Source organism: Coregonus clupeaformis, unplaced genomic scaffold (assembly GCF_020615455.1).
Source record: "Coregonus clupeaformis isolate EN_2021a unplaced genomic scaffold, ASM2061545v1 scaf1745, whole genome shotgun sequence".
Lineage (NCBI taxonomy): Eukaryota > Metazoa > Chordata > Actinopteri > Salmoniformes > Salmonidae > Coregonus > Coregonus clupeaformis.
In genome coordinates this window covers 1-113,370 of record NW_025535199.1, presented here as the reverse complement: position 1 = coordinate 113,370, position 113,370 = coordinate 1, and the positions used below count along the sequence as shown (strand labels likewise).

The 113,370-nt window shown below is 43.7% G+C and overlaps 1 protein-coding gene and 2 pseudogenes across 1 annotated transcript; 1 reads left to right on the top strand and 2 right to left on the bottom strand.

The window, feature by feature from the left end:
• Positions 1-45,804: 45,804 nt before the first annotated feature.
• Positions 45,805-71,847, bottom strand: LOC123487503 (annotated as a pseudogene).
• Positions 71,848-75,232: 3,385 nt separating this feature from the next.
• LOC123487502 lies at positions 75,233-79,224 on the top strand (annotated as a pseudogene).
• A 3,337-nt stretch (positions 79,225-82,561) lies between these two features.
• Positions 82,562-112,038, bottom strand: LOC121547198 (sodium/hydrogen exchanger 9B2). The gene is given in 15 exon segments (XM_041858342.2): positions 82,562-83,959; positions 84,674-84,857; positions 85,316-85,452; positions 85,619-85,727; positions 87,807-87,956; positions 88,180-88,286; positions 88,829-89,004; positions 97,493-97,620; positions 97,984-98,126; positions 100,181-100,351; positions 101,080-101,159; positions 101,161-101,276; positions 102,569-102,843; positions 111,666-111,715; positions 111,959-112,038. Coding segments are annotated over 13 exon segments (1,668 nt in total). The 5' UTR covers positions 102,677-102,843; positions 111,666-111,715; positions 111,959-112,038; the 3' UTR covers positions 82,562-83,900.
• Positions 112,039-113,370: the final 1,332 nt, after the last annotated feature.

Here is a 113,370-nt window from a genome sequence, read left to right as displayed (position 1 = left end):
AAGCTCAATCAACTCATTACCATGTATAAAAGACACCTGGGGAGTCAGAATCTTTCTGATTGAGAGGGGTCAAATACTTATTTCCTCATTAAAATGCAAATCAATTTACAACATTTTTGACAATGCGTTTTTCTGGATTTTTTTGTTGTTATTTTGTCTTTTCACTGTTCAAATAAACCTACCATTAAAATTATAGACTGATAATATATTTCAGGGGGCAACATAAAAATCAGCAGGGATCAAACATCTTTTCCTCACTGTAGTTGCTCTGGAAAGAGCCAAGAACTTGAGAGGAACGATATCTTCCTCAACGACTATCCTGAAGCTGGTGCGCTCAGAAGAGGAAAAAGAACTTATCCCAGCCATGAAAAGCTGCCAGAGCGCATGGGACATTGCTTGCATTCATGAGACAGGCTCATTGTCCACCCTGCCTCCCAGAAGCCTGAAGGGATGAGAGAGTCCAAGCCTATGGGTTCGTAGCTTCAACCCCCAGCACACTCACAAACAATACTAATTGATTAATGGACTGCTGAATGTATATTTTTTCTATTGCTTTGTTTGCTCTTTTTCCATATTATGTCTGTCTCTGATGTTACCCAGGAAAGGGGCTGGAAAATAGCCCATATTAATATATGTAAGCCTTAGAAATAAGGTTAATGAAATCAATAACTTGCTAACATCAGATAAAATATCTAAGGTTGTATTAGCCATTTCGAGAATCACTTAGATAATTCATTTGATGATACAGCAGTAATAATACAAGGATATGTTATCATATCAACTAATTGACTGAAGTAGGTTCAGTCATTTGAATTCCATTTTGTTTGCTTTTTTCTGTGAGGTCGGGCGCAGTTTCTCTAGAGATAAATCAGAAGAAGCCTGAACTGTGTGACGATTTAGGAGTTGTAGTTTCCAACAGGACAATATTCTACATATTTAGCGCAGAACAGTGGTAAAAGCCAAGGACATTTACTCCTGATAAACACCTGTTGCAACTTCCTTCAACCACTGTGATTATTATTTGACCCTGCTGGTCATCTATGAACGCTTGAACATCTTGGAGAAAAATCTGTCATTAATGGCCATTTACTGTTATAATCTCCACCCGGCACAGCCAGGAAGGGGACTGGCCACCTTCAGAGCCTGGTTCCTCTCAGGGTTTTTTTCCTAGGTTTCTGCCTTTCTAGGGAGTTTTTCCTAGCCACCGTGCTTCTACATCTGCATTGCTTAAGGTTTGGGGTTTTAGGTTATTTCTGTATACTTTGTGACATCTGCTGATGTGCAGAAAGGGCTATATGAATACATTTGATTGATTGATTGATTGATTGATTGATGAATTAACTACAATGACCCTAATCCATTGTAAGGTCCGCTTTAAACTTGTCCAGCTCCAGCGGAGCAGACACAGAGACTGAGAGAAGAGAGAGGCATGATCAAGAGGGATAGAAAGCTGTCAGCCCTGCATTGTAAGACCAAAGTTGATTAAATAAAAAAAGTATACCAGTTTCCTCCATTTCTTGGACCAAAACATTGACAGCTGTACACATAGATTGCAAAATAGTTGAAGGAGATTTGCGACGCATCGACTCCATGGCACATGGTTTATGAACTGATACACAAAACGACCCTGGATTCAAAACGAAAGAGTTTTTCACCTTAAATTATTATATACATTTTATCTGCAACCAATACAATGTTATAAATTGTTTAAATTGTTCAATCCTAATAAAACGTTTGCGGTAGCTTCCACAAGCTTCCCCACAAGGTTGGGTGAATTTTGGCCCATTCCTCCTGACAGAGCTGGTAAACTGAGTCAGGTTTGTAGGCCTCTTGCTTCGCACACGCTTCAGTTCTGCCCACAAATTCTATAGGATTGAGGTCAGGGGGCTTGTGATGGCCACTCCAATACCTTGACTTTGTTGTCCTTAATAATTTTACCACAACTTTGAAGTATTCTTGGGGTTTCTTCTCCTTTGGAAGACCCATTTGTGACCGCTTTAACTTCCCTGACTGATATAATTTTAATATTCCTTCTCATGATGCCATCTATTTAGTGAAGTGCAAAAATTGGGTCCCACCTGCAGCAAAGCACCCCAACAGCATGATGCTGCCAAATTTCCGTGCTTCACGGTTGGGATGGTGTTCTTCGGCTTGTCAAGCATCCCCTTCCCCTCCAAACATAACGATGGTCATTATGGCCAAACAGTTCTATTTTTGATTCATCAGGACCAGAGGACATTTCTCCAAAAGGAAGATTTTTGTCCCCATGTGCAGTTGCAAACCATAGTCTGGCTTTTTTATGGCGGTTTTGGAGCAGTGGTTTTTTCCTTGCTGGAGCGCTTTCAGGTTATGTCGATATAGGACCTGCTTTTACCGTGGATATAGATACTTTTCACTGTTTCCTCCAGCATCTTCACAAGGTCCTTTTGCTGTTGTTCTGGGATTGATTTTCACTTTTCTCACCAAAGACGCTCATCTCTAGGAGACAGAACGCGGTCCTCCTTCCTGAGCGTATGACGGCTGCGTGTTCCCATGGTGTTTATACTTGCGTACTATTGTTTGTACAGATGAACGCAGTAACTTCAGGCGTTTGGAAATTGCTCCTATGGATGAACCAGACTTGTGAGGTCTACATTTTCCTTCTGAGGTCTTGGCTGATTTCTTTGATTTTCCCATGATGTCATGCAAAGAGGCACTGAGTTTGGAAGGTAGGCCTTGAAATACATCCACAGGTACACCTCCAATTGACTCAAATGATGTCAATTAAGTAATCAGAAGCTTCTAAAGCCATGACTTCATTTTCTGGATTTTTTTGTTGTTATTCTGCCTCTCACTGTTCAAATAAACCTACCATAAAAATTATAGACTGGATCAAGTGTCTTTGTCAGGTGGGCAAATGTACAAAATCAGTAGGGTATCAAATACTTTTTTCCCTCACTGTAAAAGTATGCCTTATTTACTTTGAAGAACTACAATAGTGATTTTGACAGACAGCATAGGTGGCAGCTCTAAAGAGATGAGATGATGTTTTGGAATTAAATAATACTTCTGTCATCAAACAAAACAAATGTTTTATTGCAAGTAAAAGTAATGTGAATGAATTATGGTTAATAAGGAGGAAAGGGGAAAAGGCAGCTACTACCATCATGGGACTTTTTATTAAGCATTTTATTCAGTGTTGCAGCATTCAGCCCACATAATGCATAGTGCATTTAATGTCCTAATGGACCAGGATGCCGAAGGACCTACTTTCCGGCAGCCCTGTGGTTCCACGCCAGCTGAGAGTCCTGTAAGGGCCCTCCAGCCCAACAATCGGTCCTCCCGTATTGTTGGCCCCATGTTTGGGACGCAGATGGGACATCCGCAGTGGCTCTTGAGAGGGAACCCACTCTAACTGCCCTCCAGAACGTGATTCCACGCTCATCGGCCGGTGATATCGGTTGACCCGGGCATACACGCCACTGACACCCAGGTATCACCCGCGACAATCCAACTCCTTCCGAGAAGTACTGGTGGCCCACCATGGCGAGGAACGTCGCCTACCATGTCAACTCATGCTCCATATGTACCAATCCAGAATCTCCTGCACGCCTCCAGGGAAACTACTTCCTTCCCGTGGCTCTTGGGTCCCGGTGGCGGAGACCCTGGACTCCCAACATCATCCATCATTTCCATCTCCGCCGTCCGGACAGGCCCAAGCCCGCCTCAGGGCTGTCCTCCTGGCCGGCGCGTCCTGCGGCGAGCCGCGCATCGGGGGTGTGGGCTGCCGCCATAACTGCTGCTCTCGGCGCCGGCTCGCCACTCAGCCTGCAACTAAATTACGCACACCTTGTTTCCCCATCATTACGCACACCTGGTCATAATTTTCCCTTGATTACTCCCCCTTTATTTAGCCCTCAGTTGTCATTCGGTAGTATTGTTTTCTGTCACGTTCAGTACGCTTCTCATGTTTGTTTATTTGTGTGATTTTCATTATTAAACTCACCTTCTGCACCACTGCTTCCTGACTCCCGGTGTATACGCGTTACAACAAACACATTTTTTACACCTGCTCTTTTCATGACTTAGACTGACCTGGTGAATCCAGATGAAAGCTATGATCCCTTATTGATGTCACCTGTTAAATCCACTTCAAATCAGTGTAGATGAAGGGGAGGAGACAGGTTAAAGGAGGATATTTAAGCCTTGAGACATGGATTGCGTATGTGTGCCAGTCAGAGGGTGAATGGGCAAGACAAAAGATGTAAATGCCTTTGCATGGGGCATGTTAGTAGGCAATGTTCCCTCTGCTGCGTCGAGTAGCAGTAGCCCGGGACTGCTGTGCAGAAATATCAGCCAACAGAGAGAAGCACAGATTGAACTTCACTCAACTTTCTAGAGCAGTGGTCATGACTGGTCGATCTCCAAGGCATTCGTAGTCGATTGCCAAACATTTCTGTAAAAACCAAACGATAAAGCCTTGTGTTCCTTTTTAATTTTTTTCGCTTGGGCTGTTGGCGGTTGGTGCACACGATTCAGCTGCCATGCGCGCGCTGGATAGGCGAACTGTTGCCATTTTGAACCATTGCATGTGTCTGAATGGCCCAAACAACAATCGATTGGCAGGGCAATTCAAGCAAAGCCAATATGCGGTGATAATGTATTGGGCCTATAGCTTACTGCACAAACCTCATTGCTACAGTTGCTTATGGTTACGTTTTTTAAGTCATGTTAAAATCTGAGCGGTAGATCTCGGCTTGCATTTTCACTCAAAGAGATCTTGACTCAAAGGTTGGTGACCACTGTTGTAGAGTTTTCCCTGTTAACACTAACGTTTCTCTTTATTGTGGCAATTGTGATCCAATCAACGCAATATTAGCCACTTTCAATGCAACATACCAAAACAAAACAAACTATGCAAGAGATTTGAGTGGGCAGAATTCACATTGGAGTAGAATTCTATTACATTAACACGCACTACTCAGCCCGTACTCTACACAGACCCATGAGGCATAAACAATCAGAGCTGCAGTAGGCCTATATGCAAATAGACCATTGCCATATATGGATCTGTGCCTTATACTTTGAACTGACAGCATGAGTGGTCGTGAGTAGATGCGCTTGTTTTGTTCATATCCTTTGCTAGTTAGGGAGTTATTAGCCCAGTTATAGATAATTTGTAGTCAGTAATTGGGGAGTGATTGCTTCCTACAAGAGCCCAAAACGTATACATTTCTAGACATCTTTGAAAAGCAAGTCAGGTACAATTGCTTTTTTTGTCTTAAATGGGCAGTGTTGTATTTTGAGACAGGCTTGAATAAGTTATGCAGCCAATAGGCAGAGGGTAGCATAATTTGTCTGCTTCTCTTTAATAATGGTTTAGGGAATAATAATGCATTTTATTTTTGTAAACAATATTTTCAGTAACCACCTTGTCTGAAGGACAAGTGGATAAACAGGTTAATGTCAAGCCCTGCATGTTTTTTTCAAAAGTCTCTTGGAATGTAGGCCTACATTGTACACCACACATTGGCTGCTACTGTAGGCTGAATGATAGGACAGCCATTACATGTTAAAATGTTATGAGACGCAATTTCTCCATTGTTTTTATGGTGGCCACTCTGGTAGGCCTACATTATGATCAAACAGCCAAGTAGCCTACGTGGTCACTGTTAAAACTGTAACTTAAAGCGGGGTACAGCCTCAGTGTTCACAAGCAAACGCTGGAAGTTGCACAGAATTTTCACAAAGTTCAAGTTTGACCTGAAATTTGCTCAGTGCCAAATTTGTTTTGAGGAACATTGGTAGTAGGTGCCAGGCACACTGGTTTGTGTCAAGAACTGCGAATGCTGCTGGGTTTTTCACACTCAACTGTTTCCTGTGTGTTTCAAAAATGGTCCATCACCCAAAGGACATCCAGCCAACTTGTGGGAAGAATTGGAGTCAACATCGGCCAGCATCCCTGTGGAACGCTTTCGACACTGTATAGAGTCCATGCCTCGATGAATTGGAGGCTGTTCTCAGGGCAAAAGGGGGGTTCTTAATGTTTTGTTTACTCTGCATATGCTAGCCAGTTGCTAACCTGTCCATGTCATGCATAGTTAGTCATTCCTTAAACCATGTGTGCCTTGTTTGGGTAAATAGCTTTCCTTTGTCAATACTAATCTGTATTAGTCACTCTGATATCTGCATTCCATTGACACAGTATTGTCTGTGTGTGTCTGTGTGTGTGTGTGTGTGTGTGTGTTTGTGTGGTGCGCCTTTGCATTTGTGTATCTAAACAAATGATTTATGAGGTGTTTTCCAATAACTTGTAAAAGTGTGGAATATGTGCCAAGAAAGTAGCGTGCTTCTTCCCTAAGTGTTTGGATGTACTTTTTGAGGCTTGCAGCACCACCTGAAGATAGACCCAAAGTGATGTTATGGTAGGAAATGGTTTCAACAAAACAGATCTTATTAGCACTTGTTCTCTCTGTCAGTGAAAATTCTTAGTGTGCCTGCTGTTCACAGAATATATGTCTTCAGGTTTCATAAATGTATCCTTTGTTTTAGTACTATATTGGCCATACAAATCCCCAATAAATAAATATAAAATGTATTTCACCTTTATATAACCAGGTAAGCCAGTTGAGAACAAGTTCTCATTTACAACTGTGACCTGGTCAAGATAAAGCAAAGCAGTACGATAAAAACAACAACACAGAATTACATATAGAATAAACAAAACTTACAGTATATGGGGCTTTGGGTGACAAAACGGATGGCACTGTGATAGACTACATCCAATTTGCTGAGTAGAGTGTTGGAAGCTATTTTGTAAATAACATCGCCCGGAGTCAAGGATCGGTAGGATAGTCAGTTTTACGAGGGCATGTTTAGAAGCAGCATGAGTGAAGGAGGCTTTGTTGCGAACTAGGAAGCTGATTCTAGATTTAACTTTGGATTGGAGATGTTTAATGTGAGTCTGGAAGGAGAGTTTACGGTCTAACCAGACACCTAGGTATTTGTAGTTGTCCACATATTCTAAGTCAGACCCGCCGAGAGTAGTGATTCTAGTCGGGCGTGGCGGGCTGCAAGCAGCGTTCGATTGAAGAGCATGCATTTAGTTTTACTAGCGTTTAAGAGCAGTTGGAGGCCACGGAAGGAGTGTTGTATGGCATTGAAGCTCGTTTGGAGGTTTGTTAGCACAGTGTCCAATGAAGGGCCAGATGTATACAAAATGGTGTCATCTGCGTAGAGGTGGATCTGAGAGTCACCAGCAGCAAGAGCGACATCATTGATATACACAGAGAATAGAGTCAGCCCGAGAATTGAACCCCATGGCACCCCATAGAGACTGCCAGAGGTACAGACAACAGGCCCTCCGATTTGACACATTGAACTCTATCTGAGAAGTAGTTGGTGAACCAGGCAAGGCAGTCATTTGAGAAAACAAGGCTATTTAGTCTGCCAATAAGAATGCGGTGATTGACAGAGTCAAAAGCCTTGGCCAGGTCGATGAAGACTGCTGCACAGTACTGTCTTTTATCGATCGCGGTTATTATATAATTTAGGACCTTGAGCGTGGCTGAGGTGCACCCATGTCCAGCTCGGAAACCAGATTGCATAGCGGAGAAGGTACAGTGGGATTCGAAATGGTCGGGTGATCTGTTTGTTAACTTGGCTTTCAAATACTTTCGAAAGGCAGGGCAGGATGGATATAGGTCTGTAACAGTTTGGATCTAGAGTGTCACCCCTTTGAAGAGGGGGATGACCGCGGCAGCTTTTCAATCTCTGGGGATCTCAGACGATACGAAAGAGAGGTTGAACAGGCTAGTAATAGGGGTTGCGACAATTTCTGCGGCTAATTTTAGAAAGAAAGGGTCCAGATTGTCTAGCCCAGTTGATTTGTAGGTGTCCAGATTTAGCAGCTCTTTCAGGACATCAGCTATCTGAATTTGGGTGAAGGAGAAGCGGGGGGGGCATAGGCAAGTTGCAGCGGAGGGTGCAGAGCTGGTGGTCGGGGTAGGGGTAGCCAGGTGGAGAGCATGGCCAACCGTAGCAAAATGCTTCTTGAAATTCTCGATTATTGTAGATTTATCGGTGGTGACAGTGTTTCTAGCCTCAGTGCAGTGGGTAGCTGGGAGGAGGTGCTCTTACTCTCTATGGACTTTACAGTGTCCCAAAACTTTTTGGAGTTAGTGCTACATGATGCAAATTTCTGTTTGAAAAAGCTAGCCTTTGCTTTCCTAACTGATTGTGTATATTGGTTCCTGACTTCCCTGAAAAGTTGCATATCGCGGGGCTGTTTGATGCTAATCAGTACGCCTACAGGATGTTTTTTGTGCTGGTCAAGGGCAGTCAAGTCAGGGTGAACCAGCTATATCTGTTCTTAGTTCTGCATTTTTGGAATGGGGCATGCTTATTTAAGATGGAGAGGAAAGCACTTTTGAAGAACATCCAGGCATCCTCTACTAACGGAATGAAGTCAATATCCATCCAGGATACCCGGGCCAGGTCAATTAGAAAGGCCTGCTCGCTGAAGTGTTTTAGGGAGCGTTTGACAGTGATGAGGGTGGTCGTTTGACCCGCGGTCCCATTACGGACACAGGCAATGAGGCAGTGATCGCTGAGATCCTGGTTGAAGACAGCGGAGGTGTATTTAGAGTGATAAATTAGTCAGGATGATATCTATGAGGGTGCCCATGTTTACGGATTTAGGGTTGTACCTGGTAGGTTCCTTGATAATTTGTGTGAGATTGAGGGCATCTAGTTTAGATTGTAGGACGGCTGGGGTGTTAAGCATATCCCAGTTTAGGTCACCAAGCAGTACGAACTCTGAGGATAGATGGGGGCAAGCAATTCACATATGGTGTCCAGGGCACAATGACACGTACACGCACACACAAATCCCTCACATGCATGCGCACACTCTCTCTAAAGACACTTTTTACACATTGCATAACTTGTACTCACTGTATCGAGTTTCTAACACCACACTCACCCAAATCGAATGCTCTAATACACCACACACACACACACACACACACACACAGAAAACTGGAGTAAATAACTTTTCTCTGCAAGTGTGCCCAGTGTTTTGAAATGTTAATAAATGGGAAAGTCTCTCTCAACGACGGCGCTGAACCACTTGGCTAACGGAGCTAAATCTTTGTCAAGCATGAAAGAACTAAAATAAATTGCTGGAGTGGGAGAGAAATAACATTTTATCCCGTTGGGAGACAATGCCACCAGTGCATCCACCCATGCACCAAAAACAGAATGGGATACAGGTAAAGTAAGCATTCCTTTAGTACACTTGAATGCATTTCTGCCCCGAAAAAAGGAACAGCATATAAAAAAATTACGTAACACCAACAGTGGGCATGAAAAACTTAAAATGAATGTGTTCGAGCAAATTATTACTGATTGCACGGGCCAAATGTTTATAGTTGCATAGGCACAACATTACATATACACTCTAGCACACACTCTCTATCCCTCTTGCACTCACTCACGCACACACACCGCAGCCTTGGAAGACGCTCGAGGTGGTGTGAGACTAATTGGCGAGGTGTCGGTGGGTGGGTGTTGAGTGCACTTGGGGAAATAAACATCCAGAGATTTACAGAGATCAGACCCAGAGGTGGAGGGATGAGGTACTAAAATGAAACACACAGGTGGTGGTGGGAAAGAGAGGAGGGCAGGGGTGACGAAGCTACACACAATCCCTGGAACTCTGGGTCGCCTATGGGGCCAGGGATGACACAGGGGAACTCAGAACTGAGTGGAGAAAAGCAGTGTTCAAATAGTATTTGGTTTTCGAGGGCACAGAGAGGGTGAGAGCCAAGAGAAGAATCACCTCAGACAGCCCTGTCATCTGTAGAGGCGGCGCACTGCTGCTGGGCTATAGATTTCAGATGGGGCCCTGAGAGAGAGGAAGCGAGAAGAGAGGGAGGAACATTACTGTCAGGCTAAAGTTCAAGCTGATCAATCTAGCAACTAAATAAAACTAATCTTCGGGCGGGGCACTTCCTAGGAGCTCGCCATCGTCGCACCGGCAAGGGTGCCTCAAGGTTGCCTTGAGAGGCTTATACAGTAAGTCTTACAGAAAGAACTGAAAACTGTCCTCGATTATGCTGTGATATTATAAATGTGCTTCTCATTGTACCAAAGGTTCTGCTGTAAAATGGGGTGGCCGGGGAGTCTGGGGTTTTGCAAATAAAGTCCTTGAGGATGTTGTGAGCTTATCCCCATATGCACCAACCTGTGAGGCTGTAGGAGCCATGTGGAGAGCTATGGACTGTGTCCCAAACGGCACCCTATTCGCTATACAGTGCACTACTTTGACCAGGGCCCACTACTTTGACCACTCCACAAATATCTTGATAACAACTATAGTTTTGGCAAGTCGGTTAGGACATCTACTTTGTGCATGACACAAGTAATTTTTCCAACAATTGTTTATAGACAGATTATTTCACTTATAATTCAATGTATCACAATTACAGTGGATCAGAAGTTTACATACACTAAGTTGACTGTGCCTTTAAACAGCTTGGAAAATTCCAGAAAAGGATGTCATGGCTTTAGAAGCCTCTGATAGGCTAATTGACATCATTTGAGTCAATTGGAGGTGTACCTGTGGATGTATTTCAAGGCCTACCTTCAAACTCAGTGCCTCTTTGCTTGACATCATGGGAAAATCAAAAGAAATCAGCCAAGACCTCACACGTCTGGTTCATCCTTGGAAGCAATTTCCAAATGCCTGAAAGTACCACGTTCATCTGTACAAACAATAGCATGCAAGTATAAACACCATGGGACATGCAGCTGTCATAACGCTCAGGAAGGAGACACATTCTGTCTCCTAGAGATAACCGTACTTTGGTGTGAAAAGTGCAAATCAATCCCAGAACAACAGCAAAAGACCTTGTGAAGATGCTGGAGGAAACAGGTACAAAAGTATCTATATCCACAGTAAAACAAATCCTATATCGACATAACCTGAAAGGCCGTCAGCAAGGAAGAAGCCACTGCTCCAAAACCGCCATAAAAAAGCCAGACTACGGTTTGCAACTGCACATGGGGACAAATATCGTAGAATTTTTTTGAAATGTCCTCTGGTCTGATGAAACAAAAAAATAGAACTGTTTGGCCATAATGACCATCGTTATGTTTGGAGGAAAAAGGGGGTTGCTTGCAATCCGAAGAACACCATCCCAACCGTGAAGCACGGGGTGGCAGCATCATGCTGTGGGGGTGCTTTGCTGCAGGAGGGACTGGTGCACTTCACAAAATAGATGGCATCATGAGGAAGGAAAATTATGTGGATATATTGAAGCAACATCTCAAGACATCAGTCAGGAAGTTAAAGCTTGGTCGAAATGGGTCTTCCAAATGGACAATGTCCCCAAGAATACTTCAAAAGTTGTGGCAAAATGGCTTAAGAACAACAAAGTCAAGTTATTGGAGTGGCCATCACAAAGCCCTGACCTCAATCCTATAGAAAATGTGTGGGCATAACTGAAAAATCGTGGTGCGAGCAAGGAGGCCTACAAACCTGACTCACTTACACCAGCTCTGTCAGGAGGAATGGGCCCAAAATTCACCCAACTTATTGTGGGAAGCTTGTGGAAGGCTACCTGACACGTTTGACCCAAGTTAAACAATTTAAAGGCAACGCTACCAAATACTAATTGAGTGTATGTAAACTTCTGACCAACTGGGAATGTGATGAAAGAAATAAAAGCTGAAAGAAATAATTCTCTCTACTGTTATTCTGACATTTCACATTCTTAAAATAAAGTGGTGATCCTAACTGACCTAAGCCAGTGTCACGATCGTTGACTGATGAAGAGACGGACTAAGGCGCAGCGTGATATGCGTACATTCTTTATTTAGCACACCTACGAACCAAAACAACAAACGAAACGATACGTGAAGTCCTAGGTTATACACAAAACCTTAGGGAACAAGATCCCACAACCTAACATGGCAAAAGGCTGCCTAAGTATGGTCCCCAATCAGAGACAACGAGCTACAGCCGTCTCTGATTGGGAACCACCCTGGCCAAACATAGATATGAACGATCTAGAACAAAACCAATGAAAACTAAACATAGAAAATCCACACCCTGGCTCAACAATTAAGAGTCCCCAGAGCCAGGGCGTGAACAGTACCACCCCAAAGGCGCGGATCACGACCGCGCCCAACCAAACACAACAGGGTAGGGGCCGGGTGGGCATTCCGCCTCTGAGGCGGATCCGGCCCGGGCGTGACCACCACTCTCTCTCTACCCCCGTTGCACCCCTGGTCTGGTCTGCCCCGCTGGCCGAGATGGACTGGACACCTGTGGAGCGGATTGCTCTGGCTCCCGAGTGAGCAGCTGACCGGTGCCGGACCAGGCACCGGTGGAACAGGCACGGGCCGTGCCGGACTGGACACCGGTGGAGCGGATTGCTCTGGCTCGGAGTGGAGCAGCTGACCGGTGCCGGACCAGGCACCGGTGGAACAGGCACGGACCGCGTCGGACTGATGACGCGCACCACTGGCTTGCGCGGGGAGCAGGAACGGGCGGACGGGCTGACGACAGCGCACCACTGGCTTGGTGCGGGGAGCAGGAACGGGCCGGACCGGGCTGACGACGCCGCACCACTGGCGAGTGCGGGAGCAGGAACGGGCCGGACCGGGCTGACGAGCCGCACCACTGGCTTGGTGCGGGGAGCAGGAACGGGCCGGACCGGGCTGACGACGCGCACCACTGGCTTGGTGCGGGGAGCAGGAACGGGCCGACCGGGCTGGTGGACGCGCACCACTGGCTTGGTGCGGGGAGCAGGAACGGGCCGGACCGGTTGGCGACGCGCACCACAGGCTTGGTGCGAGGGACAGGAACGGGCCGGACCGGGCTGGCGACGCGCACCACAGGCTTGGTGCGAGGGACAGGAACAGGCCGGACCGGGCTGGCACGCGCACCACAGGCTTGGTGCGAGGGACAGGAACAGGCCGGACCGGGCTGGCGACGCGCACCACAGGCTTGGTGCGAGGGACAGGAACAGGCCAGACCGGGCTGGCGACGCGCACCACTGGCTTGGTGCGGGAGCAGGAACGGGCCGACCGGTTGAGCACGCGCACCACTGGCTTGGTGCGGGGAGCAGGAACGGGCCGGACCGGGCTGGCGACGCGCACCACAGGCTTGGTGCGAGGGACAGGAACAGGCCGGACCGGGCTGGCGACGCGCACCACTGGCTTGGTGCGGGGAGCAGGGACAGGCCGGACCGGGCTGGCGACGCGCACCACTGGCTTGGTGCGGGGAGCAGGAACAGGCCGGACCGGGCTGGCGACGCGCACCACTGGCTTGGTGCGGGAGCAGGAACAGGTCGGGCCGGACTGGGAACACACACCACTGGCCTTGTGCAGGAATCAGGAACGGGCCGGACCGGACTGGTGACACACACCACTTGCTTGGTGCGAGGAGCGGGACTGGGTTTCCTCACAAACCTCCGCTCCCTCTGCTGCCTAACCAGTTCCTCTCGCCGTGCCTCTACACTCTCCTTCTCCCTTGTGACCAAAGCCCCGTAACCTGGTGGCCTCCTCTCCTAGTCCGCCGATTCGGCCCTGTAGCTGCCTCCAGCAGCCCCGTCGTCCACACCGTGTGCCCCCAAAAAATGTATTTGGGTTGCCTCTCGCGTGTCCGTCGTCGGCACGGTTGGCGCCACGTTTACTCCTCTCCTGCCTGGGCATTTACTTTTGCCCATGGCCCTCTGCCCGCGAATATGTCCTCCCATGACCACCATTCGCCCACCTGAGCCATCGCCCTCTTCTCCTCCTGGGCACGCTGCTTGGTCCTCTGATGGTGGGATCTTCTGTCACGATCGTTGACTGATGAAGAGACGGACCAAGGCGCAGCGTGATAAGCGTACATTCTTTATTTAGTACACACACGAACCAAAACAACAAACGAAACGATACGTGAAGTCCTAGGTTATACACAAAACCTTACGGAACAAGTTCCCACAACCTAACATGCCAAAAGGCTGCCTAAGTATTGTCCCCAATCAGAGACAACGAGCTACAGCCGTCTCTGATTGGGAACCACCCTGGCCAAACATAGATATAAACGATCTAGAACAAAAACCAATGAAAACTAAACATAGAAAATCCACACCCTGGCTCAACAATTAAGAGTCCCCAGAGCCAGGGCGTGACAGACAGGGAATTTTTACTAGGACTAAATGTCAGGAATTGTGAAAAACTGAGTTTAAATGTATTTGGCTTAGGTGTATCTAAACTTACGACTTCAACTGTATATATATTTGGGACACACACTAGCTCAGGCCTGAAGGTGCAGTATACTCCTGTTATATCGCACATTACACCACCTGGCCTACAATGGCCAATCGGGCTAATTGTGCCCTGGTCAAAAGTAGTGCATTATATAGGGACTAGGATGCCATTTGGGGACGTATCCTAGGTCTGGAAGGGAGCCTCTGAGATACATTCATTATGAACGCCTTAATCTACCAGTACTTAGAGAGTAGCAGCATGGCGTGCCATGCCAGAGTGCCTTCGAGCACCAGAGTTTAATACACAAACATCTGCTCCAGTCATAACTCAAATGAGTCCAGGGCCTGCTTAATCAATGCATGCAGCTAACCACACACAGACACCCCAAAACACACTCAATGCTCTCAACAACAAACACAAGCATGATCGCACACACAGCTGCTAAAGAGCCCAAAGAGCAGCTATAGAAGAACTGCCAATCACCTCACAACAAATGAGCAGAAGCCTGAGTGGAGGAGTAGGTGGTGGTTGGTCTTTAAAGACACTCTGAATAGGCAGGACCACACGCAAAACTAATATACATGACTGTCAAGCTCAAGGACACTGTCATTCACTGGCGTTGTCACAGTATAATTCAATGTCAAAGAGGGTCCGCTTTTACCAGAGAAATATGACTGGAATATGACTGTGTTATTATGGCTTTGAATGGAGTGTGATTGAGGGAGAGATGAGAAACACATTATTTGGAGTACATGTAAAGCCACTTCTTTTTAGACTGATGTTTTGAATTATATGATGGCAAAGAAATGCAACGTTTTTTTCTTTGTGGTGTTTAATGGCGATGTAGAGAGGTGGCGTTGCGGCGTGGATGACCCGATAATGACACAGTTTAGGGGGGCTGCAATGATGGAGGTACACGTTTAGAGGGGTGTGTGTGGGGGGATGACCCTCGATTAATTACGTGGAAGGAGGGGGCGGATGATTCATGACTCATCACGAGAATGCGCAATCACCGTCCCCATTGCCATCCTTTCCCCATCACAGCCATTGATTAAAACACGTTTTTTAATATTCTCCTTTTTAAAGCGCTGCCAATGTCGTTTCAGGCAAATGACAGTGTAACTTCTATTTTTGGCAAGATTGAGGGCGGACGAGCCCGGAGCCAGCGAGTGCGGTCATAAAACAAGCTGAGGATATGAATGTGTTATTACTCATTTGACAGCAGTCTGTTTATATTTTGATAGAAATCCATTGATTAGTTGTCTGCCCGGGTGACAACAGAGTAGGGGACTATCTGCAGGGATATAAGCTTAACTAGCCAATAGAGGCCCTGGGGTACAGGTCTCTAAATGATAGGGATCAGGGTTTAAGGATTAAGAGTTAGGGCTAATATAATCTAATTGGGACAAAGCTATTAGGAGGCTACATACACATGGAAATTACATGTTCTGCATCCGATAGTCCTAATCAGAGTCGTGTGTACAGTAGGTCAATATAAAGACTCCGGTCTCAACATCCACACATATCAATAAAATGCCAGGCCTACATCATGATAATGCATCCAGTCGACAACGCAGACAATATTGTGCGAACAACCCTACAATATTGTGTGAACAACCCTACTACCCCTAAAGTGGGACTCTTGAGTGTTAAGGACCACTAAAATGCATGTGTTTACAGGGTAGTTACATCAAGTCAGGTATGAATATTTTGTGCTACTTTATATGTACAAATTATTACACATGCATAGAGCTGTGCTACCTACAGGCGGCTTGTACAATTTCAAAGATTTACTAAAAAACTCTACTGTGAAACGCAAAGCAATCATTCTAGAGTGGAGGGGAGTTTTAAAATGTCATACAATTAATTATTTGTTTGCAACTTCTGGGGCGGCGTAATTACTCTTAATGAGGTCGATGGGGACAAAAAAAAAGCACTCTTTAAACATTATCCTTATTTTAACATGAAACGTCTATACACCAATAGACCAACACCCCTTGCCAATTTGTGATAAGCGATGAAGGCTCTGGAGCAGTCAGTAAGACTCTCCCTTTGCAGGATATGCCAATAACTCCCCGTGGGTGTTCCAAGTCAGGATATATTGTAATGCTGGAGCCAAAGCTCTGTGATTGAACAGAGAGCTGCATGAATGCAGATGTATTTACTGAGAGGGTTCGCCTGCCCTGGGAAGAAGCATCAATCCAATAGGCACCGAGCTCCATCCCTCCAAAGTTGGGAGTTATTGATCCGAAAAAACGCAGTAAAATGATTTAAGATCCAGGCAGTTCTCCAACAGCACTTAGCAACTGTGGGGAGGAGAAGTAGTCCTCGTAGATATACAGTACAGTGAGGCCCCGTTTTGAACTGTTTGCTTTTTGATTGCTCGGGAGCAGTAATTAACTGATATAAATTCAGCATTCTTCAGACTAATAGCTCCCAAAAATGTTGCCAGAGTTGTTTAACCCACCATATTTATGTACCCGCCAGTCTTCGGCTCTGGAACAGACCAGAGATTTAATATAGTTCTTATTTTCAGTTCCGAATCCAACTGTATGTGTGATCTGCATATAAGAAGTAAGGCTCAATGCAGTCAAATACATTGCACAATAAAATGTAACAAGGCGCTCACGTCGACGTGTTTGAAAGCAATAACACTCTAAACAACTACAGTACTGTAATGTATATGCAAAACTGCAAGCTACAAAGCTAATATGATGAGAGACTACTGGGCAGCATAAGATTTACTGTATGTTTGAAATTCAATTCACTACCTTCTCACTATCCCTCTCACTGTCCAATGTAATGTAATGGTTTATTTGACAGGCACAATGATCAGCATTTCAGCATAAAATGTTCCAGATGCCTGAATTTCATGTGCAATCCCAGTCACAGCACTATTCAACAAGTTATACTATGTTGGTATAGCCTACATTTCAGAATAATTCCACTGAGGAACAGTCAGCCTTACAGTACATGAAAGTTTAGTTTTTTCTTTACTTGAAAAAGAAGTCTGACAAGTTGTCTTCAAAACATCCCTAGCTGCGTCCTCCCCAATCTGACTATGGAGGAATATCGCTGTCCAAAAAAGTTGCTATGCAAGACTTTTCTTCTCATCTGCCAAATCTCGCATTCACAATTCATGTCCTTGCCCCCCTTCCCACCCTTTTCTTTCCTTTAGGTTACAAGCCGATGCCTCGCAGAGAGTCCAAAAAAAAAACACACAAAAACACACTTGTCTTCATCACTCCAATTCGCACTGCTTTGCCCCAGCGCTAAGGGTTATGCCTCCTGGCAAGTTTTGAAGCTTCGCAGCAGCAGCCACTTCCAGGATAGGCCTGTTCTTTATTCATCTGAGAAAAGGCTGTACTGCCACTGTCTTAGCCTCATCTCCATACTGTGTGTAATGTAGCCAACTCTAGTCTTCTATCGTTGCCATGTCATACATGGATAGAAGACTAGAATTCTCTGCAGCATATACAGTATTTGCAACAATGTCAATGAGCGTCATAACCATCTTTCCTTTACAGTACCTCAAACTGTTATGATTACCAGTTGAGATTGTAGAAGTTGATTTTACTCCTGGCTCAGTTTGTCTGGGCAGTGTTTAATATCTTCCAAAACCTACTCTGAGCTGGGAGTTCTTTTAGTCTTAAAACAGGTTTTAACAGGTTTCCTATGACCTTTTCTGAGATGCTTCTGGGATACGGGCCCAGGTGTTTTTTCTTCATGCTCATATTAAATGACAGCCGTTCCTAGTAGTAAACACTCCCTCTGGCAGACCAATGGCGAAGGTGCATAAAGATGTTGGATTTCAGATATGAGGTCATTGTTTTACCACTAACCACTGGGTTTTTAAACTAAGGTGCGCAACATATTGGTTCACCATGCCAATAAAACAGCACAATCTACATTTTAGTTTTTTCAAATAGCTGGAGCTAGAATTGGGATCATGTATGCTGTGCTAAAGACGAAACGAAAAAATTGTAAAGGAGAGCAATGTACAATACAGTGAAATTAGCAAACGAGGCATTGCGTGGTAAGTACATGGGGGCCGCCATCTTTATGCAACTCCGCTATTGATAGTCTTGTCTTCCATTCTACACTGACACCACGTCAGTCAATGAGTGGGCTGAAGGCAGTTAATTAGCTGACAACATCATGAAATGCTTGGCTGGCATACTAATCAATTTATAGCAGATATATATATATATATATACATTCACACACACACAGATTAAGTCGGAAGTTTACATACACCTTAGCCAAATACATTTAAACTCAGTTTTTCACAATTCTTGACATTTAATCCTAGTAACACATTCCCTGTCTTAGGTCAGTTAGGATCACCACTTTATTTTAAGAATGTGAAATGTCAGAATAATAGTAGAGAGAATTATTTATTTAAGCTTTTATTTATTTCATCACATTCCCAGTGGGTCAGAAGTGTACATACACTCAATTAGTATTTGGTAGCATTGCCTTTAAATTGTTTAACTTGGGTCAAACGTGTCGGGTAGCCTTCTACAAGCTTCCCACAATAAGTTGGGTGAATTTTGGCCCATTCCTCCTGACAGAGCTGGTGTAACTGAGTCAGGTTTGTAGGCCTCCTTGCTCACACACGCTTTTTCAGTACTGCCCACAAATTTTCTTTAGGATTGAGGTCAGGGCTTTGTGATGGCCACTCCAATACCTTGACTTTGTTGTCCTTAAGCCATTTTGCCACAACTTTGGAAGTATGCTTGGGGTCATTGTCCATTTGGAAGACCCATTTGCGACCAAGCTTTAACTTCCTGACTGATGTCTTGAGATGTTGCTTCAATATATCCACATAATTTTCCTTCCTCATGATGCTATCTATTTTGTGAAATGCACCAGTCCCTCCTGCAGCAAAGCACCCCCACAGCATGATGCTTCCACCCCTGTGCTTCACGGTTGGGATGGTGTTCTTCGGCTTGCAAGATACCCCCTTTTTCCTCCAAACATAACGATGGTCATTATGGCCAAACAGTTCTATTTTTGTTTAATCAGACCAGAGGACATTTGTCCAAAAAGTACAATCTTTGTCCCCATGTGCAGTTGCAAACCATATTCTGGCTTTTTTAATGGCGGTTTTGGAGCAGTGGCTTCTTCCCTTGTTGAGCGGCCTTTCAGGTTATGTCGATATAGGACTTGTTTTACTGTGGATATAGATACAGTGGGGAAAAAAGTATTTAGTCAGCCACCAATTGTGCAAGTTCTCCCACTTAAAAGATGAGAGGCCTGTAATTTTCATCATAGGTACACGTCAACTATGACAGACAGAATGAGAAAATGTTTTCCAGAAAATCACATTGTAGGATTTTTAATTAATTAATTTGCAAATTATGGTGTAAAATAAGTATTTGGTCAATAACAAAAGTTTCTCAATACTTTGTTATATACCCTTTGTTGGCAATGACACAGGTCAAACGTTTTCTGTAAGTCTTCACAAGGTTTTCCACACTGTTGCTGGTATTTTGGCCCATTCCTCCATGCAGATCTCCTCTAGAGCAGTGATGTTTTGGGGCTGTCGCTGGGCAACACGGACTTCTCAACTCCCTCCAAAGATTTTCTATGGGGTTGAGATCTGGAGACTGGCTAGGCCACTCCAGGACCTTGAAATGCTTCTTACGAAGCCACTCCTTCGTTGCCGGGCGGTGTGTTTGGGATCATTGTCATGCTGAAAGACCCAGCCACATTTCATCTTCAATGCCCTTGCTGATGGAAGGAGGTTTTCACTCAAAATCTCACGATACATGGCCCCATTCATTCTTTCCTTTACGGATCAGTCGTCCTGGTCCCTTTGCAGAAAAACAGCCCCAAAGCATGATGTTTCCACCCCCATGCTTCACAGTAGGTATGGTGTTCTTTGGATGCAACTCAGCATTCTTTGTCCTCCAAACACGACGAGTTGAGTTTTACCAAAAAGTTATATTTTGGTTTCATCTGACCATATGACATTCTCCCAATCCTCTTCTGGATCATCCAAATGCACTATAGCAAACTTCAGACGGGCCTTGACATGTACTGGCTTAAGTAGGGGGACACGTCTGGCACTACAGGATTTGAGTCCCTGGCGGCGTAGTGTGTTACTGATGGTAGGTTTTGTTACTTTGGTCCCAGCTCTCTGCAGGTCATTCACTAGGTCCCCTCGTGTGGTTCTGGGATTTTTGCTCACCGTTCTTGTGATCATTTTGACCCCACGGGGTGAAATCTTGCGTGGAGCCCCAGATCAAGGGAGATTATCAGTGGTCTTGTATGTCTTCCATTTCCTAATAATTGCTCCCACAGTTGATTTCTTCAAACCAAGCTGCTTACCTATTGCAGATTCAGTCTTCCCAGCCTGGTGCAGGTCTACAATTTTGTTTCTGGTGTCCGTTGACAGCTCTTTCGTCTTGGCCATAGTGGAGTTTGGAGTGTGACTGTTTGAGGTTGTGGACAGGTGTCTTTTATACTGATAACAAGTTCAAACAGGTGCCATTAATACAGGTAACGAGTGGAGGACAGAGGAGCCTCTTAAAGAAGAAGTTACAGGTCTGTGAGAGCCAGAAATCTTGCTTGTTTGTAGGTGACCAAATACTTATTTTCCACCATAATTTGCAAATAAATTCATAAAAAATCCTACAATGTGATTTTCTGGATTTTCTTTTCTCAATTTCTCTGTCATAGTTGACGTTTACCTATGATGAAAATTACAGGCCTCTCTCATCTTTTTAAGTGGGAGAACTTGCACAATTGGTGGCTGACTAAATACTTTTTTTCCCCACTGTACTTTTGTACCTGTTTCCTCAAGCATCTTCACAAGGTCCTTTGCTGTTGTTCTAGGATTGATTTGCACTTTTCGCACCAAAGTACGTTCATCTCTAGGAGACAGAACGCGTCTCCTTCCTGAGCGGTATGACAGCTGCGTGGTCCCATGGTGTTTATACTTGCATACTATTGTTTGTACAGATGAACGTGGTAACTTCAGGCGTTTGGAAATTGCTCCCAAGGATGAACCAGACTTGTGGAGGTCTCCAAATTTTTTTCTGAGGTCTTGGCTGATTTATTTTGATTTTCCCATCATGTCAAGCAAAGAGGCACTGAGTTTGATGGTAGGCCTTGTAATACATCCACAGGTACACCTCCAATTGACTCAAATTAATTCAATTAGCCTATCAGAAGCCATGACATAATTTTCTGGAATTTTCCAAGCTGATTAAAGGCACAGTCAACATAGTGTATGTAAACTTCTGACCCACTGGAATTGTGATACAGTGAATTATAAGTGAAATAATCTGCCTGTAAACAATTGTTGAAAAAATTACTTGTCATGCACAAAGTAGTTGTCCTAACTGACTTGCCAAAACTATAGTTTGTTAACAAGAAACTTGTGGAGTGGTAGAAAAACGAGTTTTAATGACTCCAACCTAAGTGTATGTAAACTTCCGACTTCAACTCACATATACATATATATATATATACACACACACACCCAGCAAGATTATTATTACAAGTTTGTCAGCAGTTTGGCTGCATAGCTTACAAGCACCTCAACACATAGGTTGTCTTTACACAGGCAGCCCAATTCTGATCTTTTTTTCCACTAAAGTCCAATTAGTGAGAAAAAAGTCAGAATTGGGCTGCTTGTGTAAACGCCGCCATAGAGACTCAAACAGCAAACACTCAAGAGTCTGCAATGAAGACAAGACTCAAAACAGCATGACGTCTAGCGAACAGCAATCAAAGGCACAAAGATGTCGGGCTTTCAGAATAATTATTTATTTACATAAACGAGTCCTTCTGTAACCTTGCCTCGAAATGATATCCATCTCTTTTGTTTTTAATCTCAGAGGAGACGCTAAAAACAAACAGGTAAATGTAGGTAAAGACACCATCCATAACAGAAATGCAACGGGGAATCCAAGTTGGTCTTTTGAAGTCAATGTTCAGAAGTAAAGAAAACTAAATCATCCATCGTGGGAGTCTAGAGAGCCCATTGTTAAACGGTTCTTAAAACGTTGAAATTATCTGAGGACTAAAGTACAAACTACACTGAACAAAAATATAAAACGCAAAGTGTTGGTCCAATGTTTCATGAGCTGAAATAAAAGATCCCAGAAATTTTTCACATACACAAAAACCTTACTTCTCTCAAATGTTGTGCATAAATTAGTTTACATCCCTGTTAGTGAGCATTTCTCCTTTGCCAATAAAATTCATCCACCTGAAAGGTGTGGCATATCAGGAAGCTGATTAAATGGCATGATCATTACACAGGTGCACCTTGTGCTGGGGACAATAAAAGGCCACTCTAAAATGTGCCGGTTCGTCACACAACACAATGCCACAGATGTCTCAAGTTTTGAGGGAGCGTGCAATTGGCATGCTGACTGCAGGAATGTCCACCAGAGCTGTTGCCAGAGAATTTAATGTTCATTTCTCTACCATAAGCCGCCTCCAATGTCATTTTAGAGAATTTCGCAGTACGTCCAGCCGGCCTCACAACCGCAGACCACGTGTAACTACACCAGCCCAGGACCTCCACATCCGGCTTCTTCACCTACGGGATCGTCTGAGACCAGCCACCCGGACAGCTGATGAAACTGTGAGTTTGCACAATTGCACAAATTTTGGCACAAACGTCTCAGGGAAGCTCATCTGCGTGCTCGTCATCCTCACCCGGGGTCTTGACCTGACTGCAGTTCGGCGTCGTAACCAACTTTAGTGGGCAAATGCTCACATTCGATGGCCACTGGCACGCAGGAGAAGTCCGGTCCTCAGAGCGAATCCCAGTTTCAACTGTACCGGGCAGATGGCAGACCACGTGTATGGCGTCGTGTGAGGCGGCGGTTTGCTGATATCAACATTGTGAACAGAGTGCCCCATGGTGGCAGTGGGGTTTTGGTATAGGCAGGCATAACAAACAGAATTGCATTTTATCGATGGCAATTTGAATACACAGAGATACCGTGACGAGATCCTGAGGCCCATTGTCGTGCATTCATCCACTGCCATCACTTCATGTTTAGCATGATAATGCATGGCCCCATGTCATAAGGATCTGTACACAATTCCTGGAAGCTGAAAATGTCCCAGTTCTTCCATGTCCTGCATACTCACTAGACATGTCACCACCCATTGAGCATGTTTTGGATGATCTGGATCGACGTGTATGACAGCGTGTTCCAGTTCCCGCCAATATCCAGCAACTTCAGCATAGCCATTGAAGAGGAGTGGGACAACCCTACCCCTACTTTTTTAAGGTATCTGTGACCAACAGATGCAGATCTGTATTCCCAGTCATGTGTAATCCATAGATTAGGGCCTACTGAATTTATTTCAATTGACTGATTTCCTTATATGAACTGTTACTCAGTAAAATCTTTGAAATTGTTGCATGTTGCGTTTATATTTTTGTTCATGGGATCCACAGAGTATAAGTAATAAAAACTTTGTACCTGATTTATTTTTGGGTACAAAATGTTTCACAGTTCAAAGCAATTTAAAAGTACAAAGAACCCCAGAGGATGACACATGAAAATGATAAAAACACTTATTTCAAATATGGTCCTCGGTATTAGCAAACAATTTGATATTCTTAAGACTGGGATGCATGCTAGCCTTCTTCCTTACCAACTCATCAACTAGTAAAGGACATAATGGCATATCAATATGGACCTTATTTTGAAGTGAACTTTGTAATATTTGTAAACTCACCATGGCATGGCATTTGAAATTTAAAAAATGTCATAGTAGAGGTCATGCTCACCTGACGCTCTCAGTCTTCTCTACCCTTTTACTCTTGTCAATTTGAAAGCGTTGAAAATTCACTGTGGCAGCTTTCATATTTCGATTAATTCCAAATAACCCATCAGGGACAGACTCAAATAAAGTTTCAATTTCGCAGAGAATTGTGGGCAGAGTTGTCATGCTCCCGTGGCGAAGGAATTCCATGCATCAAGGTGGGCACTGGGCCCACACTGCAGAATGACTGTGATTAGAGTAGAGGGAGAGTTAGTAGAGAGAGTGCAGGTATAGACAAAAGAGAAAGCCAAGTCTGACGAGAAAGTTGGATCGGACGATCCAATCGATGATTCTGATGAGAATCTAAAGAACAACAATGCCAAAGTTGTTCGGTCATTTTCCATTTCTGCACAAGGGACAACCAATAATTTTATTGGGCCTTTTTTAAGATGGTTTATTTGGGTAACTGGCTATTAAACCGAACTGCACTAAAAGTTTCTTAAACTGCCACACCTAAAGAGTATATTAAATGAATCCTACAAGGACAATTTAGATGCCAAACCAACAAGCATCACAACTCTGCGTACTGTCTAAACAGACACTGGAAGCAAACCAGAATGGCTTTCATATGTGAGCGGTGCCAATACATTCTGAGAAGCAACATAAAAACAAAGTTGAAGGATGTAAAAAGAAAAGGTTTAGTGGGATTTGTGTCCCACACCTCAATGAGCACCACTGGTGTATAAATATGGCTTTTCAGCTGAGAGGATCAAATACATTGAATGGATGCTTGGGTTATTCAAAGAAGATCTGTGACTATACACCAATACGACTACAGTGTACCAATGATCACTGCACAACTATAAAGCCAATATGACTATAGTGTAACAACTATCACTACAAAACCATAAAGTTGTGACTCAATCACTACAGTGGGGAAAAAAAGTATTTAGTCAGCCACCAATTGTGCAAGTTCTCCCACTTAAAAAGATGAGAGAAGCCTGTAATTTTCATCATAGGTACACGTCAACTACGACAGACAAATTGAGAAAAAAAAATCCAGAAAATCACTTGTAGGATTTTAATGAATTTATTTGCAAATTATGGTGGAAAATAAGTATTTGGTCACCTACAAACAAGCAAGATTTCTGGCTCTCACAGACCTGTAACTTCTTCCTTAAGAGGCTCCTCTGTCCTCCACTTGTTACCTGTATTAATGGCACCTGTTTGAACTTGTTATCAGTATAAAAGACACCGGTCCACAACCTCAAACAGTCACACTCCAAACTCCACTATGGCCAAGACCAAAGAGCTGTCAAAGGACACCAGAAACAAAATTGTAGACCTGCACCAGGCTGGGAAGACTGAATCTGCAATAGGTAAGCAGCTTGGTTTGAAGAAATCAACTGTGGGAGCAATTATTAGGAAATGGAAGACATACAAGACCACTGATAATCTCCCTCAATCTGGGGCTCCACGCAAGATCTCACCCCCGTGGGGTCAAAATGATCACAAGAACGGTGAGCAAAAATCCCCAGAACCACACGGGGGACCTAGTGAATGACCTGCAGAGAGCTGGGACCAAAGTAACAAAGCCTACCATCAGTAACACACTACGCCGGCAGGGACTCAAATCCTGCAGTGCAGACGTGTCCCCCTGCTTAAGCCAGTACATGTCCAGGCCCGTCTGAAGTTTGCTAGAGTGCATTTGGATGATCCAGAAGAGGATTGGGAGAATGTCAGATGAAACCAAAATATAACTTTTTGGTAAAAACTCAACTCGTCGTGTTTGGAGGACAAAAATGCTGAGTTGCATCCAAAGAACACCATACCTACTCTGAAGCATGGGGGTGGAAACATCATGCTTTGGGGCTGTTTTTCTGCAAAGGGACCAGGACGACTGATCCATGTAAAGGAAAGAATGAATGGGGCCATGTATCGTGAGATTTTGAGTGAAAACCTCCTTCCATCAGCAAGGGCATTGAAGATGAAACGTGGCTGGGTCTTTCAGCATGACAATGATCCCAAACACTCCACCCGGGCAGCGAAGGAGTGGCTTCGTAGAAGCATTTCAAGGTCTTGGGTGGCCTAGCCAGTCTCCAGATCTCAACCCCATAGAAAATCTTTGGAGGGGAGTTGAAAGTCTGTGTTGCTAGCGACAGCCCCAAAACATCACTGCTCTAGAGAGATCTGCATGGAGGAATGGGCCAAAATACCAGCAACAGTGTGTGAAAACCTTGTGAAGACTCACAGAAAACGTTTGACCTGTGTCATTGCCAACAAAGGGTATACAACAAAGTATTGAGAAACTTTTGTTATTGACCAAATACTTATTTTCCACCATAATTTGCATAAAAATTCATAAAAAATCCTACAATGTGATTTTCTGGATTTTTTTTTCTCATTTTGTCTGTCATAGTTGACGTGTACCTATGATGAAAATTACAGGCCTCTCTCATCTTTTTAAGTGGGAGAACTTGCACAATTGGTGGCTGACTAAATACTTTTTTTCCCCACTTTATATAGCAATGCGACTACAGTGTACCAGCTACCCTTACACAACCATACAATTATGACTCCTTCCTTCACTATATAAACCAATACAACTACAGTGTAACAACTACAGCCATAAAGATGAATACAGCGGTTATTATTTCTCCAGGGACAACAATCATTATACTGGTGAGAACAAAACCGAAACGCGTCAAAACATCCTTGCAAAACAAGTGTGATTCAATTCAATTGAAATATGTGTTTCTCCCTTTCTCCACACCAAAGAGGGACATAGTGTTGGAATAAATTAATTTGACAGTGGGTATTTGATTATTATGTATTTTTGAGCGGGATGAGCAGAAAAACAAGTGTTCATCCCTATTTCATTTCTGATGCGATAAGGATGAATGACAGAGAGAGTAAACTGTTTATAATGAAAAGGCTCAAAGACTCTCTCTATCCCCCTCTTTTTCCCTCCCTCCCTCCCTCCGTGCTCTCTCCTCTCTCCTCTCTCCTCTCTCCCCCTTTCCATTTCTCCCTTCCTCTCCCCTCCTGCTCTCAAAGCTCTCGTGAGTTGCCACGGCAATGATAAATGAAGTTGCTTTAATCAACAACTGTGCTGGCTCAAAACTCTGGGATGATATTAAAGCCGCCAGACAAGGGGAGGAGGAGAGGAGAGAGAGGTGGAGGAATAAAGATGGACGCTCTCCTTGAGGGGAGTTGAGGGTTGCTCTTGCTGGCTTGTCTCATGGTGTTTATGGTGTTGCTGATCAGACATCGACGTAATTCCACCTTGCAACACGTTTAACCGTGCCTGAGCCACTTACTTTCTCTAATAGGAAAGTCAGATGTTCTTACGAGGGGAGACGGGAAATGTAATTTGCATGCAATTGCATCAGACAGAGATTTGCCAGTGCCTAATTTCATCTGCTCCTTCACTCTGCTGACGGTGAAGAAAGTCAAGATCTTAAGCTGTTTTCACAAGGCCTTGTACCATGAAAAAAAATAGTTGATCTCTGTGTATCCATGATCATTGCAAAACCATCACAAAAGTCCAGTTCACAAATGTTCTCAACCATCACAAACTACAGTGAAAACTAACAAGTGGTGAAGTGGTCCTTCCAGGCCTGTGAAAGCTGCTCATTAGACTAAATGCACTGGAAGGTGAATCCATGTTTAGATGGGATCCAACAGCTGAGATAATTTGTCTTTTGATGAGATATACCAGACTGCAGGGGAGCCAGGAAGGGCCTACGAGGGGAATCGCAGATGTTCCTCCCTCCTTCTCCACCATCAAAGAACAGGTGAATCACATGGGTGCATCCCCAAATGGCATCCTATTCCCTATATAGTGCACTACTTTTGACCAGAGCCCTGATCATGATTAAACGTCCTCATATGGGAATAGGGTGTCATTTGGGACAGAGCCGATGTGATTGGGCAGATCAGGCATCTTCTCAGATGATGATCCTCCATGAACACTCAAAGGATCATTATCCTTCTCTGGTCACTTTTGAGTAGAGTAGCAGACCCACTGAGTTCGAGTGGTGGGAACAAAGTGAGACCTAGGCACCTGCTGCGAAGAGGAGCTTTATGGCTATTCTCAAGTCTTTGACAGCACTAGGCCTTGGTGAACAAAATATGGTTTATGTCGCTTCCTGTATGAGCCTCAACTTTGCCAAAAGACTATCCACTAGAGCAATGAGGACCTATAGGTCAACAAACTGTAGGTTAAAGGCCAACTACTGAATTTGAAAAACGACAGACAGGCCCACCACTTGGTTTGATATTAAGATGGAACTGCTCTTTTTGGGAGAGGGGCTTAGTTCAGCCATGTAGTGAGACAGTACCACTTTGCTGAGGTGAAAAATTATGTTTTTATCTAACCTTAGGCAAATCCCTAGGCCATCATGGAATATATACATGTAAAAATATATTCAACCTTGAGCTGAATAAATATTTACAAAAGATTGCATTAAATTGTACCCTTAGTTGCATCCTAATACCTCTTTGTGCAGTGAAATGAGTCTCCTGAGTGGCGCAGTGGTCTAAGGCACTGCATCGCAGTGCTAACTGTGTCACTAGAGATCCTGGTTCGAATCCAGGCTCTGTCGCAGCCGGCCGCGACCGGAGACTCATGGGCGGCGCACAATTGGCCCAGCGTCGTCCAGGGTAGGGGAGGAATGGCCGGCAGGGGATGTAGCTCAGTTGATAGAGCATGGCGTTTGCAACGCCAGGGTTGTGGGTTCAATTCCCACAGGGGGCCAGTATAAAAAAAAATATGTAAGTCGCTCTGGATAAGAGCGTCTGCTAAATGACTAAAATGTAAAAATGTAAATGTAAAATGAATTTCTGTGGCAACTCATTCCTCTGTGTCAGAATCGCCACTAGTATATACACACACAACAGAAAGATGCACACGCATATTCACACACTGGGAGAGGTTCCAAGGAGTGCACTCATCACCAGGTGGTTGGGACATCATTGCACAGCGGGAGAGCCATTCCCCAGCCATCATTAAACATTCTACTATGGAGATGTGTTGGAAAACAACTCCCCAGGTCCCCATACACCGTTTAGAAAGAAGGGTCTAATGATTAGACGATAACGAGACATGGCACATATGTAACTTTCCTATCCTTTTTGTAATGGCATGGGAATAGTGTCTTGTGTACTTTTACATCAAGCTGCCTCATGCTACCGAAACAACAGATAGGCTCCTGCCCTATGGGCTGTTCTGGCTCGGACGAGGCTACTTACTACCATGTCATGGGAATAAGTGGTAATGTTTTTGGCTGCGCTTGCTGTTGGCGGGTGGGCATTTAAATGTTACATATTGTCAATATATAATTGCCACAAAAAAATACAAAAAGTAGAATGTGGGGGAACTATGCACATCTATCATCTGATTCTGTGAAATCCAAACGGTGAAACGCAAAACAAAAAGTGACTACACTTACGGTTGTCAGTGTCCAAATACACTGCACAAAAAAATTAAGGGAACACTAAAATAACACATCCTAGATCTGAATGAATGAAATAATCTTATTAAATACTTTTTTCTTTACATAGTTGAATGTGCTGACAACAAAATCACACAAAAATTATCAATGGAAATCAAATTGATCAACCCATGGAGGTCTGGATTTGGAGTCACCCTCAAAATTAAAGTGGAAAACCACACTACAGGCTGATCCAACTTTGATGTAATGTCCTTAAAACAAGTCAAAATGAGGCTCAGTAGTGTGTGTGGCCTCCACGTGCCTGTATGACCTCCCTACAACACCTGGGCATGCTCCTGATGAGGTGGCGGCGGATGGTCTCCTGAGGGATCTCCTCCCAGACCTGGACTAAAGCATCCGCCAACTCCTGGACAGTCTGTGGTGCAACGTGGCGTTGGTGGATGGAGCGAGACATCATGTCCCAGATGTGCTCAATTGGATTCAGGTCTGGGGAACGGGCGGGTCAGTCCATAGCATCAATGCCTTCCTCTTGCAGGAACTGCTGACACACTCCAGCCACATGAGGTCTAGCATTGTCTTGCATTAGGAGGAACCCAGGGCCAACCGCACCAGCATATGGTCTCACAAGGGGTCTGAGGATCTCATCTCGGTACCTAATGGCAGTCAGGCTACCTCTGGCGAGCACATGGAGGGCTGTGCGGCCCCCCAAAAGAAATGCCACCCCACACCATGACTGACCCACCGCCAAACCGGTCATGCTGGAGGATGTTGCAGGCAGCAGAACGTTCTCACGGCGTCTCCAAACTCTGTCACGTCTGTCATGTGCTCAGTGTGAACCTGCTTTCATCTGTGAAGAGCACAGGGCGCCAGTGGCGAATTTGCCAATCTTGGTGTTCTCTGGCAAATGCCAAACGTCCTGCACGGTGTTGGGCTGTAAGCACAACCCCCACCTGTGGACGTCGGGCCCTCATACCACCCTCATGGAGTCTGTTTCCTGACCGTTTGAGCAGACACATGCACATTTGTGGCCTGCTGGAGGTTATTTTGCAGGGCTCTGGCAGTGCTCCTCCTGCTCCTCCTTGCACAAAGGCGGAGGTAGCAGTCCTGCTGCTGGGTTGTTGCCCTCCTACGGCCTCCTCCACGTCTCCTGATGTACTGGCCTGTCTCCTGGTAGCGCCTCCATGCTCTGGACACTACGCTGACAGACACAGCAAACCTTCTTGCCACAGCTCGCATTGATGTGCCATCCCTGGATGAGCTGCACTACCTGAGCCACTTGTGTGGGTTGTAGACTCCGTCTCATGCTACCACTAGAGTGAAAGCACCGCCAGCATTCAAAAGTGACCAAAACATCAGCCAGGAAGCATAGGAACTGAGAAGTGGTCTGTGGTCACCACCTGCAAAACCAGTCCTTTATTGGGGGTGTCTTGCTAATTGCCTATAATTTCCACCTGTTGTCTATTCCATTTGCACAACAGCATGTGAAATGTATTGTCAATCAGTGTTGCTTCCTAAGTGGACAGTTTGATTTCACAGAAGTGTGATTGACTTGGAGTTACATTGTGTTGTTTAAGTGTTCCCTTTATTTTTTTGAGCAGTGTACATCATAGGCCTATAAGCTTTTACTAGTGTAGGAAAAGGAAACAAATGCATTTCAAACCACCCATTATAGGTGCATAAGTGCTAGATTCTTCTCTTTTAAATGGTGCTGAACATTTGTTCTAGCAAGGTGTCAGACAAGAAAAACAATAGCTTGTTCTCTGAGAAAGTCTTGCTCTGTAGTCATCACCAGCATCCGAGCAAGGGTAAAAAATTAAACCTTTTCCCCATCGCAACAATAAATCATCTTAAACTGTCTTGAAAAAGGAGAGCGGAGCTCCCCTAGTATTTTCCATACCTCACTATTTTTCCCATTCCCAGAGCAATTCTCAGAGCCAGTGGTTCCATTAAAGCAATACTACCTCATGCAAATTGCATATTGTCAAGGCCTCTGTTTTTATCTCGCATTCTCTCACTCTCTCTCATACCTCTCTCTCCATACACCTCCCTTGCATTACCCCTCGCTTCCTCTCAACACCTCTCAGCCTTGCTCTCTCTACCTCTCTCTCATATGTATTCATTCATGGAGCATGTGACAATCATCCCTTTTTTCACTGTCAGGTAGAGTCAAGATTGTCAACAAAGCCATTCAGAGTTATCTTTGCCACCTTGGGTCATACATACGAGCCATACATACAGAAGGAACATAGAGCAATCAGAAAAACGTATAGTCTGGTAATTGCATGGTTTCTTTTACAACCAGCTAATTACCATTTGGGGGTCAGGGAAGATGCTTAACTAAAACACCACCTGTATGTGTCCAGGAAAGGTATTACCAGGAAGACCCAAATGAAGGTCTTGTATCACTGATTGGCATGGCACCTCTGCGCTATTGTTAATGTTATGTTTGAGTGGCAAACCGTCAGAGTTAACCACCCACCTTGTATCCTGTCAACATTTTCCTCATTTTACAAGATGCTCTGGTATACACTCTGGGCATTTAGCTAAATACCGCCAGGCTGCGGCTCTCGGAACAGTAAGAGAGAGAATCAGACCGGTTTCAATAGCTGAGGCATTTAATGAACGAGCTGGGACCTCATTTGCATGCAAGGCACTTCCTGGCACATTCCAACTGCTTATTCTTTGCATACATTACTCATTAGATGTAGTATTGTGTGCAGAGAACACTTGCGAGGGCAATCCACCGAGTTCATTAGTTCATCTGCTTGAAGGAATGTGGGGGGAGGGGGGTTATATATATTTTTATTCTAAATACTGCCGCTCAGTGTGTGTCTCTCCAATGGAGTCAAAGAGCGTACACTCGACAGGTAATGAGGTTCTTGCCTCAGGGTCGGTCCGTGGGTGGGTCTTAATCACGATACACACTCATGACTGTATTCATAAAGACGGACAGACCCCCGTGGCCTAAAGAGGGGCCTCGGTAACTCGCCTGGCGAGTATTCTGCTGCCACTGTTGCCATGGAAATGGCACTACTTGCAGGAATTCACCTGGATGTATTAAATGGAACACATTCTGCTGCTCTGACTGGCTGCATAACCTTTCAAGCAGCAGAACTTCTGAAAAGTCCCTTACAGAACTTTACAACAGTAGTACCTAGGTAGTGATCCCTAGGTAGTGATCCCAACTCAGTGATCCCAACTCACTCTGAACTTAGCAAAAAGCTGTTATCAGGTTTGTTTGAAATGATAACTTCAGACAGTAATTAATCACTAAAAATGTTCAAATTACAATCGATGACTCCTTTTTGAAAATGCAGCCATTTGAATAAAATAAATTCCAGGCTGCACTTAATTCAGCTGCACTTAACTCAACAACCCAAATGTCATTTAATTCATTCATGGTTCAAACGTCACCTTGGAAATAATCTCTCGCCAGACTCAAAACGCTCTGCACGCAGACAGCGGCTGTGAGTAGACTGAAGAGACAACCTTCGAATTATTGAGCACATTGAGATACCAACTGACAAAGTGGTCGCCTGAGTGCAATCCATGTCAAATTGGAACAAAAGAGAAACATGTAATGGAAGAAAACCCCAGGTGTGAAACCTAGGCCACCTACCCGTTGGGAACTGTATCTTGCAGCCTTCTTGCATCACAATATACAGTACATAAGTCTTTTGTTCATCTCAGACCACATCATGTTTAATAAAAACATGGCCATGAAACACCAAACACATACTTTGCCTAGCCTACAAATGACTGTTCTCCATATTCCTTCATCTTATCCATAACATCAGTAAGACATTAGCACTGATTAGTTTAAGTAATAAAAACAGCAATTGCCATAGATAAATGGCTGAATTAACTTAGGGTTACTCTTTAGACATAACTGCAATTTACATTGTAAATGTTCTTATTTGCCTAGGTTAGAACTAAATGAAAAGAATGAGAAGTTGTTTAGCTCTCCAGTTGCATGCATATGACAGATCACGGTGGAGGCAATGCTAATTAGAAGATTTTCAATATTTTCACATCAGTTGCAAGATACCCCCAAATAATATACTTTTGCGATAAACTATGCTTATGTTATCCAAGAAAAGTAAAGTCTACATAGTTTTGTTTACTTTCCAATTGGTTTTCAAAATTCTAAGAATTTGTTAGCAGTTCAACAGGTCCATCCAGGTCCTTTCAAACAAACAGGTGTGTGCAATTAGCTTGAGTGCTGGATCCAGTAATGGCTGGTGCAGGGTGAAATCAGGGAGGACAGGCTCATAATGGCTGGAATTAAATAATCGAATTTAGATGTGTGCAGGGCCGGAGCCAGAACGAATCAGTTGGATGGGCATTTGATTTGGCATGGTTTTTTTTTTATATTTGCATTTGAATAATAACGTTTTCGTTTCTCAAAATCATTGTCACATGGTTAGTCATAATTTACATTTAAATGATCAAAATCTAAAAGTAAAAATTAAACTAATGTGTGAGAACCTGTCTCTGCCATATGGACACATTGATACACTGTGAACCATTGGCAGCTAAAGAAATGAGCGCCTATAGGTCAATGCAGCAGTAGGCCTATAACTTCCATCCTCAACGAAGTAAAATAGATAAGCCTAAAGCCAACAAATAAAAACAGTAGAAAATATCCTGATGAAAATTCAAGTTATTTCAATCGCATTCATCTCTCTACCACTAGTGAGGTGCAACATTGTATCAAATCAGTCAACTGGGTCAGGCCTGAAGCTGTTGCTAGCGAACTTGCAACATTGTATCAACTAGAAATGTCCTCTGGTCTGATGAAACAAAAATAGAACTGTTTGGCCATAATGACCATCGTTATGTTTGGAGGAAAAAGGGGGTTGCTTGCAAGCCGAAGAACACCATCCCAACCGTGAAGCACGGTGGTGGCAGCATCATGCTGTGGGGGTGCTTTGCTGCAGGAGGGACTGGTGCACTTCACAAAATAGATGGCATCATGAGGAAGGAAAATAATGTGGATATATTGAAGCAACATCTCAAGACAGTCAGGAAGTTAAAGCTTGGTCGCAAATGGGTCGTCCAAATGGACAATGACCCCAAGCATACTTCCAAAGTTGTGGCAAAATGGCTTAAGCACAACAAAGTCAAGGTATTTGAGTGGCCATCACAAAGCCCTGACCTCAATCCTATAGAAAATGTGTGGGTAGAACTGAAAAAGCGTGTGCGAGCAAGGAGTATGAAAATGTATGCGCTCACTAACTGTAAGTCAAATCAAATCAAATCTTATTGGTCACATGCGCCGAATACAACAGGTGCAGACATTACAGTGAAATGCTTACTTACAGCCCTTAACCAACAGTGCATTTATTTTTAAACAAAAAAAGTAAGGATAAAACAACAACAAAAAAGTGTTGAGAAAAAAAGAGCAGAAGTAAAATAAAGTGACAGTAGGGAGGCTATATATACAGGGGGTACCGTTGCAGAGTCAATGTGCGGGGGCACCGAGCTAGTTGAGGTAGTTGAGGTAATATGTACATGTGGGTAGAGTTAAAGTGACTATGCATAAATACTTAACAGAGTAGCAGCAGCGTAAAAGGATGGGGTGGGGGGCAGTGCAAATAGTCCGGGTAGCCATGATTAGCTGTTCAGCAGTCTTATGGCTTGGGGGTAGAAGCTGTTGAGAAGTCTTTTGGACCTAGACTTGGCACTCGGTACCGCTTGCCGTGCGGTAGCAGAGAGAACAGTCTATGACTAGGGTGGCTGGAGTCTTTGACAATTTTGAGGGCCTTCCTCTGACACCGCCTGGTATAGAGGTCCTGGATGGCAGGAAGCTTTGCCCCAGTGATGTACTGGGCCGTACGCACTACCCTCTGTAGTGCCTTGCGGTCAGAGGCCAAGCAGTTGCCATACCAGGCGGTGATAAGAGCGTCTGCTAAAATGACGTAAAAAAAAAAGGAGGCCTACAAATCTGACTCAGTTACACCAGCTCTGTCAGGAGGAATGGGCCAAAATTCACCCAACTTATTGTGGGAAGCTTGTGGAAGGCTACCCAAAACATTTGACCCAAGTTACACAATTTAAAGGCAATGCTACCAAATACTAATTGAGTGTATGTAAACTTCTGACCCAGTGGGAATGTGATGTAAGAAATAAAAGCTGAAATAAATCATTCTCTCTACTATTATTCTGACATTTCACATTCTTAAAATAAAGTGGTGATCCTAACTGACCTAAGACAGGGAATTTTTACTAGGATTAAATGTCAGGAATTGTGAAAAACTGAGTTTAAATGTATTTGGCTAAGGTGTATGTAAACTTCCGCCTTCAACTGTAAATCATGCTCTCTTTAGACAGGAGTAATGATATCATTTTGGCAAAACATCAAATTTACTTTAGCGGAAGCCAGCATCCGAACAGTGCACTGTGCACTCAACATCTTTCCTTTCCAAAGTGGCTGAAACCAATGACCACCTCCCCCCAAATGTTTTATTTTTAAAAGTCACTTCTCTTTTCCCACTAGCACTGACTTTGATGATACATACATTGCTGACGGAAAATATACTTGATACAATTGTAATGTGTTGTTGTCTCACCTAGCTATCTTAAGATGAACGCACTAATTGTAAGTCTCTATGGATAAGAACATCTGCTAAATGACTTACATGTAAATGTAATTACGAGATGCTCATTTCTCCGCCCTAACAATGGGAGTTGTTGTCCTAAAGGCGGGAAGGCAGGCGACATGCTTTGGTCTGCATATTCAGCCCATAGAAACCTATTGGGTTTATTCTGGACAGTTTTTGGCGAATGAGCACTCTCGCTTCGCCTCTTCCTCTCTGCTGAAAATATCTCACCGGAGAAAGCATCCGAGCGAGCAAAACAGCGCCCCTCTGTGTTCCTATATGTAGGCCATGTATCCGATGCTGTCTGGACAGAAATAGTATGACATGCAATACTCTTTATCCAGACAGCATAATAATATAATAATAATAATATGCCATTTAGCAGACGCTTTTATCCAAAGCGACTTACAGTCATGCGTGCATACATTTTTGTGTATGCATCATATCCATGGTCTACACATACTGAGACAGAGGGGCGCTGTTTCGCTCGCTCGGATGCTTTATCTGAGATTGATGCGTCTTTCTGTCGGCACGCGTCTCAGTCAAATAAATGATCAATATTTCAATATTTTATTTGGACGGGCAAGGAGGTACGACAGGGCGGGCCAGGACCCCTATAATGCCGGCCCTGGGTGTGCATGCGTGCAGAGAATGTAAGATGTATTTATTTAAAGTTGGCAATTTCAAAAGAGAAGAGAGAATGCTTCAACAAAATGGGGAAGAGTCAGCGAGGAAGACACCTGGGGCTATTTTTGCCTCATCGCCTGTCGCTCCGGCACAGTGCGATACATTTACACCTTCTGACCTCCGCAATCGAAGCTGTCGCTCGGAGGACTGCGGCTAGGGCTCATGCAGCCCGTTCCTCCCACCCGTCACATTAGATATGTGCAGCGAGATAAAAAGCTTGGCTGCGGCTGTGTGCTCACTTGGCAATAGTTAGTTAAAGGAAACACCTGAGCCCCAACACAAATAAGATTCAAATTCCACTGGCAATCTGTATTATGGTAATTTCTCTAACGCAGATTAGAAAATAATTGCTAACAATGTGTACACATAATAATAAGTCTTGGCCACCTACACGTTGAAGACATAAAGACTACAGAGATGTCTGGTATAGGAGGGCATTTTAAAGCTTCATTACCGACTCCAATCCCCGCACATTTAGAGAATATATTCCAGAGGAGTTGTCCATCTGTAATGTTGTTCTTCAATTTCCAACGGCATAGACTTACATTTTCTATATATGTAGGCCTTGGCTTAAGTGGCCTAATCTTCAAGTCTTTCTATACTGTATGCCGTCTGTTATCTATTGTTATCTATTGCTTCTTTCCAAGGTTAATACGCAAACATGCGAGAGGAATGAATCTAGGCCTGAAAGCATCAACCAGTGATCACACTATCTTCACTAAAAGACTTGATTTATTCCACATTTTGTTGTGTTACAGTCTGAATTCAAAATGGATTCAACTGATTTTCCCCTCAGCCATCTACACACAATACCCCATAATGACAGTGAAAACATGTTTTTTTTTTTTTGAAGTTTTAGCAAATCTATTGAAAATTAAATCCAGAAATATCTCATTTACATAAGTATTAAGACACTTTACTCAGTACACTGTTGAGGCGCCTTTGGCAGCGATTACAGCCTCGTCTTCTTGGGTATGGCACTACAAGCATGGCACACCTGTATTTGGGGAGTTTATCCCATTCTTCTCTGACCAAGGCCCTTTTCCCCCGATTGCTCAGTTTGGCCGGGCGGCCAGCTCTAGGAGGAGTCTTGGTGGTTCCAAACTTCTTCCATTTAAGAATGATGGAGGCCATTGTGTTCTTGGGGACCTTCAATGCTGCAGACATTTTTTGGTACCCTTCCCCAGATCTGTGCCTTGACACAATCCTGTCTCGGCGCTCTACAGACAATTCCTTCGACCTAATGGCTTGGTCTTTGCTCTGACATGCACTGTCAACTGTGGGACCTTATATAGACAGATTTGTGCCTTTCCAAATAATGTTCAATCAATTGAATTTACCACAGGTGGACTCCAATCAAGTTGTAGAAACGTCTCAAGGATGATCAGTGGAAACAGGATGCACCTGAGCTCAATTTCGAGTCTCATAGCAAAGGGTTAGAATACTTATGTAAATAATGTATTGCTGTTTCAAAATGTTTAAACAAAAAATTGTAAAAAACAGTTTTCGCTTTGTCATTATGGGGTATTGTGTGTAGATTGATGAGGAAAACATTTAATCCATTTTAGAATAAGGCTGTAATGTAACAAAATGTGGAAAAGTGATACTTTCTGAATACACTGTACTCTCATAATAATAATAAAAACTGTACTGGTTACCTTCAGATGAGTCCTGTGACATTTTCACAGTGGGGTGGCATTAGTTTGTAGCCTAAACGGTTCGGACGCTACAATCAGTTGGCACATAGACGGCACCGACTTCAGAAGAGTCCCCTAACACTTGTGGGGGTCATAGAGCAAAACGGAGAACACCATCGTGTTTGTAGGTCAATAGTTTGTAGGTCAAACCGTTCTGACGCTACAGACCATTTCTTGAGAAGACTGATTTTCGGTATGTCTCATGGTCTGACAAACACCGCTCTAGCTCTGCCACCTTTCACCGCAGATGCGGAAACGCGACATCATCGGATGCGGTGGATTAAGATGCATCCAATGCAAAAATATCTCTAGTTTAAACTGATGGATTTTTTTATTATGTTACTTAGATTGACAACTCTGGGGGTTTTTAAATACTATTATTGCACAGTGAATCCATTAAACGTATTATGTGACTTGTTAAGCACATCTTTACTCCTGGCTTGCCACAACAAAGGGGTTGAATACTTATTGACTCAAGACATTTCAGCTTTTCATTTTTAATTAATTTGTAAAAATGTGGACATTATGTGGTATTGTGTGTAGGCCAGTGACAAAGAAAATCTAAACGTAATCCATTTTATATTCAGGCTGTTACAACAAAATGTGGAATATATCAAGGGGTGTTAATACGTTCTGAAGGCCTCATCACAATTCTCTCTCGGAGTTCTACGGACATTTCCTTGGACTTCATGGAATAGTTTCTGCTCTGACATGCACTTCTTCTTCGGTGAGGTTTAATGGCGATTGGCATCCAATATGTTGCATTACCCGCCCCCAACTAAACTATAGATCCATTACACTTTATGATACAAAATGGGAAAGAACCAGGAAGAAATATGTATACTGTGTGTGTGTATGTATATATATATATATATATATATATATATATATATATATATATATATATATAAAATAAAAGTATACGTCTATGTTTAATTACCCTACCAACTAACCCTATACTCATTAAAACCTATCACTGTAATTCCACTACTTTAACCCTATCTGTTCCTACCCCAGGCCAACGGCCTGATAGGACGGGAAACTACCACTCAACACACGCTGTAGCTCTTCAAGTAAAATCTCGTACCCCAAGTACTTCTCTGCAGCTGCCACCACAACATCTATTTTCTGTGACTTACGTTTCATCTCTGCGGTACAGTTGATAACCATTGCTGTGAACGCTAAGAAGCCAACCTTACTGAAACATATCACTCATTGACCTATCCCTCTGCTCTGGCACAGATCTACTATTCACAGGGATCCTCTCAGAATCCTTCACCCTTGATCCACCCTCTACTTTCTTCACTGCATCAGCAAACAACACCTTCTGCACTACTCTGACCCTGGCCACCTCAACATGCCTTTCTCGCACCGGACACCTCCGATCCATAGCAACATGAGCACCCCTACAGTTGACACACACAACTTTTTCCACTGAAACTACACATTCCTCTGTCTCATGTCCTCCTGCACATTTCCCACAATGGAATCTCCCTCTTACACTGCTGTTACATGCCCATAAACGTGACACCTATAACACCGCAGTTGATTCGGCACAAAAGCTCTAACAGCATAACTCATATATCCTAACATTACTTTGTCAGGTAAAGACTAAATCAAAGCTCAAAAGAACAGACTGTGTCACCTCTGTTTCACCATGCTCTTCACCGGGTCGGAGTCGCACCAAACGGCGGGTGTCACAAACACCAGGACTCTTCAACTTCAATTGCTCCACCAACACACTTCGCATACCCCAGAAATCACTCCTTTCAATGGTGCCCTGTACCTAAGCGCAAAGCAAGATACAGGTCTTTCCCCAAGTTGCGTCGCACGGAGCGCTTGCACGCTCTGATCTGAAGAAACACAAACAAACATCACAAGTCCACTTCGGGTTACCTTCACCGACTCAACAGCACCCACCATCTTTTCCACCCAACCTGAAACCACCCATGGATCAGCCAAAAGGCCTGGTTCCACTTCTTTAAAAATCTTACTCTCACTTGACCAAATGAATCATCTTTATCATAGCCATGTCCATCAATGCAAGGCTCGGCGCTCTGAGCTCGGGCTCCTCACAACACCTTCTACCCCTTCCATTTCACCTACAGAACTCGAACTGGTGTCCGGCTCACTCTGTTTCAACTTGATGTTAATCGTAATCTCCTTGCGTTGAGTTTGGTTCAAAGAAATGACCCCAGCCAGTGGTCCAAGTTGATCGTTATTTATTATCCCTTGCATCACATTTTCATACTGGGGCATAAACAAAATACAAAAATACAATACAAAATGTGTAAATACCTGTGATTAAATAGGAAACAGCACGTTAGTTGTGCAGGGTTTAATGAGGTTGATGGCTGTCGAAGCTAAAATCTGTATCATGAAAACAACTGTTAGCAGTGAGCTTATGTGACCATTACGTCGGTGCATGCTTAGCTAACACACTTCTTCTATACAGCAATCATATACCAAAGCACATCCCAGAAAGCCCCTCAATCTCTAACAGGTACCATATACCCACTCATATATACATCAGGAATGTACAGCAAACCTGTACACATTGTAAAATATAAAAATAGAATACAGTATTCAGAACGTGATCTACCCCTTGCATCAGCATTTTCATACTGGGGAGACCTGACGTCCGCGATCTCCCCCTATCTGCAAGTGGGGCCAATAGCAACACACCTTATTGTCATCGGAATTGAACCAACCAAGAGTGCTTGAACATTAAATACACATTTCTTTAGATGAAAGTGGAAACATAACCAACCCTGTTACATTGACACCAATCTTCTTCAACATACCCTCTCCCTTGTTATTGCTAGCTTAAACAGATTCAAACCCATCCTCTGCCTCCCTCAGTCTTTCCAACTTCCTTTTTCTTTCCCTCAAATCCTCCTCCCTTGACCAATTATCTGACTGCTTCTGAAAATATTCAACTTTTCCAAGCCAAAATCTACTTTTAGCCTCAGAGAAAGACATGCTAAGCCCTGCACTACCTCCACTTCAAACTCGGTCAGCCAATCTACCTCGGTGCCTGGTCGAGACCAGTCTGACATGCACTTCTTATACGGTGGAGCTTAATGGCGGTTGGCATCCAATATGTTACATTACCACCCCCAACTAAACTATAGTATAAATCCGTTACACTTATACAAAATGGGAAAAATAAACAAACCCTACACTCATTAAAAACATAATACCCCATTCCACTACTTTGACCCTATCTGTTCCTGCACCATGCCATCGGCCTGGGAGAACGGGACACTACCACTCAACACACCCTGTAACTATTCTGAAGTCAAATCTTATATAGCCAAATACTTCTCTACAGCTGCCACCACAACATCTATTTTCTGTGATTTACATTCCATTTCTGCAGTTCAGTTGATAACCATTGCTAAGAAGCCAACCTTACTGAAGCATATATCATTCATTGGCCTATCCTTCTATGCTGGCAGAGATCTACTACTCACAGGATCCCTCACCCTTGACCCATCCTCCTCTACTTTCTTCACTGCCTCAGCATATGACACCTGCACTACTCTGACCACTTCAACCTGCCTCTCTCACACCGGACACTTCCGATCCCCAGCAACATGTGCACCCCTACAGTTGACACAACTTTAGCCACAGAAACTACACAATCCTCTATCCCATGCCCTCCTGCACACTTCCCACATCTTGGAATCTCCTTCCTACACACTGCTGCGACATGACCATAAACGTTGCACCTGAAACAGCGCAGCGGATTCGACACAAAATCTCTAACAGGATAACTGATAAATCCTAACATGACCTTGTCAGGTAAAGACTGACTCAAATCTCAAAAGGACTGACAGTGACTGTTTCACCACGCTCACCACCGGATCTCGTCACACCAAACTGCAGGCATCGCAAACACCAGGAATCTTCAACTTCAATTGCTCCAGCTCCACACTTAACGCTACCCCAGAAATCACTCCTTTCAATGGTGCCTGCTTCCTAAGAGCAAAGCAAGAAACAGATATTGACCCAAGTTGTGTGACACGCTCCCTCTGGTCAGAAGAAACACAAACAAATATCACAAGTCCACTACAGATTACCTTCACTGATTCAACTGCACCCAACTCCTTTCTTGCCCACCGAGACCATAAATGGATACACTTTCTCCAAAAATGTCACTCCTACTGGACCAGATTGTTATTTATCATGTCCATTGATGCCAGGCTCCAGTTCCGAGCTCTTCACCACACCTTCCTCCTCACTTAATACACTTAATCGCCATCTTTCTCAAATTCAAATCCAACCTCCTCTTTTACCCCCTCCATTCCTCCTCAGAAATCCACCTTTGTGTCCCTGACCCAATATTCCTCTCCTCCGGACTTTGATGTAACTCCATCTCATAATCATCCTGCCCACCTCTTCTCGGGCGCCGACATTTTGAGAGCATCTTCCCAATATGGCTACAGTCCTCTCCATTCGCTTTCCTTCTCATGTGACTGCAACACATGCACTGGGTTTCGGGCTGAATTGGCCACAGGTGGACGCCAATCAAGTTGTAGTGACATCTTAAGGATTATCAAAATAAATTGGTTGCACCTGTGCTCAATTTGAAGTGTCATAGCAAAGGGGTGTGAATACTTTTGTAAATGACTAAAATGTAAATGACATATTTCTGTATTTAATTTTCAATACATTTGCAAAAGTTTCTAAAAACATGTTTTCACTTTGTCATCATGGGATATTGTATGTAGATGGGTGATTTAAAAAAATATATTTAATCCATTTTGAATTCAGGCCGTAACACAAAATGTGGAATAAGTCAAGAGTTTTCTCTACAAAACTCTTGAGCGTGCCGTCTCTAGCCAACTCTCTTGCTATCTCTCTCAGAATGACCTTCTTGATCCAAACCAGTCAGGTTTCAAGACTGGTCATTCAACTGAGACTGCTCTTCTCGGTGTCATGGAGGCTCTCCGTACTGCTAAATCTAACTCTCTCTCCTCTGCTCTTATCCTTCTAGACCTATCCGCTGCCTTTGATACTGTGAACCATCAGAGCCTCCTCTCCACCCTCTCCGAGTTGGGCATCTCCGGCGCTGCTCACTCTTGGATTGCGTCCTACCTGACAGGTCGCTCCTACCAGGTGGCATGGCGAGAATCTGTCTCCGCACCACGTTCTCACCACTGGTGTCCCCCAGGGCTCAGTTCTAGGCCCTCTCCTATTATCTCTATACACCAAGTCACTTGGCTCTGTCATATCCTCACATGGTCTCTCCTATCATTGCTACGCAGACGACACACAATTAATTTTCTCCTTTCCCCCTTCTTGATAACCAGGTGGCGAATCGCATCTCTGGCAGACATATCAGTGTGGATGTCGGATCACCACCTCAAGCTGAACCTTGTGTTGACAACTCCCTTGTGTCCTCCTCCCAGAGTGCAAAGAACCTTGGCGTGACCCTGGACAATACCCTGTCGTTCTCCGCTAACATCAAAGCGGTGACCCGATCCTGCAGGTTCATGCTCTACAACATTCGCAGAGTACGACCCTACCTTACACAGAAAGCGGCACAGGTCCTAATCCAGGCACTTGTCATCTCCCGTCTGGATTACTGCAACTCGCTGTTGGCTGGGCTCCCTGCCTGTGCCATTAAACCCCTTCAACTTATCCAGAACGCTGCAGCCCGTCTGGTGTTCAACCTTCCCAAGTTCTCTCATGTCATCCCGCTCCTCCGCACACTCCACTGGCTTCCAGTTGAGGCTCGCATCTACTACAATACCATGGTGCTTGCCTACGGAGCTGTGAGGGGAAAGGCACCTACTTACCTTCAGGCTCTGATCAGACCCTACCCCCAAACGAGGGCACGTAGTTCATCCACCTCTGGCCTGCTAGCTCCCCTACCTCTACGGAAGCACAGTTCCCGCTCAGCCCAGTCAAAGCTATTCGCTGCTCTGGCACCCCAATGGTTGAACAAGCTCCCCCACGACGCCAGGACAGCGGAGTCACTTACCACCTTCTGGAGACACTTGAAACCCTACCTCTTTAAGGAATACCTGGAAAAGTATAAAGTAATCCTTCTTCCCCCACCCCCCATTATTTTCTTTTAAAGGTGGTTGTCCCACTGGCTATCATAAGTTGAATGCACCAATTTGTAAGTTGCTCTAGATAAGAGCGTATGCTAAATGATGTAAATGTAAAATGTAAATGTATGAATACTTTCTGAAGGCACTGTATGCTCTCTACTAGCCTGGACAAGGTACACAATTATTTAATTAAATGTAGCCTACAAATTGGGCCAATTGACTGAGGCTGTGATGATCAAAATGTAAAGCCTGATTCACAATATGCTACTATGGCAAATGCTTAACCAGGCCAGATCAGTACCCTACAGCTCAGTTTGGGCCTATATTGTGAGTAAATGGTGACCGACTGTCTGATCTACAAATAATAATTAGTAGCTATGATGCAAGGGGATTTGTAGTTGGCAGTCACCTGCACTGTCAGCTGCAGTGTCGAACAAGCCCATAAACCCCTCCACTGATTGGTCGTTTGACCAATCACATCACATCTTTTTCAGAGCTGATCTGATTAGTCAAAAGACCAATTAGTGGGGGTGGAAAAAGATCAGAATTGTGCTGCTTCTGTAAACGCAGCATTAGTATTCATCCCTTAAACCACAGCTTCAAGAGCAGTTATGAAAAGAGTAGTGTGAATTGAGAAGGAATTAGCATTTTCATCTGGTATAGTTTCAACATGTGTCATTATGTAATGAAGCAATGCAATTATACTGTAGGACTAAGAAAAGCCCTCCTACACAGCTTCCCTTTCCAATGAGGTGAAGAGAGAATGAGTGTGTGCGTGCAAATGCAAATCCCATAATGGGTGACATATGTTAGCTCTACTATAGCACCTGAAATCCCTGGATTGTATATACGCTGCCTCCTAATTGGCCTCACCAGGGAGTGACACTGCATGATGGGGGATTGTGATTGGATGAATTCAGTTCAGAGACCTTTTCAAATTGGAACAAAAGAACATATCTTCCAAATAAAGTTTAGTATTACATACCATTTCCAAACATACATTGTTTTTAATGCTACTACACTGTAAAGCTTAGCAGAACCATACATTTACATTTTAGTCATTTAGCAGACGCTCTTATCCAGAGCGACTTACAGTTAGTGAGTGCATACATTTTTATTTTTTATACTGGAATCGAACCCACAACCCTGGCGTTGCAAATGCCATGCTCTACCAACTGAGCTACATCCCTACCTCATATGCACCCAATAATACCACTGTGTGATAACACTTTCACACTGTCATGCCAACCTGTGTGTGCGCGCAAAAGAGAGAGCGAGAAACATAAAAATGAGCCTACAACCCAAAAAGTGTTTGAGAAATATTTTCTTATTCAGGTGTATAGCCAGTGAGAACAGACAGTTTGATGGAATACTTGGTTACAGTAGGAGAGTGAAGTAGTAGGAAGACAACACAGACACCAGATCACCTCGGTAACCATGGCATCCCTCTGTAGTCGAACTAAGCTAGACACATCAGAAGCTACCATAACAGATGGCAATAACTGTCCTCTAAAATACACTTTTACTTAAGTCTATAACAAGCATGTTAACACTTATTTAAAAGAAACCATCAAGACATACTGATATAATTACTCTCTTGTGTAAAGGTATGAATTCATAGCTGAAATCAAAAACATCTTAAAAACACTGCGTAGTGGGGGGGGGTTGTTGTTGAGGGGTGTTTCCTTTCCCCATTTACAACATCTTCCTCTTCTCAAACTCCTGCGGAGAGATGGACAGAACAAACAGAGGAGGGTGAAAAGGGGGGAAGGAGAGGAGAGGGTGATTTATTCATGTGGATTCACACAGTTTGTTTACTGCTACAGGGGGTGGGGGATGGAAGGGTGTTAGTAGACCCTGACAAGGCACTTTCCTTTCTTCCTGGGGGGGTGTGGCACCCCCATTCCCTACATAGTGCACTACTTTTGACCAGAGCCCTATGGCTGCCATTTGGGGTGTAGACAATATATTTCTCTCAGAGATTATTGAAGAGTTTATAAAAGACAAATAACATTCAAAATCGTTATTTCGGATGCAAAGATAAATACCTTACAAACCGAATAAGGCTATGGAAGGCTCATATACAGTGTGGAATAGTCCAAACACAGAAAACATGTATATTCACACCAACGCATAAAGATCCATAGTCATATTATACGACAGTGAAAAATAAGAAGCACATAACCAAAAGGATGACGGAGAACATTAAGCATCGGATGTCGCCATTTACATAGACCATTTACTAAATATCAGCAGAGGAAGGATGACAGAACAAATACTCTCCTTCCCTTCGTCCTAGAATTTCCCATTTCAGAGGAAAAAGCTTCCTTTATGCAAATGTCATTTATCAGGTCTGCAGCAACACACATGCATGGTGTTGCCCATTGGAAAATGCCTTACTTCCAAAATGCCTGGAAGTCTACTGCCTCCAAGTGGTTGAAAACAGCTACTTCGGCTCAAAGCCACAACTTTGACAGTGCTAGAGCAACTCGGCGGGGTGTGTGTTATCTGTAATGTAATACTCAGGAGTGTTAAGGGAAGACGCCCTTCAGTCTCACACGGGGCAGATTAAGTGTATCTGTACGCGCCAATCAAGGTCGGGCCCTTGACTTTCTGAGAAAGGGACAGATAGAAAGAGAGAGAGAAGAGGGGGGGAGGAGAAAGAGACTGGGGGATGAGCGGGGCTGTGTTAGGGCTGACATGGTGGCCCCGAGGCTTCAGGCACTCTCTGATGGATGAAAGGAGGGATAAGGGTGGAAGGTGGCACAAGGTCCACTCAGAGTCCAAAGGGAGAATGATAGAAACTGTTCTCTCTGCTACCGCACGGCAAGCAGTACCGATGCACCAAGTCTGGAACCAACAGGACCCTGATCAGCTTCTACCCCCAAGTAATAAGACTGCTAAATAGTTAGTTAAATAGTTTACCAATAGCTACCCGGACTATCTGTATTAACCTTTTTTGCACTAATGCTTTTGACTCATCACATACGCTGCTATTGTTTATTACCTATACTGTTGCCTAGTGACTTTATCCCTACCTATATGTACATATCTACCTCAATTACCTCGTACCCCTTCACATCGACTTGGTACAGTACCTTGTGTATACAGCAAAGTTATCGTTACTCATTGTGTATTTATTCCTCGTGTTATAATTTTTATATTATTCTATCTATTTGAATGCATTGTTGGGAGGGGCCCGTAAGTAAGCATGTGACATAAAATGTGATTTGAAGAAGGAAAGACAGGAGAGAGGGGGAGAAATAGTGCTTGCTTGAGATATGTATTTAGGCAAAGGGGAAACTGTAAACGAAAGGTGTTGCAGAGTAAGAGGAACAGGAGAGAGAGAGAGAGAGAGAGAGAAAGAGAAGCGAGAGGGATCGTCCTTGTGTGTGACAAACAGTCAGGAGGGAGAGTGTCAAAGGTGCTCAAGACAGAAAGAAGGGGAGAGGCGGAGCAAGATGAAGGAGAGGAGAGAGGGAGGGATGAAGAGTGCTGTGTGTGACATTTTGTGAAGGGAGGCCATGAGAAAGAGTGAGAAATGGAGAGCGCAGCACACATGAATGGAGGTTTATGTGGGCCTGACAGTCTGCCTGGAATGCTAGGTGGGTGGAGTTTGCACCTTTGGGACTATTCTATCAGTGACAGGAAAGCTTAAATCTAGCGCAGTTACAATATTTGAAAGAAAACAAATACTTGAATCTAGGTGTGGACAGAAGGGGAGCTTCACTGACCAAGCAAAAACAAACACTAGAGGGTTAGGCATTGTACTGTACTGAGAGCAGAGCATGTTATACCAAACCAAACTACCCCCAGCAGGCACTACTTTGTTTGTTTGCTCTGGTGTGTATTATTACGCCAATTACAGCAGCCGCCAATGAGATTAACAGAGACGTATGAACACAATGGGCTGGGAAATTAACACGCCGGGAAAGAGTTTTTCATCATTACGCGCAATGATTATGAATTAAACCAAAACAGTGCCACCACCGCACAAATCCATATCTGTGTGTTCGGGTTTGCCACCCTGCGCTCCCTCGTAATGAAAGAATAAGATGATGAATGGGTGTAATACACGCTGTAACTTTTTATACGTCTTGTTAAAACAGGCTTCCTCCGGTGATTTAAAAAAAATAAAAAAAATAAATTGAAATAAAGAGGCAGCAGCAGCGTAGCTAAGTTACCCGCCCTGGCATCAACAGCCATGCTTATTAATTTCCCCCCTTCACCTTGCTGTTGCCTTTTGTTTATTGCATATTAAAAAGTTCAATCCCAAGTCCCACAACCTTGCTTGTTAACGAACCCAAACACTGAAAACAACAACATACAATCAAGTAGAAAAAACTAAAAATTTACTCAACATACAGTCAACTTGATTTAGTTCATGGTTTTATTTCTACTTTTGTATGTAGAGATTGTTTTTAGTATATCTGAGGGAAGAGGCAAGGTTGGGATGTGGGACTAAAGCGACTAAAGTAACCCTTTTGCCGTCCTCCCCCAGCTGCTTTGGGAGAATGGTACGGTCTGTCGCGCCACTGGTCTCACCCATAGAGTTGGCTAGAGGGCTCGAGCCATGGCAAAGATAGATGAGCTCTTTAATACATCTCTATAGTCTCACCTTGAACATGGTGCTGCCCAGTTGGGCGGGGGACATGCTGACCACAACGCCCGCCTGCTGTAGGGCGGCAATCTTCTCTTTGGCACCGCCCCTTGCCCCCTGCGATGATGGCACCTGCGTGGCCCATCCTACGGCCCGGCGGGGCAGTGAGCCCGGCGATGAAGGACACCACGGGCTTGGCATTCGCTCCCCTGGGGGGATTGAAGGAAAGGGATTGAGGGGGGAAAGAGAGCCTCAGTCACACCTGTATTCTCAAACAAATGACAGACTAGACATTCCAAAACAAAGACAACACGTTTTCCTATTAACAGCCCCTCTTAAATAGGTCATCCTTAGACCCCTCTTATTCTATTATTAAAACAAAGATGGTAGCGTAGAGCAAATCTTGAGTATAGTAATTATATTCACATTCATGCCAATATTATATTACATGCTCTGTCCAGATGTGTGTGAAAGAGTCAATGAGACCATTTAATTGCATGGGTATGAGCGTGGATGGGCAGATACACTCCCTCCTCACACACACAGCCCCCTCCCCGCCATTTCATATGATCTCATTCTCGCAGAAGAAGGTAATTAGTCACACGGACACTGATTAGCTCTGGCGCTGTCCGCTCAGCTCGTCCTGATGGATGGCTAAATTCAACAGCAGAAATAATCTTCCAGCGCTGGCGGGAGGGGAGAGAGAGCTAATATTTCACACTCAGGAATAACATTGTATTGGGGATGAAAGACGTAAGGGTGGGGCTTGTTCATTAGGGCACGCAAAGGAAAACATTTTGAAATAGATAGTGAAAATGAGTGTTTAATATTAGACTAGGTACTGTAGTATCTACCCACTTCTGTCCATTTGGTGCTAAATGAACACAACCCAGGCCTCTCTTCAGACGCTCCTTCTAGGGGACATGCCTTGTGATAAGGATCTCCCTCCCTCTCTCTCCATCTTTCTCTTGCTCTCTCTTTCTTTCCCTCTCTCCGATAACACACGTCTGAGGGAGAGGGTAACACAGTGTGTCGAACAAACTGTCCGACAAGCAATCAATCAATCAATTTTATTTTATATAGCCCTTCATACATCAGCTGATATCTCGAAGTGCTGTACAGAAACCCAGCCTAAAACCCCAAACAGCTAGTAATGCAGGTGTAGAAGCACGGTGGCTAGGAAAAACTCCCTAGAAAGGCCAAAACCTAGGAAGAAACCTAGAGAGGAACCAGGCTATGAGGGGTGGCCAGTCCTCTTCTGGCTGTGCCGGGTGGAGATTATAACAGAACCATGCCAAGATGTTCAAAAATGTTCATAAGTGACAAGCATGGTCAAATAATAATCAGGAATAAATCTCAGTTGGCTTTTCATAGCCGATCATTAAGAGTTTAAAAACAGCAGGTCTGGGACAGGTAGGGTTCCATAACCGCAGGCAGAACAGTTGAAACTGGAATAGCAGCAAGGCCAGGCGGACTGGGGACAGCAAGGAGTCACCACGGCCGGCAGTCCCGGCGTATGGTCCTAGGGCTCAGGTCTCTCAGTTGGCAATTCATATCCGATCATTAAGAGTCGAAAACAGCAGGTCTGGGACAGGTAGGGGTTTCGTAACCGCAGGCAGAACAGTTGAAACTGGAACAGCAGCAAAGCCAGGCGGACTGGGGACAGCAAGGTGTCAGCATGCCCGATAGTCCCGACGTATGGTCCCAGGGCTCAGGTTCTCAGAGAGAAAGAGAGAGCGAGAGAATTAGAGAGAGCATACTTAAATTCACACAGGACACTGGATAAGACAGGAGAAGTACTCTCAGGTATAACCAACTGACCCCAACCCCCGACACATAAACTACTGCAGCATAAATACTGGAGGCTGAGACAGGAGCGGTCCGGAGACACTGTGGCCCCATCCGAAGAAACCCCGGACAGGGCCAAACAGGAAGGATATAACCCCACCCACTCTGCCAAAGCACAGCCCCCGCACCACTAGAGGGATATCCTCAACCACCAACTTACAATCCTGAGACAAGGCCGAGTATAGCCCACAAAGGTCTCCACCACAGCACAAACCAAGGGACGCCAACAGACAGGAAGATCACGTCAGTAACTCAACCCACTCAAGTGACGCATTCCCCCCAGGGACGGCATGAAAGAGCACCAGCAAGCCAGTGACTCAGCCCCTGTAACAGGGTTAGAGGCAGAGAATCCCAGTGGAGAGAGGGGAACCGGCCTGGCAGAGACAGCAAGGGCGGTTCGTTGCTCCAGAGCCTTTCCGTTCACCTTCACCTCCTGGGCCAGACTACACTCAATCATATGACCTACTGAAGAGATAAGTCTTCAGTAAAGACTTAAAGGTTGAGACCGAGTCTGCGTCTCTCACATGGGTAGGCAGACTGTTCCATAAAAATGGAGATCTATAGGAGAAAGCCCTGCCTCCCGCTGTTTGCTTAGAAATTCTAGGGACAATTAGGAGGCCTGCGTCTTGTGACCGTAGCGTACGTATTGGTATGTACGGCAGGACCAACTCGGAAAGATAGGTAGGAGCAAGCCCATGTAACGCTTTATAGGTTAACAGTAAAACCTTGAAATCAGCCCTTGCCTTAACAGGAAGCCAGTGTAGGGAAGCTAGCACTGGAGTAATATGATCAAATTTCTTGGTTCTAGTCAGGATTCTAGCAGCCGTATTTAGCACTAACTGAAGTTTATTTAGTGCTTTATCCGGTAGCCGGAAAATAGAGCATTGCAGTAGTCTAACCTAGAAGTAACAAATGCATGGATTAATTTTTTCTGCATCATTTTTGGACTGAAAATTTCTGATTTTTGCAATGTTACGTAGATGGAAAAAAGCTGTCCTTGAAACAGACTTGATATGTTCGTCAAAAGAGAGATCAGGGTCAAGAGTAACGCCGAGGTCCTTCACAGTTTTATTTGAGACGACTTTACAACCATCAAGATGAATTGTCAGATTTAACAGAAGATCTCTTTGTTTCTTGGGACCTAGAACAAGCATCTCTGTTTTGTCCGAGTTTAAGAGTAGAAAGTTTTTAGCCATCCACTTCCTTATGTCTGAAACACAGGCTTCTAGCGAGGGCAATTTTGGGGCTTCACCATGTTTCATTGAAATGTACAGCTGTGTGTCATCCGCATAGCAGTGAAAGTTAACATTATGTTTTGAATAACATCCCCAAGAGGTAAAATATATAGTGAAAACAATAGTGGTCCTAAACGGAACCTTGAGGAACACCCCAGAAATGTACAGTTGATTTGTCAGAGGACAGACCATTCACAGAGACAAACTGATATCTTTCCGACAGGTAAGATCTAAAACCCAGGCCAGAACTTGTCCGTGTAGACCAATTTGGGTTTCCAGTCTCTCCAAAAGAATGTGGTGATCGATGGTGTCAAAGGCAGCACTAAGGTCTAGTAGCACGAGGACAGATGCAGAGCCTCGGTCTGACGCCATTAAAAGGTCATTTACCACCTTCACAAGTGCAGTCTCAGTGCTATGATGGGGTCTAAAAAACCAGACTGAAGCATTTCGTATACATTGTTTGTCTTCAGAAAGGCAGTGAGTTGCTGCGCAACAGCTTTTCTAAAATTTTTGAGAGGAATGGAAGATTCGATATAGGCCGATAGTTTTTATATTTTCCGGGTCAAGGTTAGGCTTTTTCAAGAGAGGCTTTATCACTGCCACTTTTAGTGAGTTTGGTACACATCCGGTGGATAGAGAGCTGTTTATTATGTTCAACATAGGAGGCCAAGCACAGGAAGCAGCTCCTTCAGCAGTTTAGTAGGAATGGGATCCAGTATGCAGCTTGAAGGTTTTGAGGCCATGATTATTTTCATCATTGTGTCAAGAGATATAGTACTAAAACACTTAAGTGTCTCTCCCGATCCCAGGCCCTCGCAGAGTCTGTGCAGATCCAGGACAGCTAAGCCCTGGAGGAATACGCAGATTCAAAGAGGAGTCCGTAATTTGCTTTCTAATGGTCATGATCTTTTCCTCAAAGAAGTTCATGAATTTATTACTGCTGAAGTGAAAGCCATCCTCTCTTGGGGAATGCTGCTTTTTAGTTAGCTTTGCAACAGTATCAAAAGAAATTTTGGATTGTTCTTATTTTCCTCGATTAAGTTGGAAAAAGTAGGATGATCGAGCAGCAGTGAGGGCTCTTCGGTACTGCACGGTACTGTCTTTCCAAGCTAGTCGGAAGACTTCCAGTTTGGTGTGGCGCCATTTCCGTTCCAATTTCCTGGTAGCTTGCTTCAAAGCTCGGGTATTTTCTGTATACCAGGGAGCTAGTTTCTTATGACAAATGTTTTTCGTTTTTAAGGGTGCAACTGCATCTAGGTATTGCGCAAGGTTAAATTGAGTTCCTCAGTTAAGTGGTTAACTGATTTTTGTCCTCTGACGTCCTTGGGTAGGCAGAAGGAGTCTGGAAGGGCATCAAGGAATTTTTGTGTTGTCTGAGAATTTATAGCACGACTTTTGATGCTCCTTGGTTGGGGTCTGAGCAGATTATTTGTTGCGATTGCAAAACGTAATAAAATGGTGGTCCGATAGTCCAGGATTATGTGGAAAAACATTAAGATCTACAACATTTATTCCATGGGACAAAACTAGGTCCAGAGTATGACTGTGGCAATGAGTAGGTCCAGAGACATGTTGGACAAAACCCACTGAGTCGATGATGGCTCCGAAAGACTTTTTGGAGTGGGTCTGTGGACTTCTCCATGTGAATATTAAAATCACCAAAAATTAGAATATGATCTGCTATAACTACAAGGTCTGATAGGAATTCAGGAAACTCAGAGAGGAACGCTGTATATGGCCCAGGAGGCCTGTAAACAGTAGCTATAAAAAGTGATTGAGTAGGCTGCATAGATTTCATGACTAGAAGCTCAAAAGACGAAAACGCCATTTTTTTTTTGTAAATTGAAATTTGCTATCGTAAATATTAGCAACACCTCCGCCTTTGCGGGATGCACGGGGATATGGTCACTAGTGTAACCAGGAGGTGAGGCCTCATTTAACACAGTAAATTCATCAGGCTTAAGCCATGTTTCAGTCAGGCCAATCACATCAAGATTATGATCAGTGATTAGTTCATTGACTATGACTGCCTTTGAAGTGAGGATCTAACATTAAGTAACCCTATTTTGAGATGTGAGGTATCACGATCTCTTTCAATAATGGCAGGAATGGAGGAAGTCTTTATCCTAATAAGATTGCTAAGGTGAACACCGCCATGTTTAGTTCTGCCCAACCTAGGTCGAGGCACAGACACAGTCTCAATGGGTATGGCTAAGCTGACTACACTGACTGTGCTATTGGCAGACTCCACTAAGCTGGCAGGTTGGCTAACATCCTGCTGCCTGGCCTGCACCCTATTTCACTGTGGGTCTAGAGGGGTTAGAGCCCCATCTATGTTGGTAGATAAGATGAGAGCACCCCTCCAGCTAGGATGGAGTCCGTCACTCCTCAGCAGGTCAGGCTTGGTCCTGTTTGTGGGTGAGTCCCAGAAAGAGGGCCAATTATCCACAAATTCTATCTTTTGGGAGGGCAGAAAACAGTTTTCAACCAGCGATTGAGTGCTGAGACTCTGCTGTAGAGCTCGTCACTCCCCCTAACTGGGAGGGGGCCAGAGACAATTACTCGATGCCGACACATCTTTCTAGCTAATTTACACGCTGAAGCTATGTTGCACTTGGTGACCTCTGACTGTTTCATCCTAACATCGTTGGTGCCGACGTGGATAACAATATCTCTATACTCTCTACAAGCCAGGAAAGGTGGTCCTCCTGCTTATGGCTTTACTTCACTTCTACCATTTCAGCACAGGCTTTACAAATGGAGCCCTCCTGAAACTGGCAGGTATGTACAGCAAGACAACCGCTATTAATTTCAAGACACTGGATACTTGTTTAAGCAGATCAGCCAAGAAAATCAAGAAAAAAAAATTGGGAAAAAAACCTGGCTAACGATGTACAGTATTAACAAGAAATGGCTCTGAAAGCAAATGTTCACTGAACAGGGGAACATGACTGCAACCAAGGAAAAAAAGGTACAGAAAGGATACTAATTAGTAGAGGTGAATGTTTCCGCTTGTAAGGTGGCCCAACATTTTTTCCTCTAAATGTATTAGAACGAGGGTGGCCATGCCTTTTCCTAAAGACCGACCCACCTGCAAGGCTTTTGTTCCACACCTGATTGTACTACTCAGCTGCTTTTCAGGACCTTGACTAGCTGAAGCAGGGCTGGCGCAAAAGCCTGAACACCCAGTAGCTCTCCAGGAGAAGGGATGGCCACCTCTGTTTCAGAATCTTTATTCACAAAGTGTCCCTGTCCATACAATCTTATTCATTATGATCAACAAGGAAAAACTGATACTGGATCAGCACTCCTACTTACTCTGAGACGCTTTATGAATACAGGCCCAAAGCCGTTTCTCTAGCTAGGCCCCTAAAAACTCCAGTTCCAGCTCTCGCTAGTCCCATCCTAATGAATTCACAGCTTTGACAAACGAACCACCCCTGTGTGAATCAACTCTTAAATCTACCTAAACATGTAAGGCTGTAATTAGTCAATTAATCTTCATCTTCACTCGGAGAGAAAATCGGTGGATAATAAGAGAAGTCGAATTAGCATTTGAAAGTTCCCACGCCTTTGTCCTCCATTGTTAACCGTGGAGATGTATTACTTTAATAATGGAACTAGAGAGAAGAGGAGGAGAAGAGGGTTGTTTCCCCACCTCTTCTTCAGTTCCTTCCCCCACTGGAGGAGGGGTGGAGTAGGAGGCAGGGGTTGTTTCAAAAGGGGGAAGCCTTGTTGTATGCTCGAGAGTAGAGTCTCAATCTTGTCAGATTAAGACGATAGACAATTACAAATTGAGGAGGCACCCTATTCACACACTAGATGTGAATGGAGTGTGCTACACACTCCACAACTATTTCTAAAATCCTTCCCCTGGCCTCCTAGACGACAATTGGTGTGTGTTAGTGAATTACAAGGGCTTTGCGTCATGCGTAAAGCACCTGGGGGGGGAGCGAAAGAGAGAGTGAACAAGTGAGCGAGAGCAGGGGCTAAGAGTCAGAGGATAAAATGAAAAAGGATTAAAGGATACGTTTAGTGTTCACGGTGGGTTAGCTGCCAAATACTCTACCTGTCTCATTGGAAAGCCTGGGCTCACCGGTGTTAGGTCTTATGTAGCCCTTTAGTTTTACAATGCATGGAGAGGCTGAAGAATACTAGGTGAGCCTCTGCTGCTTTCTCCCTCCCTCAGATGAGACTAATGCCGTGTTCAAAACAACTGGGAAATCTGAAATCTCAGACTTTCGGACAGCCGTGTGTTCAAGACAACTGGGAAAAATAGTTTTGAACGGTATTCCAACTCGGAAATTCTGGCATCTTTCTAGAGCTCTGACTTTCCGACCTGAAGATCACTGACGTCATGATTTGACCCCCCCCACCCCCCAGAGTTCCCAGTTCTCTTGAAAGAACCATGACAGATCAGTCCAGTAAAATAAAAAAGCTAATTATTAAAATGTATGCTCAGCTGTGCCTTGCAAGTGCTACACCAACTGATCTATTTTGAAATATAATATGGTCTGAGAAGAACAATATTGGCAGGCCAGGCATTTAGCCAATATGCTGTGATAATGTATTAGGCCTACTGCACAAACCTCATTCCTACAGAACTCTTTTTATTAGGCAGTAAGGTTTAAAAAAAAATATCTGAGCAGTAGATCTCAGCTTGCTTTTTTTGACTGCGAAAGTGATCTTGACTCAGAAAAGGTTGGTGACCACTGCTTTACACCAACCCTATTTCGACAGTCTTTACCCATCCCCACCTAACTAACCTAACCTCCGCCAACCTTAAATAATATGTATGGACAAATTACTTAAAACCTGCAGGTAAAATGTTTTACAACTTATAAGACAACCCGTAATAATGTGTTTTCATAAGGCTTAAGTTACAATGCCTTATGTCTATGTATCAAAATATCAACTGACTCAAAATCAATTTCTAAGACCAAGAGCACCGCTGTCGGTCCTGTCCTCCGTAATGGAATCAATACGCGGCCGTCGTTAACAGTGCGTACGTCTCAAATGGCACCCTAGTCCCTATATAGTCCTATGGGCCATGGTCAAAAGTGGTGCACTATGTAGTGAATAGGGTGTCATTTGGGACGCGAGCCAGGGGAGGAACGGTCCTGTCGCCCGACATCTACTACATCTCTTCCAGGAAGATAAAGTTCAATACATGTAATGTTGCCTGACCGTTCATTGATCATGTCCTCCGATATTTCACACCAAACCCTCATTTGTAATCTGTCCAGTGCAATGAAATTCATTAGGGATCTGTCCCAAATGGCACTCTACTCCCCTAGCACACTACTTTTGACGAGGGCCCGGGCTTTGGTCGGAAGTAGTACACTATATAGGAAATAGGGTACCATTTGGGGACGCAGCCTAGGATGATGTGATGCGTCTGCTGTAACTAATAGATTGAAGGGTTTGAAGGTTTTTCATCTGTGGAGAAAGAGAGATCATTTTGAAATATCTAGCTATGCTGGTAAGGGCATACCAATAGAGCATACCAATGTGATATTGTATTGCACTTTTCGGTCCCAAATGGCACCCCTATTTGCTGTAGTGTCATTGTATTATACTTACATATACGATTCCATTAAGTGTCTGAAAATATGCCAAGCTGATCTTATAATGACGAATTAGAGTAAAATAAATGACAATACAGTTAGTATCTGTTAGGGTTGGGTGGTATCCAGATTTTCATACCGTCATACTACACTGCTCAAAAAAATAAAGGGAACACTAAAATAACACATCCTAGATCTGAATGAATAAAATAATCTTATTAAATACTTTTTTCTTTACATAGTTGAATGTGCTGACAACAAAATCACACAAAAATTATCAATGGAAATCAAATTTATCAACCCATGGAGGTCTGGATTTGGAGTCACCCTCAAAATTAAAGTGGAAAACCACACTACAGGCTGATCCAACTTTGATGTAATGTCCTTAAAACAAGTCAAAATGAGGCTCAGTAGTGTGTGTGGCCTCCACGTGCCTGTATGACCTCCCTACAACGCCTGGGCATGCTCCTGATGAGGTGGCGGATGGGATCTCCTCCCAGACCTGGACTAAAGCATCCGCCAACTCCTGGACAGTCTGTGGTGCAACGTGGCGTTGGTGGATGGAGCGAGACATCATGTCCCAGATGTGCTCAATTGGATTCAGGTCTGGGGAACGGGCGGCCAGTCCATAGCATCAATGCCTTCCTCTTGCAGGAACTGCTGACACACTCCAGCCACGAGGTCTAGCATTGTCTTGCATTAGGAGGAACCCAGGGCCAACCGCACCAGCATATGGTCTCGCAAGGTCTAAGGATCTCATCTCGGTACCTAAATGGGAGTCAGGTGCTACCTCTGGAGAACATGGAGGGCTGTGCGGCCCCCCAAATAAATGCCACCCCACACCATGACTGACCCACCGCCAAACCGGCTTCATGCTGGAGGATGTTGCAGGCAGCAGAATGTTCTCCACGTCTCCAAACTCTGTCACGTCTGTCACGTCTGTCACGTGCTCAGTGTGAACCTGCTTTCATCTGTGAAGAGCACAGGCGCCAGTGGCGAATTTGCCAATCTTGGTGTTCTCTGGCAAATGCCAAGCGTCCTGCACGGTGTTGGGCTGTAAGCACAACCCCCACCTGTGGACGTCGGGAGTGGACCCTCATGGGAGTCTGTTTCTGACCGTTTTGAGCAGACACATGCACATTTGTGGCCTGCTGGAGGTCATTTTGCAGGGCTCTGGCAGTACTCCTCCTGCTCCTCCTTACACAAAGGCGGAGGTAGCAGTCCTGCTGCTGGGTTGTTGCCCTCCTACGGCCTCCTCCACGTCTCCTGATGTACTGGCCTGTCTCCTGGTAGCACCTCCATGCTCTGGACACCTACGCTGACAGACACAGCAAACCTTCTTGTCACAGCTCGCATTGATGTGCCATCCTGGATGAGCTGCACTACCTGAGCCACTTGTGGGTTGTAGACTCCGTCTCATGCTACCACTAGAGTGAAAGCACCGCCAGCATTCAAAAGTGACCAAAACATCAGCTTGGGAAGCATAGGAACTGAGAAGTGGTCTGTGGGTCACCACCTGCAAAACCAGTCCTTTATTGGGGGTGTCTTGCTAATTGCCTATAATTTCCACCTGTTGTCTATTCCATTTGCACAACAGCATGTGACATTTATTGTCAATCAGTGTTGCTTCCTAAGTGGACAGTTTGATTTCACAGAAGTGTGATTGACTTGGAGTTACATTGTGTTGTTTAAGTGTTCCCTTTATTTTTTTGAGCAGTGTATTTCTAAATAAATATATTTTGTATTTATTTTTTATGCACAAAATAATTGTAGGCAACATGGATCTTGATCCAGGAGGGGATTGTCTGTCTCTGTAACCAAGAATCTTGATCTTGCCATCTAGCCACTTAGCTAGCAAGTTACCAAATGCATAGCTTGAGCCCTGAGCTGGACATAACATATTTGGCACATCTTACATACAGTGAGGGAAAAAAAGTATTTGATCCCCTGCTGATTTTGTCGTTGCCCACTGACAAAAGAAGTGATCAGTCTGTAATTTTAATGGTAGGTTTATTTGAACAGTGAGAGACAGAATAACAACAAATACATCCAGAAAAACACATGTCAAATATTTTATAAATGTATTTGCATTTTAATGAGGGAAATAAGTATTTGACCCCGTCTTAATCAGAAAGATTTCTGGCTCCCAGGTGTCTTTTATACAGGTAACGAGCTGAGATTAGGAGCACCTCTTAAAGGGAGTGCTCCTAATCTCAGCTTGTTACCTGTATAAAAGACACCTGTCCACAAGCAATCAATCAATCAGATTCCAAACTCACCATGGCCAAGACCAAAGAGCTCTCCAAGGATGTCAGGGACAAGATTGTAGACCTACACAAGGCTGGAATGAGCTACAAGACCATCGCCAACAGCTTGGTGAGAAGAAGTGACAACAGTTGGTAGCGATTATTCTCAAATGGAAGAAACACAAAATAACTGTCAATCTCCCTCTGCCTGGGGCTCCATGCAAGATCACACATCTGGTTGCAATGATCCTGAGAACGGTGAGGAATCAGCCCAGAACTACACGGGAGGATCTTGTCAATGATCTCAAGGCAGCTGGGACCATAGTCCAAGAAAACAATTGGTAACACACTACGCCGTGAAGGACTGAAATCCTGCAGCGCCCCGCAAGGTCCCCCTGCTCAAGAAAGCACATATACATGCCCGTCTGAAGTTTGCCAATGAACATCTGAATGATTCAGAGGAGAACTGGGTAAAGTGTTGTGGTCAGATGAGACCAAAATGGAGCTCTTTGGCATCAACTCAACTCGCCGTGTTTGGAGGAGGAATGCTGCCTATGACCCCAAGAACACCATCCCCACCGGTCAAACATGGAGGTGGGAAACATTATACTTTGGGGTGTTTTTCTGCTAAGGGGACAGGACATGTACCGTCAAATGTTGGGTGAGATCCTCCTTCCCCTCAGCCAGGGCATTGAAAATGGGTTGTGGATGGGTATTCCAGCATGACAATGACCCAAAACACACAGCCAAGGCAACGGCAAAGGAGTGGCTCAAGAAGAAGCACATTAGGTCCTGGAGTGGCCTAGCCAGTCTCCAGACCTTAATCCCATAGAAAATCTGTGGAGGGAGCTGAAGGTTCGAGTTGCCAAACGTCAGCCTCGAAACCTTAATGACTTGGAGAAGATCTGCAAAGAGGAGTAGGACAAAATCCCTCCTGAGATGTGTGCAAACCTGGTGACCAACTACAAAACATCTGACCTCTGTGATTGCCAACAAGGGTTTTGCCACCAAGTACTAAGTCATGTTTTGCAGAGTCAAATACTTATTTCCCTCAATAAAACGCAAATCAATTTATAACATTTTTGAGCATGCGTTTTTCTGGATTTTTTTGTTGTTATTCTGTCTCTCACTGATCAGATAAACCTACCATTAAAATTATAGACTGATCTTTCTTTGCCATCAGTGGGCAACGTACACAAAATCAGCAGGGGGATCAAATACTTTTTCCCTCACTGTAGTTAACTTATAGTTTTCTGGAAAACCTGGGAATTTTGGGAACGCTACCGACATCTTGCAACCCTAGAAAATAAAAAATGTTTGACGCATGGAATTGTTCAAGAGTCAAACTAAAGAGAGCAACAATTTTAGGGCTGGCTTTGCATTCAGCGTTTTCATTTCTCAGCGTTGACAAAACAGCAGCTCAGGTTAAACAATTTCAGGCTTTGGTTAAACTGCTGCCTCTGGTGTACAACTACAACACACAATCGACTTTCAGAGAACTACCCAACCACTTACACACTCAAATTGGCTTTTCATCGCATGTTGGTGTCGCGAGCCATTGGTCTCGGTTTGTCAACACTGGATGATTGGGTGAGCCGGTTTGTACATGAGGGGAGAGAGAGAGAGAGAGAGAGAGGGGTTGCGTCCCAAATGGCACCCTATTCCCAATGTAGTGCACTACTTTTGACCTGAGCCCATAGGGCTCTGGTCAAAAGTTGAGCACTATTAGAAAATAGGTGCCATTTTGAACTCATCAAAGAGTTGTTCTCCCGAGACAGAGGGTGGGGAGAGAGATTTGCATGCATTAGGACAGCTGAAAGCACATCAAAATTAATTTTCACTGCTGAACACCTGACACTGACAGACAAACCGCTAGTGTGTACACACCTACCTCACAAAAATATCTTTGCTCAATCAAAATTCTGTGTCTTGACAAATCTGAGAGGGCAAAACACCCACTTGGCAATAACTCGTCGCTGAAAGGCACTTAACCACTTTTCAAGCCTTGCACAATTCACCATCCATGCTCCAAAGAGCAGTCTCTCCACGCCTGCCTGGAACGAGTGTGTCAAAGGGTGTGTGCCGTATTCTACACCATGAACCCTAACACTCTCTGGAAGGACATGCACTCTAGCTCACACCCTCAGCCTGTGCAGAACCCAAGATCCATTAGCATGTGGGAACACACACACACAGTACGTCTTACTATACTTGAGGACCAACAATTGATTCCCATTCAAAATCCTATTTTCCCTAACTCCCAAACCCTAATTCTAAACCTAAAATAACCTTTTTACAAGTGAGGACCAGAACATTTACTAATTTATCGGAATTTTATAGTTACAGTGGGGAGAACAAGTATTTGATACACTGCCAATTTGTGCAGGTTTTCCCTACTTACAAAGCATGTAGAGGTCTGTAATTTTTACTCATAGGTACACTTCAACTGTGAGAGACGGAATCTAAAACAAAAATCCAGAAAAACACATTGTATGATTTTAAAGTAATTAATATGCATTTATTGCATGACATAAGTATTTGATCACCTACCAACAGTAAGAATTCCGTCTCTCACCCGACCTGTTAGTTTCTTTAAGAGCCCTCCTGTTCACCACTCATTACCTGTATTAACTGCACCTGTTTGAACTCATTACCTGTATAAAGACACCTGTCCACACACTCAATCAAACAGACTCCAACCTCTCCACAATGGCCAAGACCAGAGAGCTGTGTGGACATCAGGGATAAAATTGTAGACCTGCACAAGGCTGGGATGGGCTACAGGACAATAGAGCAAGCAGCTTGGTGAGAAGGCAAAACTGTTGGCGCAATTATTACGAAAATGGAAGAAGTTCAAGATGACGGTCAATCACCCTCGGTCTGGGGCTCCATGCAAGATCTCACCTCGTGGGGCATCAATGATCATGAGGAAGGTGAGGATCAGCCCAGAACTACACGGCAGGACCTGGTCAATGACCTGAAGAGAGCTGGGACCACAGTCTCAAAGAAAACCATTAGTATCACACTACTACCGTCATGGATAAAAAGGTCCCCCCTGCTCAAACCAGCGCATGTCCAGGCCCCGTCTGAAGTTTGCCAATGACCAATGACCATCTGGATGATCCAGAGGAGGAATGGGAGAAGGTCATGTGGTCTGATGAGACAAAAATAGAGCTTTTGGTCAAACCACTCGCCGTGTTTGGAGGAAGAAGAAGGATGAGTACAACCCCAAGAACACCATCCCAACCGTGAAGCATGGAGGTGGAAACATCATTCTTTGGGGATGCTTTTCTGCAAAGGGGACAGGACTGACTGCACCGTATTGAGGGGAGGATGGATGGGGCCATGTATCTGCGAGATCTTGGCCAACAACCTCCTTCCCTCAGTAAGAGCATTGAAGATGGGTCGTGGCTGGCTCTTCCAGCATGACAACGACCTGAAACACACAGCCAGGGCAACTAAAGAGTGGCTCCGTAAGAAGCATCTCAAGGTCCTGGAGTGGCCTAGCCAGTCTCAGACCTGAACCCAATAGAAAATCTTTGGAGGGAGCTGAAAGTCCGTATTGCCCAGCGACTAGCCCCCGAAAACCTGAAGGATCTGGAGAAGGTCTGTATGGAGGAGTGGGCCAAAATCCCTGCTGCAGTGTATGCAAACCTGGTCAAGACCTACAGGAAACATATGATCTCTGTAATTGCAAACAAAAGGTTTCTGTACCAAATATTAAGTTCTGCTTTTCTGATGTATCAAATAGTTATGTCATGCAATAAAATGCAAATTAATTACTTAAAAATCATTCAATGTAATTTTTCTGGATTTTTGTTTTAGATTCCGTCTCTCACAGTTGAAATGTACCTATGATAAAATTACAGACCTCTACATGCTTTGTAAGTAGGAAAACCTGCAAAATCAGCAGTGTATCAAATACTTGTTCTCCCCACTGTAGTTTACCATTCTTGTGAGAGACTTCTGGTACTCACAAGGATAGTAAATGTGTCCACACACACGTTTTGGATGTGGGGGCTCTGAGTGTGCACTCCTAAGGGGCGTAGGAATCAAAGCGATGAAAGGAGTACCTGACAGAACTACACACATCTTTCCAAAAGGGTCTGGATGATTCACAAAAGTACTGGTGGACCATTGACAAAGTGTTAACAGTCTGGTAGCATGTTAATGTGTGTGGGTCTCCTCTTACAGAGTTGTGCTGTTTGAGGTAATTGGCAGCGTTCTCCTCTGCGTTGCCTCCGATCTCTCCGATCAGGATGATACCCTCCGTCTTGGGGTCCTGTAGGAACACCTCCAGGCAGTCGATGAAGTCTGTCCCGTTGAAGGGGTCCCCGCCGATGCCTGAACAAAAACCACACAAACCATTAGAAAACACTGTTACGCTGCTTATATCCATAAGATGGATGTCAGATGTGACCGTAGGCATATAGTACATTGTACTTAGAATTTTTATTTTTAATTGGTTTTATATGTGACTAGGAAAGTGTTATGTATGCATTAAAAATAACTACACTGAGTGTACAAAACATTAGGAGCGCCTTCCTAATATAGAGTTGCACCCCCTTTTCGCCTCAGAACAGCCTCAATTCATCGGGCATGGATGCTAAAAGGTGTTAAAGCATTCCACAGGGATGCTGGCCCACGTTAACTCCGAGTGCTCCCACAGTTGTGTCAAGTTGGCTGGATGTCCTTTGGGTGGTGGACCATTCCTGACACATACGGGAAACTGAAAAACCCAGCAGCATTGCAGTTCTTGACACAAACCGGTGTGCATGGCACTTACTACCACACCCCATTCAAAGGCACTTCAATATTTTGTCTTGCCCATTCACCCCTCTGAATAATACACATACACAATCCATGTCTCAATTGTCTCAAGGCTTAAAAATCCTTCCTTAACCTGTCTCTTCCCCATCTACACTGATTGAAGTGGATTTATCAAGTGACATCAATAAGGGATCATAAGCTTTCACCTGGATTCACCTGTTCAGTCTATGTCATGGAAAGAGCAGGCATTCCTAATGCTTTGTACACTCAGTGTATATTGTCTATACCAGGGATGTGCAACTGGCGTCCCTTTTTGTAGGCCCGCAGAAAAATTATCTCTGCCCCATGGCAAAGTGTAGAATTGCATGAAATTACTCTAAAACTTCAGATTGTTCTCTCTGCTGTCAAGAGGGGAGAAAACAACTTCAGTTAGTGAAATTGTTGTTATTTATTTTCCTTAGGGCCCTCAAAAGGCTAGGGCCGCTCTGACTGCATGGGCGGGTCGCAGACCCGCAAGCCTCTGAGGCCCCTCATGATCAGTTCAGATGTTTTTGTGGCCCCCACCCCCATCAAAGTTGCCCATCCCTGGTCTATACATTTGCAGTATCTGTATACCATAACATTTAATCCCACGTACCGATGCAGAGAGCTGCCCCAGGCCAACTTGTGTAGTCTGGTGCACAGCTCGTATGTGAGAGTTCCAGACCTAGAGACAATGCCTGAAAGATGGGGGAAAAAATACCTATATTTCACAACCACTGGCAACACAGTTCCCTTTCCTGTATGTAGATAAGGAGACTGAGGACAAGTTCCAATTCTCTTAACATGCATCCTTCCTTCTTGAGAGGTAAGGAGGAAGGATGCATTTTTAAGTATTGGAAAGGACCTGTATTTATACTGTATGGGTGAGGCCCAAATTGCACCTTATTCCCTATATAGTGCAATACCTTTGACTGGAGCCCCAGGGACAATAGTGAATAGGGTGCCATTAGGGACGCAGACACTGTATGCCTTTGCAATGAGCAGCAAGTGGTCTAGGATGTCTGTGCAGCGATGCAGCTCCCCAGCAGTCCCTCCATCACTACACCAGTGGAGGCTGGTGGAAGGAGCTATAGGAGGACAGGCTCATTGTAATGACTGAATAGAATAAAAGGAACAGAGTCAAACGTGGTTTCTATATGTTTGACACCGTTCCATTTATTCCATTCCAGACATTACAATGAGCCTGTCCTCCTATAGCTCTCCCACCAGCCCTCCCACCGCACCTGGAGAAATATTTGCTATGGATGTGTCTGCTGACTAGTGCCTACAGGGTTGCAGCACTGACATCTTATCAAACGGTCTGCCGCGAGACAGTGAAGAAAATAAACTGCTTGGTCGCTCGCTGAGCGACTATCATGGATCGCCACATGGGCAGAGGTCCTTTCTCCCTCTCACTTTCTCTCCCTCATCTCTCTTTCTCCCTCTCGGACTCATTCTCACGATTCAACTACACACGTCGTTTTGGAGACTGAAGCACGTATTTGGGATCTCTAACCTACTGTTAACTTTCCATCAGACACAGAACAAGCTGTTGGTCTGTCAGCATTATGACACTGCTGCCAAGTAAAATGGGATATTATTCAATGATTCACTGAGATGAATGCAAGTGAGCCAGGGGAAAATATCATACCAATCCTCCCTTTCTTGTGAATGTGGCCCGGCATGATCCCGATCTTGCATTCTCCCGGCTGCAAAATAGGAAAACACAAAGTTAATACCAAAAGAGTGTGTGTTCTAGCCTCTTACGTTGATCGCTCTAGAGCAGTTGCGCGATGGGGCGGGTAGTGACCTGGCGCATCTGCTTGTGTGTGTGTATACTAAATACCAGTGCGTGTGTGTATATGTATTCTTACATTAATAACTCCGGGGCAGTTGGGGCCGATGAGGCGGGTGGTGTTCTGGCGCAACAGCTTGTGTTTGACCTTCACCATGTCCTGCTGGGGATTCCCTCTGTGATGCACACCACCAGGGGCATGCCGCTCGATGGCCTCGATGAGGCGGCACCCGCAAACGGAGGGGGCACGTAGATGACTGTGGCGTCGGCCCGGTGCCCTCTCTAGCCTGGAGGTGTGGGACAGAGGGACATGGTGAATTTAGGGCTTTCTATTCATCAATGTATGTATTTACTTAACAATTTCTTAACCAGGCAAGTTAGTTGAGAAACAGTTCTCGTTTAGGGCTGAATAAGAAATAGTGGAAAACATTTAACCTCCTTGACAGAGTTGAAGACAGGCACGCCGAGGTGTGTCCTCCCCCCCTTGCCGGGGGATACGCCACCGACTAGCCGGGAGCCATAGTCGATCGCCTGCTGACTGTGAAACGTCCCCTAGAGGGGAGAGGAGGAAGAGTCAGCTAGCCCATTCCCAATTCACCCAGTCATTTCTCTTGACCTTAGCCCGCTTCAATGTTTGATTGCAGATCTGTAAGATGGAAGCAATGTCGTGAGATCCTTCAGTTCAAAGGGTTAGGGCCAAGGGGAAGGGGGTAGGGAGGTAGCGGCTGACAGTGTGTGAAGATGGAGCGGGGAGTTGTCCCGGTCACTCACGGCGCCAATCGCCAACCTTGAGATATCATTAAAGACAGGTAGTTGGGAATGAGGAGAACAGGCCTGCCATCCACCATTAATCAACTGGGCAGAATGGTGCCCGGTGCCCGCAGAGGGAGGGGGCATGGGAATCAAGCTGACATGGATGGGCAAACAGACACCACCAGCATATTAAGACTAGGTACAACAGCAGGTAAATCAAGGACTATGTGAATGGGGGTCAGAGAGAGATTTGGTATAGGATTTTCAGGTATTTTACTGTGCCTAATTGTCACTTAGTCACGCATTTAGGTCAATGGGACACTAAGTGAAAATTCAACTTAAGTGTAAGTTAGGATTAGCCTGTAACTGAAATGGGGCTTAGGTTGGCATCACATACAATCAGTTTAAATCCAACCCAGGCACACTAAACGACCATAATCAATGGCATTATGTCTCTGTATTTCTTGAGGGTCATCAATAAAAATCACTCATAGTCCCAACTTTACTTTTTCAGTGGGCACCCAGTCCAATAATGTGTCGTAATATTATTAATATTCAACCTGCCAAGTTCCAGCAGCCTTCTCGGTGAATAATTACAGAGGCTGTCTAGAAACGCTATAGATAAGTGGCTACAAGGGCCAACCAGGAAACGTCCAATTCAATGATCCTAACATTAAAACTATAATTACCAGCAGTAAAGAAAGATAAAGGAAAGACTGAGCCAGCACTTTTTTCCTCCCAATGCAGATATCTTTAAATTTCAATATTTCTTCCCTGCACCAGACTCATCTATTTTCTTCCTCTATTCATTTTTAATGCAACATGCACTGTCTGCTCACTTTGCTCTTTTGCCGGTGGTGGCGGTCCTAGCTATCATCCACTAATGATAGGACAATGAATTTGAAGTATGGTTTGCTTATCAAAGCCATAGAGGAAAGTCAGTGCACAGTTCATCCCTTTCTAATTAGCATGAGTGTTCATTAGAATAACTATATTTAATAACCCTATATTGAAGAGTTGTTGCAGAGGAGGGGGCTGGGTATTAACCTACAAGGTGAAAGAGGAAAGAGATGTTTGCTTGTTGGACAATGATGCCGATACTCTTCTTTTCGACTGGGCCACTTTGACAGACAATTACAGAGGTCTTCCATCCTCATCTAAGACAATATCGGGAACGAGGTTCTGCTGTCATTTAACTACCACTCACTGTCTGGGGATAAGGTGCTCAGTTGCAGATAGCTAGCTACTGTGTGTGTGTGTGTTGCTTTAATTTATATGTTAATCTTTTTTTTTACTCAATGTAACACATTGCAAATTCAAATCCTTAGCCAGTGGATAGATAGTTGGTTCTTTTTAAATCTGTAGGCCTACATACTCCTATGGCAACTTTGGCAATGAATATTTTGGGAAGATGATTGAGCTGTTTTGACTCTGCACAGGCTGATCGTCAACAATGCCTGTTGATAGTAAAACACAATAACCCAATCAGGGTTGTGTTCATTGGCGCCAAACAGATGAAAGCGGACTGAGACAGGGGAGGGACTACCTGGACTTGTCCAATAGGAAACAATAATGTTCGATAATTTCAGTTGCAAAAGTTTTAAAGATTTCCTTTGAGTGCCATAATGAACACAACCCAGTTGAATGAAGACAGCAGCCAGTGTCAGCCAGGTGCTGTGTAGCCTACATACCTGCTTCCCTGTGAAGCCTTGGCAAATGACCTTGGTGTCTTTGTCAATGTAGAGGTGCTTCCTTGAAGCAGTATAACAGTTCCTTACCCCATTTTGCTGCACTGCAAATGGAGACAGAAGGAGAGGAAAGTGAGACCACACACACAAGTGATAATACCAAAAAAACACTTGTCAAAATGCACTTTCACATCATGATGGAAAGGGGAGAAGGATTGCCATCTAGGAGACATAGTCCAGCGTTGTTGCCTGAGCTGTTATGTCACATGATGTGCCTCTGATTGCTTTAAATCCAATTAAACAGACCTGAAGGTAGGCCCAGAGCCTGTTCCAAAACCTACAGTACACAGTAGCAACTGTCAGTAGTCAAACACACATACACTATGTAGGCCACTATGCTTGGATAATGTATTTTTGCTGCCCATTGTGCTTTTTCTCTCATGATTGATATTGAAAGGAAGATAAGTCTATGAATGGCATTAGTCTGTGCAGTTCTGTATGGCAGTCATGGTGAGATTATTATTTCACAAAAGGCAGGTTATAAATAAGGGAAATGAAACAAATGACCATGAATGTGTAATCTACAGAAATTTGTGAGATTCTGAAATTGCACACATTTGGAAATTCTGCTATTTGCCCATGAAGGCTTGCTTGAACAGAGGGCAACAACATGGTCGCATGTAACGTTAGTTTGCTCGCTAACGGTTAACACTTCATGTTGTCGTTTGTTCTCCATTTGTTTTGTTGTTGTTTTGTTGACTTTGAGCATTGAACTAAACTGCAGCAGAAAATCAATAAAATAACATTGACAGGCACTGATAGGCTACTGACTTGGCCTCCCGAGTGGCGCAGGGGCGGCACAATTTGTCCAGGGTAGGAGGGACTGGCCGGCAGGGATGTAGCTCAGTTGGTAGAGCATGGCGTTTGCAACGCCAGGGTTGTGGGTTCGATTCCCACAGGGGGCCAGTATGAAAAATAAATAAAAAGAATGTATGCACTCACTAACTGTAAGTCGCTCTGGATAAGAGCGTCTGCTAAATGACTAAAATGTAAATGATTGATAAGGTTATCATCAGGCTTCTGCTCAGGGGCAGCTGGTCCACAGAATTGGCCAAGAACCCTATGAGCTTTTGACCTATGCTTTTTCAATGAGCTTGTCAATGTGAGCTAGCAGATTGTAACAGGCTAACGTGATGCTACATTAGCCGTTACAGGATAGGTACTGTTTGGCTTAGCACAGAATTTGAAACCAACCTTAACGATACCATCTTCGTTCTCGATTCGGCCAAACATGTATCGCCAAGGTTGGTCGAAAATTCTGTGCTACGCCAAACATGAACTTACCTATTCTGTAACGGCTAATGGAGCATCACATTAGCCCGTTTCAATAGCCCATTGCTGGTGTAGAGCAATGGAATGCTAAAAACAATGGCGTAAAGAGAAGGGACAGAATTGATGGGTGACTTTAAAGTCATTTCATACCAACCAACCAGTGTTGGGGAGTAGTGAACTACATGTAGTTCAACTAGTAATTTAACTAAATGTTGCAGTATCTTGGCGGCAGTTGAACTACATTTACATTTTAGTCATTTAGCAGACGCTCTTATCCAGAGCGACTTACAGTTAGTGAATACATATATATATTTTTTTATACTGGTCCCCCGTGGGAATCGAACCCACAACCCTGGCGTTGCAAACGCCATGCTGCCGGCCATTCCCTCCCCTACCCTGGACAACGCTGGGCCAATTGTGCGCCTTCCATGAGTCTCCCGGTCACGGCCGGCTGCGACAGAGCCTGGATTCGAACCAGGATCTCTAGTGGCACAGTTAGCACTGCGATGCAGTGCCTTAGACCACTGCGCCACTCAGGAGACTAAATTCAAATCTAGGTAGTGTTGTCATTAGTTAATTACTTTTTTGCCATGTGGCAGTGTAGCTAACTACTAAAACTTCAGTACTTTTTTGGCAAAACGAAAAGAAAATGGGTTAAGTAGGCAATCATTTCCTTTCTTTTTCGGCATCAGATCTACCCAATTCTCACTTTTAAACATCGTTTGTGTTTAACTGGCTAAAAAACACATATTCTGTTAACATATCATCCCAAAGTGATCTGTTCTTGCAATTTGTAGTTTGGATGTACTGTAGTGAACAACTTTTTCAATGTAACTTTAGTTAAGTAAACAATTTCTTAAGTTAAGGTACACTAGGTAGGCTTCTTTCAGTGTGAAGTAATTGGTAGCTTGGTAAACTCTTTTCAGAGTACTAGTAGTTTCCCCCAACACTGCAACCAACATAACAGCCTGTAGCTCCTTCCATATAAAGAGATAAAAATCACAAATTGAAAGCTTTACTGGTTGTTTGCAACCTAAAATACAATGGGGGAGTAACGTTAGGTAGCATTAGTTTACCAAGTGCCAGCTACCAAAACAACTAGCTACATGACAGTTACGTTATAGTATAGATAACTACATGTCCTAATCTCATTTATAGAATTGACATGCTAAATATACAGCCTAAAGGACAAGCACGGTCAAAGTTCAGTAGTTCGGACTGTGGCCTAGAAATTGATGCGCTATCAGCATGCTAAAAGAGTTAGCCAATATAGAGGCACGAGCGCTGCTTGTCATGGCTATCCTGTGAGCAAGAAACCCCAAATTCCGTGCAAAACGTGCTCCCGTGAAGCGCTTAATTTAGCTGAAACTAAACAATTTAAAGAATGTTTAGGAAAACACATATCTGTTGTTATACTTACAGAGCAGCCGGGCAAACAACCTACTATGCGACATCTTCGGTCATTCACCAATGACACGGGAGGCTATGGACCTAAAAGTAAAAGGCAAAGGGCTGACTATAAATATGCCCAACTACAAAACATGTTGCAAACATGGCAAAAATGTTTGAACTTGTTCAACCGAGATACCAATTAAATATGTTGTTATTATACCAATTATTTAAGTCACTGACAAAAAATAGTACAACTAATGAGACGGACATTTCTCCAGGCAAAGATTCAAGGTTGGCTTTAAACAGCAAAGAATTCTGGATAGTGGAGTTCAATCACTTTCATCAACAACTCGGATGAGGCCTGCATGCCTCAAACACTAGAGGGCGTGTTATGCCCATCATAGAAATCCCAAGGGTAAAACCTGCTATGGAAATGTGATTCTTACACTGAACAAAAATATACATGTTTTTACTGAGCTCCAGTTCATATAAGGAAATCAGTCAATTGAAATGAATTCATTAGGCACTAATCTATGGATTTCACATAATATAATAATAATAATATAATATATTCCATTAAGCAGGCGCTTTATCCAAAGCGAATTACAGTCATGAGTGCATACATTTTAACCCTCCCCCGTTGTCCTAGGGTCAAAATGACCCACTGTAGTTGAACCAACTTTATTAAGATTTTTATATTTTTGGGATCATTTGTGAGAAGGAGGCAGTGAGACTTTAAAGAAAGTATCACTGCCTCCTTCTCACAAATGATCCAAAAAAATATAAAAAATTAAATAAAGTTGTTCAACTGAGTGGCTGGTCATTTTGACCCTAGGACAACGGGAGGTTAAGTATGGGTGGTCCCGGGAATCAAACCCACTATCCTGGTATAGCAAGCATCATGTTCTCACCAACTGAGCTGCAGAGGACCACATGACTGGGAATACAGAGATGCATCTGTTGGTCACAGATACCTTTAAAAAGGTAGGGGCGTGGATCAGAAAACCAGTCAGTATCTGGTGTGACCCCCATTTGCCTCATGCAGCGCAAAACATCTCCTTCGCATCCAGTTGCTGGATATTGGCTGGAACTGGAACACGCTGTCGTACACGTCGATCCAGAGCATCCCAAACATGCTCAATGGTGACATGTCTGGTGAGTATACAGGCCATGGAAGAACTGGGAAATGTTTCCGCTTCCAGGAATTGTGTACAGATCCTTGTGACATGGAGCCATGCATTATTATGCTGAAACCTGAGATTATGTAGGCCGCGGATGAATGGCACGACAATGGGCCTTAGAATCTCGTCAAGGTATCTCCGTGCACTCAAATTACCATCAATAAAATGCAATTGTGTTCGTTGTCCATAGCTTATGCCTGCCCATACCATAACCCCACTGCCACCATGGGGCACTCTGTTCATAACGTTGACATCAGCAAGCCGCTTGCCCGGTACAGTTGAAACTGGGATTCATGCGTGAAGAGCACACTTCTCCAGCGTGCCAGTGGCCATCAAAGGTGAGCATTTGCCCACTGAAGTCAGTTACGACGCCAAACTGCAGTCAGGTCATGACCCTGGTGAAGACGATGAGCATGCAGATGAGCTTCCCTGAGACGGTTTCTAGCAGTTTGTGCAGAAATTATTCGGTTGTGCAAACCCACAGTTTCATGAGCTGTCCGGGTGGCTGGTGTCAGGATCCCGCAGGTGTAGAAGCCGGATGTGAAGGTCCTGGGCTGGCGTGGTTACACGTGGTCTACGGTTGTGAGGCTGTTTGGACGTACTGCCAAATTCTCTAAAACGATGTTGTCTTATGGTAGTGAAATGAACATTCAATTCTTTGGCAACAGCTCTGGTGGACATTCCTGCAGTCAGCATGCCAATTGCACGCTCCCTCAAAATTTGAGACATCTGTGACATTGTGTTGTGTGACAAAACTGCACTTTTACAGTGGCCTTTATTGTCCCTAGGTCACAAGGTGCACCTGTGCAATGATCATGCTCTTCAATCAGCTTATTGATATGCCACACTTGTCAGGAGGATGGATTATCTTGGCAAAGGAAAAATGCTCACTAACAGGGATGTATACACATTTGAGAAATAAGCTTTTTTGTGCGTATGGAAAGTTTCTGATAACTTTTATTTCACCTCATGAAACATGGGGACCAACTCTTTACATGTTGCGTTTATATTTTTGTTTAGTATAGTTGGATTCATAAGGAAATAAATTCAACTGGAAATGGAAAGTACAATGTTATAACCTCTGAGTGGCGCAGTGGTCGTAGCCGGCCGTGACCGGGGGAGACCCATGGGGCGGCGCACAATTGGCCCAGCGTCGGGTAGGGGAGGGAATGGCTGGCAGGGATGTAGCTCAGTTGGTAGAGCATGGTGTTTGCAACGCCAGGGTTGTGGGTTTGATTCCACGGGGGACCGGTATGAAAAAAAATAATAATGTATGCATTCACTAACTGTAAGTCGCTCTGGATAAGAGCGTCTGCTAAATGACTAAAATGTAATTCAGGGTGTTATTATGCCAAAGGTAAGCCTATCTTTATGCCCAGTGATTTTTGCATATTTATAAAAGAGGATACAGGGGTCTGTCTTAATCAATTGCTTTTCCTCTGTGGATTTCCTCTGTGGATCTGTGGATTGTCTTAACCAATTGCTTATCTTCTGTGCATTTTAATGGTCCTTCCATTCATCAGGAGTGAGGTGAAATAACTTGACAGGCATAAGCAAATTCCCTGAACGCATCATCATCCACGTTGACTTCACCTCTCCTGTGTTTTCAGATTAGTGCAGATTGCAGACAAGCCATTCTGTACTATGGAGAGAGAAAAACCCATCTTTTAAACTTAAATAATTTCAGATTATTAACTATGTCTGAGACATAATTTGAGATTATGAACGATGCCTGAGACATAGATATATGATTTATGTAGCCCCTAAACTTTTAAGTGGATCCCATTTGTAGCCAACTACCCACATCACACACTCACACAGATAGAGAGAGAGAGAGAGAGAGAGAGAGAGAGAGAGAGAGAGAGAGAGAGAGAGAGAGAGAGAGAGAGAGAGAGAGACTGGATGACTATGCAAATAGATACATCCCAGCCTATTGGATTTCCTCTTGAAGTTCTACTCAAACTTTTAAGTATTATTATATGGGTGAAATTATGAGTAAACAAACATTTACACGTTTGCTTAGGAAGGATGAATGAATGAATGAAGCCAATGCACAAATAAATAAATAACAAATAGAATACAATACAATAGCATACAATAGAATGGAATACAATGTATTTTTCCCCAGAAAACATCGGTAGGCTACTTTGTCATACAAACATCACATAGGCCTATGTATCAAACAAGGTTCATGAAATTAGCTAGTTTCTCTTTATCCGAACCATTATAAACTGTCCAATCAGATTACACCAACTCTGCCAACGTTCATTGGCTACATGTTTTAGCGTCATCTTCCGCAATTGCGTCTATTCACCAACACATCTACGCGTCTTCTCTATTTATTTCTATTGCACGGACAATTTGTACGCACCGGTCAAGACTTGAGCTTCAAATATAGCGTAATGACGCAAACGGACCTCAGGAAATATCCAGCTCAAACTAAAACCTGCCTATAGTTTCATTCAAGATGGTTTTAGAAACTATTTCAAGGATCATAAAAATCCAGCTTCCAGCCTACCTCAAAAGCTCCCCCTTCCGGAGACGATCGGAGGATTTGCAAGGTTAACAGGTAAATGGTTACAATGTTGCAATGGTGAAAACAGGAAAGACAGAATAGCTAATCCCCATGCATGCACGCCTACAATACTAGCCACAGTAGTTTGCCAGTTTTAATGCGGTTTTTCCAAGTTTCTTATAGATTGTTTTCTGTGTGGCTGTTAAAGTGCTCATCCACTTCATATTGAATAAAGTTCCTTACTTGGGTCAGGTCAAGATGATTGAACATTGTAGGGTAGCTTAACAGTGCACTACTTTGAGAAGTGTTCTTGTATTGTTACAATGTATCAGACTCGGAGAGTGGAAACATTGTATCAAGTGTACTGTACCGTAGGTGTAGCCAAACAAGTGTTTCGTTTGTATGTCACCTTGTCTCTCTTGCCTCTCTTGGCTATTGAAGGGAACTAAACCATGTTATTCCATGCATGTGAAACATTAGGCTACAACAAAATCCAGGTTGAGGCTGCTTATACTTTGATATACAGGCTACAGTGATGCGTGTTTTACATACTCCTGTGTGCATAAGCAACAAACTCCAAGTTCAATTGATGGAGCTCATTGCTTGACATGAACAAAGTATATGCTATTAGCAGTGATGATTCTTGCTCTCATTGCAGGCCAGCACATTGAGACCAGTCAGTCTATAAAGCAAAAATAAAACCAACTATAGGCCTATTGGCGCTCTAAATGTTTATAAGGCAATAATAACACTTGATGAGAAGCTGCTTCAAGTAAACTGTTACCAACCAGTCACATGTAGGCTAATAAGACTCACTGGATGGCTTTATAAAAGTTCCTTATGAAACTGCTGCTGATATAATTTGGTGTCATTAAACAGTGCATCATCAAACCTTTCCTTTGCCTTAGCCTCAAAACACTAAATACACTCTCATAGTATTCCCATAAAGCAGTGTAAATCTAGGACTGCATGCTTACTCAATGGAGAACAGATTCCTCTCAAACTACACCTGAACGAGGCTCACACACTAGCCTTTCTGAGTAGTTGTGAGAGGAAAAGGGTCTGACGACAGTAGCTGTCATTGCACAACATTGGAAAAGTTATGCCTTGAATTTAAGTACTATGACAAACCCAATGTAAATATTGGCTTTACATTAGCTTTGACAACTTGAAGAAACGCTTACGCTTGACCTTTGGGATGAACGCTGAATGCATGACTATGGAAAGTGTCAGATTTGGGACCTAAAAATAGCCCTAAACTAGTGGCTGGGGTTCTGAGTTGGGTCTTCATAGCAGATATTCTTGAGTGTGGAGATGACATGCCCTTTGCTAAGGAAAGCAGCAGACCTGGGTTCAAGTACCTGGGTTGAGTGTTTTTCCTATTCTGTCTGGATTGCCAGATGGGATGGGTTTTTAGTTTTGGGACTATTCTATTTGTCCATTAAGCCAGGCAAGCTCAATCAAGCACAGAGTACAATATTTGAAATGAATTCAAATAGGATTTGAACCCAGGTCTGGAAAGCGGTGGTGGAAAATTATGGTTTCTCCCATTGCCCTGAGGTGCTCCATACTGAGGATCATTGACATTGTAAACATTGATTTAATAAGTCTTCGGTAGCAAATCTATAGGAGATGCATGAACATGAAGCGACTGGAATAATTGGCATGGCACTGGAAGCTCAATTATTGTTAATTTCATTGCCGTTCGGTGTAGCTTTGAAGTTATAACTTGCCTGCAGTCAGTAGCATAAGTACTGAGGTTTTTCCACCCCTATATTACATGTCTTTTTAATTTTTTCACTGTCAGGAAAATATGGGAGTCAAGTGAAATGTCCCTGCAGGAATCTAAAGACACTATGGCTGCGTTTAGACAGTCAAAAGACCAATTAGTGGAAAAAATATCAGAATTGGATGCCTGTGTAAACGATGCCTCCACACAGGGAAAGACATTCTAGCAGCTTCAAATATGTGCGCGTCATTAAATTGTTTTGCTCTTTTGTCCGGATTTGATGGTGTTTTTACATTTGCCTTTTGAAGTCGAGATAAATCGTATAATGAGATTAACATTCTCCCATTAGGCACCCTTCTTTTTAATCAAAAGGCTTTTAATTTAATTGCCATGAGATTCAAAACACAGCCCTCAGCTGTCATAGTCAATGGTATAATCCATGGTCATTGGGGTGCACAGTGATCAGGTTTCCAGACAGTTGTATTCTGCTAAATGGAGACAGCCTATAGAGCCCCACAGTGGAGGTGTCATAATACCATCAAACCTAGCGGTCAAACAGGGAAATGGTTCCAATCGTTTTTCCACCATTCATTTTTCCCATAGGGAATTTTAGAACACTTAAAATAAGGGCTGTGTTTCGTGTGGGCTTACCCTGGCACGACGTTTTGATAACCATGTAAACCTCTCTCGGACAAGGTGACTTTCATCAATATATTCCGCTGTATTTACTCTGATTCGAAAATGCTAATTAGCATCAAAGTAGACATCATGCAAGACTACAAATCCCTGCAAGCTTCTGCACCTCATTTCTAGCCTACACCGTTGCTAACAGGTATTGTGTCAATTTAAAAATTGCACAAGACAGTTCACAGAATTGTCAATTGAATGAAATGTAGCTAACATTAGATAGTTAATCCAGGGGCATGTAGCATCGGACACTGATACAGAACACCCCAGGTGGAATGTTATGGGAACCGCAGGGGTGGAACAATTGAGGAGATCCAACATCACTGTGTGTGTGTGTGTATCTGCGCCTGTGTGTGTTTTACCTGTGCCTGCCTGTGTGTGTGTGTGCCTGATTTGTTTGTGTGTTTTCTTCCCAGTCTCTGAGTGGCTCCGGTTGCTGCCTCTCCTGGGAATCTTGGCCCTGCTGGGCTACCTCACCATCCGGCCCTTCCTGCCCAAGAAGAAGAAGCAGAAGGACAGCCTGATCAACCTGAAGATCCAGAAGGAGAACCCCAAAGTGGTCAACGAGATCGACATTGAGGACTTGAAGAGCACAAACGTCTGCTACTGCCGCTGCTGGCGCTCCAAAACGGTAAATTGGACTAGAGGGAGAGTTGGATGGTTATTGCTAACACTACACCTTCCTAGTAATTTCAGGGCCCATATTCACAAAGTCTCTCAGTAGGAGTGCTTAGGATCAATATTGCCTGATAGATCATAATGAATAAGATTATATGGACAGGGGGAACCTAATCTTAGATCTCATTCCTACTCTGAGACACTTGTTGAATACAGGCCCTGATCAGCCTTTATGCGTCGGGGCCAAGGGAATGGGATAGTGGTTGGCTTGAGATTGGTTTTAGATCATGTTAGATGCAAAGACATAGCTATAGCAAGTGGTCTTCTAACCTTTGTGAAAATGTTATGCAGATGTCAGCAGTTTCTTTGTCCATTCTCACAGTCTTTTGAGGCCAAGGGGAAGCATATGACTGTTAATAAACTGTCAACTATGCGGGGGGCTCAAGCTATCCTATCTATAAGCAATGCCTCGTACTGTACGTATCAGCTAATATTAAGTTGTTTCCTGTTGCAGTTCCCTGTTTGTGACAAATCACACATAAAGCACAACGAAGTTGACTGGAGACAACGTGGGGCCTCTCATACTCAAGAAGAAGATACTATAATCCATCTTTAACGCTGTGAGGGAGCCGACATCTTTACTCCCTTCTCTAACGGTCTTTAGTTCTTTTTAAAAATGTGTTTTTGTCTGTATTTTAGGGCATGGCCTTTTGTACTCTGCCAAATTGTCTTACTTTTGTTTTGGTAAAAAAAAAGATATGGCGCATACTTTGCTTTTGGTAGTGATATGCTGCAGAAATGTTGGTGCGAGTTAACTCCTCAAAGATTTTACCATCAACACATCTTATTTATTTCAACTTGCCAATAATGGGCAATAACTGAGATAGTTTGAAAGGCTATACCACGGAGTAGTGTAAAACCTATCACCACTCCCTCTTATTGTCTCCTTCAGAAAACTTTTGTATAGTGGCCATTTTCCAGTCTGGCTATCTCTCTCACTTATAGGTCTCGTTAGAAAACAGTTAACCTAGGGCTCCTTGGTAGCGACGCCTTCGGTTCCAAACTATTGGGACCACATTGAGGGGAATTTAGACTTGAATCACGATTGCAACTAGGGTAGCAACTTGCTATTTAGGGTAGTAGTATATTTTGTTAGGTTGAAAGAAAACAACTTTACTTAGCATTTTCAGTCTCCGAACTGCTGTAAGCTTGAAGTCTTTCACTTGCATACAAACACACTTACAGGATTTGTTTTCTCTGCCATTTCTCTTTGTTCATAACCTTATAAAACATGCCTTAATTCTGTGTTCATACTATATTGTGTGTCCTTGTATTGAAAACTGAAGATCTTAAGACATTTCAGAACATCTTAATTACACAAAACTGCTCCCCTCAAGAAACAATGAACCCATGTTTTTCTACACCAAAATATTTAAGCAATTCATTTTTTTTGCCTTTATAGTATCAAACATGTCAGTTGTCGGATTGACTTGCATTCAGACTGAATGTGTTGCAAGTACTTCTTCAACATGAGATTTGGAGAAGGAATCTGATCCTTTGGTTACTGATCCTTATGTTAAATACCAATTACAGTACATAGATCTGTATTTTCATAATGTTTTACTGGGATTTAGGCCGTGGGACTTTTGTAAAATAAAAAAGTTCACCTGAGTTTACTTTGTTTCACAAAATGATTTTTGTCAAATGGCAAGAAGACAGACAGGCCTTGAAGTTTTGGGAACTGATTGGACAACTGATTTACAATCATTTGACACATTATATATATTTTACATTTTCAATGAGTTTGTCTGCACAAAAATGTTCACAACTATTGTGTGGTGTTTTCACATTCAACATATAACCTAAGGACGTCAGCAGCACCAGTTACTATTTGCATCTGCTTTCCATTCCAAAACATTGACACTAGGACCCGACCTGTGCTTTCTGAAGGTGATAGGAAAATCTCACCCCTTATAATAAGATATTATCACCACATTAAAGATAAGAACTTTGCTTACCTCTAACACAAAACTAAAACATGACTACTACAATACATGTAGTAACTACATCTACGCTGAGTGTTCAAAACATGAAGGACACCTGCTCTTTCCATGACAGACTGACCAGGTGAATCCAGGTGAAAGCTATGATCCTTTATTGATGTCACTTGTTGAATCCACTTCAATCAATCAGTGTACTGTAGATAAAGGGGAGGTGGCAGATTAAAGGGGTTTTTAAGCCTTGAGACATGTGCATTCAGACCCCTTGACTTTTTCCACATTTTGTTACGTTACAGCCTTATTCTAAAATTGGTTAGATAATTATTTTCCCTCATCAATCTACACACAATACCCCATAATGACAAAGCAAAAACCGTTTTTTTAATTTTTCCCCAGTATTATTCCAAATAAAAAACGGAACTATCACATTTACATAAGTATTCAGACCCTTTACTCAGTACTTTGTTGAAGCACCTTTGGCAGCGATTACAGCCTCGAGTCTTCTTGGGTATGACGCTACAAGCTTAGCAAACCTGTATTTGAGGAGTTTCTCCCATTCTTCTCTGCAGATCCTCTCAAGCCTTGTCAGGTTGGATGAGGAGCGTGTCGCTGCACAGCTATTTTCAGGTCCCTCCAGAGATGTTCGATAGGGTTCAAGTCCAGGCTCTGGCTGGGCCACTAAATGTCATTCAAAGACTTGTCCCGAAGTCACTCCTGCGTTGTTTTGCCTGTGTGCTTAGGGTAGTTGTCCTGTTGGAAGGTGAACCTTCGCCCCAGTCTGAGGTCCTGAGCACTCTGGAGCAGGTTTTCATCAAGGATCTCGCTGTACTTTGCTCCGTTCATCTTTCCCTCGATCCTGACTAGTCTCCCAGTCCCTGCCGCTGAAAAACATCCCCGCAGCATGATGCTGCCACCACCATGCTTCACCGTAGGGATGGTGCCAGGTTTCCTCCAGATGTGACGCTTGGCATTCAGGCCAAAGACTTCAATCTTGGTTTCATCAGACCAGAGAATCTTGTTTCTCATGGTCTGAGAGTTCTTTAGGTGTCTTTTGGCAAACTCCGAGCGGGCTGTCATATGCCTTTTACTAAGGAGTGGCTTCTGTCTGGCCAATCTACCATAAAGGTCTGATTGATGGAGTGCTGCAGAGATTGTTGTCGTTCTGGAAGGTTCTCCCATCTACACAGAGGAACTCTGCAGCTCTGTCAGAGTGACCACCGGGTTCTTGGTCACCTCCCTGACCAAGGCCCTTCTCCTCCAATTGTTCAGTTTGGCCGGGCGGCCAGCTCTAGGAAGTCTTGGTGGTTCCAAACTTCTTCCATTTAAGTATGATGGAGGCCACTGTGTTCTTGGGGATTTTCAATGCTGCAAACATTTTTTGGTACCCTTCCCCAGATCTGTGCCTCGACACAATCCTGTCTCAGAGCTCTACGGACTATTCCTTCGACCTCATGGCTTGGTTTTTGCTCTGACATGCACTGTCAACTGTGGGACCTTTATAGACAGGTGTGTGCCTTTCCAAATCATGTCCAATCAATTGAATTTACCACAGGTGGACTCCAATCAAGTTGTAGAAACATCTCAAGGATGATCAATGGAAACAGGATGCACCTGAGCTCAATTTTGAGTCTAATAACAATGGGTCTGAATATTTATGTAAATACATTTTTAATACATTTGCAAACATTTCTAAAAACCTGTTTTCGCTTTTGTCATTACAGGCTACTGTGTGTAGATTGATGAGGAACATTTTTTATTTAATCAGTTTTAGAATAAGGCTGTAACATAACAAAATGTGGAAAAGTCAAGGGGTCTGAATACTTTCCCGAATGGACTGTATGTGCCATTCAGAGGGTGAATGGGCAAGACAAAATATTTAAGTGCCTTTGAAAAGGGTATGGCACTGGTTTGTGTCAAGAACTGCAATGCTGATAGATTTTTCATGCAGAACAGTTTCCCTGTGTGTATCAAGAATGATCCACCACCCAAAGGACATCCAGCCAACCTGACACAACTGTAGGAAGCATTGGAGTCAACATGGGCCATCATCCCTGTGGGCACGCTTTCGACACCTTTTAGAGTCCATGCACAGACAAATTGAGGCTGTTCTGAGGGCAAAAGTAAGGGATGCAACTCAATATTAGGAAGGTGTCCTTAATGTTTTCTTACACTGAGTGTCAAAAGACTACCACCTTTGTTAAAGGGCCAGTGCAGACGTTTTTATCTCAATATCAAATCATTTCCGGGTATAATATTCTGGTTGAGCTATACAGCACTCTTACATGGTATGATATACCACAAATTACTACTGAAAAACCCAAGGGACTCTTTCAAGAGTCCATACAAACGTAACAAAGAAATCTCTAAATCAACTGCACAATAAATAATGAATAATATTAAGAATAATAAAAACATGATAAAATGAATAGAACAAAAACTGTTTTGGCAGTCTTTTCTTAAACATTGATTTTACAGTATATTGCTCGGAATGTGACTCGATTATCTGAGCCACACCGATTCTGCCTGAAAGACCCGTCTTAAATAGATCTTAGCTAGGGGCCCATATTATTCATGTTTTTTGTGACATAATTTGGTCACATTTAGTGCACACTGCACAACATTATCTGAATATTGCTTAAAATGGAAACGTACAATAAATAAAATCATCTTGCCTTTGTCCTGAGTCTAGCTAGCACGCTAGCAACAACCGTCCATCGCTAAAAATAATATTTTCTCTGTATCAAACTGCATAACAAACTAGTACAACACTTCTCATAAATACATTACATGCACACAGAATACAACATCAGCAGCTGGTAAATAATTGATGCGTAAGGCCTAAGGACAAAAAATAAATGTTGTGAGGGCGTACATACAGTGAATGACAGTATGATAATGAACACACAACATGCCTGATGGTCAATGTCACAATTCTAGTGGCTCTGCTCATAGAACCACTTTTAATGATAGGGTATCATTTTAGTAGTAGCATTACTGAATTTTCAGTCGTTGTATCGTAACATTACAGTATAGTGTAGAATGCTTGGATATAGTGGCTTGTTGGTTGAGTGGCAGGTGTAGCTCGAGTCTGGAAACTACCCTTGGGGGAGATATAAATAAACGCTGCAGGATGTCAAACACACCAAGGACAGATACACGGATAGACAGATGAGAGAGGTGGCAAAGCCCCTCTGAAAACCCCCCTGTCTGAAAGGCAATATCCTGGGTGTCACCTGAGTCTAAAATAGGAACCCTATTCTCTATACAGTACCACACTTTAAAGGGAATATGGTGCAATTTTTACACTAGAATAGGATGCCATTTTAGATGCACCCTTGAAGTGCCCCCATTTCCCTATGATCCATCCATGTAATTTTCTCCTTGGTGAAGTGTACTTCCTGGTTCCCGCCACTGAGGTTGGTTTGTTATCAGAGGGTACTCTCGTAGGTGATTGGGGTGTCAGTTATAGTTCCGCTTTGCTCCCGCTCTGCATATCCAAGGAAAAAGGGTAGAAAATCATTATTAAAAAATGGCTTTTATCGTGTGTGTGTGTGCTTGCGTGTGTGCGAGAGCGAGAGAAACTGAAGTGCCTTCATGTGAGTATAAACAAAATAAGACTAGAGGCCAAATGGTTCATATGGAAAATGTCTCAGCGAGTGTAGAGTCTGAGACACAGTGATTGGCAGGTAACACATTTTACCAGGACACACAGTGTAGTCAAATAAAAAATCTCCCTCCAAACCTGAAGAGCAAAACAAGCCACCATTGTGTGGTGACAGGGCTGAGACGAAGCATAATGCAGGAAACAAAAACTACCTGAAGCCACGATACAATTCATTCTCCCATCCACAGCTTCTCTTTATTAGCCTGAGATCCTGGCTGATGCGCTCTGTTTCACCATTGTCAACCATGTTGAAACAAAGCATATCTGTTTGGATTCCAGGCTTTTTCTAATAAAGATAATCTCTGTCATAAAGGGACACTGCTTTTCATAAACACGCTTCCTTCCCAATGCTGTGTGGACAAAGCTATGACAAGCTGTCACTCAAGCAAGTTTAGTAGTAGGTGTGGGGTTTTGTGTGTTTGTTTCTATATTAAAACACTCAGATGGTGAGGCAGTCCTTCCTGTTGCTGTGTGTGTGCTTCTGTCTTTGCATTTATGCAGACAGTGTGTTTGCACATTCTGTGTGTGTGTACTCACCCCAGGCAGGGTTCTTTGGTTTCTGCAGCAGGCGAGGTCCTGTGAGTCCTATGACAAGGGCCCCTATGGGGGCGGTGAGCAGGATGGAGAGCACGGCCACTGTCAGCACGTCCATGCCGTACTTCTCCAGCTCCTTATCCTCCTTGGTGCGGGCCATGTCCAGCGCTGTGGAGCCGATGGCCGCCTGGGGAGAGAAGATCGACACTTTGGCCTCATGTTACCCACAACATTGTGAGAGCTGGAACACTCAGTCATAAACTTAAAATGACACCAACATTGGTAATAATACGACAGATTTTCCCTAACCCCTTCCCCGGCTCACGCAGAGCAGCACCAGACTCTGCAAAAACATTATTTTTACTCACAATACTAATATTGTTATGAGTTTAAGTAAACAGAAAACAAACGTGTTGCATGTGGCGCAATCACTAGTCACAATATTCAAATGATATGGTTATTTTGCTTGTTGAGAAGCCTTTTTGTGTGAGGCAAATTTCACCCTTAGATAGTCTTTTGTATGCTTATTGGATAGCGAGAGATGGAGAGGAGAGAGAATGCTGAAAGAGCAGTAAGCTGGATTCGAGCCCAGAGGCAGTGGCTTAGACCGCTAGACCACCTTAGTTTCTGTTTACCATTAAGTACCTGTACGGTGGCTTTGGGTAGCCAGGCCAGAGCAATAAAGAGCTTCTCTTTGAAGTTGAAGCCGGCACACAGCACACAGACGAAGGTGAAGAGAACACGCACCAGCAGACCAATGGCCAGACAGCCTATGCCCAGGCCTGGTAGGACAGAGAAGTTAAGGGGGGGTAGAATGACAGAAACACTTTATTCAAGTTACATTTGGAAAACGCCCTAATAGATGATCTCCAAAGAGCGAGGTATAAATGTATATTATGTGGTGTGTGTTCTTACTGACTGTGTGTTTATGCATGTGTGTGTTCTCACCGACGGTGTTTTTGTCCAGCTCTGAGATTTGGATCTCGGCCCCGATCAGGCCGAACAGCAGTGGCTGGAACACCTCCCAGGCAATACCCACTATGTCCTCCACAGGGACCTGCACACACACCCGCCGAGTCAGACAGACACGTACACACACGCATAAAGTATTCAGACCCCTTCCCTCTAAAATTGATTTAAAAAAATAAAAAAATAATCAATCTACACACAATACCCCATAATGACAAAGCAAAAACTGATTCTTTAGACATTTTTGTACATTTATTAAAAATAAAAATACATTATTTACATTAGTATTCAGACCCATTGTTATGAGACTCTAAATTGAGCTCAGGTGCATCCTGTTTCCATTGATCATCCTTGAGAGTCCACCTGTGGTCAATTCAATTGATTGGACATGATTTGGAAAGGCACACACCTGTCTATATAAGGTCCCACAGTTGACAGTGCATGTCAGAGCAGAAACCAAGCCATGAGGCCGAAGGAATTGTCCATAAAGCTCAAAGACAGGATTGTGTCAAGGCACAGATCTGGGGAAGGGTTCCAAAAAATATCTGCAGCATTGAAGGTCCCCAAGAACACAGTGCCCTCCATCATTGTTAAATGGAAGAAGTTTGGAACCACCAAGACTCTTCCTAGAGCTGGTCGCCCGGCCAAACTGAGCAATCGGGGGAAGTCAGGGAAGTGACCAAGAACCCGATGGTCACTGACAGAGCTCCAGAGTTCCTCTGTAGAGATGGGAGAACCTTCCAGAAGGACAACCATCTCTGCAGCACTCCACAAATCAGGCCTTTATGGTAGAGTGGCCAGACGGAAGCCACTCCTCAGTAAAAGGCACATGACAGCCCGCTTGGAGTTTGCCAAAAGGCACCCAAAGGACTCTCAGACAATAAGAAACAACATTCTCTGGTCTAATGAAAACAAGATTGAACTCTTTGGCCGGAATGCCAAGCGTCACGTCTGGAGGAAACCTGGCACCATCCCTACGGTGAAGCATGGTGGTGGGGGCATCATGCTGTGGGGATGTTTTTCAGCGGCAGGGACTGGGAGACTAGTCAGGATCGAGGGAAAGATGAACAGAGCAAAGTACAGAGAGATCCTTGATGAAAACCTGCTCCAGAGCGCTCAGGACCTCAGACTGGGGCAAAGGTTCACCTTCCAACAGGACAATGCACACAGCCAAGACAACGCAGGAGTGGCTTCGGGACAAGTCTCTGAATGTCCTTGAGTGTCTCAGCCAGAGCCCAGACTTGAACCTGATCGAACATCTCTGGAGAGACCTGAAAAAAGCTGTGCAGCAACGCTCCCCATCCAACCTGACAGAGCTTGAGAGGATCTGTAGAGAAGAATGGGAGAAACTCCCCAAATACAGGTGTGCCAAGCTTGTAGGGTCATACCCAAGAAGACTCGCAGCTGTAATTGCTGCCAAAGGTGCTTCAACAAAGTACTGAGTAAAGGGACTGAATACTTATTTAAATGTGATATCAGTAAATTTTTTATACATTTGCAAAAATGTCAAAAAACATGTTTTTGCTTTGTCATTATGGGGTATTGTGTGTAGATTGATGAGGGAAAAAAATATATTTAATCCGTTTTAGAATAAGGCTGTAACGTAACAAAATGTGGAAAAAGTCAAGGGGTCTGAATACTTTCCGAATGCACTGTGCACGCACACACACGGACACCCAAGTGTTACGGTTTCTCAAATTACTGACATTTTCAACATGTTTTCAAAAACAAATTGTGAAAGTAGAGCAAATGGAGGGGTTCGAGAGGTGCTATTAAAACAAGTGAAAACAAAAACATTAAAAACCACCTACCAGACACAAACCAGACTACAGAGAGAGTTCAGCAAACACCAAGACTTCACAACTGTTTCTCTACTGGAGAATCTGCCTCCCATAGAGACAATACCAGATGGGACTCTGTGACTGTATATTTGGGATTGGGCCTCTGTATACTGACTGGAAGGGTCCCACTGTGTCCCAAAACAACAGTTTGTGTTGCACTGGAACGTTCAAGCTGTCCAGCTGCTATCCAATGCTTTAGGGGGGCATTTGGGGGTTGGGTGAGAGAGTAAATGTCTAGCTAGAAGATGCAGTGTACGGGGGGTTGAGTGAGGGGTTGGCACGGGATGGGGTCGTTGTGTGTGTGTGTGTGTGTGTGGTTGACTGACCTTTGACCTTCTCCAGCCCAGGCCGGCCAGGAAGGCGAGGACCAGGGTGCAGAGGCCCCCCGAGCCGGGGAAACCGGCCACGTTGCTGCCGAACACGGCAAACACCGACAGGCCCAGCAGCAGGAATGAGCGCTTCATCACAACGTTGTCCTACAGGAGAGAGAGCGAGAGAGTGAAAGAAGAAGGAAGGAAGGATGCATTACTAAAGTTTTCCAAACAAGGACTATGTCCCTGGAGTAACATTATTGAAAAAGGGAAAGGCTACTGAGAAAACTGAGCTTCGTTATAGGTCAACTCTACAGGCCAGTTTCCTAGAGCTGTATTAAGCCTACTCCTAGACTAAAAGCTAAGTGCTTTTAATAGAGATTCGTACCTGGTCTTTGCTGGGAAAGTAGCGCAGCAGGAATCCCAGCAGTACCCCAGCTACCATTCCCCCTCCCACCTCCAGTATACCCCTCAGCAAGTTGTACCACATGGAGCCTGCAGAGGGAGACACAGCACAACAAAACATATACAGTTATATCAAAAGATGATGGCTGCGTCCCAAATGGCACCCTGTTCCTTATATAGTGCACTACTTTTGACCAGAGTCCTATGTGGGCCCTGGTTAAAAGTAGTTCACTATATATAGAATGGGATGCCATTTAGGTTGCATTATGCAGTAGGAAGTCAATAATAAAACGCATGCAATACAGATGAAGACACTGTAATAGCAGAACCCATGCAGTTAGCTCATACTAAATGGTCCTGTGTGACTCAGTTGGTAGAGCATGGCGCTTGCAACAACAGAGTTCGTAGGTTCGATTCCCGAAGTGTGAGGGCGCCATCTATTGGATCCAGGACGGATTGCAGGAAGATTTCTATGAATGTTTTGACAAAAACAGATCAAAAAGGTATATTCTTTTTCTAGTGGTCTCCTCTCATCATTGGCTCAGAGCAGAGGCACAGATCAACAACCTTTCTCCTGATTGGGTCAGAGCAGAAGTACAGATCAACATGCTCCCTCCTGAGTGGATCCCTACCGGTGGCGAAGGCCATGCCCATGCAGGTGGTGAAGCCGGTGATGGCCAGGATGTCATCGAAGCTGCCGGCGGCCATGAGGAGGGTAGGGATACCCTGCTCCAAGCCGTAGCCATCCTTCTGCAGCAGCAGCATGGAGGGAACCACCACAGCCGGGGACACGGCTCCCAGCACAAACCTACAAGAGATGGGAGAGCCAAAGTGAGAGTTAATCATCATAATATCATATTCATCATGTTTGGGTTGCCAGAATGGGTGAGTTTGGGTTGCCAGGCTTAAGAGCGACCTCCGAAGTAACAACCTGTAATACAGTGCATTCGGAAAGTATTCAGACCCCTTGACTTTTTCCACATTTTGTTACGTTACAGACTTATTTTAAAATTGATTACATTTTTTCCCTCATCAATCTACACACAATACCCCATAATGACAAAGCAAAAACAGAAATATCACATTCACATACAGTACCAGTCAAAAGTTTGGACACACCTACTCATTGAAGGGTTTTTCTTTATTTGTAATATTTTCTACATTGTAGAATAATAGTAAAGACATCAAAACTATGAAATAACACATATGGAATCATGTAGTAACCATAAAAGTGTTAAACAAATCAAAATATATTTAAGATTTTTCAAAGTAGGCACCCTTTGCCTTGATGACAGCTTTGCACACGCTTGGCATTCTCTCAACCAGCTTCACCTGGAATGTTCCCACATATGCTGAGCACTTGTTGGCTGCTTTTCCTTCACTCTACGGTCCAACTCATCCCAAACCATCTCAATTGGGTTGAGGTCGGGTGATTGTGGAGGCCAGATCATCTGATGCAATACTCCATCACTCTCCTTCTTGGTCAAATAGCCCTTACACAGCCTGGAGGTGTGCTTCGTCATTGTCCTGTTGAAAAACAAATGATAGTCCCACTAAGCGCTAACCAGATGGGATGGCGTATCGCTGCAGAATGCTGTAGTAGCCATGCTGGTTAAGTGTGCCTTGAATTCTAAATTAATCACAGACAGTGTCACCAGCAAAGCACCCCCACACCATCACACCTCCATGCTTCACGGTGGGAACTACACATGCAGAGATCATCCGTTCACATACTCTGAGTCTCACAAAGACACGGCGGTTGGAACTAAAAATCTCAATTTTGGACTCATCAAACCAAAGGACAGATTTCCACCGGTCTAATGTCCATTGCTCGTGTTTCTTGGCCCAAGCAAGTCTCTTCTTCTTATTGGTGTCCTTTAGTAGTGGTTTCTTTGCAGCAATTCTACCATGAAGGCCTGATTCACGCAGTCTCCTCTGATCAGTTGATGTTGAGATGTGTCTGTTACTTGAACTCTGTGAAGCATTTATTTGGGTTGCAATTTCTGAGGCTGGTAACTCTAATGAACTTATCCTCTGCAGCAGAGGTAACTCTGGGTCTTCCTTTCCTGTGGCAGTCCTCATGAGAGCAGGTTTCATCATAGCGCTTGATGTTTTTTGCGACTGCACTTGAAGAAACTTTCATAGTTCTTGACATTTTCCGGATTGACTGACCTTCATGTCTTAAAGTAATGATGTACTGTCATTTCTCTTTGCTTATTTGAGCTGTTCTTGCCATAATATGGACTTGGTCTTTTACCAAATAGGGCTATCTTCAATATACCACCCCTACCTTGTCACAACACAACTGATTGGCTCAAACGCATTAAGAAGGAAAGAAATTCCACAAATTAACTTTTAACAAGGCACACCTGTTAACTGAAATGCATTCCATGTGCGTACCTCATGAAGCTGGTTGAGAAAATGCCAAGAGTGAGCAAAGCTGTCATCAAGGCAAAGGGTGGCTACTTTGAAGAATCTCAAATATATTTTGATTTGTTTAACACTTGTTTGGTTACTACATCATTCCATATGTGTTATTTCATAGTTTTGATGTCTTCACTATTATTCTACAAAATAGTACAAATAAAGAAAAACTCTGGAATGAGTAGGTGTGTTCAAACTTTTGACTGGTACTGTAAGTATTCAGACCCTTTACTCTGTACTTTGTTGAAGCACCTTTGGCAGCGATTACAACCTCAAATCTTCTTGGGTATGACACTACAAGCTTGGCACACCTGTATTTGGGGAGTTTCTCCCATTCTTCTTTGCAGATCCTCTCAAGCTCTGTCAGGTTGGATGGGGAGCGTCGCTGCACAGCTATTTTCAGGTCTCTTCAGAGATGTTTGATCTGGTTCAAGTCCTGGCTCAGGCTGGGCCACTCAAGGACATTCAGAGACTTGTCCCGATGCCACTCATGCGTTGTCTTGGCTGTGTGCTTAGGGTCATTGTCCTGTTGGAAGACGAACCTTCACCCCAGTCGGAGGTCCTGAGCGCTCTGGAGCAGGTTTTCATCAAGGATCTCACTGTACATTGCTCCATTCATCTTTCCCTCAATCCTGACTATTCTCCAAGTCCCTGCCGCTGAAAAACATCCTTACAGCATGATGCTGCCACCACCATGCTTCACCGTAGGGATGGTGCCAGGTTTCCTCCAGGCATGACGGTTGGCATTCAGGACAAAAGAGTTCAATCTTGTTTCAAATAGTCAGAGTCTTTAGGTGCATTTTGGCAAACTCCAAGCGGGCTGTCATTTGCCTTTTACTGAGGAGTGGCTTTTGTCTGGCCACTCTACCATAAAGGTCTGATTGGTGGAGTGCTGCGGAGATGGTTGTCCTTCTGGAAGGCTCTCCCATCTCCACAGAGGAACTCTGGAGCTCTGTCAGACTGACCATTGGGTTCTTGGTCACCTCCCTGACCAAGGCCCTTCTCCCCCGATTGCTCAGTTTGGCCAAGTGACAAGCTCTAGGAAGAGTCTTGGTGGTTCCAAACTTCTTCCATTTAAGAATGGAGGCCAATGTGTTCTTGGAGACCATCAATGCTGCAGACATTTTTTGGTACCCTTCCCCAAATCTGTGCCTCGACACAATCCTGTCTCGGAGCTCTACGGACAATTCCTTCGACCTCATGGCTTGGTTTTTTGCTCTGACATGCATTGTCAACTGTGGGACCTTATATAGACAGGTGTATGCCTTTCCAAATTATGTCCAGTCAATTGAATTGACCACAGGTGGACTCCAATGAAGTTGTAGAAACATCTCAAGGATGATCAATGGAAACAGGATGCACCTGAGCTCAATTTCGAGTCTCATAGCAAAGGGTCTGAATATTGATGTAAATAAGGTATTTAAGTTTTTATTTTTTATAAATGTGCAATCTAAAACCCTTTTTTCACTTTGTCATGATGGGGTACTGTGTTGATGAGGAAAAACCTTCATTTTAGAATAAGGATGTAACGTAACAAAATGTGGAAAAATACTTTCCAAATGCACTATATGAATACTGATCATAATACACTGCTCAAAAAAATAAAGGGAACACTAAAATAACACATCCTAGATCTGAATGAATGAAGTCATCTTATTAAATACTTTTTTCTTTACATAGTTGAATGTGCTGACAACAAAATCACACAAAAATGTAAAATGGAAATCAAATGTATCAACCCATGGAGGTCTGGATTTGGAGTCACCCTCAAAATTAAAGTGGAAAACCACACTACAGGCTGATCCAACTTTGATGTACAGTGGGGGAAAAAAGTATTTAGTCAGCCACCAATTGTGCAAGTTCTCCCACTTAAAAAGATGAGAGAGGCCTGTAATTTTCATCATAGGTACACGTCAACTATGACAGACAAATTGAGAATTTTTTTTCCAGAAAATCACATTGTAGGATTTAATGAATTTATTAGCAAATTATGGTGGAAAATAAGTATTTGGTCACCTACAAACAAGTAAGATTTCTGGCTCTCACAGACCTGTAACTTCTTCTTTAAGAGGCTCCTCTGTCCTCCACTCGTTACCTGTATTAATGGCACCTGTTTGAACTTGTTATCAGTGTAAAAGACACCTGTCCACAACCTCAAACAGTCACACTCCAAACTCCACTATGGCCAAGACCAAAGAGCTGTCAAAGGACACCAGAAACAAAATTGTAGACCTGCACCAGGCTGGGGAAGACTGAATCTGCAATAGGTAAGCAGCTTGGTTTGAAGAAATCAACTGTGGGAGCAATTATTAGGAAATGGAAGACATACAAGACCACTGATAATCTCCCTCGATCTGGGGCTCCACGCAATATCTCACCCCGTGGGTCAAAATGATCACAAGATCCCAGAACCACACGGGGGGACCTAGTGAATGACCTGCAGAGAGCTGGGACCAAAGTAACAAAGCCTATCATCAGTAACACACTACGCCGCCAGGGACTCAAATCCTGCAGTGCCAGACGTGTCCCCCCTGCTTAAGCCAGTACATGTCCAGGCCCGTCTGAAGTTTACTAGAGTGCATTTGGATGATCCAGAAGAGGATTGGGAGAATGTCATATGGTCAGATGAAACCAAAATAGAACTTTTGGTAAAAACTCAACTCGTCGTGTTTGGAGGACAAAGAATGCTGAGTTGCATCCAAAGAACACCATTCCTACTGTGAAGCATGGGGGTGGAAACATCATGCTTTGGGGCTGTTTTTCTGCAAAGGGACCAGGACGACTGATCTGTGTAAAGGAAAGAATGAATGGGGCCATGTATCGTGAGATTTTGAGTGAAAACCTCCTTCCATCAGCAAGGGCATTGAAGATGAAACGTGGCTGGGTCTTTCAGCATGACAATGATCCCAAACACACCGCCCGGGCAACGAAGGAGTGGCTTCGTAAGAAGCATTTCAAGGTCCTGGAGTGGCCTAGCCAGTCTCCAGATCTCAACCCCATAGAAAATCTTTGGAGGGAGTTGAAAGTCCGTGTTGCCCAGCGACAGCCCCAAAACATCACTGCTCTAGAGGAGATCTGCATGGAGGAATGGGCCAAAATACCAGCAACAGTGTGTGAAAACCTTGTGAAGACTTACAGCAAACATTTGACCTGTGTCATTGCCAACAAAGGGTATATAACAAAGTATTGAGAAACTTTTGTTATTGACCAAATACTTATTTTCCACCATAATTTGCAAATAAATTCATTAAAAATCCTACACTGTGATTTTCTGGATTTTCTTTCTCATTTTGTCTGTCATAGTTGACGTGTACCTGTGATGAAAATTACAGGCCTCTCTCATCTTTTTAAGTGGGAGAACTTGCACAATTGGTGGCTGACTAAATACATTTTTTCCCCACTGTAATGTCCTTAAAACAAGTCAAAATGAGGCTCAGTAGTGTGTGTGGCCTCCATGTGCCTGTATGACCTCCCTACAACGCCTGGGCATGCTCCTGATGAGGTGGCGGATGGTCTCCTGAGGGATCTCCTCCCAGACCTGGACTAAAGCATCCGCCAACTCCTGGACAGTCTGTGGTGCAACGTGGCGTTGGTGGATGGAGCGACATGATGTCCCAGATGTGCTCAATTGGATTCAGGTCTGGGGAACGGGCGGGCCAGTCCATAGCATCAATGCCTTCCTCTTGCAGGAACTGCTGACACACTCCAGCCACATGAGGTCTAGCATTGTCTTGCATTAGGAGGAACCCAGGGCCAACCGCTGAGGATCTCATCTCGGTACCTAATGGCAGTCAGGCTACCTCTGGCGAGCACATGGAGGGCTGTGCGGCCCCCCCCAAAGAAATGCCACCCCACACCATGACCCACCACCAAACCGGTCATGCTGGAGGATGTTGCAGGCAGCAGAACGTTCTCCACGGCGTCTCCAGACTCTGTCATGTCTGTCACATGCTCAGTGTGAACCTGCTTTCATCTGTGAAGAGCACAGGGCGCCAGTGGCGAATTTGCCAATCTTGGTGTTCTCTGGCAAATGCCGAACGTCCTGCCCAGTGTTGGGCTGTAAGCACAACCCCCACCTGTGGACGTCGGGCCCTCATACCACCCTCATGGAGTCTGTTTCTGACCGTTTGAGCAGACACATGCACATTTGTGGCCTGCTGGAGGTTATTTTGCAGGGCTCTGGCAGTGCTCCTCCTGCTCCTCCTTGCACAAAGGCGGAGGTAGCAGTCCTGCTGCTGGGTTGTTGCCCTCCTACGGCCTCCTCCACGTCTCCTGATGTACTGGCCTGTCTCCTGGTAGCGCCTCCATGCTCTGGACACTACGCTGACAGACACAGCAAACCTTCTTGCCACAGCTCGCATTGATGTGCCATCCTGGATGAGCTGCACTACCTGAGCCACTTGTGTGGGTTGTAGACTCCGTCTCATGCTACCACTAGAGTGAAAGCACCGCCAGCATTCAAAAGTGACCAAAACATCAACCAGGAAGCATAGGAACTGAGAAGTGGTCTGTGGTCACCACCTGCAAAACCAGTCCTTTATTGGGGGTGTCTTGCTAATTGCCTATAATTTCCACCTGTTGTCTATTCCATTTGCACAACAGCATGTGAAATGTATTGTCAATCAGTGTTGTTTCCTAAGTGGACAGTTTGATTTCACAGAAGTGTGATTGACTTGGAGTTACATTGTGTTGTTTAAGTGTTCCCTTTATTTTTTTGAGCAGTGTATTATATGAACATTTAGCAGATGGCCAGTACAAACCTACAAGAGAGGAGACATACTATGAGGGTTCATCATATAATATGGCCCTGTAGAAGATGCTTTCAAAGGCCAGGTTATTGTAAAAGCACTTTGTGTCAACTGCTGATGTAAAAAGGGCTTTACATAAACATAATGCATTTGATTGATTTGAAGACATCACAAACCTAAAAGAGATAGGGGAGGGGAGATGGGGGATAATACAATGAGTCTAGACAAAGTGTTTAATGATGCAGCTTTACTAATAGGGGATTAGTTTGAGATATACACTATATATAAAAAAGTATGTGGACACCCCTTCAAATGAGTGGATTTGGCTATTTCAGCCGCACCCGTTGCTGATATAGGTGTATAAAATCGAGCACACAGCCATGGAATCTCCATAGACAAACATTGGCAGTTGAATGGCGTTACTCAAGAGCTGTGACTGTTAACGTGGAACCGTCATAGGATGCCACCTTTCCAACAAGTCAGTTCGTCAAATTTCTGCCCTGCTAGAGCTGCCCCGGTCAACTGTAAGTGCTGTTATTGTGACATGGAAACGTCTAGGCTCAGCCGTGAATGGTAGGCCACACAAGCTCACAGAACAGGGCCGCCGAGTGCTGAAAAAATCATCTGTCCTCGATTGCAACACTCACTACCGAGTTCCAAACTGCCTCTGGAAGCAACGTCAGCACAAGAACTGTTCATCGGGAGCTTCATGAAATGGGTTTCCATGGCCGAGCAGCCGCAAACAAGCCTAAGATCACCATGCGCAATGCCAAGCGTTGGCTGGAGTGGTGTAAATCTCGTCGCCATTGGACTCTGGAGCAGTGGAAACGTATTCTCTGGAGTGATGAATTACGCTTCACCATCTGGCAGTCCGACGGACGAATCTGGGTTTGGAGGAAGCCAGGAGAACGCTACCTGGCCGAATAAATAGTGCTAACTGTAAAGTTTGGTGGAGGAGGAATAATGGTCAGGCACTGGTTTTCATGGTTTGGGCTAGGCCCCTTAGTTCCAGTAAAGGGAAATCTTAACGCTATAGCATACAATGATATTCTAGACGATTCTATGCTTTCCTGTTTCAGAATGACAATGCCCCCGTGCACAAAGCGAGGTCATACAGAAATTGTTTGTCGAGATCGGTGTGGAAGAACTTGACTGACCTGCACAGAGCCCTGACCTCAACACCATCAAACACCTTTAGGATGAATTGGAACACTGACTCCGAGCCAGGCCTAATCGCCCAACCTCACTAATGCTCCTGTGGCTGAATGGAAGCAAGTTCCCGTAGCAATGTTCCAACATCTAGTTGAAAGCCTTCCCAGAAGAGTGGAGGCTGTTATAGCAGCAAAGGGGAGACCAACTCCATATTAATGCCCATGATTTTGGAATGAGATATTCGACGAGCAGGTGTCCACATACTTTTGATCATGTAGTGTATTTAGAGGGATGGATGAATAGAACGATGGACAGATCAGAGTGAGAGACAGCAAGAGTGGAGAGGACGAGAGAGCAAGAGTGGAGAGGACGAGAGAGAGAGCAAGAGGAGGAGAGAAATAGAGAAGACAGAGATAGAAAGCAAAAGACAGGGATAGAGCAAGAAAGAGAGAGGAGAGAGAGAGAGAAAGACAGAGAGAGCAAGGGGGCTAAGAATCATAGGATGAAATTAAAATGTATAAAGGCAGGGTCTCCAAACCTGTTCCTGGAGGGCTACCCTCCTGTAGGATTTCGTTCCAACCCCAGTTGTAACTAACCTGGTTCAGCTTATCAACCAGCTAATTATTAGAATCAGGTGCGCTAGATTAAGGTTTGAGTGCAAACCTTATAGTACGGTAGCTCTCCAGGAACAGGGTTGGAGAGCCCTGATATAAAGGATACTTCAAGTGTTCACGGGGAGTTACAGTAGCTGCCAAATACTCTACACCTGTCTTATTGGAATGCAAGCGGTGTTAGGTAGCCCTTTAGTTTTACAAATGCATCGGGAGGCTGCAGAATACTGTCTCTCTAAGTGGGATTTAGAAGTAGAAGTCTCAGAGAGGACGACAGAGAGACAGAGAGCGAGAGAGACAGAGAGAGACAACGAGAGAGGGAGAAGAGAGAGACAACGAGACAGAGAGAAAGAGAGTTTACCCTAGGATGAATCCCCATATCCAGGGCAGGCCCATGAGGAAGTGGGAGACGATGGCGATGGTGCATGCCTCGATGATGCAGGGTCCCATTCCCACACGTATACACACCATACTAAGCTTCTTCAGAGCCTGGGAACACATACATGTACACACACACACATTAAAAGGAAAAATCATTAGTCAAGTTTTGAAGATAAAGGACTTTCAAGAAGCAAAGTGTCACTTGCTACATCATCATGTTGATGAGTTTTGCATCATGATGATGTGGCAAGTGACACTTTGCTTCTTGAAAGTTCTGAAAACTTGACTGCTGAAATGCAAAACATTTTGGGACTGTATCAACAGTGGACTAATTTAAAAAACATACACATACTGTTTTTTAGTGAATTTTTCCTTTAACACAGGTTATCACAGGAATATAAATAATAAAGACAAGTACTAAACACTAAAAGCATTGGCCTATTTAGAGAGATTAGTGTTTGATTGACATACTGAGCCATCCAATCCCAGGCCTGCTCGGGCCAGGATGACAGCGAGGGCAATGTTCCTCAGGGCGGCGGACCATCGGAAGTCGATGTACACGGCATCCGTTACCACGGGGATATTACGCAGCAGGAAGCCCGTCAATAGCATACCTGTAGAGAATGACAGAGAACAATGATACTTTATCATACTATTATATTAAAGTTAATACTTTTATAAACAACCTTGGTGTTATTCTTTGGACTTTCACTCACAGCAAGAGGGGCAAAAAAACGATGTATTGCTGTATTGTTCTGAAGACAATCTTGTCTTTATAAAAAGGAGAGTTAAAACAGAGAACTTGAGGCTAAGATATCATTCCCATCTTCACATTGGTTAAATGCCAAGAAATACACTTTCTCCGACACATTCTTTGTTCTGATAGTCTGGGAACTGCGTATTATTTCAATTGGTTTAAGATATCAAAGGCTTCTAGGCATAGGATCCTTTTGAGAGTAAAGAAAAAACCTTTCCAAGTAGGAATAGTGCAAACTGAAGAGAGACATGCATGTGGTCCTCTGTAGCTCAGCTGGTAGAGCACGGCGCTTGTATGTTCCCATACTGTTCGTTGCATATTATACAGTGGAGTCTTTAATCTACTGTATGAAAGTGAATTGCCTTTGAAGTTCAGAAAGATCAATGTGGTCCTGTGTGGTTTAGTTGGTAAGAGAGTGGCATTAGCCAACGCCAGGGTTGTGGATTTGATTCCCGCTGGTGGTATACTAAACCGCATGCACTCACAGTCACTGTGCTGTAAGCCGCTTTGGATATAAGTGTCTGCTTAATAGCATATTATCAATAAAGTACACAACAATTGCATCCCATCTGGGACGCAAGCAATGAATACTGTCTGAGCAGGGAGGAACTAGTTAACAGGCATAAGAATATGGGACCGACTGTCTGTTAGCCTAAATACCTTTAAGGCTGTAACAAAGCTTGGCTGAAATGAAATTCCTGCTTTGTTCCGTTTTAATCCTGCGTCCCCAGGCAACGCAGGCCAAAGAAGTCTGTTCAGTTCAAACAACGAAACGGGGACTTTGAACTGGGAAACAGAGTTCCTCTGGGTTTAAAAAAAGGAAAACAGGTGTTGGAGAGACATGAACTATCCAAAGTTTTGAAATCAAAGATCTACATCCAACAATCAGTTTTTGGTTCAGACTTTACTTCTGACCTATGGAGTGGGATCTATCGGATAGACACTACGCTAACGATCAAAGTTTCGAAATCAAAGACCCACCAAAAGACTTTTTTATTATCTACAATCTCCTTTCTGGACTGTTGAAAGTGAGGAGTAGGTTGTGAATCTGAACGTCTGACTTCTATCTTTTTGTGGGCTGAGTGAGTGGCCACTGTCTTATTATATGGGTCTGTGCAAACTATAGGTCTTGTCATGTGGTTACCAGCATCAAGAGAGACTTTGGTTAAAGGTGCGCCGTATCTCAACCAAGTCTCTATTGTATGGTGAGAAATGCAAATACTCCCTATCAGTCTAAGTCAACAAGGGTGTTCATTTGGTTAGAAATGGACCAGCTCGTAGAGCATGGCGCTTGCAACGCCAGGGTTGTGGGTTCGTTTCCCACGGGGGGCCAGTATGAAAAATGTATGCACTCACTAACTGTAAGTCGCTCTGGATAAGAGCGTCTGCTAAATGACTAAAATGTAAATACTACACGTGAAGTAGCAATGTTGGCAAAGCCAGCCAGAATAATAAGGGACTGTTTGTCCATCCATGTTACATGCAGGTGAAACAGTCACATTTTACATGTATAGTAAAGAGTAGTAGTGAGGGGACAAGCAAGTGCATGCATGCTAAATCTAGTGAGTGGGTGTGTTTAATCTGAATGTGTGCTTATTATAGTAAGTAGATGGGTGTGTGTTCTATCTACTATATCAGCAGATATAGTACCAGCAGCCAGCCACCACTTCCATATCAAAGACAAAGAAAAGGATGGTGTCTCTCTGACTGTTACCAAGGAACATGTAGGGCATGTAACACCCTGAAGATGCCATTTTGTCTCACTCTCAACAAGTCAAATGAGGTACAGGTTACCGAAAATAACCTGTTATATGCTGCACATACATATGCCGTCACAGACCCCATCACCTACAACACATACACGCAAACACATATACACCCACACACGCTCTCTCTATTCGCATTACCTACCCAGGAGCGGGGGAAAGGGAGGCAGTTTGGGCAGCCGTATGAGGCCCACCAGTTTGCCCCCGGTGACGGAGCAGATGAAGAGCACGGTGATGCCAAACAGGTTCCCCCTCGGCAGACACTCCTCCTCTGTGATGGACCAGACCACGCCAAACAGCACTAATGCAATGACAACTGGGAGGGAGGAGAGGTCAGAGGTTAGAAGTCAGTACATGGCCAGTTAGCAGTTTGTCTTTTACTTTTACCTGCCAAATAAAATAAAAAATGTGATCAAAAAAGATTGCATGTGCTGTACTAGATTTGGTTTGCAAGGTACAGTGGTCTCAAAAGTCTACTACTAAGCCTAAATGTTAACTTGTACATTTCAGTATATCAGGGACACTGGGTAGGGCTTTAGTCCATCTGTATATCTTCTCCATTTGTGCTATATAAATGCCTCTGGGTACAACTGTGGCACTGTTCAACAGCGTGCGCTGGATAAAGAGAAGCAATTCTAGAGTACCTTTGTTCCCTTTATTGAGACACACACACTGGTTCTACAAACTCAATCCTAACATATTACTCCACTCTCTCTCTCTCTCTCTCTCTCTCTCTCTCCATTTTCTCACTCGCCCAAGCACAAAAACGCTACAAGATGCCAATCCTGATCCCATAGCAATGTCACCAAGGTAACATCACTACGGTAGCATTAGCCCCCCTGGTGCCCGGAATTAAATAAAACACAGACCACAATGGCATTATCAGCGCATTGTAGCATTATGAGGTTCATGACATTAGGCCACTCTAGTATTAGGCCTATATTGTATCTCTATTCTGGTGTCGATAGAAGTATAATTCAATTTCTATGGGCACCAGCATAGAGACACAATACTAGAGTGGCCTATTTCTATGCTGGTGCCCACCCTTGGTGATGAGGGAGGCCAGGAGGCCTCGGGGCGGGCAGGGGCATGCCCGGCGGAGCCTGCCACAGCAGATGACCGGGGTCGGTGTTGGTGCCCGCATCCACCACCGGGTTACGGGGGATAAAGTAGGTCTCCTCCGTGACCTGGGGGGTGGAGCTCCGTCTCACCACCACCTGAATCTGGTTCACACCCAGGAACTACCGGGGGGAAGACATAGAGGAAAGGGGTTTTAGTTCAATATGAAAATGTGTTAGTAGCCATACTTTTTAATTAAACTTTCTTACTACATAAATGCCATTTCAATACAAGCTTCTGAAAAAGTTTTTTTTGACTTGACAAAGGGACACTTCGATGTTTTTGTACACTTGCTTTCAAAAAGCATCCTCGACTCCATCGTACTCTAACCCCAGTTAAAAGGTGCAATACGCAGAAATTGCTCCGCCATTTCCTGGTTGCTAAAGTTTGAATAATTCGCTTAATTTCAGTTTATGTAACAAAACAAGCAATGTATAGTGTAGAGAATCATTGTACCATTTAAAACTGCTGTGAAATATATTTTTAATAACCAAAAATATATTGTATTTTCAGATGTTTGAAGCTAGTGTACAAAACCAAAAGTAAAAGAGGCAACAAAAAAAACTTTACGGAAGCATAGAAATAGTGCACATAGAACAGATCTTGCTTTCAATGAGAATGACTGATCTATAACTCACATTTCTATGTGAATTTGGACGGGTCGCCCAAAAAGTTGCATATTGTAGCTTTAACTTCTTGAGTTGAAATGATAGCAATCTTTCAAGAGAGACTGATTGTGGTGTCAGGAACTTGTTTTGGGTAGCCTAGCCCAACACTTGAAGGTTGATAAGAATGGTACTGGAGCCAATGCCAATGCTACTGGCTTTTTTACCTCCATTTCTTTGTCACACCTATGTTAAGTGGTTGTCATTGTTGACAGAGAAGTTAGTCATGCTAACAAGACACTACTGTGTTCCAACTAAGTAATAGTTCTCATGCGTATCATAAAGAGTAGATATGGACTTTTACTACAAAGAGTGTGCCACAATGAGAACAGTCAGTGTCATGAAAAAGGCTGTTGTTCCAACTTACAGAAATACCACTCTCTGTGGAAAAAGAGGCTGGCAAAAAATCATGAGCAAATCTCCTGGTAGGGTACATCTCAAGGTATGTTTCAAATGACCTAACAAAACTAAATGTCAGCATGATGATTTTACTTTTGTTTTCCCGTAAATAATTTACCCCATAAATGCATAGTGCCAAATAAGAGTGCACAGTACACTGCCAATACGAAATGTAAACTAATGCCTTCAAAACTGATTCCAGATCAATATGTGTGGAATCATTCAACCAAAATGACTATTATGCCGAAGCTTCCGGTCAGCCATTTCTCATAGCTTCAGCAATTCAGTACCATTAAATTATGTAAAGGCTATCTATTAGCATTTTGGCTAAACCACTAGATATACTATACCTCTGCATGGTTTGTTACTGGCGAGGCTCCGGGACTGTGTTCTAGGTCCAGCAAGGGAGAAGGTGAAGGTGTAGGCGGCTTCAACTTGGGCTGGTCGTCCTCCATCATGGCATCTAGTACAGTTCACTTTCTCCTCCTCACTTTTTCTCTAACCTCACAGCAAACCCGGTGGAGGGGTGGGGTTGGCCATCGGTGCACTGCTGCTCTGCTCTTCTCCTGTTGTATCCCAAGGTCTGACTCTGTCCAGCACTACCTCCCATTCAGTGGGTCGTCACCTGTTTATCAGTCAAAGGCAGTGAGAGTGAGTGTTTGCTTGGTGGAACTGGCCAGAGAGGCATTTGAGGCAAACATGGCTGTAGAGATATGAGGTGAAAACCAACCAAGTGCAGAAGCAATCAAAGGTGAAGGTAAACAGTACTATGAAAGAGATTATAAAGAAAGACAGAGGTTTTCAATGTTCAGCATTCTGCTACCAGTATGGAATGAGACTGGGAGTAAGGGAATCAATGCATGAATGCAGAATCTCGTCATTAACTTCATATAGAAATCATACTATGTTATTAGCTACATTGTCACCACTCTCCTTCTCCTATGATAAAGCCATGAAATATAATGGCATTTCACTTACAGTAGTGTCCATTATATCTGAGACAAGCTGAAGTTGGATTGCTTTCCATCCACAGTTTTTATGCGAGTAAAGTCATACTGTATAAAAATAAATTGTGACAGCTGTGATGGAAATAGGAAGTGTTATAAATGCCGACAGATCATTTGTTCGTTCAACATGGTCGAAATGGCGGTGGAAACGCCTTTATGCACAAATATTGATACAGTATAATAACCATCATATCGAAGTAAACTTGGGAGTCGTGATGATATGGTGTGTGGTCCTCCCACTACAACTCGGGAAACCATGCAGTTTATTAGGCTACAGATGAAACAAGTTATGATGAACTTCACAGGGTGGTGACAGTGCACGGTGATGAGCTTCATGCTGCTTTCCAATAAATATCTAGGGTCTTATTCTGGTGACATGATGATCGGTGCTTGACTGCCGTTTGACAAATACTCACTCTTCAATAATAACTTCATCATGTAGACTAGCCTACCCGCGCGCAATATTTTCTTTCATAGGATAGCCAGAGCCAAAGTCATTATTATCCATCGGTGATTGGTTGAGCCTTATTTGAAGGCGTGACATCACTGAGCCCTGACCAAAACAATGGTGGACAATCTCTCTCCCATCGGATCTAAAACTTGGTAACAAGTGACAACCTTAAAACCAGTAGTAACGACCAACTTCAATGACAGTTATCTTAAAATTAAAAAGACATATCTAATATTCCTGCACCCCAATAACATTGTCTCCGAGGAGGGCTTGTTAGCTAGCTACAAGGTTTGAGTCACCTCAGCCATTTTATTATAAAACAGCTCAGCTAACAACGCTAGCTAGCCTATGTCTAGACTGAGGAGCTCATGAGCATATACTAGACATGTCACATAGGCTTCAGGAGCCAGCTGGTTAGATATGATTCCACCATGGGCAACAACAACTGGCTACTAGTTAGTTTTCACCAAAATATGTTCAACTCATAACTAGTTTATCCTTTATCCAGTGACCACCGCATTTAGAAGGACAGCTACTGACTGAAATGTAGCATGCTGGCTCACACTGGCCAGGCAGAAGCCATCTCGCTAGTTAACAGTTAGCTAATCGTGGACGCCAAACGAAGACACTAGCTAGACTCTGAAACTCACGGGCTACAATAGCTAACTGGTTAGACATGATAACAACATGGGCAACAACTCATAGTTAGTTTAGCCACTTACAACTGCATTTAGGAGGCTAACTAAATTACTGAAATGTAGCTAGCTCACTGGCCAGGCAGTAGCCATTACTAGCCAACTAATAGATTTCCTATAGATGGGTTAAGCCGGGTGGACACTACACGACTTTCAAAATCCTAACATCGCTAAGCTTTTCACATTAAACTACCATCTTTCCTGTAGTTTATTTTATTTTAGTGTTACCAACATAGTGATGCACACACTGAATGATGTGGCACAGACGGTGGTCACACACTACAAGATTCTTCACTTGGTTGTGAGGATTCTCGATACCACGCTGTCTTGTGAAAACAATGATGTGATTAGATTTAACGTACGAGCTGTGGCTCAAAGCAGCATCATAAACGTTCAGTCAGACATTCACGCTTGCCATAGAGTTGAACTATCTAGCCAACATTTTGAATTGAATAACATTGCTTGTGAACTTCAGATCTGTAACGATTTGCTTTGGTAAAGGCAAGTACAAACGCATACTTGTAGTAGTCATCGCTCCTGCACGAGATGCGTCATCATCTCACTGGCTTCTTCTCTGGCGAGCTCTCATTGGCTATTGCTGATCACCGTTCTCAAAACTTGTCGTTGCACATCTCACAGTACAAGAGCATTGCAGATTTTGTGCCGATAAAATCAAACATGTTTGAAAATATCAGGACGTCTGGGACTGCTCAAAGATGAGATCGGTAGCCTTCAGATTGCGTCTCTGACCCGCTCACATTAAATGAGCGTCGTAACGACATGGGGATTTTGTCTCTGATCTCCAAATCGTGTGGTGCACTCCCGGCTTCAGCTGATAACGTCACGAAAATGATGCGCACGCTTCCTTGGGGCAGAAGTCAACCTGTTGTTGTGGTTCTGGATAGCAAGAATTACCAGAAACTGCCATGTGGGGAATCACAAGTGGCTTGTTTCAGCTTGTTTCATCTTGTTATTGATACCATGTCTTGTTTTTAGGTGTTTTGACTGACTTCATGTCAATGCTAATATGGCTGAAATTCAAATAGCTAGCTAACCAACAATTTTAACGATGTATTTGAGAGACAAGTGCTCATTGTGCAAATGTATTTATTTTCAAAAAACATTGGAGATGAAATATAGCTTACATGTTGTCAACAATCTAAGCCAACCCTGTCTGTTTTGCCCAATAGTTGCGCACACCTCGGTTTTGTTGCAAAAACCAACAACCCATCTATTCTTTGATGAGTTTGTGGAAAGGTAAAAGCGCATCTGTGTAACATCACACACACAAGAAGGCTCAACCAATCACTACGCAACTCAAGAATATTGACTTCTCCTCCAGCTATCCTACAAAAGGAAATGTTGCTACCCGCACTGTATCTGCGAACGTTGGCTAGAGCGCATGTGCCAAGACCAGAGTGGGCACATTTGCTATTTAGGCCTAATGCAACAGTTTGTGACAAAACTATTGGTAGAGTTTAAAATGCAATGGAAACACATTGAACTTTAGATTTTTAATCGGTACATGAAGACTTAAGTGAAAAAGTATACTGAACAAAAATATACACGCAACATGCAACTATTTCAACGATTTTACTGAATTACAGTTCATATAAGTAAATAAGTCAATTGAAATAAATTAATTAGGCCCTAATCTATGGATTTCACATGACTGGGAATACAGATATGCATCTGTTGGTCACAGATACCTTTAAAAAAAGGGCGTGGATCAGAAAACCAGTCAGTATCTGGTATGACCACCATTTGCCTCATGCAGCGACACATCTCCTTCGCATAAAGCTGATCATGCTGTTCACTGTGGCCTGTGAGAATATTGTCCCACTCCTTTTCAATGGCTGTGTAAAGTTGCTGGATATTGGCGGGATTGGAACACGCTATCGTACACATCGATCCAGAGCATCCCAAACATGCTCAATGGGTGACATGTCTGGTGAGTATGCAGGCCATGGAAGAACTGGGACATTTTCAGCTTCCAGGAATTGTGTACAAATCCTTGCGACATGGGGCCGTGCATTATCAGTGCTGAAACATGAGGTGATGGCGGCAGAGGAATGGCACAACAATGGGCCTCAGGATCTCATCACGGTATCTCTGTGCATTCAAATTGCCATCGATAAAATGCAATTGTGTTTGTTGTCCGTAGCTTATGCCTGCCCACACGGAGCACTCTGTTTACAATGTTAACATCAGCAAACCACTCGCCCACACCGACCCCATACACGTCTGCGGTTGTGAGGCCAGTTTGACGTACTGCCAAATTGTCTAAAACGCAGCCGTTGGAGGCAGCTTACGGTAGAGAAATTAACATTTAATTATCTGGCAACAGTTCTGGTGGACACTCTTGCAGTCAGCATGCCAACTGTGCACTCCCTCAAAACTTGAGACATCTGTGGCATTGTGTTGTGACAAAACTGCACATTTTAGAGTGGCCTTTATTGTCCCCAGCACAAGATGCACCTGTGTAATGATCATGTTGTTAAATCATCTTCTTGATATGCCACACCTGTCAGGTGGATGGATTATCTTGGCAAAGGAGAAATGCTCACTAACAGGGATGTAAACAAATTAGTGCTCAAGATTTTAGAGCTTTCCGTGCTTATGGAACATTTCTGGGATCTTTTATTTCAACTCATGAAACAAGGGACCAACACTTTACATGTTGTGTTTATATTTTTGTTCAGATTCTATAACGTTAGCTTATGTGAGTTACTTTGCCTGACCTCACTGAGTACGGTTACATGCACACAATAATATGATTATTGTGGATCGTCAGATTAATATAATAGTTTGTTTAAAACGTTTACATGCTTTGCAAGAAGAATGACTTCCCTAATAATAATTTTACATGGACACATTTGATGGGACTGAAATAAATGCAGAAAATCGCAAATCAAAATAAACGTTCTACCAAAGCGATCATGTTATTTTTGCGAAGTCTATTTGATTTCGGACATATAAAATGCGTTATGTGACAAAACATTTAAATGCATACTTTCAGATTTTCCTAACTCACTTCACTCTCCCATACAAGCTGAGATTTGCACTTGTACATTTACATGAACACTAATAATTAGATATTCAACAGATTATGGCATTAGTCATGTAAACACCTTACTTTACTTATCTTAAATCGGCGTAACGTCAAAATCGAAGTAAGCATACATCGATTAAATCACCGGGTTTTCTGAGCTAACTTTGGAATGATTAGGACATGTAAATAACTTCATCGGTGTTCCAGCACTGTATTTGATCTGTGCATGTGCCAGCACCGGTAGCTCAAGTGTCCCTCTTACGTACTACTTCCAGACCGCGCATGCGTCCGTGTGCACCATCACGCACAAGTTGATTTTGTCCACCCACACCAGACGTGATCAGACACAGGTTGAAATATCAAACAAACTCTGAACCAATTATATTAATTTGGGGACAGGTCGAAAAGCATTAAAAACATTTATGGCAATTTAGCTAGCTAGCTTGCTGTTGCTAATTAATTTGTCCTGGGATATAAACATTGGGTTGTTATTTTACCTGAAATGCAGAAGGTCCTCTACTCCGACAATTAATCCAGAGATAAAACGGTAAAAGTTTGTTTTCTAGTAATCTCTCCTCCTTCAGGCTTCTTCTTCTTCTTTGGACTTTATATGGCGGTTGGCAACCAACTTTATGGTGCATTACCACAACCAACTGGACTGGAGCGTAGTCCTCAGTTCATCTTTCGATCACCCACGTGGGTAGATGCTCCTAAAAACCAATGTAGAGATGGGTGAGGCAGGACTTGCAGCGCGTTGAGCATCACAAATAGAACTGAGTTCTATTTTAGCGCCTGGCCACGCAGACACTCGTTGACGCGTGCGAGCAGTGTGGGTGCAATGATTGAATAACATGTATGTGTACATTTATTTTGCAACGCTCACGCACGCGACGCGTGCGGTGTGGTCAGCATGTTATGCACGAGTGAAGTGAGTTCGGAAAAACTTAAAGTATGCATCTTAGAAATCGTATTCACATACAAACTTTATATGCCTGAACTCAGAATCACAAATGTTTGGCAAAACTAACATGGTCACTGTGGTAGAACGTTTATTTTGATTGCCGATTTTCTGCATTTATTTAAGTCCCATCAGGTAGCCTGATTTCAGATGTGTCGATGTGCACTGCTCAAAAAATAAAGGAACACTAAAATAACACATCCTAGATCTGAATGAATGAAATAATCTTATTCAATACTTTTTCTTTACATAGTTGAATGTGCTGACAACAAAATCACACAAAAATTATCAATGGAAATCAAATTTATCAACCCATGGAGGTCTGGATTTGGAGTCACCCTCAAAATTAAAGTGGAAAACCACACTACAGGCTGATCCAACTTTGATGTAATGTCCTTTAAACAAGTCAAAATGAGGCTCAGTAGTGTGTGTGGCCTCCACGTGCCTGTATGACCTCCCTACAACGCCTGGGCATGCTCCTGATGAGGTGGCGGATGGTCTCCTGAGGGATCTCCTCCCAGACCTGGATTAAAGCATCCGCCAACTCCTGGACAGTCTGTGGTGCAACGTGGCGTTTGTGGATGGAGCGAGACATCATGTCCCAGATGTGCTCAATTGGATTCAGGTCTGGGGAACGGGCGGTCCATAGCATTAATGCCTTCCTCTTGCAGGAACTGCTGACACACTCCAGCCACATGAGGTCTAGCATTGTCTTGCATTAGGAGGAACCCAGGGCCAACTGCACCAGCATATGGTCTCACAAGGGGTCTGAGGATCTCATCTCGGTACCTAATGGCAGTCAGGCTACCTCTGGCGAGCACATGGAGGGCTGTGCGGCCCCCCAAAGAAATGCCACCCCACACCATCGACTGACCCACTGCCGAACCGGTCATGCTGGAGGATGTTGCAGGCAGCAGAACGTTCTCCACGGGGCGTCTCCAGACTCTGTCACGTCTGTCACGTGCTCTGAACCTGCTTTCATCTGTGAAGAGCACAGGCGCCAGTGGCAAATTTGCCAATCTTGGTGTTCTCTGGCAAATGCCAAACGTCCTGCACGGTGTTGGGCTGTAAGCACAACTCCCCCACCTGTGAACGTCGGGCCCTCATACCACCCTCATGGAGTCTGTTTCTGACCGTTTGAGCAGACACATGCACATTTGTGTCCTGCTGGAGGTCATTTTGCAGGGCTCTGGCAGTGCTCCTCCTGCTCCTCCTTGCACAAAGGCGGAGGTAGCAGTCCTGCTGCTGGGTTGTTGCCCTCCTACGGCCTCCTCCACGTCTCCTGATGTACCTGGCCTGTCTCCCAGTAGCGCCTCCATGCTCTGGACACTACGCTGACAGACACAGCAAACCTTCTTGCCACAGCTCGCATTGATGTGCCATCCTGGATGAGCTGCACTACCTGAGCCACTTGTGTGGGTTGTAGACTCCGGCTCATGCTACCACTAGAGTGAAAGCACCGCCAGCATTCAAAAGTGACCAAAACATTAGCCAGGAAGCATAGGAACTGGGAGAAGTGGTCTGTGGTCACCACCTGCAAACCAGTCCTTTATTGGGGGTGTCTTGCTAATTGCCTATAATTTCCACCTGTTGTCTATTCCATTTTGCACAACAGCATGTGAAATGTATTGTCAATCAGTGTTGCTTCCTAAGTGGACAGTTTGATTTCACAGAAGTGTGATTGACTTGGAGTTACATTGTGTTGTTTAAGTGTTCCCTTTATTTTTTTGAGCAGTGTATTATATTGGGGATAACTTAGTGAGATCTGACCTGCCCCCTGAGCCCACTCAGACACTCTTGACACCCATTCCAAATGGGAACTACAAATGTGGATCATGCGCACAGTGCAATAGCACTACAAAAACATCCTTCTTCTGACACACACATACAGGTCGAAAAATCCATTAGGGGTATCATCTCTTGCAAGACAAAGGGAGTCAAATCAGGTGTAAGAACACTGACTATCCAGTAGCAGCTCACTTTGTTGAAGCCAACCATCCCATCTCCTCCCTCAAATATGCTGGCATTGAGCATGTTGCTCTACCAAGGAGAGGAGGTAACATCGAGATCCTACTACTACAGAGGGAGGCCTACTAGATATCCTATTTAAAAACATTGACCCCTAGTGGTCTGAATATTGACTTTGATCTCAGGCCCTTCTTATGAACAATTATATTTTCTATGAACAAGTCTTTCTAAATGAATATATTATTTCTACAACTTATCCGCATACACACAATATGTTCCCCCTGTTGATGATGCTTATTATGCATTATGGTTGAACTAAAAGATTACATTTAACAAAAAAATTAATTAAATTGGAAACATTAAAATATATATATGTGAAATTAAATTAAACAATAATGTATGTTGATGCTAATCTTATGCTAATGCTAACAATAGCCTTATATATTCAATGCTGTAAACTATTGTCTTAACAGTTTCACTCAATTCATTCTAATCAACATAATAATTATGACACACCCCTCACTATTGTCATTGGTTGCACTAATTGCAGTTTTGTCTACATAACCTGGTTCAAGCGTTCATGACATAACCCTGAAGAAGGCACGTTGATGGTTTACTCAATAAATTACTGAGAGTTTATACATAGTGTGCGACTCTCTTTGTTTTTATAGATAATTAGAAGTCATTCTTCTAGAAAAGCATGTCAACGTTTTAAACGAACTATTATATTATCTGACTATCCACAATAATCATGTGTGCATTTAACCGTGCTCAAGTCGCGCACGTCAAAGCTGCGAAGTTACCACACAAACTCATTGCAAAGCAGCCATCAGGCTAGTGAAAATGATAACCAGTGCCGCCACAAATATGACCAGCAACGTTGTTTATGCCAGAAAGCAACGCTGACCGACGTTAGTTAATCCAATGTTGAAGAGGCAAACACTAATGAATGCTAGGTTTAGCGCAAGACCATATGGCACCTTTTGGAACCTGGCTACTTTAGCTAGCTAACGTTATTCGCAAAACTGTGGCATATGGTCTCGCGCATTAGCAATAAGCTAGCTAGTTGGCTTCATTATCGTATCTTTACATTGACATTATTCATATCGACGGCTTTAAAAATGTATTTATTCCTGTAGAATCTTAAACATAACGAACTAACACTATGGCTAGCTAACTATTATTATGCCCCAGCTGTCTAAAAACGAACTGAATTACCGCGTGCAAACCTTTAGAAAAATTGCTACCAACTGACTTAGAAGTTGTTTTATATATCACACCATAAAGTAGTCTCGACAATGACTGTTGTTACTCACCTCAAAACGCAATAACTGCCATGCCCACTTATGAACTGTCTGTGTGCCTGCTAGCGGATTCCACAGATGGAAACAAGTGGGAATCAGGAGGATTAGTGATGTCCACTCCTGCACGGAGTTGCTACAGTACATGATGATGATGATGGGCAGGATCGATGACAAGACCATCCACATGAGATCAGTGTGCATTATTACAGTAGCACACAGGTTTTAATTCTGGACTTTGACTACTACAGGCTACAAGGCTAAGCAAGAAAAAAAAAATTACATCATTTTCAAAAAAAAAAACATACATAGCAATAGTAGTTAGGCCTATTGATCGGATCCGTGTACTGTTTGTTCAATCAATATCCGAATTTAAACAACGAAAACGGATAATAATTTCCACTGCATTAAATCATTTTTCTAACCTCATCACACAAAATTGTATTCCAGGAACAGAGATGCATGGGAGAGCAGCAGCTGCAACAGGATAGATACACACGTTGGGAGCGTGGCTTAACATGACCACGCCTCCGAGGATGGTACAACTGTACGACAAATGATTTGCATGATACTTATTCTGCCACTCTGTGGTACCCGACCTGCTAACACTGAAGCTAGTAAAACTATTCTTGAATGGTTGTGTATAAAATCTCCAGAATTACCTATGTTTACCTTTGATGATGTTAAATGGCATTATGCTTATCCTTGTAATTCCGATCATAACTATTTTATTAACATTATTATTCTCTTGCCCAAATATTATATTCACAAATGTAAATGGGGTAAAGAATTACCCTTATTTTGTAGTTACAATTGTATAAATCCATCAAACTTGTGAAACTAAAAAAGTTGAGGAAATTATTAGAAGTCATGTCTCTGAATGTCTATTAATGTCTCATTGCCTTGTCACATATAAATAGTGTCCTGAATTCTTCTTATTTTTTTGTGAAGGGGGGTCACCTGGTGTTTTATTATTTTATTTTTTCATTGTATTCACAGGAATGTCCCTGTATTGATGTGTAATATTGTTATTATTGTTGCAATAAAAAAAAAATAAATAAAAGTAGCTAGAATAAAACTGTCGCTTTATACTTACGTCACTGTTTGTTTACCCCCTGAAATTAGTTAGCTGGCTAGCAGATAAATTAATACTCCAGATCTAATTCGCTAGTCTTAGATATGGTGCATAACGTAAACAAGTGTTAGCTAGCGACTTACTGTGAATGAAGTGTTTCGAACAGAAATGCATCAAGTTCTCTTCAGATGAGAAGGGATCACTCCCAAAGATTGATACCCTGGTCAATGTGGATCCAACATCTTCCCTATACATGTCTGCCTGTACTGTGGCGCAAGGCACCATCTCCTCCCCAATCTTTTTTGGGCATCCTCATCCATACTCTGCCAGTGATTGGGTATTCCCTTTGCCTGCAAAAATAATGATGCTACACCAAAAAAATCAGCAATGTTAAGATAACTATTTAAAGTCAACCAAGTTTAAAATATAAAGTATATCCAGCACATCACTAACACCCTCATTTAACTAATTGCTTGGTTTAAATTGTAGGCCAAGAATAGTTAAACATAGTGTTTGCTCCAGGGCAGCAATAAAAATGTGCACAGAGTGTAGTACCCTGGGACAGAATCACTCACGTCTGTTATTTTAGAATGAGCTTCATATGTTACAATGAGCTGACAATTCTGCGTGTGATAGAGAATAACA